This window comes from Lampetra fluviatilis, chromosome 2 (genome assembly GCF_964198595.1).
Source record: "Lampetra fluviatilis chromosome 2, kcLamFluv1.1, whole genome shotgun sequence".
Taxonomy (NCBI): domain Eukaryota; kingdom Metazoa; phylum Chordata; class Hyperoartia; order Petromyzontiformes; family Petromyzontidae; genus Lampetra; species Lampetra fluviatilis.
Genome location: NC_136276.1, coordinates 11,069,299 through 11,208,390, shown reverse-complemented (window position 1 = coordinate 11,208,390; position 139,092 = coordinate 11,069,299). Strand labels below are relative to the sequence as shown.

The 139,092-nt window shown below is 44.2% G+C and overlaps 2 protein-coding genes across 6 annotated transcripts in view; one reads left to right on the top strand and one right to left on the bottom strand.

Annotated features, from left to right (window-relative positions):
- Window positions 1-2,711, bottom strand: part of NR4A2 (nuclear receptor subfamily 4 group A member 2) — a 28,301-nt gene extending 25,590 nt beyond the window's left edge. The window contains exon 1 of the mRNA XM_078869230.1: window positions 2,470-2,711. The gene's annotated coding sequence lies outside the window, so the exon portion shown is untranslated. The remainder of the gene's footprint in view (window positions 1-2,469) is intronic.
- An 18,991-nt stretch (window positions 2,712-21,702) lies between these two features.
- GPD2 (glycerol-3-phosphate dehydrogenase 2) lies at window positions 21,703-98,263 on the top strand. 5 transcript variants are annotated; one of them, XM_078869203.1, is made up of 18 exons: window positions 21,703-21,791; window positions 42,993-43,077; window positions 58,207-58,313; window positions 60,855-61,029; window positions 62,298-62,422; window positions 64,446-64,543; window positions 69,161-69,324; window positions 78,709-78,873; window positions 82,289-82,433; window positions 83,219-83,412; window positions 84,211-84,345; window positions 86,459-86,637; window positions 91,654-91,785; window positions 93,494-93,652; window positions 94,324-94,436; window positions 94,589-94,667; window positions 95,863-95,961; window positions 96,785-98,263. In XM_078869203.1, exons 3-18 carry the CDS (start codon window positions 58,212-58,214, stop codon window positions 96,929-96,931), a joined length of 2,211 nt encoding a protein of 736 aa, XP_078725329.1. In that variant the 5' UTR covers window positions 21,703-21,791; window positions 42,993-43,077; window positions 58,207-58,211; the 3' UTR covers window positions 96,932-98,263. The 5 variants fall into 5 exon arrangements, 4 of the variants coding, with proteins under 4 accessions (XP_078725329.1, XP_078725316.1, XP_078725322.1 ...); XM_078869190.1 differs by lacking the exon at window positions 42,993-43,077; XM_078869196.1 differs by lacking the exon at window positions 42,993-43,077 and having other exon boundaries at window positions 58,204-58,313.
- The last annotated feature ends 40,829 nt before the right edge of the window (window positions 98,264-139,092 follow it).

Here is a 139,092-nt window from a genome sequence, read left to right as displayed (position 1 = left end):
GGAAATCCCAATTCATCTCCCCGTATGCCTGAGCGCTTCCTCATTAATAAATCAGCTGATTTGTCGGTGACTCTAAAGACAAAGATCCCTCATATAGCTTAAACAGACTGTTTGGCCAGGTGTAGTTAGCGAGCACCTATGAAGGCCGGCCCGACACACGAGGGTGTTGGTGGCGCATGACTGGATCAGAAAATCGTCACCGTTGTTGGCTGTGAACTCGAGTTCGTAGCGCTTCGCGATGACCGCGACACTACCGCTCCCCCCCCCCCATACACACACGCACACCTGTGTGACTCTACACACATGCACACCTGTGTGACTCCACACACACGCACACCTGTGTGACTTCACACACACATGTGTAACTCCATACACACTTTTATAACCACACACGCATCTGTGTAACTCCGTCCACACGCAGCTGTGTAACTCCGAACACACCTAACTCCACACACACACCTGTGTAACTCCACACACACACCTGTCTAACTCCACACACACACACACCTGTCTAACTTCGCACACACACACACACCTGTGTAACTCCACACACACACCTGTCTAACTCCACACACACACACCTGTCTAACTCCGCACACACACACACCTGTGTAACTCCACACACACACATACCTGTGTAACTCTACACATACACACCTACACGTGTAACTCCACACACACACACCTGTGTAACTCCACACACACACACCTGTCTAACTCCGCACACACACACACACCTGTCTAACTCTACACACACACACCTGTGTAACTCCACACACACACACCTACACGTATAACTCCACACACACACACCTGTAACTCCACACACACACCTGTGTAATTTCGCACACACACATACACCTGTGTAACTCCACACACACACACCTGTGTAACTCCGCACACACAGACACGCACGTCTAAGCTATCACCCGCGTGTTTTAACGGGCACGACCAACGGTCGTGCTAGTGCAAGAAACCCAGTCACATTGTTTGTACACTTTTTATTTTATTTAGCAACGTGTTCCGTCCGAGGGTGCAAGCGTGTCGGTCTCCCTTACCGTTTTAAAAATCGAGGACGTAACAGAAGATGTAAATGCAACTTTTATCACACTTCTCAAGTAGCGGTAACTCATGCTCCACTGCATGTGCTGCTTGCTGCTGCTGCTGTGGGGCACCGCGATAGAGCAGCAGCAGCAGAGCGATTTGTTGGCATCGTGCTTTGTAGCACGGCTTAATTACAGCCCCGCGTTGCCCACTCTTTCGTACGATCGATTAATTTAACCCCAATTTGTGTAAGGGCTACCCCCCCCCCCCCCATAGCACCACCGTGGGCCAGATAGAGCGGTCTGCGCATCTTGATCTCTTTGCCAAAGACTCGGTCGTAACGCGTTTCATCTAAAGCATACGACACGGAGAGCGTGGGGGAGCGTCTGATCCAGCAGTGGATTGACACTACAAGTGAAGTATCGGGGGGGGGAGTAGTTAATCTACATGTCTTGAGCACGAGGCATCGAGACAATGCCAAGTTTACAATGCACTCTGCTTCAGTGTATGTTCTTCTGCTGTTTGCATAAACAATTCCATTTCCCTACGCCGCGTGTAGCCGGCAGGCAGGTGGCTGGATTCGTGTCGGTGTGCCGGTGAGGTGCCGTGTGCGGTTGAGAGAGAGAGAGAGAGGAAGAGAGAGATGAAGCGAAGCTCGTGCGGGAAAACAATTAGACGAGAGTGAGAAATCAGCCGAGCAAGCGTTGAACGCACCCTTCGCCATACGATGTTAAGCGCGGACCCAGCGGCGACGCGCTTTAACCAGAACATTGCTAAACTCCGCAGCGGACTACGACACTTTATTTAAAAGTACTGCCTACACGCACGCTTGTGCGATCTGCACGCTTGTGCGATCTGCACGCTTGCCTCCGCGCGCGAGCGTCACACGCGTGGTCATCAATATACGTGCTCATTTTGAATGACAAAAAAAACAAACTCACGTTGTATTTTACCCCGTGAACATCATCGTCGTGCCCATTGAGAGCGAGAATCGCTCGAGTGATGCGCTCGCACACCACCACGGGGAGGTGTCTTCTTCCGGGCAGTGCGGCACCGTTACTTTTACTTCGCACGCAATCGGGGCGTCAAATTAAGGTGCAGGAGACGACACGCGCGTCTCCGACTCGCCGTGTCCGTAAGAGACTCGCCGAGGATGATGTGTTGCACTTGTGAAATGAATTGCGACGATGTGCAACTGCAATAAACAAAAAAAGTCTTGCACTTAAGACAACGCGAGTTTACATGATTTGTTAAAGAAAGGCGGCACCCGTTATCTTCTGTGACAGCAGCGGCAGTAGCAGCATCAGCAGACCAAGTCAGCTGTTGGCCGGCAGGTGTTGGGGCTTCTACTGCACCGCGAGCAGTACAGCCGGCAAAACGCTTTAAAGGGCGAACAACACGTGCGGGACGCGTAACACCACTTACTTGTGATAGTAGTCGGTTCCGTGTTGAATGAACATAAAGTGTAGGTGGATGGATAAATCCGTGAAGTGATGTCCGGTCTTTGCAACGCTGCCGGGGCTCACCGCGGCTTCGCTTGGGGCTCGTGCGGTGCGGAGCAGAACCTGAGCTCTCTGCCCGCGGTCTCACCGAGTCTCCAAACTCCGTGTCTCTCTCTCTCTCGCTGCGGCAGCGGCGTGCCTTTGTATGTGGCCGAAGCGCCGAGCCGGAGCACCCCAAACCCTCCCCACTCCTCCTCCTCCATCATCCAACACCACCCACCCCCACTCCTCTCCACAACCCCCACCCTGGCCGCGGCATCGTCACCCCCCCATCCCTCCCCCCTCCCTCCCTACCCCCCTCCCTCCCCCACCTCCCTCTCTCTTCTTCCACCACGCGCTCCTCTCGCGCTCTCCAAAGCGCGCGCGTCACTCCCTGCCCGGACCAATGGAGCTGCACGGGGAAGCCGGCGACTGCGGTGTGGGTGTGCGCCCGGGTTCGGTGATGGGGGGGGGGTGCGGGGGGGGTACAGAGGGTGGGTGGGGGGGTTAGGGGGGGGGTGAAAGGGGCGGGGCTTGCTATCGACTCCCATAGTGGTGGTGGTGGGGGGGGGGTGCTGGGGAGATAGGGAGGGGGGGGTGTGTGCCCGGTTGTGTGACGCACGCCGTGACGCTCGGTGTGACGCACGCGCGCGCGACCCAAAATAGCGGAGGCGGCACGCGAGCGCGAGCACGCGCGTGGCCCCCTCCCCACCCGACCCCTCAACTCCTCCCACCCCCGGCGCGCGCGTGGCCCCCCACCCCACCCCTTCCGTGATCTCCATCCTCCTTCCCCTAACCCCCCACCACCCCCCCCCCTGCACGCTCCCTCTTGCATAATCGAGACCGCGCGCGCATTGATCCTGCTCCGAGTGGGACACGTGCGCGCGCGTGTGTGCGCGCGAGAGGGCTATTTATGAGTACGGGGGACGCACGCTCCGTTACTAAATACAACATGATCTACATATATATATCCCACAGGCGGACAAATATAGTTGGTGGCGAGGGTATTTTTAGGGGTTCTTTTAACCCCGTACCACCTGCCCTGCCCGGCGTCGGCGGCGTGTGATTTCTGCACGATCCCCTCCCCTCGTGATGTCTCGCGTGAGCTACGCGCTCACTCGACGACGATGACGATGATGATGATGCTAACGCCCGTGATACCGAGCTTTTTTTGTGCTGTTGTACCCGATCGGGTCACACACACCCCCCCCTCCTCTCTCTCCCACCCCAAGGGTCTTTGTAGCACCCCTAGAAGGGGGATGGGGGGGAGGGGTGGAGCGAGGCAAAGGAAGGGATTCCCCAAATGCCAGCGCGGGTGTAGTAGGGCACGCACGGAAGCCGGTGGGTTTTAGTAGGTGGAGGTCAAGGGCGCGTTGGAGTGTGAGGAGTGAGTGAGCGAGTGAGCGTTGTGTGCGCGTGTGGTCATTTGCCTGCTTCCTCCGACTCTTTACTTCTCTGATAAAGCCTCGCGCTGACTGCAGCTCTTTGTGAATGGGATTACCAGAGGTGGGACAAAGTCATTGTTATGCAAGTCCAAGTCGAGTCGCAAGTCATCAAATTCATGACTCGAGTCTGACTCGAGTCCAAGTCACATGACTCGAGTCCACATCTCATAGGTGGGACAAAGTCATTGTTATGCAAGTCCAAGTCGAGTCGCAAGTCATCAAATTCATGACTCGAGTCTGACTCGAGTCCAAGTCACATGACTCGAGTCCACACCTCTGGGGATTACCATGAACATTAACGTGTTTCAGGTATTTCTTTATTTTGTGTACCCATTCACAAAACGTCGCAAACGCACGTGTATATATTTGGTAAAGTAAATATAAAACTGCACTATTGTTCTGGTTTTAAGTCGTTTTTTCTCTCTGTAAAATCTCTTTTCACACACATCTTAAACGCGATTATACAGGACTTATTCGTGTGTTCGTATGCTGAACTTCTTTCGCACCGTATGTAGCCCACCGCGCTCATCGGAGGTGCGCTAATCAAGGAGGAGTTGCAATACCTAAAACATTTTGACTTGCCGACAAACATTTAGAATGTACAAGGTCCACCTCCCCCTGATGCTAACGAGTTGAGAAGACGAGAGTGTATGTCTCTACTCTATGCTGCGCACTCATGAATACGTTATTTTGCGTACAAAGGTGTTATTTGATGTATTTTAACCTCTTCTTGGTTCTTTCGGTAAAGTCACGTAGAATGGAAATAATAAAATAATAAAATAAAACATAATCAGATAATTCTCACGACGTTGCTTGCGTTGTGGCCGAAACGTGGTGAGAATTATTTTATTATGTTTTATTTTATTATTTTATTATGTCCATTCTACGTGACTTTAGCGAAAGAACCAAGAAGATGAATCCCTGCAGTCACGAAAGCTTTAAATCGGTATTTGAACCTATATGTAAGGGTCATCTATACATCCACTGCTGGATGAAGGCCTCCCCACGCCGTATCGGCAATGGGGGTTGTTTGACCATACTTCACCGCGCTGGTCCGTGCGGGTTTGTGAAGTGGTAGACCAACCACCGGTTCAGACATCACTCTCCACTGGGGATAGCAGTGACCGGGAATTGGACTCGGGTCGCCAGATTCATAGCGCGGTGCGCTAACCATTGTGTCACCATTGTGTCTATATAACGAGTCTTCTTGTATCGTATACAATTTCAATGGAATTACAACGTGATTATGTACGCTAAAATCATTCAAACTATCCAGGACTAAAAGTGTGGCAGCTAAGAAATGGAACGGGTCCAAGAGGATATCTCCCGGGGAGATGGAGCGATGAAGTCAGCTGGTCCGCAGGTGCTGAGACGGATTTTTATATCGCAAGGATCGTGAGAAATACTGAGCGCTTGGGGGAATCTTTCATCCAGCAGTAGATCGATCATAGCTAATGATCATTACGAGGAATGCACGCGCGTGTCAGTGCATTCAATTGGAACGCTGCAGGTTATGCGTCGCACCGAGATGGAGAGGGCTTCGTAGTGCTGCGCCAACGTGAATGCATGCACGGGTTTGATCCGCTCTGCACGACTTTTTGCATAAACATCGCTTTGCTTGAATCGTGTTGTTGTTGTGAACTGCAGTCCTCTTTACGGTGTGCATGTTAATGTTGTCATTGCGCTTCGCTTAATATTCACGAGTTTAAGCGGCGCAATTAATTATAAGCGTGCTCGCAACACTAATTACCAATGGAATAAGCGCGTGTATGCAATGTATTGTGCAGCTAATGAGTGCTAATTGATATGTAGATGTGGTGCGGAACAGGCACGTGCGTGTGTGTCATGTAAAAAGGAGGCGCATATTGCATTTGTTTTGCGACCATGATTAAAGGCGTTTTGAGTGGGAATTCAGTGACTAAGAAAGTGTATTTAGGGCTATCCGTAATATGTTAAAAACTATTTTGGATCAAGATTCCAATCGATCCAATTGATGTAGCGCACATCATTGCAAAGAACACTGTTCTTGTATGAATACTCCGTATTTTATTGGGCTCTGTGTCCACGTGTCTGGGTTTAAAATCATATTTATGTTTTACATAGATCAGTACTTTTATAAGCTACATTGTTTTGCACGTGTAGCGCAACCTACATGCATTTATTTTCACATTAAAGATCCGAACGTGATGAATTATGTTATAGCGTTACCACTAGGGGCGCTGTTTAAGAGACATGAACCCCCAACACCAGCACAGAGACTCGTTATCAGTGCCTATCTTGTTACATACCAATTTAGACCTTATTGGTCACCCCGTGCTCTTATAAATCTCAACGTTCATCCTACAAAGTCCCATCACAAGGGAGAAATATAAACAAATAGACAAAAATGGCCGTGGTGAAACGGCTGTATGCCGTATGGACATTAAAACTATATTTCCCTCTACAAGAATACAGGTAAACCGTATGGGTTGACAGGTATGTCACTACACCAGCCAGCAACATCGTCTTCTGACAAACCGATATACAATACAATACAATGAGGCTGACAATTCGGAAGACCCGTCTCTGAATAACTTTCCTTTTAAACGTGTAGTTGTGGATCAGTGCCAATGGTTCATCAAATTTCGTGACAGTTTTGCGTGGCTTATTTACTAACTTCGTCTGCATTTTCGTTAACGTTGCAAATTATAATCAGTGCAATACGTAGCAGTGGTAGTATTATTAATTAGAGGTCTCTACAACTAGTCAAGAGTCCATTGAGATAAAATAGCTTTTTTTAAGGGGGGGCCAGGGAGTAGGACTTTTAATTGTGTTCACGAGTTATGCAATTCCAATATGTTATTCCGTTTGTCAATATGTTCAGAAGCTAATTGCCAATATCAAGTTCTGCTGGTCACGGGATGGCTTCAGGAGAGAGTTCGCGTTGTTTGGCTATTCGCCGACTTCAGTTGTTTAGTTTAACACGTATACTTTCGCGACCAATATTATTCATAATAAAGGTTTTTGGGTTAGATTGCGTCAGTTTAAATGTGCCGTAACCCTCCACCACCCGACACAGCCAGGTTACTGATAGACAGCCAGTTTTTTGTTTTACCAGGTTTAGTTTTTCTTTTTTCACACTTTTGTTATGTAGGCTAGGCGTAGTCACAAACCGCACCTCTCCATAACAAAGGCTCAGTTTTTTGTTATGCAGTCTATTCTTAGTCTTAAGCCTCACCTTACCATATTAATAAAAAGTGTGCCGTTCCTGGCCCTTCCCCCCTCAACCATTATATATACGGAGTGGTATCTCTTGTAATCTCTCATTTACTTGATACAGCTGTCGTGGCTGTGACGGTTCCACCTGAAGACGGAAGCTTGTGTTGCCTCCGAAACGTCGTGATTTTTTATTTTTATTTTATTTTACTTTTATTAATTTTAATTTTAATTTTTTACCTACGTGACTTTATCGAAAAAACCTAAGAATATGAATCATTGCAGTCACGAAAGCTTCAAATCTAGAATTAAGAGCCAGTAAGGTTTGTCACGTAAACAACGCGCCAATTGGTCAGCGTTCTTCTGCATCTGGGAGAGATTGTTGGATGGTGACAGAAGGGGGATCGGGACTTGAGCAGGCAGTGAGGAATATTGTTGAGGCCTGCGTTGATTGGTAGGTGGTTGTCGTTCGCAAACTTATGTGCAGTTTGCAAGTCTCTGCGGATATGTGCTGGCAGAATGTTCACCAGATCTGGGAGCCAAGGGATTGGTGTCGGTAGCTTTCTCGTGCCCCCCACTTGTTACGTGTCACCTTAACACAACTAATACCGTCACCTGGGAGAATTGGACGTTGTTAATGATTTTAATCCAGTTATGCAGCTAAACACGCACTGTGTCATCAGCAGCAGCAGCTTTAATCAATCCACTGCGAGATGGAGGCCTCCCGAAGCCGTTACCATGTATTGTGAAGTTGCGATGTAACAATCCACCTATCAACTGTACGTATACGAGATTATTGCATCGCTCCGTCTCCTCGGGATGAGTACTCTCTCTCTGACGCGTTCCATTCCTTAGCTAACACTTCGTCATTATTCCTTACCATTTGGACATATCAATCAATTCCTTCGAGTAACCCGTCCTGCCCAAGGCCACTGTCATTAGCACGCACTTTGTTTCGCCTTCGGCATTCAAACCCTAACTGTGATGATGGGGGACCGTCCATCAGCCTCTTACTCGGGTCGAGATACACCTCCTCGTGAATTTAAACAAAAACAACCCACAATGCAAATGACGATACGATGGCAGAGGTTTGCCATAGCCGCAAAGAAAGAAAAAACTCGCAAAATGCACCATTAACAGCAAAAACCGTACAATATCATTTGGAATTGTAGAGCGTCCAAGTGCATGTAGAGACGTTGTCTTATAGCGAGTAGACTTCACAGTACATGTAGCGGTACACGGAATTGGGCAGAACACATCGCGAGACGGGAATGGAGGCTCCATGAGAGATCGGCGCTGTCGGAGGGGCAGAGGACTTCACCCAGCGGCGGAATGACAAAGGGCACGAGGCGACTCCGTCACTCTCATCTTACATGCGTTTTTAACTTTATCACAGTTAGTTATAACGGGAAAACCAAAACAAATGTACGCATGTATGTACAACGGACTGGCGTTTCAATCAGTGTGTTTTTTTCCGAGAGCAATGGAAGAAGGGTTAATGCCTGAAACGTCAGCCTATTCTGTGTGTTTAGTACAATGCAGTATTCATGACGAATGTTGGTGGTGGTGGCGATGGTGTAGCGGGTAGCGCTACGAACCCAGCGACCCGAGTTCGAATCCCGCTCACGGACAACGCCAGTGACGATTCTCTGCACCGGTCGACTCAGCCTCAAACATCGCATATGGGGAGACAAAGGCGGTCGGGCGTGGTGCTGGCCAACGCACCCCCTCGTGTATCGTGCCGACCTTCGTAGGTGCTATTCGCTAACAGCAATTGGCCCAAAAGTCTGCTAAGGCTACACGGGGGAACTTTGTCTTTGTGTGTGTGGTGGTTGACGGTTGTTTTTTTTTAAATGAAATAGTTGCATGTTCAGTATTCGTGAAGAAAACAGGGACGGAGGTTCGTGGTGTCCGTTCTTCTGCCGCGCTCCTTACAATGTGCAAAGCAGAAACCGGCTCCGGGTTCCTTGGGAGGACGGGTGCAAGAGTTACGCATTCCTCCTCGCGCACTGGACAATCTCTGGGAAAGTCCGCCTGTGCGTGTCCAACAGTGTCAGCGATCGAAACGATGACGCGGCGCGCTGGCCACGTTCCCGGACTCGTCAAGGCCCCCCGAGGTGTCCATGCCCGAGAGGCTGCACCGTTCGCGAAGTCTTGTTTTTGTTACTCCTAGGCTTTTTCGGTAAAGTCACGTAGGTGGAAATGAATAAATAATAAATAAGAAAAAATTCATGATGATAATAAAATAATAAATCACGACGTTTCGGAGGCAACACAAGTCTCCGTCCGATCAGGTGGGACCGTCACAGCCAGATTTACTGTATCACTTGATATCACTTGAGACAGAAAATCTAGCTGTGACGGTCCCACCTGATGACGGAGACTTGTGTTGCCTCCGAAACGTCGTGATTATTTATTTCAATTTTACTTATTTATTGAGGCGTATTATTTATTTATTTTTACCTACGTGACTTGCAGTCACGAAAGCTTCAAATCTTATTATTGTTGTTGTGCCATCGCAAGGGCCGTGCGTCCAGACGGAGGCGGCGTGGGGGAGGTCTTCATCCGGCAGAGACGGCGGCTGTTGGTGGCGAGAAGTGACTGCTCGTGTGAAAAATTAAATGCATCCGTGAACGACACTCACCTGCTCGTTAGAAAATTTTGTGAACCGCCTCCGTCTCACCCCCCTCCCCTGCCCCCCCGTCGAGCTTGAGTGCCCCACCAACATAATGAATGAACAAAAACTTCCAACACATTAGTTTTCTTTAATTTGCACGTGTGCATCACTGCCAACGCAGTATCATCCAATATCGATCGCTCACGTAAGGTCTTATGTTGATAGAAAGTGTAATAAAATATTTTTTTTGTACGTGGAGGGACAGGTATGCATTGGACTTATATTCTGAAAAAACATTCTCCACAACTACGTGAACGATTATTCCGTGCAATATATTTCTCGACCGGTGGCCATTGGCGACGATCATAATGGCCGCGATCATAAATTAGATAGAGAAAATCTGAAAATTGATAAAGGAGAGGTTTTCATTTTAATATATTAAGAGTTCGACGTGGCCAAAGCCTCTCCGGAATCGCGTTGAGGAGGGAGGGAGCGCCGTGCAGATACAATGTTGGCGATGCCACCACGTACACGCAACTCCAACAAATATCTCACATCGGAGTGGACGCGCCTGACCACTGCGGGAGCTTGTAAGCCCTACGAACGGCGAATGTACGTGGCGAGTGATATCTGGATCGGTCCCCCCACGCACCATCAGCCCCCGCTCAAGCCATTCCAGAACCTCGCGCCTACGGACGCGGGGAAGTATGGTCAAAGCCAACACGGCCGAAGCGTGCTAGGTGGATTATCATGTCGTTAGCACAGTGGGAGATCATTTTCGAGTTCATTGATTAGGTATAGCCCTGTGAGCCATTCGGCTCTTGAATCGGGTGCAACCGCAACAAACAAAAAACAAAAACATGAACAAGAAAACATCTTAAAGTGACTATGTGCAAACAGAAAATCCAAGAAAAGACAGCAACATATTGCAGAAATATTGCAGAAAAGAGATGGTGATAGCTTTTAAAGGGGGGCTTTATCTCGGAGTGGATCGATCGTGGCTGATGACGACGATTCGAGTTTATTGTCCGTGCGTTTCCCAGTCTCGTATTTCGGGATAGGGGGAGGATCAGGTGTGGAAGCCGTTGTGTTGGGATTTATGAATGAATGTTGAACTTCTTTCGCACCGTACGTGGCGAACCGTGCGGAAACGAAGTTTGTTTAGCGATGGGGGATGAGCGAACGTAAGGGTCACCAGGGGGGTGCAGCAGGTGTCTATGGGAGTGTGTCGATGTGGGGACCGTCAACCGCGAGAGGTCGTGGATGGTTTTTAGTCGTACTATACAGCGTGAGTACATATGCTAGACAAGCTGGTAGAATATTTTTGGGAGTCTGTTGTAAGGCACTTAACATAGTACAATCAGAAGCAGCCGTGTGGTCAATGAAGGCCTGCTTCCCAAGCCACCGTCAATTCCCGTGATGCAACAATACATCCGGAACCTGCACACGAGCTGATTCCATCGCTCCATCTCCGTGGTGGAGACGTCCTCTTTACGCGTTCCATTTCTTGGTTGCCACTCCGTCATTAGCGTCTTGCACTAGGCCACTTAACTTTCTTGACAGGTTTGAATTGTGTTTAACCTTCGCATGTTCTCGACTCAGTCGCAGCATATATTATACACTCACACACATGTCATCGAATATACTATTCGGCAGCATGATCTGTTTCTTGATATAATTCGCTCATAGCGGATGACGCGCTCACTTAGAAAATTAAAATCTGGTTATACCCAGAACTGGGCTTGGATTTAACCCAGCCTGGCTGCATGATCTGTAAAGGTCTCGTTACGCCACGGCTCGCCTCTACACAGTGTATGCTTTTACTGTGCACTCTGTAATCATCCCTAAACCACCGTGCTTGCAGATCATGTTACCAGTCTCATTGCACATCAGCACGCTCCCGACAATATATTATTTATATTATATTCACACACTTTGTAAATTGTTCCAGCTGTTGATGATGAGCTGTGATTCATGCAAAGTATACACTGTTGTAGATATGTTCACTTACTTAAATGAGTACATAATCATGGGATAATATGCAGCTTACTACATTAAATATGTCTGTTTCAATTTAGTAAGAAGGGTGCATTGGAGAACTGTGATGGAAAGTTGATTTGTGGTTAATTCTAATGGCGATGGCCAAAACACAAAGCGTCGAAGATCACATTCAGAATTGATTGATAGCCTTCATAACCAGGGAAGAAGAGCCCATTGAGGTGAGAACTCTCCTTCTAAAAAGGAGACCTCGGTAGAAATAACATTGCATCGAACATAGGGGACAAACCAACTCCAGTGTGGAACAAAATACAACATAGACAAAACATTCCCATCATTAATAGTAAATATAGAAAAAAAAACGTGGTTGAATATGTTAGCAAAAGCAGTATAAAGTAAGTGTAACGTATCGAAGAGTACATTTCTCGAGGAGATGGAGCAATGAAATCATCTCACGTGAAGGCACTGGGTGTATTGATTGTTCCCATCGCAAACACCGCGATAGCATGGGCAGGCCATCATCCACCAGTGCATTGGACACGGCCGATAATAACCTTTCTCAGCTGCAGGTTGACACCTACGAGTCGTATGGCAGGACTAATATTATATATCACGCGGGCATCGGCCATGTTCGTATTCTGGACCTCAGTGTAAACATTGTACTTGTTGTCTAAGATGCATGCCCCTTTCGCTTACGATAAAAAAAGAAACATCATTCACGTAAGTTGACGCAAAGATACGTTGCGATGAAGAAGCGCCGTTGTCGCAAAATAAGCGCCCGTACAAATGACCGAAGCAGGGTTAGAGACGGATCGGGATTATCCCACGAGAATGAGGTTTGCATTCAATCACCCGCAGTGACACGGGCTATTTCGACGTACGCGCGGCACGTGAAAAGCCCTGCGTAAATCTTGCCTCTAAAATGTTTTTTTTTTGTTTAAGCCGACGGTCCGGTGTTGACTCAGAAACTGTCGGGTGACGAAAGTTGATCGTGAACGCACATCACCGTCCATCGCAATGATGACGCCGGCCATGCGTGATGTCACACGTGCGTTGATGGGGAAGCAGTAGGCTTGCCGGTTAAGGTGAGCACCTCAATAACAATGCTAACTGGAGCATGACAGAGGTTCAATATTTGAAGCACATGAAATGCACCGTGATACACTAAGCAATCACTGGGGATTATCTTTCTACGTACAAACTAGGTCATGACTGCGCTTGCAGTACAATACATATTCAACAAATACTGTCCATGTTAAGTGAGTTGGCAGCAGGGAAATTTTGACTTCAAACTTTCGTGACTGCAGGAATTAATATGCTATGGTTCTCTCCGTAAAGTCACGTAGATAGAAAACAAATAAAATAAAAATAAAGTGATTAAAAACATCACGACGTTTCGATCGCAGCACAAGCGGTGGTGTTATTGATATTTTGAATCACTTTATTTGTATTTTTATTTTTATTCTTTCTAGCTACGTGACTTTACCGAAATAACCTTATAATTTGGCAACGGGGAGTCGGGGATGAAGGCCTCCCCACATCGTGCCGGGCCATGGGGGTACTCTCACGACGGTGGTCAGTGTGGATTGATGAAGCAGTGGTTCTTCGACGACTTATTTCGGAAACTGAGGAGCAGTGACGTTAACTGTGAAAAATGAGAATGCATGTATGTATTTTGAACGTCTTTCGCACCGTACGTAGCCAACTGCGCTCATCGAAAAAACTCGGGTTGCCGGGTCCTGATTTCAGTGCACGAACTAACCACCGCTCCCCCCACCACCACATACCAGTGTTTTATATCCGATGCCATCAAACGTTATTGGTCCGCAGGTCATGGATAGAATAACACACATTGTTATCATAACATAAGTGCCGTCTCCAATCGTAACAGGACCCTGCGGGGTGGGCTGGTAGGAATAATACTTAGTACCGGTACAGGGATATCGACCGGGTATAGAGGAGTTAAAGCAAAAATTACTGTATTCTAGTGTAACGTTAATTAAAAGTGTTTGTTTTCACAAGAAACGCTGTGAGATTTAAAGACTCGTAGTCTTTCATTTCCAAACGATCACATCTGAGATTAATTGACCTTAGATGGGGAAACTCGAATGCATTTACTAGTGAAGTATTGGAAAATGACGGCAGGAAACTCCTTGACGGGAACACACTTCTTTTATTAAATCTTGACTTGTAACAATACAACGCGTGGCCTCTCTTCTTCACAATGCGCTTCTCTTGACTCTGGATTCTGTGCTGCCAGCTCTCTGTGCCTCGTGTAGACTCCGCGCCTCGGCTACACTCCTCTCTCGCCTCGTGTAGACTCTGCGCCTCTGCTACACTCTCCACTCGCCTCGTGTAGACTTTGCATCTCTCTCTGGCTACACCGTATGCATACTCGGCTCGTGTAGACCTTTCTCTCTCGCTGGCTACACCGTATGCATACTCGGCTCGTGTAGACCTTTCTCTCTCGCTGGCTACACACTATACATTACTCAGCTCGTGTAGACCTTTCTCTCTCGCTGGCTACACACTATACATTACTCAGCTCGTGTAGACCTTTCTCTCTCGCTGGCTACACACTATACATTACTCAGCCCGTGTAGACCGTTCTCTCTCGCTGGCTACACACTATACCTTACTCAGCTCGTGTAGACCTTTCTCTCTCTCGCTGGCTACACACTTATACCTTACTCTCCTCTACTCTCCATTACTCTCCTCTCCGGGCTCTATCTCTGCACCTTCGTCTTCATTCTTAGATGGTTCCACTTCTGCCCCCTGCTCCTCTGTGCATCACCTTATATACCCCTTCTTCCCGGGAGACGGAGCGGATGCGGACCTCAACGTCGGCACCGCTCCTCAGTTACCCAATCCCCACGCGCTATCCCTACGATCCGGTTCCGCTCAGCGCGTGTTTCCACTCCCCGACCAATCACACCGCGCTGCTACCCGATCACTCCCTCTGGGCGCGTCACCGGCACACAGCCAATCAGCAGCACTACCCCCACCCGCGCACTGACGCCTGCTCCTCCCCGTCAGCGCGCGTCACCACACACACACCCGTACATACGCGCTGGCACACGACATATACACCCAGCGCGTATCACCACTACACTAGTATAAAGGTGAAATAAAATAGAGGGAATAAACGGCACCTTGGTGCATTTTATGTCGTCTACATAGAGTTGAATAAACGGGCGTTTGGCATATTCATATAACAGTACTACATTGAGCAGTGTTTGTTTGGCACTTAGAGTTTTTATTCGCGCGCACGACATGGATACCGAAAACAACCACGACTTTGAAGACCCCAATGGTTGTCCGGACGCCCACGTTGAAAAGATGCTTGCTGAAACAGAGACCGCATTTGCTGCTGGAACCCTTTACAAACTCGCAGTGAAAGCGTCGTTTCCATGGACCCAGAACCAACCGCAGTTGGTGCTGCTATAACGGTAGCATCGCCACCAAACATGCAGCCAGCAGCTAAATAATCAAAGATTGCAGCACAAGTAGAAATAATTGCGTGTGAATACGATGTAGTGAACATGACAGAGATGTGGTGAACACGGCAGAGATGTGGTGAACACGGCAGAGATGTGGTGAACACGGCAGAGATGTAGTGAACACGACAGAGATGTAGAGATGATAGTGAACACGACAGAGATATAGTGTACACGACAGAGATGTAGAGATGATAGTGAACACGGCAGAGATGTAGTGAACACAGCAGATGTAGTGAACACGGCAGAGATGTAGTGAACACGGCAGAGATGTGGTGAACACGACAGAGATGTAGTGAATACGACAGAGATGTAGAGATGATAGTGAACACGACAGAGATATAGTGAACACGACAGAGATGTAGAGATGATAGTGAACACGACAGAGATGTAGTGAACACGACAGAGATGTGGAGATGATAGTGAACACGACAGAGATGTAGAGATGATAGTGAACACGGCAGAGATGTAGTGAACACAGCAGATGTAGTGAACACGACAGAGATGTAGTGAACACGGTAGAACTATAAGCGAGTGAATAGCAGCAGCGACGAGGCCTCTCGCTGCCTCTGCTCTGCCGCTGCCGGGCTGCAGATTCAGCCGAGTCAGGCACCACTGCCAATATGCACAACAACAACAATAAACGTGCTGCGTTTCATCTCTGTGTTAATAAGCCTCCCGCACTAGGCCTCGCGAAGCCTGCCGCACAAGGCCTCGCGCCGTGCTTTTCGTGCACAAATAAGGCGATTAAATGTATCTCGTCTCTGTGTTAATACATGTTTCTTGTCTCTGTGTTAAAAAAACGTGCTGCGTTTCAGTAAAGTAATTTTTTTTAAAATAAACGTGCTGCGTTTCATCTCTGTGTTAATAAGCCTGCCGCACTAGGCCTCGCAAAGCCTGCCGCACTAGGCCTCGCGCCGTGCTTTTCGTGCACAAATAAGGCGATTAAATGTATCTCGTCTCTGTGTTAATAAGTGTTTCTTGTCTCTGTGTTAAAAAAACGTGCTGCGTTTCAGTAAAGTAATTTTTTAAATAAACGTGCTGCGTTTCAGTAAAGTAATTTTGAAGCGAAGTTTAAAGTTTTGCCGTGATGCGCCGGAAGCGACGGCCATCTTGTTTAATTCACAGATCGCAGGGGGAGCGGGCGGCCATCTTGTCGGACAGGGTCATGCCAAGTGTTTGCAGTAGGGGGCGATGTTGATACACGGACGGACGGACGGACAAACGCGGACGGACGGACGGACAAACGCGGATGGACGGACGGACGGACAAACGCGGACGGACGGACGGACACATTAATCTATTGGTGGTCTGGTCCACTTCGTTCCTACCAGTATTATCCACTCTATATCTCGAGCCTCTCTATTTATGAGCTATGAAGAAGGGCCATTTCCCAAAACGTCACCTTTAATATCTGTTTCTTTTAAGGTGGTGTTATTGATGAATGCCCTGAGTTTTATGTAATGCTACCATGTTACCGTACAGTTTAACACGTAGGCTTTCGCGACCAATATTATTAATAATCAACGTTTTTGGGTTTAGATCGCGTTATTTATAAATGTGTCGTAACCCTCCACCACCCGACACGGCCAATCAGTAAAAAAGTGTCACGTTGACAAAAGACAAATAGTTCACTGCTTTAGCCCACCGGTGTGTTGAAGCGTGAAACCACACCCAAAAACGTTGATTATGAATGTTACCGTACCTTACATATTTTGAGTACATGCAATCCTTTGCAAAATAAAATTGACATTTAACACTCTCTATGTGTGCTGTGCTCAAAGTTATTATTGCTGTAACAATGGCAAAGGCTTTGTCACCTATTCCAATTCTTGTTCTAGGGATAGTTAAAAGGCAATCAGATGGACATCTTAGGTTTCTCAAGTTTGACGATGTAGTGAATTAATCAGCTAGGTATGTACATTGCAGATTAGCCAATGAGGATTTGATGAATGAACGGGGTCCAATGTAGGTTTCTTCTTGCATCACGTGATGTGAGATTGTATTTTAAGTAGAGGTCACAGAGGCAGGTCCTGTATAGTACATCTAGTGCAACTCGAAGAGCAGAATGATGAAGCGGATTTAGTCTGTTTAGTGTTTCATTCGTAACTGATCTGCAAGCAGCGTCAGTGGTACAATAATAGCTTCAACAATTTGCAGGCACAACCGAATGCGAAAACAATGTTTCTTTCTGTATAAAACCCCCTATTTTCATTTGATATTCTTTCAGATGTGATGAATATGGGATTGAAATGAAAATGTTTAAACAATCAGTAAACCGAAGTATTTAAAGCACTCAGTTTATTCAATGATATTGCTTCTGATATCCGTAAAAGGTGAAGGGAATGAAACTGTTCTTTTTTTAAAGAAAAGAGCATGATCTTCGCTTTTGGGGGAGTTAGGAGCAATTGTATTGATGACAATGGACGTTGAATTAAGTCGAAATTATGTTGCAGATTCTGTTTGACTTCGTTTGGATATATGCCAGATACTAGCACAACAGTATCATCAGCAAAGAGATTTAATTCTGAGTGATTTAAGTTTAGTCCATTCCCACCCCAAAATGTCCTGTAACTGCCACCACTGCAGAAGGTCTTCATCTGGTCGTCCGTGTAAAATAACTGCTTAACTCAATGCTATTGGGCCTTACCAGCTGAAATAAAGTCTCAACCATATGTACACATTCAAAAGCAACCTGCAGAAACATCATAATCTCAAAACGTCCTGAAAGAAGAGACATTTTATCTCACAGTGCTCTCACTTTGGTTAAAGGCATCAGTGAGGCATATAGTTGGGTTACATATTAAGAAAACCTGTGCAGGACATGTCACTTACAGACATATTGTGTTGCTAGAATGTCTATCTCTTAGGAGTGTTTTTGCAAACATTATGCTTTGAACTTGACTCCCTTGTAGAATCACCCAGAGCGCTATTAATAACGCAATGGGTTTATATTTACGCTTACTTGTGTGGCAGTACAGTGGGTACAGATTATTCCTGACTGCACAAGTTGTTGAGCATGCCACGTGCCTCTGCTGGCCATGCTGAGCCAGGGTTAGCAGCGTCTGGTGACGGCTATTTTTGTGCTCTGATCACAGTCCTTGTCTCCTGCTCCCACGTTGCACGTGCATAGTCACGCACGTTACGTGATCTCACTGAGGCTTTTATATTTCGCACCCCCACTACCACCCCCCCCATCCTCATTGTGACAAAAAAAAACACCCTCGTCAGTTCACCTCCCAACGCCCTCCCTCCCTTCCCTCTCCAAATTTCCAAAGCATCCCGTGCAACATCAGATGACATTGGGGAATGATAGGACAGCGGGAGGAGTGCGGGAGAGAGCGAGGTTAGGGGACGAAGTGCTTGTTCTGGGTGCTCACGGATCCACGTCCAGTCAATGGACACCCGGCACTGTCGATGGACACCCGGCACCAACAATGAACAACACCTGGCACCATCAGCTTCCAAAGCAGGCTCAAGCACATCAGCACCGCCAATGCCCACGACCATGGATACACTCTAGGCGTTGAGATATATTGTAAACACACTGCTGGGCAAGGACATTTCCACACTTGTACGGATCATGGGGATTATTTGCAGATACTCTACGCCTGTCAGTGTGGATTCATGAAAGTTGGGATCTTTGATGTAGGAGCATAAGAGTATTACCCACAACGTAGCACCACAACCTCATGAAAACCTGTTTTGTGTGGTGGTATCTTGACGGGACTAATCTTTAAAGAGGACAGACGCATTTTGGGTGAATTTGTTATTTAGTCATCGATACAGAATATCAACACCGAGCACCACCCAGCCTCAACCTACACCCAGCACCACCCAGCCCCAACCTTCACCCAGCACCACCCAGCCCCAATCTACACCCAGCACCACCCAGCCCCAATCTACACCCAGCACCACCCAGCCGCAATCTACACCCAGCACCACTCAGCCCCAACCTACACCCAGCACCACCCAGCCCCAACCTACACCCAGCACCACCCAGCCCCAACCTACACCCAGCACCACTCAGCCCCAACCTACACCCAGCACCACCCAGCCCCAACCTACACCCAGCACCACTCAGCCCCAACCCACTCCCAGCACCACTCAGCCCCAACCTACACCCAGAACCACCCAGCCCCAACCTACACCCAGCACCACCCAGCCCCAACCTACACCCAGCACCACTCAGCCCCAACCTACACCCAGCACCACCCAGCCCCAACCTACACCCAGCACCACTCAGCCCCAACCCACTCCCAGCACCACTCAGCCCCAACCTACACCCAGAACCACCCAGCCCCAACCTACACCCAGCACCACTCAGCCCCAACCTACACCCAGCACCACTCAGCCCCAACCTACACCCAGCACCACCCAGCCCCAACTACACCCAGCACCACCCAGCCCCAATCTACACCTAGCACCACCCAGCCCCAATCTACACCCAGCACCACCCAGCCCCAACCTACACCCAGCACCACCCAGCCCCAACCAACACCCAGCACCACCCAGCCCCAACCTACACCCAGCACCACCCAGCCCCAACCTACAACCAGCACCACCCAGCCCCAACCTACACCCCGCACCACCCAGCCCCACCCAGCCTCAATCTACACCCAGCACCACCCAGCCCCAATCTACACCCAGCACCACCCAGCCCCAATCTACACCCAGCACCACCCAGCCTCAACCTACACCCAGCACCCCCCAGCCCGAACCTACACCCAGCACTACCCAGCCCCAACCTACACCACCCAGCACCACCCAGCCCCAACCTACACCCAGCACCCCCCAGCCCCAACCTACACCCAGCACCACCCAGCCCAACCTACACCCAACTCCACCCAGCCTCAATCTACACCCAGCACCACCCAGCCCAACCTACACCCAGCACCACCCAGCCCCAACCTACACCCAGCACCACCCAGCCCAACCTACACACAGCACCACCCAGCCCCAACCTACACCACCCAGCACCACCCAGCCCCAACCTACACCACCCAGCACCACCCAGCCCCAACCTACACCCAGCACCACCCAGCCCAACCTACACCCAGCACCACCCAGCCCCAACCTACACCCAGCACCCCCCAGCCCCAATCTACACCCAGCACCACCCAGCCCCAATCTACACCCAGCACCACCCAGCCCCAATCTACACCCAGCACCACCCAGCCCCAACCTACACCCAGCACCACTCAGCCTCAATCTACACCCAGCACCACCCAGCCCCAATCTACACCCAGCACCACCCAGCCCCAACCTACACCCAGCACCCCCCAGCCCCAACCTACACCCAGCACCACTCAGCCTCAATCTACACCCAGCACCACCCAGCCCCAACCTACACCCAGCACCACCCAGCCCCAACCTACACCCAGCACCACGCAGCCCCAACCTACACCCAGCCCCACCCAGCCTCAATCTACACCCAGCACCACCCTGCCCCAATCTACATCCAGCACCACCCAGCCCCAACCTACACCCAGCACCACCCAGCCCCAACCTACACCCAGCACCACCCAGCCTCAATCTACACCCAGCACCACCCAGCCCCAACCTACACCCAGCACCACGCAGCCCCAACCTACACCCAGCCCCACCCAGCCTCAATCTACACCCAGCACCACCCTGCCCCAATCTACACCCAGCACCCCCCAGCCCAACCTACACCCAGCACCACCCAGCCTCAATCTACACCCAACACCCCCCAGCCCCAACCTACACCCAGCACCACCCAGCCCCAACCTACACCCAGCACCACCCAGCCCCAACCTACACCCAGCACCACCCAGCCCCAACCTACACCACCCAGCACCACCCAGCCCCAACCTACACCCAGCACCACTCAGCCCCAACCTACACTCAGCCCCACCCAGCCTCAATCTACACCCAGCCCCACCCAGCCTCAATCTACACCCAGCACCACCCAGCCTCAATCTACACCCAGCCCCACCCAGCCTCAATCTACACCCAGCACCACCCAGCCCCAACCTACACCCAGCCCCACCCAGCCTCAATCTACACCCAGCACCACCCAGCCCCAACCTACACCCAGCCCCACCCAGCCTCAATCTACACCCAGTGCCCCCCCCCACCCCCCAGTGCCCCCCCCACCCCCCAGTGCCCCCCCACCCCCCAGTGCCCCGTCCCCACCCCCCAGTGCCCCCACCGTCCCCCAGTGCCCCCCCCACCCCCCAGTGCCCTCACCCCTACGTGCCCCCACCCCCCGTGCCCCCACCCCCCCCAGTGCCCCCACCCCCGTGCCCCCACCCCCCCCAGTGCCCCCACCCCCCCCCAGGTCGTCCTGGATTCGCGCGCGTGCGCCGTGACTCGCCAGGGGGAGGGGGAGAGACAGGGGAGAGAGGCGGCGGTTGAGGCAGAGTGGAGGGAGGGAGAGTGTAGAGAGAGAGAGAGGGAGAGTGAAGGGAGAGGGAGAGAGTGGAGGGAGAGTGAAGGGAGAGTAGAGAGAGAGAGTGGGAGGGAGACGAAGGAGCGCACGCGCCTCGAGGTGAGTGCCTCGCCTCTCTCCCACCCCCCGTGCGCGTGGCTCACCCTGGCACACGCGTGGTACCCATGTTACACGCGTGGTACACATGTACACGTGCAGTACACGCGTGTTCATCGTGCGCACAGCACATGTCAACCACCGCGTGGACATTCTTGTAGCGTACACACAGCACGCGTACACACGCTACAGTACATTACACACATCACACGTACACTACACTGCGCATAGAGTACACAGCTACACATCGCTGCATACGCCGTACTAATAATGGCAAGACCTGTACGTGCTGTTCATGCACTACTACATACACTGCACTCCCCAATGCTGATGTAACACTTGAGGCCGAGTCGACCTAGGGGGGAAGGCCCAGAACCGGTTCATAAATCTGTCGCTGGCGGGAATCGAACTCGGCTCGCCGGGAAAGCAGCGCGGTGCGCTAACCGTTCCGCCACCGCTCCCCCTCCACACAGACGCAGCGATTTGGGTGCCGCGCATGAAGTAAATCGGCCTGGCCTGTGTTGTTGTTGTGTGGCGTGTGTTGTTGTTGTTGTGTGGCGTGTGTTGTTGTTGTGTGGCGTGTGTTGTTATGTGGCCCACGTTACAGAGCCAGACCCCCAACACGACTACGACTACTACTACCACGGTGTTGCCAACGTGCCCTGCGCCCGTGTTTAAATCCTACAGGCCGCGTTCGCGTCGTGAAGCGTGCACACACCGCAACTGTGCGTGCTGTTGATACACACACAGACACGCACACACAGACACATACACTCACACAGACAGACACACACACACACAGATACACACACAGACACGCACACACAGACACATACACTCACACAGACAGACAGACACACACACAGATACACACACAGACACACACACATACACTCACACAGACACTCACACAGACACTCACACAGACACACAGATACACACACTCAAATACTCACACAGACAGACACACACTCACACACACTCACACAGATACACAGATACACACACAGACACACGCACACAGACACACACACAGATACACACACAGACACACGCACACAGACACGTACACAGACACGCACACACAGACACGCACACACAGACACAGATACACACACACACACAGATACACACAGACAGACACACGCTTGCACGCTTGCCTACAGTTATGCAAGCGGATATACACAGCACACACTGCGTACAGTGCAGGCGCTTGTGCCTGCGTTATATGTAGTACACGTGCGCGCCGTGCAGACAAGACACACGTGGTGTGTACTGTATTGTGTGTGTGTATGTTGTGTGTCACGGGCACAGCGCCCATGCGTGTACACACAACAACACACACACACAACTCTACACGTGATCGATAAACACGCAAGCCACAACGCGGAAGGCAGCCCCGAGGCTGCCTTCCGCGTGGGGGTGGTGGGTCTTTGCTGCATCATACAGGGAAGTCTGCGTTGTATACTTACAAGGTGTGTGTGTGTACATGGGGGTCTAAACAGGTCGGTACTCCTCTGCACAGGAAGATGAAGTTGTGTACGTACAGGACCGGAACCCCCCCTTGTGTACAGGACAGAGCCCTGTGAATATCAAAGCAGAATAAGGAACCCTCAGGCCCCCATGTGCTATATAAACCCAGGGGAGTGTAGCCGGATATAGAGTCGCACTTGGGTCTGTCGTGTAAGGTGTCCCGGCCCCTGTGCGCGCATGGTTATGCTTTCTACACACTGGGATCTGACTCTGTTGGATTCAAGACAAGATCAAGGGCGAGAGGGAGAGCCTTGTAGGTCGAGGCCAGTGTCAATGCCAGTCAAGGCCGCATTGCCCAGACGGGTTAAGTCAAGTTCAATCAGTGTGGTCCCCCTTATTGTTATCTCAGCTTTAGTACGTTGCATGAGACAACTTAAGGGAACTCCTTGAGTGAACATTCATGAAATTCTGCTTGAGTGGTCCCACTTAAATATTTGTAATGTAAGGGTTTTTTGCCAAAGTGGAACGGGCATTGCACAAGTAAGACTTGAGTTGAAGGTTAAATCGGGTAGCTCAAGTGAGATACAATAAATAACACGTGTTTACATCTGTGATTTATGCTATTTAACAATACAACTTTTTTTTTAAATTACAAAGATGAAGGAGCCACGTTTCAAAAAAGGTGTTTATCGACCGGGAAAATCCTTTCGAAATCATGGACGATGTTCAACGGATAAAAAACGATCATTTTGACAGATATTGTCTTTGAAACGTGTGCAATGCTGGAGGAAGATTTACTTCTTCATACAAAGAAGGAACACCTTTGGCACTTTGTTTTCCAACTGGCAGGTTCCGTGCAAAAAAGTTGAAGATACATTTTCATATCCACATATTCACCATGAGCCGAATTGTACACAAAGTTTGCGAATGCGCTATTTTCAAAGCCAAGGAGATTTTATAATATTTCCAAATAAAAAAGGCAGAGAGTGGATACTGTTGATTTGTTTACAAATTTGCTGGAGTTCTTAAGGATTTGCGGGCTTTAAAGACTGCAAAGAAACCTGTGTAAATAGTAATAACGATGTACAGTATAAATATATATAGTGCATGATTACAAATATTGTTGCTTCTTGGCCTGGGTGTACCCCATGGTTTGTGGCTTTTAAAGGAAAGTAAGAATGGCAGAGATTTTGTGGCAGAAATCTACAACGGGCTGCTGCTAGATGACATTGCCATCTTGAGCTTAACCCTTTAAGTCAGTCGGGAAGGTAAATTAGAAGTAATTTCTTTAAATAGCGTGATTAATTAAAATATAAAACTACAGTACATACATTGACGCATATACACTTTCTGTATGTTGCATGATAACGTCAAATCTCATTTAATAATACGGGTCGTCATTAAACAGGATTCTTGTCAGCTTAAGGGACATTTTTCATTACTTTCATATGGAACTTGGTATAAATCCTGAACAAGCCAACAAAATAATAACTGCGTATGCGGCGTTGTTCAACATTAAATGGAGCGTGGCCTCCACATTGAGGAAAAAATGAGGAATATGCACAGGGATTGAAGAGGAGCAAGACATTTGTACTCCGATATGGCCTTTTTTACGTGGCACTTTTGGAAAGAAATGTGCAGTCACTTAAGATCATTGCATAAAACACCTTAAGCATTCCCTGTAGGGAAATACAAAGTTACCCGTAAGTGGACACTAAAACACTTGAAAGTGTTTGATAAAACCAGGCACAGATCCTTTAGTCTGATGCCGGTATGAAGGTAGAATGCCTCTAAGAAAATCCCCCAACCGATGGCACACCCCTGAGGACAAGGTCAGTGACAAGAACTTATAAGATGTCCTCGAGTCGGCCACGTGGCCAGCGACTGATCTCGAGGACGTGTCTGTCCTGCATCTTGGAAGTGTCTACTGCACAGTTTCTTGTGTATCTAACAAGTATACTGACCTGCGCTGTGCCCCTGGGTTTGTCCTAAACTTAAAGATATCTCAGTTTCCTTCTACCTATCTGGCCCTATGTTTCCTGTACCCATGGGTATATGCATCTTGTATTTTGGGGGAATGTGTGATACCCTCTTCAGTGTCTCAGATCTTATGGACTGTTCTCTCCTGTATCCTTGACCTCTGCCGTGTTACTTAACCTTGGGAGCCTTTCTTGCTCTATCTTGAGCATTGCCTTGCCCTCTATTCTGGGCAGGAAAATACTGTCCTTCCCTGTACTGCATGGCACTGCCATAACTTGTGACCTTCATTTCGTAGGCAACACAGTACAATTCTGTGTTGGCTCTCAGGCCTATATTTGTCAGGCAGCTGAACCCATTGACCTGGGCAAATACATCATCCTTAACGTGGCTCTATCCCAAACTGAAAATACACCCTTTGCATTCTCCTCCATTATAATTGTGCAGAGTGTTTGATTAATCATTGTATTATGATTTGCTAACCGTTGTGTTACAGTCCTGATTTATTTATTTGGCACTTTCATTTTCCCACGACCCTCATTTGCAGTCCACCAGTTTAGCTGAGAAGCAATTTCAGCTGTCCAAAGAGCAGTGTTAATGTCTACGATTCTAATGACACCAAATGTATATGCATTTATTTTTGCCAGTCTATTATTAACTTTAAAAAGATATTGACCTCAGTAACTTTTACCTGGCTGGAATGTTAGCACGAAGGTTAATGCGCCGAGCTATGAACCCAGTAACCTAACCCGGGTTTGATTCCTGGCCATGGCTTTTATCTACGGGAGTAGGGAGTAGAGACTGGGATAGTCTGGTGATACCACAAGAGCAGTGTTTCTCAAAATGTGTTGGCCCACGAACCACTCGGCCGATGCAAACAATTCCGCGGACCACACAGCCCCCCACCCCTGTGACAAAATTCATTCACTTATCTCTAAATACCAGTAATACAATATTATTCATAAAAAAACATTTTTTTACGCAGCTATACGTGTTTTTTTGTGTAGGGGGGGGGGAATTTAGATCTTAGGCTTAAGATAGTTCAATCAGGGTAGTCTATCTAACTTTATTCCAAAATTAAATATAACTAGATGTGAATTAATGTCCGAAACAAAAGATAGAGGCTTTGTCATTATTTCTGGATCAACTGCATTTGCATCACAGCCCCCGGACCACCTGGAGGCCTGTCGAGGACCACTTGTCGGCTGGGGACGACGCTTTGAGAAACACTGCTCTAGAGGTTTTGTTTTCCTCTTCTTCAGTTTCTGCAACCACAGCGTCATTTCTGCTCAATATTATTGCTACACCAGCAAGCAGTGTGTAAGTACTGCAAAGTGGATGGTTAAGACTTGGTGATGATATTTGCACGCCGAGGCCACGAAGTAATAGCAGGCCATCTCATCGAGGGGTCGTTAACACAAGGCGATGTCAGAATCAGAATCTGTATTTATCCTGGAGATATCCGATGAGCTTTGAATTTTCGATTTAAAGCTTTCGTGACTGCAGGGATTCATCTTCTTGGTTCTTTCGGTAAAGTCACGTAGAAGGGAAGTAATAAAATAATAAAAATAAAACATAATAAAATAATTCTCACGACTTTTCGGCCACAACGCAAGCAGCCGTCCTCAGGTGAAACCAGGTCTGTCGAGGCGACAGCGTCTGAATGAAACAGCACACGTGCTTGGAGCATATATATACGCTGGGTTGGAAGGGGGGGGGGACGCCTTGACAATTATTTCCCTTCTACGTGACTTTACCGAAAGAACCAAGAAGATGAGCTTTGAATTTCTTTTTCACAGATGTCAGTCGGGGCAGGTCATAAAGTTGCAGCAAGAGCAATGTGATCTTGCTACTGATTGCCTCATGTTAGGTAAGCCTCCATGAATGTGTAAACGTCACAGATATATGGGTTAAACAAGAGACTTTGGGAGGAAATTGTTGTATGCACTTTGTGCCAGTAAAACATAGGTACGTGGCCGTGTATCCTTATTTGAAATCGACTAAAAGCTATGGCAAAATTACAAGTGTAATCTCTCGAGATTGGTCAAGTCCAAACCCACATTCTCCAAATAGCATCATTGAGTAATGGGCTCATTGTTATTGCGGTATTCATGTCTTTTATTTCGTACGTAATTTTGTTAAACTTTTCATGCTTTGAATCTAATGGTTATGTTTATTTATGGTGGTCATCCTCTCCATCGTGTTCTCTTTAATTGGCTGCCACTGTCTCCATTCTCATCCATCGGGCCATCATCCCTTCTTACAATGGGTCCTGCCCAAGTACTTTTCTCAAGAGTCAATGTGAATGTCTCTAATTTGCATTTGTTACGTGATCCATGTGTTATTCTTTCTGCCTCTCAATGTAATTCCCAGCATGCATATTTCCATACTTTGTGTACTTTAATGTTTTTGTTATAGTGTCCTTATCAGCGTCAATGTTTCTCATGTATAGTATAGGTTAAATCAGGCAATACACACTGATTGAAAACTTTGCTCCGATGGCACACTGTATCACCAAAGTTCATCAGATCAATTTAAAATGTTTAATCTCAGCTTGTTCAACAAAACATAGGCGTGTTTTGGCATCGTCTCAGAACATACTTTGGCAATGACAGTTATCCAAATATTTGAAGTGCATGTGGAGACCGGTTTTGCAAGAAATTCGTGGAGATAAGCCAAATGTTTTGAATACGTTTGTAACACTCCCATGAATTATATTCTCGCAAAAGTGTCAGGATTCCAGTTTTTGTTTATGTATGAACAGTATCCTCCAAGTGTATCATTCTGGGTGAAGATATTTAATTATTTAAAATACATTGCATGGATTATTTTTTTAATTACATTAGGGGTGCAGAAAGAGGAATATATGGATTAGAGAATGTACGCAGATTAAAGACAAACTTCTAATCGTTTAGAAAAAGTTAGTGGGTTTGGGAAGGACACGTGGCAAGAATAGTGATAAAGTCAAAATCAGATTCTGAATTTGTATTTATACTGGAGGAATCCTATGAGCTATAAAGCTCTTCTTCACAGATGTCTAGTAGAGGCGGGTAAGAACGTTGCTGCATCAAAAGTACAAAAACATCATTCTAGTGCAAAGTACAAGAAGGGTAAATAAATCACCCAAACACCTACAAATACAACTAACGCATGCCTATCCAACCAGATGCCGCCAATGAATGGATCGTGTTCGAGAGGACATTCACTAAGGATATAGAGTGATGAAATGGGCTGATGTGCAGGTGCAAGGTAGATCATTAAATCATAGAACCGTGAGAGATGGCGATGACTTGGGGAGGCTTTTATCCAGTCGTAGATTGATCATGAATGATGATGCTGAAGAATAAAATCGCCGTACAAGTTACGATACTTAACTCCGGGAATTGTGTGCCAAGTCTTGAGTAAGGTCCCTTGCAGAATGACATTGGTCATCGTTATCGAAGAATATTTACACGATGTATTATTTAATCATGTTGACTGGGACTGCTGCCATAAGGGTAATGTTAATATTCGACTTAATTGGCACAAATTGAATTTTGCTAATGTTGAGCACCTTCATATAGTCCTTTGCTCGAACGTTTGTTTATTGCTCTATTGGCATTACCACGAATGTTTTGTTTGCGAGTGGGTGTGCTTCTAGAAAGTTGATGTTTCCTAGCTCATTGCCATATTATCAAGATTCTAAGACTGCGCTTTTTTCCTCCTGTATTTTAAAGCAAAAGTCAGGGTGTGTCTTATAATCCAGATTTGTACAACACCGGGCACAAGTGTGGGATGCATCTTACTTTCCGGAGTGTATTATAATCTGGAGAATGCGGTAATTGTTTTGTGGACTCATAGCTATTCAAAGTCCAAGTTCACATCCTGTGTTGTGCAATGATGCAATGCAATCCAGAACAGTAAAACAGCATATATATACAGTAGATGCTGTTTGGAACCTATAGAGCAGGCAATTATATTGAATTGGGAATGTTATGTAAAAACAATCTTTTATGACAAATTAACTACATAACTGTGAAAAATTAGAACATTTTTGGAAAAAGTATAAGCATAAGATGTTTTCGCTCATTTTATAATATCAAGATGTTATGTCCATAAATGTTGATGCCACCATACCTCGTCAACACTTTCTATCAACTGTCAAATCCCACAGCTGCTGCACAGTCGACATGTGGCCTCCCAAGATCGGCCCATACAGCATCATTTCCCCCATCTAGCCTGAGGTCTTCCCCTTGGTGGCCAAACCTCTAGTGTCTGTCTCGGCATTGTTATACCTTTCTCACCCGCCCCTACTGGACATCTGTGAAAAAGAGCTTCATAGCTCATCGGATTTCTCCAGTCGAAATCAAGATTCTGATCCTGAATCGGCTCTCCCAGAGCCTGATCATATTAATAACGCTTAACCGTCGTCGCCTCTTCTGGACTTCTGCATTGCTTATCCTATCTTGCCACAACATTCCTAGCATCCATCTCATACACCTGTGCTCAAATGGCAGCAAAAATTTTTGAGCTACTTATTTAGGGTCCGGCTCTCTGATTCATACAGATTCCCGGCAAACACTCTTGCCTCAAATACACTTTCCTTTTCACTTGGACTCATTTCTATTGTCTTGCAAAGTCGTTTCTACTGGCCACCAAAAACCTATGCTGCCTATTGTCCTCCTCACAGGCCCTTGCATTATGGACATTACTGCCTAAGGACTCAAAGTCGGTTGCTACCTCAACCGTCTCTCCTCCGACCAGAACTTGTGATCCTGCTACAGAAGTCCAGTTTCTAGGAACTGTGATGAATTTTGCTTAAGACCCCATTAGCCTGCCTTGGTGCCTAAGGCTTCCAACAACTGTACATGCTCCAGCCAAGTCCTATTCCACAGACCTGCACAACATGAAACAATGTAGGAGACAGAATGCAACATTGACAAATACCTGTCCAACATCAAATCATGCCTACGTCTCATCTTATTCATGCAGACGCCATCAAAAAGGTGTGAAGCAGACACATTATCTTACTTAACCGTCTAGCAGTTCCCGCAGAGCCTCTCACCAGACAGGATCATAGGCATGCTTATAATCTACAAAGGAAATCTTCCCCATACTCTTTCAACTCTTCTCTGTCGGCTGTATTACTGTAAATGTCTGATAAATACAGACTCCGTAATCTAAATTCCACACTAATTTGCCCATGTTTTTCTATGTTTATTTTTTCTATTCAGTAAGATTCTGATAAATACATAACCTGAAATGCTCATCAGATTTACCCCCGTAGAGTTGTCACACTCCTTTCGGTCCCTCTTTTATGTAGGTGAATGATTATTTTTTTCAGTCCTGTGGCAGTCAAGCTGTTCCCTGTTTCAGGCAGCTTTGATTACCTTGAGCATCACCTCTAACGTTCTGTGACCCCTTTCAACATTTCGGCAGTAATACCGCATTTCTGCTGCCTGACCCGATTTTGTCTGCTTCACTCCTGTTTTGGGGTAACCTCTTTCTACAATTGTTCAATCATCTCTTGATTTTGTGGTTTGATTTTACAATACACGTACTGTACTTACGAATATAAACTTTAACGTCATAATTTTCATTCCATTGTCAATCTACGTATACATCTACTTGTAGACATTTACTTCAACGTGATGATAATAATGATACTAATTTAAAGCCCTTTGTCAAACCACTTGTGAATGAAGGCCTCTTCCACACTCCCTGCCGGCTGTTGGAGTTGATTGATAATGCCTATCGATGGTGTTCAGTGGGGATTGATGATGGTGCGAGGGCGTGGGGTGCTCAGCACCAGTTCAGATATCACTCTGAGCTTAAATAAAACATGAAATTCTAGAAATAAGGCACAGACATTGTTGAAGCTGGCACTGAAACATCAATACAATATTAACAAATAATGTCATGTTAGTTTCAAACAAAAGTTGAAATATCAGCACCATTAATAATAAATTAACTGACATCAATGGGTGGGTTTATTTCTAAATGTGAGACCTGTGGGTTTTTGTCATTCGTTACAGAGCTCCATAACTTGCAGTCGCAGCAGTGTCTTGTTTATACAATTGGTATATTCCAGTGTTGTCATCTTCGTGAAACTATACATGGCAGATGGGAATCAAATCTTAATTAGAATTTGATGAATGAATCTAGCTTGACAGTGGTCAACCTCACATTGATATTTTTCAATCCGCTGCTGGATGAAGACCTGCCCATGCCGTTTTGGTCATGGGGTTGATTGACCATACTTAATTATGCCGTTCAGGTCAGGTTGGATATCTTCTTTGTTATGTTTGATTGGGCTTTACAACCCAAGTAATCGTGGTCCATTCTTGAGACGCGTTTTAAGACAATGTTGACCAGTCACATGCACATCATGCCTTTGTGCTATAAATAAGATGAAGGATATCCAACACCACTGCAGGAAAAGTGCCAATGTTGCTCTTGTGGACAATTTTAGATTTCCCCGTGGCCATAGGTGCTGTCCTGTTTTTGTGCATAGTACAATAGTGTAACATTGAAAACATGAAAATGGATTTTCACATTCATTGTTGCATCGTAACTTGCTACGTTACATACTGTAGATTACAGAAAGGGTTTGGACACTGACATAATTAACGAAATTCCAGCTTTCCTCTAAGAACGAGTTTGATATGAAAACTTACGTAGCTACACATGAAAAAAGAATATAGGTTAATTCCCATGGTATTTTATTCCAAAGACAAGATGTAAATAACCATGTTATTGTATTGAAAGTCCTGTTAACCTTGGGCATATTATTATTATAGCTTTATCCTTGCATGAAAAATTGTCTTTAGGCGTTTTGGAAACGTGAGCACATTGTGCCAGACTCTTCATCTTCCCTCCTTTTTTATTATTATCGAGTCGGAATTTCTCCACCCCGTGTATAGAACTAAACTGTCAGCATTTTCCACGATGCAAAGTAAAAAAATAATATTTTAAGGAAGTGTCATCAAAAGATTGTTGGGTACATTTTTTTTGTATTATGTTTTATTATTCTAATCTAATTGTATTATCAGTGTCATGTCATGATTACATTTTCACGGAGAACTTAGTGGTGTACCTACCACACATTGTGTCAAAGAATATTTAGTGACAGAGCTGCTTCCTTAATTATTTGAATAGGTCTCTGTCCACACTAGGGGCAGACCTGCAAGGAATGTTTGTCGCATGTCAATACAACTAAACATGGTTAAGTGTTCGAGCTGGAAGAAGCCAAACTAATAAAAAAAACTGTATTTGTGCGTGCAGTCAGTGGTGTGACCAATCCGTGTTGAGAGCCTTGTTTGATGACATGAGACTGCCTTGGAATCGAATTCATGTTCTCAGCCATAGTTCTGCTCCGGTGCGAAAGATGTTCAACATAAATGCATACATAGCAGCTCAGTACTCTGACCCCCCGAAGCCCCCCCCCCCGGCCACTTCTCTTGAAAGTAAAGTAACATCAAACAAGGAGCATAAACCATGACAAGAAAAAACTCCGGTCATCCTAGCAGCGGCTTTTGGCTAGCCATCGGACAAAGACAGTCACTGTATCATGTGCTTTCAAATGTGCTTTTGCAGCCGTCTGGAACGCTCTTTGGATATTAGGAAGCCACCAGATTGACAACTCATGTCTTTAGTTTGTTGTCCTTCCCCCGCACCTCCGATTAGGACGGTTGGCTACAAACGGTGCTAAAGAAGTTAAAAATAAATACATGTACATTCACATACAAAGAATGGTGTCTTAAAATAAGCAAAATATCAAGTAATTGTAATTTCATGGTATGTAATTTTAAAAGCTATACGATCATTGTAGTATACACGTCAAGGAATTTGATTTAGATTTTGTTCTACCCAAACTATTTGATATAGCATGTTATACATTGTGAGGGTTAATAACGCGTGACACGTCTCTTTTTTACTTTAATATTAGTCACGGTCAAATAACCACCCAGTCATGAACTGCAATACAATTTAAAACATTGAACAGTATTACAGTATTTGGAAAATTGTAGTAAAACAAGGTGTTTCCTTCCTTTTCCTGCTGATGGTGTGTTGATTGGTTTATTTTGTAGTGGAGGGAATGCTTGCTGCGTTTACCATTACAAAATGTGATGAAAAAGTCCACAGTCCTATGTGGTGTGGAACAACCTAGTAATCTATTTAGAGAGAAGTTAGCATCTAAATGCACCAACTCGAGCCGTATCAGGAAAGGTCTCAATTGTGACAAAATATTCAACTAGTGTGCAGTTTACTTGTACGTAAAAAGTACGTTTGCATATAAAGTAAATGCTTGCTAAGACACCAACCAGACTCTGCACCTAGTTTCTTGCGTCCGGGTGTCGTAAATGATGAAGAAGCCCATTGCCACATGTGTTACAAATTATCCGTAATTCGTTAACTGAGCAATTTACAAAGTTGGCGAAAATTGTGGAAAGCAATTAATTTGCGAACACATTCCTATTATTTCACTGAAGACAGAAATAACATTTATTTGAACATTCAGAATATCCTGTTGTTTTCAAAGGGCGGTAAAATATCTTGTTCAGTGAATGGAGCCTGTTTAAAATCCATTTCATCTTACACAAGGTTAGGGTGCTCCTTAAAAGTGGCCAAAGCTGCATAGCTACTCAAAGCCAAGTGTCACTTTCAATAAAGTTACCAGATAACGCTTGTTTTTCACAGTCATGTTAGAGAATGAACATTGTGGATCCATTATCTGTGGTGCTATCTGCAATTTAGCTGAACTTATCTGTGAATAAGAGGATTAATTTGCCCATGTACTCTTATCCATTAAAACAGATCATTAGTGGCAAAACGAGATGAGAGAAAAAACCTGCGGATAATCGCAGATAATAGGAATAATGGGACCATGGATAATAGATTTAGTGGACTCTTTAGGCTCCATCGATTACAGAGAGCGTGGGTAATAGCCACAGATAAGAGGAGTTGTGCAGTTTTTAAAATGCTGCAGATGTCTCAAAATCAGACTGTCTAAAGATTGAGTTCAATGATCATGGTTGGCCATGAGTATTTGTAAAGATATTATTGCACCAGCACTGCTTTGTGATTGCAGGAATGTGATGGTGTTTCAGTGGATACTGTTAAGATACTCAAGTATGAACGCAGCATTTACGTTGATGATCCAACAATGCCAGCAATGCCACCTTAAATATTCAGCATATAACCGAATATGCTGCAGTAATTGATGCATTGTTTAAAATATTTTAAATAATGCATCATGTAAATTGGATGTAAATAGTGTGGTGTGAATTTAAAGTTGCTGTTATCGTGTTCAGTGATTAATTGCAGTTCATTTTTTGTCAGGTTTATCAAATACTGTTTTTACTTAAGTTCTGTGTCGATTCACTGTAATATGAAATATTTAAGAGCAGATTTATGGTGTTATGGGTGTGTTGAAAGCATGGTGTGTATTAGTGACGCAGTGAGTTACATTTATTATTAAAGTACACCACTATTGAACACGTAGGCTTACGCGACCATTATCATCCATAATAGAGGTTTTGTTGGGTTAGATAGCGTAAATATATATAAATGTGTCGTTAAACCCGCCACCATCTGACAGCCAAGTAGTAAGGGTTGTCACGTAAACAGAACGTACCAATTCGTCACTAGTACAGCACACCGGTTCGTGATGCTGCTCCCGACACTTTTTTTTGTTATCTGGCGGGCAGCGAAGACCATATCTGCAGTGCCCTGGGATAGTCAGAATCCGTACTGTGTCTCCGGCAGGACCTCCTCAGCAACAGGACTGGATTGAGCAGGATAGGGGCCATAATCTTTCCTGCTATGGACAAGGGGAAGATCTCCCTGTAGTTTCCACAGCAAGACTTGTCCCCCTTCTTGAAGATTGTTACTATGGTCGCATTCCTGAGGTTGCCGGGAAGGTCTTTTTCGTCCCAGATTCGGAGGATCAACTTGTGGAGCCTTGAAGTGAGCAGGTGGCTGCCAACTTGGAATACATCAGCTGGGATGCCATCAGGCTCTTTTGGACTTCATCTTCTTGATGGCACGCCACAGCTCACTGGTGGTTCATGGCTCACCAAGGTGGTGCTCGATGGGGTTTTGCGGTATAGCTTGCAGGGTCTCATCCGTCACGGTGGATTGCCTGTTCAGGAGCTATTAGAAATGCACTTTTCAGCATTGCCGGACGGCGGTGAAATTGTTTAAAGATAGGCAGCCTACCACTTAAATCTGGACAGTTTGCAACTCTGCATATGCATCATGATCATCAAAATTGATTGTGATCGATGAAGTGATGCACCGTTGTATGCCTACTAAAGAGCATGTGCAGTGATGAATAATGTAAATATGGGGTATATAAATGTATACAATTGTGAAGAAGGGCCAATGCCCAAAACGCATATTTTAAATACATTTTTTCCTCTTGGGGCATTGTTAATCATAAATCTGTTGAGTGTTTATAATTTAAATAATCAGCATTGGCAATTAAGGAACATTTGTAAAAAAATCTGAATTCATGTTCATTTCAGACAAACATTTATTTCAGTCGAATACATTTTGAAAAAAAAATACGGTAAAATGTAATTGGCGAATAAGTTGATGACTTATTTACTATACAGTACTCAATCACTATTCTGTATGGATGGAATGATAAATTAGTTCATCGATTAATAGGAAGTCTTAATTATTGAATCGTGTATAAGAATGTATGTTTTAAATGTGTATACATTGTATGTATTGGCTTCACAGTAACCCTTCAGCCACTAGTGGCATTAATTTTACACAGTAATAAAAAAAAACATTGTTGAATTGAATTACATTTCCTAATTGCGCCAATGAACCAAACCACTCGGGGCTGAATTGTTCCACCTCTACCATGAACCATGTCATATTTTGCGCATACATTATTACTTTTAGTTTTTATAATTAACACTGCAAGATTTAAAAACGTGAGAAAGGTGTTATTTTTTTTCGCTGTTCCGAAGGTGGGTGAAAGTAAGACACAACCATAATTTTCATTTCTCTGACACTTTTTGGACTAACAGCTTCAAGCAGCTGTTAGCCTAGATGAGCATGGGACCTGAAGGTTGATGGTTGTTAACCAAAGGTCAACATGTTTCGTCTGGGCTCCCAGTGGGGGCTATTTGATCAGCCACTGAATACTCAGAGCTTTGCCTAGATGCTTTGCCCAAGTCCCCTGTTCCTTATGGTGGAGCTCCCAACTATCTTGAGATTCATGTTTCAGCATTTTCTTATTATCATCACTGGTTTAAAGTTGATATGCATATAATTATAGTAATACTTTATAATTTACTGCCCTTTGTCAGTCCACTACTGGATTAAGGTTTCCACATGCTATGTCGAACTAGGGGAAGGGCGGGGGGAGTTTAATTACACTTCACTTGTCAGTGTCAGTTACCTAAGGGGAGACCCATGACCGGTTAACATATCATTCAAAACTGATGTTAGCTGTGCCTGAGAAGCAGACTCGGGTCGCAGGGTTCTTAGCACAATGTGCTAACGGCTGCACCATCGCTCCCCTCACCTACATTTAAGCTACTGTTTATACACGTAACTTTTGCTCGATTTGTCACTAAATACATGCTTACGCCAATTTTCATGTAATGACGAACAATATTTTGTTAATCTTAAGTGTGCTGCGCTCGATGTATATGTGCTCAGATTCTGGATCGCTCTTCGTACATCCTCAAAAGATGGCACATCAGCCAGCCACTTACTGGGGGTGGCTACTTCCTCCAATATTTAATGCACTGCAGCCCCAGCTAGCAGGGTCATCCCCCCCTTGCCCCATGGGGTTTCCCCTCCCCCAAGACCTCACATCAATGCTCAGCACACCTTCAGACATGTTCTTGGGAGGTTTTGAAATAGGATCACTGTTCTTTCCCTTAAGGATGGTAATAGTTGTGGTCCCGCAAGTTACTTTTTTGATAGACTTAAAAAGTGATTTGCGATCGCAACCTACTGAGGCAGCACAGTGCTGCATCTTTGCAGCACTGTGCGGTTCTTCAAACCACTGAGCGAAGGTTACTGTGAGCAGCCTCTTCGATGTGGGATGTGTAGACAATTAGAATATCAGAATAAGAATATGTATTTATACTGGAGGAATCCGATGATCTCTAAATATTTTTTTCACAGATGTCTAGTAGTTTCACAGATGTCCAGTAGACGGTGGGAGTGGGCTTGTCACTTTCGGCTAGATGTGACATCACTTCTTATCAGCTAGGGCTTCTGTTGAGGTCTGGACTACATACCCAATGCAGCCAAAGCAGCTGCATGAGCCACAGTCCTGAACCTAACCCATTTTCCATCAGTATCGGGAGGAGGGAGGGGGGGACGATGCCAACCCCAGCTGCAAGCGATGATGACATTTTCGCTTGCAATTTTCATCAGCTAACCAAGACCAGCTGTTTTTGGGTAATAATGGGGTCCTAGGTGGACACCCACCACAGTCGAAGAATGGCAGTCGAAAAATGGCAGGCACATACAGTTGATAAGCCGATGGTCAGTGGGCAGATCAACTCCACTGTTGGTCCTGGTGTTAAGGATATGGGCCCGCATCTGCTGTTCCATCCCTATATAATCCAGCAGATGTTTTTGCTTGGACCCATTAAAGTTACCCAAAAGGATGACTATTCCGAGGGGCCACTTTAACCAGTACCTGGGAAAGGAGACCATAGGAGGCATTTGACTCTTCAGCTTTGCCTGTATCTCTCCACAGATGTTCATCATCAGTGGGGGTGTAAGCTACCACCACCACTATTGCTTGCCTCCCATTAATGGAGAAGCAAGCCCGCAGAAGCCTGAGACTCGCAGTTTCCCACACCTCACCCCATGCCACCACGCCCCTTTCATTATTTTGTTCAATAGAAGAGGCAGTCCCTGTTGTTTGGTCATTTCCTGCCCTGAGTGGGGAACTGCCCATCCCTTGTAGTAACTGGAGCCAGAAGCAGCCCACCAGACTTCTTGTAGTCCACAGAGGTTCAGGTTGTGTTGGTCGAGCTACGGACAGAGGAGTTGCAGCCTTTCATCCGCAGTGTGTTTGAACTTCCACGTGGCGACTCGTAGTGGTTTTCTGCTTTTTATGGAAAAATCTCGTGGGGGGCGGGGGGGGGTTTAGTCGGTAAATATCTCAGATGCCTGACCGTCCAGAACAAGATTATGGTATTTTGTCCATGGTAATTTGGTCATTTAATGCAAGGTGGAGATGTTACCAGCCCCTTGCACCAATACAGTCCCTGTTGGCCACTGTGGTGGCTGCAAGCACACCATGAGGGTAACAGCAGATTACTATTAGCCTTTCCCTCAATGGCATTTCTCACAGCACACCACAGTGTAACCGACTGGCAACCACTGAGGATGTAAGAGTTGTTTTACCAGACTAGGAAATTAGGTATGGCTTGTAGAGCCCTGATGCGGCTTCAGAACTGCTCCATCATTCACATATGCCATATTCTCTGTCTGTCTGCTACAGCAGATGTGTAGGGAATTTCAAAAAGACCTACATCTCTGCTTTATTTACCTGGTCAAGGCCTCTGATACCATCAATAGGCTAGGGCTCTGGGTTATTCTCATTGCTTTCGGGATACATGAACCACTGCTCACAATAATTAACGACCTTCATGATGTTGAGCAGGTTTGGGTAAGGCTGCGTGGCTGGGAGTCGGAACCATTCCCTGTTCACCTTAAGGTGAGACAGGGATGTCCTCCGACTCCTACATTATTAACAACTTTTCTTGACCACATAGTTTGAGAAGCTTCCATGGCTGTACCAGAGGAATTTCTATCTGTTACAGATACAGTGGAAAACTGATCAATGCCCGGGTGAGGTCAAGGGATGGCTTCCTATAAGTCAATCATGTTATGTATGTTAATGATCTAGTATTTGCTGCTCGCTCTGAGGAGTTGGATACTCTTCTGCTGAGCCTCATTGGTTCTAACTGATGGGGCAATTGTGGAGAGAGTGGAGGAGTTCCCATACCTAGTCAGAGTGATTATGCCCATGCAGCTTCTGTTTGGCCAGACAGAGAGGAGGGAGGGGCTCTATGGGTGTGGCATGGACTAGAGAAGAGATGGGTTGATGTGGTACAGCAGGATGTAGAGCTGCGTGGCCCTGCTAATACTGCTACCAGAAGTGTCAAGATCCGTCTCTGTGGAGGAGGCACTTGAAGGATGCTACTGGGCAGTTTGAGGCAGTCATCCTCCAGCAACAGCGGAGAGCAGAGAAGTGACGCTCGCAACAACGACCAGAGCGCCGGGCAGCTAACACGCATCAAGATGGCACAGTATGGAGCACAGGCGGTGCATCTGCCAGTCATCGCAGGCAGTCAACCCATAATGCCTGGGTCTGTCCCGTGACCTCTTGTCAGCAAGCCTTTTACACTTGACGCAGCCTCAGAGTGCACCTAGCCTGGCACAAGCGCTGTGGTGACGTCACCACCATTTAGTGGTGAATGGCGGCTGTTGCTATGATTCAAAGGCGTTCGCTGTGATATTGACCTTGACAGCCATGGAAATAAAAATACACAACAAAGACATAGCGCAGACTTCAAAGGACGGAGCATTCATTTTAGTGCACTCACTTTACCATCAGAAGAGTGCTTACAATTTTATACATGTACACACTTTCAAAAAAATCCTCATCAGCAACAGACATCGTTAGGTATTAAATGAGGAGCAAGACTTTAGGGGTGTAACGATAAATCCATTTCTCTCGATTAATATTCGCAAGCTCACAGTGCTGTATATGCATGCGAACACTTGTTTAAGGGCCAAGTTGCATTTGATTCTGGAAATATTATATGGACATATGCGAATGTTACGTAATAAAGGCTAATGGAACAAGCTAAACTAGAAATGAGTCAAAGAGAAGACAATAATTGCTTTCTTTTTTTTGATCAAATCGTGCCCTTGACTTGCTACAATTTGTCGGGGGGCAGCACGTGGGAAGGGGGGGGGGTCAATCATTATGCAGTGTCTAATTACAGCGTGTTAACCACCAAATGGGAGGTGTTGTACCCTCGGAGACTTGCCTATGTCCCTCGCCTCTAACAATTCACGTGTATTAATGCAGTAATTGATTTCTTTGTTTACCATACATGCCTGGAATTGAGCATCGGAGAATCGATTTTTTTCACGTTGTATGCAAATGATCGAATTACATCCAAATCTTATCTTTCAGGATATCCACGTTGAGTATAGTCATATTTTCATTGTCATTTGCATTTTGTAGAATTGTGCGCAACTGCCATTCCAGTAACTTGAACGTGGAAAGAAAAGCATAATGTTAACTATAAAGGCCAAAGTAAATGTTTCACACAGTTTATAGCAACATTTGTGTTTAAGTGTTTTATTCTTTCAACAGTTTCGACAATGTTTTTTCTCAATGTTTTCCCCACTGTACAATTCATGGCATAGTTTTTTTGTTTGACAGCAGTAAGAACACTTGGCATGTTCTACACGAAACCTAAGAAGTCTTAAAATACGATGGGGGTGAATACCTGGTGCAGCTGGATGTCACGTCAACAGGAACATGGCACTGAGACCATGAGTGAGTGTGGTTAGGATGGGGATTCGTTTTCTTTGTGACACCCCGCCTCCCCTAAATCATTGTTCGCTAACATATTTAATCTTGACTTAAAGCTTTCGTGACTGCAGGAATTCATATTCTTTGGGTCTTTCGGTAAAGTCACGTAGATAGGTTCAAACAAAATGACAAAAATAACAACAAAAACTACGACGTTTCGATCACAACACAAGCAATCGTCATCAGGAGAAACAAAAATAGCGGGAAAGCTGGTGAGGCAGGATGTTTTAAAATTTAAAGGTTTGAAATGGGTGTGTTTTAAATAAACCTTTAATTTTTAGTTTCATATAATTAAAGGGGGGTCACAAGGGGCACCTGGACCACCTTGTTCAGGACAGCAAAGCCTCTCACTCGACCAGATTCATGGGGGGGGGGGGGCTTGGTCCAGCTTCGCTGTGAAGTCCAGATAGCTGCAAAACCAATTAAAATCAATGTAAAACTACAAAATAGCATCCCTATGTTACTATATATACCTAGCGTAGCAGTTAGCACACTGCACTACGAACCCGGCGAGTCGAGTTTAATTCCCCCCTAAGCCTCCCCCTAGGTCAGGGGTCGGCAACCAAAATAACAAGAAGAGCCATTTCTTTCCAATTCGGTACAAAATTCAGTATTTCAAGAGCCGCAATGCATCTGAGTACCTACTGTACATACGTACATATCGTCAAGAAGCAGCCCGTAAAGAGCCGCATGCGGCTCCGGAGCTGTAGGTTGCCGACCCCTGCCCTAGGTCGACTCGGCCTCAAATAAGTACCTGGTATGATGTGTAAACATCGTAACTGGGGAGACAAAGGCGGCCGGGCGTGGTGTTGGCCACCCACCACCCTCATGCACCATGCTGGCCTTCATAGGTGCTCGCTAACAGCATTTCCCCCAACAGTTTGGGGGGTCTTTGTCTTTGTACGACTGTCAATGAACTATTGTGTGTTATTGTACAGACGTATTGACCCAAGTACATTTATTATACTTTTAACTACATTTTTTTAATATCCACCACACATAACGCAATGCGTTCTCGTGGATTTTATCCGTACGTTATATACCACGTAACATTGTAAGGTATATAGTATGTACTTTATTCTATTATCTTAACTTTTTGGGGATTTAATTTGTGTATATTTTTAATGCCAAAATCTGGCTAGTTGGGGTCTGGCTAACCGTACGCATCTTTCACATTTTGCTGTACAGTACTTTACATCCTACAAGGAGCTGTCTTATATGCAAGGTTTATTTTCATTTTTGGCAGACACGTATTCATATGTGAATGATTAAACAATATATATTTTTAAATTTACACTCCTGTCAACCCACTGCTGGATGAAGGCCATTTCACTCCATATGTCGGTAACGGGGGGGTTGTTTTGACCATACTTCACCACACTGGTCAGTGTGGATTTGTTAAGGGTGGGGGGGCACCAAGAACCGCTTCAGATACCACTCGACACTGATGTTAGCTGCGGCCTGGACTGATACCCTCCCCCCCACCCACCCAAATATAATCCTGTAAAGTATTGTTTTCTGAAGGCATTAATTGTTACACTCGTAGCGGTGCACATGCGTGTGAAACCACATTCAATTTGTTACAGATTTCCAGGTGTAAATCGGGCTAATGAAATGCACACGCAACCAAAAGCACAAGTGGCTTGAATTGCCTTAATTGCCCTTGAGCGTGAATTCTGCTCCAAGTGTCTAATTATCAGAGCGTAATGCTATTAATAAGCTGTCTGGCCATAGCTTAGTTATTGCTTTTCGTTTTAACAATAGATGAAGCCTGATTAATAAAACATCTACGATATCTACACGTTTTATAAATTGAGGTGGAGCAGACAAACATGTATACTTTTTATTGTTTAAACAACGAATACGGTAATGTAATTTAGAACTGTTGATGCAGTACACAGTATTGTGGAATTATACAATTATGTTGTGTTTGTGTTGAGCGCATAATACACAGGGACTGTGCTGCATTGGCCCAATGCTCCTAACTTTAAATAGCCGTGATCTTGAACTTGAATGGGTGAACGTGGATTAACTGCTCAGGGTTATAGCTGTGACACTTTTGCGCATTGGGCGAACGCTATAAAACAGCCGGTGCTTGGTCAGGGACTTGGTCTTTCCCATTGTGATGTCGCTTATCTCGTTTCATTCTGCGCTTCCCATATACATCCAAGGTATCTGCTGCAACAGCATACACAGTAACGTGTGCGTTGCATTGGCGAGACACAATACAACTGGGACAATACACGGGACTCCACGGTAAGGCGAGCTTTTTGTGCGTTCACTTTTTATATATTTACGTGTACGTTACATGGTGTACATTACGTATTGTACAACACTATTGCTGTATATATTTTTAAAATGTTTTTAATTGTTATAGTTGTTTTCTTCCATTGCGAGCCTTATTGTAATTATTAATTGTCGGAAAATGTAGAACCACGTCTTGGTTTGTCTCTCCGCATTCAATGACATATTTTGTTTTATTCTGTTACCCTATTTTGCTTTTAAGAACAATGTGTTCCAGAATGTATTTTTTTAAACTGCGCATCCTGGACCAGTTTCAAGCTTTTTGGGTCTCATCGGCAGTCAAGCTTGTCACAAATGTACAGCTGGGTTGCGCAGCAATACATGAGTGTTTATTTTATACTGAACTAGTTTTACTACCCGGCTTCGCCCGGTACTTGGATTCACCACGCCCGGCCGCCTTTATCTCCCCAGTGGCGATGTTCACACACCACACCACTTACTCGTTTGAGGCTGAGTCGACCTAGGGGAGGCCCAGGACCGGTTAAAATAATCGTCACCGGTGGTGGCCGTGAGCGGGAATCGAACTCGGGTCGCCGGGTTCGTAGCGCGGCGCGCTAACCACTACACTACAATGCGTTACGCTTCACGTGCGCGGGTCACGTGACAGATGTGACGTCACAGCTCACTTGCCGTGCAAAAAATATATGCATTATTCAGATCCCCCCCCCCCAAAAAAAAGTCTATTTTTATAATTTTTGCATGGTGTACAGTCTGGAAAGTACCCACATGGCAAATTTCCAGTTTATTGCATGTCCGGAAGTACACTAAACATTTTGAACAGACACACATTCACGACTTTGCCTTTTATATATATGGAGATAATCATGAAGATTTGTTTTTTTCTTGTCGCTGTGTTTCCCCCGGGTCTCCCTTGCAAGAAAGACCACGCAAATTCGTGAAGCGTTCCATATTTTTGTGAGAATTATTTAATTATGTTTTCTTTTTTTCTTTTATTATTTCCATTCTACGTGACTTTACCGAAATAACCAAGAAGAAGAAAGACCTTTGTTTAAATGAGGGTTACACCATGTAGCACTTTTCATGCACAGTGCATTAATTGGTTACAAGTCACAATGTCTCCCTAATGAAATGAAGATCAAGGCGTTGCTCGCCACTCGGTGGCTCTGGTTAAGTGGTGGAAATTCCACATTCTTCTTGAGAGGGGCAGACTATTATATTGTTGCCGAAAACAGTACTCGTAGGGTGCGTGATCCACATACCGTCACCATGCCTCACGGTCCCGCAATGCAACAATCCATGTGTCTCGAGCGTAAGAGCTGAATTCACCACTCCCATCTCGGCAGTGGCTTTACTCTTGGGCATAGTCCTCCCTTTTTTAACTGCCACTCCTCCGTTAGTCTCGACCACCACCTGCCCAGCATAAGCTCACTTACATTTTGTTAGCGGTCAATGTTTGTGTCTATACAATGGGTATGTTCTCTCCTCTTATTTGTTTCACAGTGTAACTACAGGCATGCACCTCTCCACGCTTCTTGTTCACTTTTCAGCCTTCGTACCGTATTTCTAGTCAGTGTCCATTGCGTGTTTCTGATTTAAAAAAAAGTGATTCTTTTGGCATTTTTTTTTATAATTCCTTTCATTTTGGAGTTCAGTTTTAAAATAAAAATGACTCCACGCTGCTCTTGTATGCCATTTAATTGTAACTTTTAACTGCGGTCTACCTTCCAATAGGTGCCCCAAGTATAGATACGTGCACTCCAGGGACGTACGGTTAGGGGAGGCAGGGGAGGCAGAGCCTCACCTGTCATCTCCAATGAAAATAGCTGTGACGAAAAGTAAAAAAAAAGAATCAAATAAAGTAAATATTCAGATTTTCCACTGATTTGTGTTATAAATGCCATTTCTGTATGATTCCAATAATTTTTCTAGTCAAAATCGCCAAATTTGCGGAGCTCCGCTGCAAATAAAGGAAGAGACGAGAGGTGAGGCAGCGACGAGCTCAGCCTCCCCTCTGATTGCACAACACCTCAGTAACTGGATGGAGCGCGGGCAATAAGCGCGTGCCTGTTACTATCTCAGTATGTCACTAATGTAATGTTTGTAGACCCCTTCATTTCATGTCCTCACCTTCCATACTCCAGGTAACTTATTTCACGTATGTGTATAAAGATATTTAGGCTCGCTGGTCTCGTCATGAAACTGCAATGAAAAAGCACCAGGGGAGGCAGCTATCACATCTGCCTCACTCAGTGAGGCCACGCCCCCTCCGCGAGGCCACGCCCCTCAGCGAGGCCACGTCCCTCCGCGTTGCCACGCCCCTCAGCGAGGCCACGCCCCTCCGTGAGGCCACGCTCCCCTCAGTGTGTGAATCTGGCTCTGACACGAGCCATTGCCTCCCCAGCCATTGACCTCACCGCACGTCATTGGTGCACTCTGATGTGTTTTCCAGTTGTGCTCCACCTACACATATCCACAGTTGTTCAGCGGACAACAATGATTTTCACAAAAAAATGGTCATGTCCTACAGAATGACAGAAGGACTTAATTAAAAAGGCTGCAGCGTGGGGCTCATGCTAAAGATGAACAAAGTAAAAGGCACGTTCCACAAGTACGCCACTATAGTGTGATGGTGCACAATTTGAACTTTGCACAAGTTTTAACGCCCTTCGAGTGCGTTCCCCTGCATGTGTCATCAGGCTGTGGGTTTCACCGTGTGCGTTTTATGGGCTGCGTGGATGAGGCATGTCTCTATGGGTGCCAAAAGAGGCACCGCACCCTCAGTGTCTCGCAGCCGCATCAACTGCGACGCTGGTGCCTGCCGGAACATGTTTTTGAAAGTTTTTTTTTTAAATGAATCAATCCATTCATATATTTTGTTACATTACATTGTGTTTGTCAAGTTCTGTCAAAATGCCTTCTCGAGCTATCATCCTTATCATTTACTACTTGATGTTGTGCCTCACACTGGTATACAAGCCCTCAAGTGCCAATGAATTTAAAGAGAGCAACTAAACAAAGCACTGCACACAGGCAGAAGCACGCATGGACTTAGAATGATGAACATTTAAACAAAGACAACTGGTAACGTATTACCCTGGAGTGAATTCGTAAACGAACGCACAACAAATTGAGAATATTGACATTGTGTGCTTAAAATGTACCAAGTGTTGTACAGGGTTTTCAGTTTTGAACCTCTTGTCAAATTGTTGTACACGTAGACGAAATTATACAATCTCTGAGCAGATTCCGTTGCGAAAGGTGTTGGTTGCAGAGAATGCTGTGGTCGTGATTCTCAAACGGGAGTGAATGCAAATGAGTAGGCATGCCATGCTTCACCGCCATGTTGCTCCTGCCAGAACGTTGATTAATCGTCACTGTTCAGAATCACTTATCGAAGCAAGAAGTTTTTCTTTTTTGTCTTGTTTTTCCAAAAAATATGGTGCACTTCTGCGGCCGTCTGGAACGCTCTTCCTTCCGATGTTTGGAAGCCACTGGAGCTGTGCACTCTTAAATTAATAGAAACATTTTTTTTTTAGAAATGCTTTTTGTGTTTAGTGTGTTGTCCTTCCCTTGCACCTTCAATTATCAATGTTGGAAACATATTGTGCGAAATAAGTTCAACATAGATTGTTTCTCTTTTTCCCCCTTTTGCTATCGCTCACTGCATTCTGAACCTAGGAAACTGAATTTGATTCCTGGCCATTGCTACCCTTATCGGCGAGTGATATTGGAAGCATTCCTGGGTTCCCCTGCCCCTTCACCAATTATACACTAAACAGTGTGGTGAAGTACAGTCAAACAGCCCCCCATAACAGTACGGTGTGGAGAGGCATTCATACAGCCATAGATTGATACATTTCTGTATATTCTTTTGGTCTTTTGGTAAAGTCATGTAGATAGGTTCAAAGAAAATAAAAATAAAATAACAAAAAATAACAAAACACTCAAATTTGTTTTTATTTTCTTTGAACCTATCTATGTGACTTTACAGAAAAACCCAAAGAATATGATTTCCTGCAGTGACAAAAGCTTTCAGTCTACATTTCTGTGTAGTTAATACATTTCAAGCATGTTTTATAACATTCCATCGAACCAGTGGAATGAGATGTAACTGGTGACTTCTGGATTGCAAGTCTGGTGCGTTAACCATTACACCACAGCAGCATCCCCCCTAATGATTTGAATAAATAGGATGGTAACAATGTATATCCAGCCGGGTGGTCTAGTGGCTGGAGTGCACAACCTCTAAGCAGGTGGCGAGTTTCTTATCGCCATCGGAGGGAGAGCAACAGGTCGCTGGCTGCTCAAGAAACTGAGCTAACGTAACATGAGTACCTATGTGTGGGAAGTCAAGAGGGGTCTCATGGAATTACTTTGTCCTGTCATAGGAATGTAGAATGTTAGCCATCAGCTCAGATCCATGGACAGGAGAGCAGTCCCTTTTTCCCATCCTTGTTTGATCAGGAAACCCACTTGTGGTTTTTGAAATGTTATCGTAAGAAGTGGCATAGTATCATGAGCCGCATCGTCATCGTCATTGGCCATTGTCTATGTACTGTTGGGTGAATGTCTCCCCACGCTGTTGTTGTCCATCATGGCCCAGGGCTCCTCCCATCCATCTCACACTTGCACATAGAGCGATCGTTTTGCTCCATCTCCGTCAAGTGCGATTCCTCCAGGGTGAATACGATGAGTACCAGTTTTATAGAAAGTCAACAGCATTTGTATTTTTGGCATCACATGGCTCCGTCACTTGGGTCTACAATATCTGACCCGCAGTCGAGAATTCGGGAGATCCCTGTGTCAGCCAGGTCCACCGCAAGCCTGGAACAAGCACCCACTGCACTGTTCATGCCTGGAACAGCCAACGGGGCAAGGCTTGATCTACCTGGCACCCTGGCATCTTGTGGTCGGGGTGCAGCCGCACCCTTCACCACAGGTGTCCGCGGTCTTCAGAGGCCCCTTGTACACAATTCAGGCTCGCTTTGAGCCTTCTCCCATCAGTTGAAATGTTGGCTGGAAATGTGGCCACAGCCATGTGGGACGAATAGAAACCTGGCCCAATGCTATACAAATTGTCGACAAAAAAAATTAACCAATGAGAAAGAAATACCGAAAAGCATTTCCGGATATAAATAAATAAACAGCAACAAACACAATCTCCTCATGTATTATCAAATTATTTTCTTCACTATGGTGACCTAGGGTCGATTCCCAGCCACATCTAATGTCAATTGGGTGAGTTAACACTGGCGCTAGATATACAGGCAAAACTGAGGTCACGTGGGTCGGGTCATGTGATTGAGGGGCGTCCTGCATGAGAATCTTCACGTGTTTTTTTAGGGTGGTGATCCCCAACCTGTGGTCTTCTCAAGGCTGTGGGTAGGTCTACAAAACTGTTGCAGATTTAATTTTTTTCGCAAAAAAACACGTGTTTCTTACTGCATGGTAGTCTGTGAAAAAATGTCGAGGATGGACAGCGATCTGTGGGTCCATACAGCATGGGAAGAAGCGGCACTGTTTTAGGGGATGAAGCTGAGTTGGGGATGGATCTCTTGTCTCTCACTCCCCACCTATCCACCCATCCCTCTGATGTTTCAAAATTTGAGTTTAAATGTACAAAACATGATCTTTGAATTAGCACACGGTGTCTGTGTCATCTTGTGAATGGGGGGGGGGGGGGTTATAAGCATTGCATGGGTGGCACTTGTCTGGGGGTGTCGTGTAACATTGACCATAAAACGTTTGCAACATAATTTATAAGCGTAGATACATTGCAGCAAGATGTTATGGTTAGTCTGTCTAATGTGGCAAAGTTTAACATGATCATAATGACTCTGCACCTCCGATTGACACGGTTGGCTACATAGGGTGCTAAAGAAGTTCAACATAGATTCAACTTGCAAATCATAGGGACCTAACTGTGGTCTTGATTATGCAGCATTGAAATTTGTATGAACTCTGTTTGTCTCGACTTCATATGGTGTATGAATTCCAAGTATTTCCTGTAATGTCCTATTGTACATTCGCGGTTAACATGTAGCCTTTCATCCTACTCTTTTATCAATCATTCCATGCTTTTACAAGTGTTGGGGTGGAGTTTTCGAGCATTTTATCAGTGGTTAGCGCCCTGCGCTCAACCTGCGATCGATTCCCGGCCACTCCGAGCATCGTTGGCAAGTAATATCTGAACTGGTTCTGGTTCCCTCTTCCCTCGCCCATGCTGTTCGGTGTGGTTAAGTCTAGTCATAACCCCTTCATGACCAATGGTGGTGGGAAGGCCTTCATCGTTCGGTAAATTAACAAAGTTGTGCATATTATTTATTTAGTTTTCACTATGAAACGAGTACCATGTTGATAGGTCGGAACTGAAGGAGCCACATTCGACTCTTTGTACTGTTGCTGTGCCAAGTATCCAAACACATCAACAGCGTCAATGCAGTCCGCAAACTTAAGCGTTGCATTGTGCTGTGTTATAATACAATGCTTTATGCGCAAGTGATGCTACTGGGACCTCCGGTTGTCAAATGTATTCGGTAATTTCAATTCGACAAAGTGGCTGTTTATTCTGTATTTATCATTCCTTGCACGTAATTCAGATGAATACTGGTATTTACCTCTGCCAAGCCCCAAATACTTGTAGAGAGATGTACAATCGTTTCTGTGTCATAGCAAAATTAAATATCACCCCAGTTCTTTACTTTAAACAAGCTATACGGAGTGTGGTCCTGGAACATTGGAACATTAGTGCCACTGTTGTGTCTTTGCTTGTATGAGGGACTTGTTGATGCATTTTTTGTGTTGATGCTTGGCAGTGGATGCTAGTTCATGACTCCCATCAATTCTCTTTTATGAAATCAACTGCCTACGCTTTTTGAACTAAGGGCTCTTCATTCACAATTTTTTTTGCATGAGTCAAAAGCAAACTTGTGTTCGGAAGAGAGAGATTAGCTTCTGACGGAAATGTAGACGACAGTTTGGAATACAATTCGCTTATTTTTCCATGGTGGCAAAATGCAAAAGTATCACTGGACACTTAAAGACCAACTCCAACAAATGTTGCATTCTCTGCGGTCCCGAGTTGTACAGTTGCATGACCTTAGGAGGCCCTTGGGAAGTGTGGAATCAAACTTAAGTGGTTTTACGAATTCTGTAGATTTTGTTTATACTTTTAGTGGGTTTTATATTTACAGTTGCTTGACAATCCAAATGCTGAAAGCAAGCACTATCATGAAGTAAGAGAATAATACAATTAGAGGTGCAATTGGACAGCAGCTTCTTCTGAGCCAAAAGTCATATTATTGCATGAGGTCGGCTCATCATTTGACTGGCCTGTCCTTTCAGCCCCGTTGGGGTCCACTAGTACTGTCCTCAAGTCTCTTCTCCTTCGGTAGTTTTGGTGGGCTGATCAACAACATTTACATGCTCAGGTCAAGGTTCGTGAGCCATTTGGATGGCTTCAGTAGTAGCCTGACGAATATCTGAAATGCGTCCGGTGAATGATTTAAGCGGGCAGTGGTGTATTGTGTGGCCCATCGTCTGAGATTTGGCAACTACAATCTGCCATTGGGTCCCCCCCCCCCATCCCGCCATGCTTTGTGCCAGCCGGGCTCACCTGACGCAGGCAATTGGATGGCCTTGGTTAGGTCAGAGGTTTGGAAACGAATGTCCGTGAGTTGCACGTATTTGAACCCTGCGTCGCGGGAATTGGTATCGGGGGAGATGCTTTATGTTGCGCATCCTCTGCGAAAGGTGCTATCCTTCCAGAGCTCTTGCGCAATTGCACATTTGCAACAAAAAAAAGATCACATCCTTCCACCGCTTACAGTGCCAGAGCGACGCGTGGATGTGTGTGCGTGCAAGTATGCACTTGCTTCCTGTGCGCGCTCGACGCACTGCCGAGCCGTGAGAGATAATCGTGTGCGTGTTACTCTGGTGTCCGTGTGTGTCGTCGTCGTCGTCCGTGCATTTCCTTTTTGGAGGAATGACGAGGTACGCTGTAGGAACAAAACAAAAACCCCATCACGGGTAAAAAAATAAATTCTATGTATAGCACACCGCATAGTGGAATAGTAAAAGTGCAAAATGAGGTCATGTTTACCACGAAGCATTTTTTTTAAACGGAAAACTGGGAACATAATTTTGTTACACGACTAATCTACAGTATGACTGAAATATCTATTGCTCTATGAGACCTCCTTTACCAGTAGCAAAATATAGTAATAGGTTTTTACCCTTTTATCTGGAACAAAAACTGACACTAATGATATCATTATCAGAGTTGTTTCTTTTTGTTTGCATTTTGACTGCTTGTGTTGTGGTTATTGCAAACATGATCCTTTGTATATAGGTGTCAGTTTTTGTACCAGATAAAAGGGTAAAAACCTATTACTATATCTATTGCTATTTATACCTTTACGTTTTTCCTTGTGTCTGCTCGACACAATTTCCCGATTTTCGCTGGCTACGTTTTTTCTTTCTTTCTGAGAACCATTCGCCCGTCTTCTCAAACTGCTCCGAACTTCGGGTGCTGCGCAGGCTGCTGCACGGCTGTCCGTGCTTCGTTTGTAGCAGATGCTTGCGTAATTGTGTTTGGTGGCTCTATCTTCTCCATGGAAACAAGCTCACAGTGCTGGGGTTCACACTGTCATCTCCCTGAGGTTCCCCCCCACACCACACCACCACCACCTCCTAACCCTTCTCTCATTCTCCCACCCCTCAAACTCCATATTGTGAGCGTGGCCAAATCAGTGCGTCGTGCTTGGCTTCAATGAACGGAAGGGTCCTTTTGCTCACACCAAGTCGTGCCGAGCGCAGTGGCTGTGCTCGGCCCTGGATCGCTCGGACTCCTTGTTTCTCACTTCCCCTGCGTGCTTCCTCGAAACCTCCCCCGTTGTTCCCCGTCCCCCGCCTTGCGCGGTCTGTGCGTTTGCAGGCAGGGGTTGAGAAGGGTTAGTTCCAGCTTATGAATGACTTCATCCGCTAACGGGCGTCATGGAAAAATCGGCGCGCATCCCCGCACGGGGCTGGTTTCAGGGGGGTGCCTTGGCCACGCGGTCGGGGACGCAATGGAAAGGCGGTGGATGTGCACGCGTGCGCGCACACACAGAGAGAGAGACGCACGCAAGCGGCGGGGCTTGCGGCTCCGTGCGTCCGTGAATCATTGCATAAATGAATGAATAATAAATAGGAATGCAAAATGTTGTTTTCTTTGTGTGTCCATCATCATGTGACCTGCGGCGGAAGTCTCATCCTTGTATGGACCGCCACGTTATTAACGTGTTTAGTGAAATGCGTGTCTTTTATAGCATTTCAATACAACATATTCGTGTTTAATCTCTTTCATCTTTTCAGGGGACGTATTGGCTTTAGTGTAGTTTATTTGAAGGGTAGTTAATCATGGCAGTTGTTAAATAATATCAATCAATACATTAATAGTCATTATTTATTTCATTATAGCTTTATTTTTTTAACTTATATCCGAGTTAAATATATCAAATAAAACAAACTTAAATTAAAGTTTGAAATTTGGTTCGTTTAGTGGTAAAATAACAGAAAATGGACATTGTCAGCTTTTTTTTTGCACATTTGTAAGCACTAGTCCCATGGACTTCACATGCGTCAATTATTCTTGCATTAGATGGTTGCACATAAAGCATGCAATGGTCGAAACAAAAATGCTTAGTGAATTAATTGTATGATGCTGCTCATTTTTGATTGAAGCGATTAGGTTGGTCGGTAGACGAAAGCTTGCGAGGCTTGCACATAGCACCTTTCTTAAATCTGAGGTGGTTGGCACGGGCAGTGGGTCGCTAAGAAACGCTCTTAGCAACTAAACGCCTCTCGGATGAAATTACGCTTGGATATTTAGCGCCGAAATAGAATTGAGGTTGTCAAGCCCCATTGTGGAAGAGTTGTGACACCAATACTTGTTGGCTCTAAGAACCACAGTTCCTGAAATATGATCAAAGTACGGTGTTTATTTTCCACGGCTGATGTTCAAAGCGCAAAATGTTAATGCTTTTTTTATTCCGTCAAAAAGCAATTGCGTGTAAAATAACAAAAACCCAACAACAACAACATTTTAACCATTGGAAAATGCAAATGTATTGCCCTCAATGGGTGCAGTTGAGTTGTAAATGAGTGTTTTTTGTTTACATTTGTGTTACGTAAATGCCGGTGTAATTCACAGAGTGCACAGTTTGTGTTCTTTATTATACAGTCGCTGTATTAGTTAATACCTCAATGGGGGTATTTCAAGAGTGTCTTATATATCTGTTATGGGTGTTATATTGGGTAGAATAATTTGCTTATTCCACATACATTAATCTTCCATTTACAAAAGTCAGGAATATGCTGAGGGCTCAAAAATATCAGTTTTACCTCTTAAACAACGCTGTGTGGCGGTCGCACTCAAACGGGACACACACGGCGTGCACGAACTTTATGACCAGGTGAGAGCCGATGAACAGGAACGCGTCTTTTTTTTCAAGGGAGACCTGGGGCTCTAAAACAGAACATCATTAACACCGAACAAAGTGTGCCAACAAAGTAAGGTACAAGATATCTCAATTAAAAAAATTTACAGAAGTAGAAAATTTAACGTAAATCAGTATAATTTGCCACATAATTCATGTGCATTATTAGTATTAAAAAAAACCTCGGCTACACGATAAATAACACCAGCTGCGTGCGCTGACAAGTCATTTGTGTTAACTGGCAACGTTTACAGGCTACGTTTAAGGCTCCGGGGCCCTGCAAGCAATTTCAATTCATTGGGGCATTTTTGTTAAAATCAGTAAATCTCACATTCGGATTATTACGAGAAGTGGATTTAGGCGCAGCACGTCGTGAGAAGGGATGGCAGCCGATAATCATGAATAAAATGGCCAAGTGGCATCCAAGGAATGGAACCGTGTCCAAGGGGTTTGGCAACCGAGGAGATGGAGCGATGAAGTCAGCTCTTGCGCTGGTTCTCGGTCGATTCATTATTACATCGCGAGATCGTGAGAGGTGGCGGCAGTTTTGGAAGGCCTATATCCAGCAGTGGATTCATTGGCTGAAGATGCTGATATCTTGAGGACAGCACAGTCAGTCAAATTCTCAGCATTGCCTGGACTGCACCTGCATCCATCTCTCGCCCCAGCGATTCTTGAAACAAACCTGGAGCTGGTTGGTCACTTGGCACATAGTGATGCATCATCCATTCATCACTTAAAACTGGTTTGTACACTCAAAATTAACACCAAAAAAGATTTGATTATTTCGATTTTTGAAAATTCATGTTTATAATTCACATAGCTAATGTTACATTTAGGCATATGGAGAGAACAAAAGTACAAACGAGACATAATACATTTCTTATACATAAGAGATATTTGGCGAGACTTTTTAAAAAGTTTAATTGTGAACCTTAATCATGACTTCATTTATTCACAGCTGGGGAGCAGGGGTGGTAGGGGAATAGTGGGCAATTGAAGACACTCATTGACACGTGGGTTTATTCTGCCAGTTGATGATGCTTCTAAGTTTATGCTCTTTCTTTATGCTTGGAGTGGATTTGCTGATTTCTAAAATGGACAGGTTGTACTCAGAGACAAAATGAGCTAATATTCCCCGTAGTTACCTTGCATATTGATTATATCCGGTACTGCAGTGTGAATGTTTATATAAAAAATGTGCTGTAAGCAATACCCACCAACCTGGCTGATTTTTGTTGTATGCTGGCGATAGTTAAATCCGTAAAAAAAAACAATGTTTAGGTTTTTAAAACAAAAACAGCATTTAGTTTAAACTTTTTGAAATTCGGTATAGAAGAAAAATTTGTTTAAAAACCATCAAGAGCCTGCTGCTTAAATTGGCGATTCATGTCATGTGAAAAAGGACCACAGCCTGAAGCATCATCGATTATATATAATTTATCTGTCTTTCTTTTAAGGCAGCGTTATTGTAAAATGCATTGAGGTTTTTGTTGTTAGGTCTTTAGGGTTGGCAAGTTTGTGATAGATATCATGTGGGGAGTGGTTCTGTAGTGGTTAGCGCAATGCGCTATGAACTCGGCGACCCAAGTTCGATTTCTGCTCACGGCCAACACCAGTGACGATTATTTGAACCGGTCCTGGGCCTCTATGAGTACCTGGCGACCCAAGTTCGATTTCTGCTCACGGCCAACACCAGTGACGATTATTTGAACCGGTCCTGGGACTCTATGAGTACCTGGTATAGTGTGTTAACATTGCCACTGGCGAGACAAAGGCGGCCCTGGCTTGGTGTTGGCCATCCACCCCCTCGTGTGCCATGCCGGCCTTCACTTGCCCTAACAATCTGTTAAAGATATATGGGAAATCTTTGTCTATGTTGTAGGTATCGTGGGCTCTAAGCGAGTCTTTTTTGGTAGGGGAGTGGGAAATGTAGATTTCTTTTCAGCAGCCTTGCACACTCCGTTGTGAATCCACAACTTGTAAAACACGGTGCACGTTGTTCTCCATCCATCCCCGCACAATACAACTGCTGTAATAAACAATCAAGTACTGTTAAAAACAGTGGTTGCAATGTCTTCGCCCCTGAACATACGCCAGGCGGATATTTCAACTTAATAAGGGAACATTTGGTGCGTGTTCAACATGTGTACAGTGTGCAACATGGAAGTAAAAATGGGGAAAGGCCTTGCTTCTCCATACACGAGGTGATTTATCATAGTCGGTTTACATGGTGTGTTTAAACATTGTCCGAAATCTGAGTGACACGAGGTGCCCCTTGAGCCTGTATAAGTCATGGTCACCAAATAAATACGATATTTTTATGCACATCTCCGTCCATCTGTCTGAAGAGTGGGTGGTGGTGGTGGTGGTGTGGAGAGGGGAGGCACAATAACTCTCGTAAGGATGATTACAATTTGAACCAAACTGTAGTACTGTATCAAGTATTCTTGCTATTATGGACTTAATAGAAAAACCGGCCACATTGATCAAAGGGTTTCCAAACACTAGGAGACAAAATCCAGCGGTAAAAGGAAGCATCTCCTCCTGCCCTCCTGATGGTATAATTTCTTGCTCGACGCCACCCGTCATTACGCTGTGGTGACGTTATCTTCTGTGGTTGGAAATGTAAACTATTATTACCAGTTAAATACCTCTGAGGACAAACGTGAGTTGGAACGAGTTCTGGAATCCATGCATGCGCGATCTTGCACAGTCTGTTTTATCTTAACTAATTTCAATTACAGCATCTAAACACTCCTTCTTGGGTCTTCCCGGGACTTCAACTCAGGAGTCTCTGGCCAATCAACCAATAAATGCTTTGTCATCATCACTAAGCCACTCTTGACAAAGGAATTCTGTGAAATACGGATATCCTTTGTATATTTACATGGGGGTGGTTCACCTTTATTGACCTTTTGTCTGCGAGACGTTGATCACAATTACCCTTTAGCAGCAAAATGCTTAGTTTCATATCTACATAATATTTGACCATTCGTTTTTCTTCAATGATAATGTAAATACTGTTCAAACGAATTAATATAGAATCTGTAACTTGTTAAAAAATTATAATCAAAAGTCTACCGCCTTTTCACCAGTATTCGGTTTTAACAACGCTTAATGAGAATGTATGATCGCAGTGATAATTGTTCTTCAAATGTTTGATTGATTAAGCAGAAGTGTCTTATTTCAGCTTGTCAATTAATGGCCTTGCAGTATCGTTTTTAAACGCATACTTTTTCAATGTATTGATATGTTTGATATTAGAATTGCATGTTCGTGTATTAAAAGGAATTCCATGTTGTGTTTTTTGCAAGTATAACATTTTGTAACGTGGTCAAATAGCATGTCAAATAAAGATGTAATATAAAATGTTTTCAAAATTTTAAAAAAGCCATCTTCTTTTCAGATCTGTACGTTTTGTATTTCTCTGGCTCAAATGACACAAACTGCGAGCAATACATACAAATGAAGCGTCTGATTTTATGAAACAGTCGCATCTCTTACACCCGTAGGACTGACACAGTGTGTGTACATAATTGTTTATGTGTGTTAAGTATGCATGTTAAAATGGCTAATGTGGGCCTGGCAGTCAATTGAAACCTCAGCAGCGGGTGAGAGTTTACCATGGTTAATGCTGCTTTTGTCGCGTTATATAACCAGACAATGATTTCTGATGACTGATGTGGTGTGTGCCGAATATTCCCGCTATTCATTTACCGCTCCTGGGGAAACAGATACAACCAGCTGACCTGGACATCGGAATGATGGAGTACTTTTACATGCTTTTTAAAAAGTGTTATTATTCCACCATTGGAACCTCATTTGCCAGTGTTATTATTTATCGTTGTGTGCTCGTTAAAGTTTAGCACGGTCGGCTCTGCCTTGGCCGCGTATAAGAGTAGTTAAATATACTACCACATGGTTATCACTACTGCACGTTCTCATTTTTCATTTGGTTGATGTTGATGTCGAGCAACAACTATAAAATATTACATTGGTATGGTTGAACCAGACAATTGTGTCAGGGGTAGCGGAGGCTATCGTTGTGATGCCTCCTTTGTATTTGCGAATCGGGCATTGAGTTGTTAAATGTCTCACGGTCTGTTCTGGGTCACCACAGTCACACACCGGAGATTTTAAAATCTTTGTTTTCTACGTGATTGGATTGAATTCATTTCCAATGGGTGACTGCTATGAACTAAAATCATACACCTTGGTATACAAAGAGTCAACTACCGGAGCTCTGTGAAAGAGAGCTTGATAGCTCATCGGATTTTTCCAGGATAAATCAAGATTCCGTTTCCGGTGCTTATTTTGGTAGCGCAGAAATATTCTGCTCGTCTATAATATAAATATCACAATTTCCTTGTTGAAAGATTGCGATTTCCAAGAATAGGATACTAAAGGTATACACAAGGTCACATTTATTACCTAATCCTCAATATTGTATCCCATAATCAATTATTTAGACAGAGATGGAGGATTCAAATTATGCCTTGCGTGTTCATATCTCATTCTAAACTCTTTGACCAGGCTCTCATATGCGCGACGTTGACCTCAGCTTATTTTTTTGTTTCACGCGTGTGTGTGTGTGCATGCACACGTGTGCGTGTCTGCGTGTGTCTGCAAAAAAAAGTAGCAATCATGGCGTTCCGCAAAGTGGTGACAGGAAGCCTGCTTACAGCCGGAGGGGCGCTCGTCACTGTGTATGGACTCTCGGAGCTCATGGAATATAAGAAGCACAAGGTGGGTGTACCCGAGGAGAGATTTCTTACAACGTCACAGGGAAACCCGCGCGTGGGTCAGAGGATGCTATGAGACAAGGCAGCGTCTGTCCAGCAGCTGCCGCCCTCTGCAGAGCCGGGAAAAAGTCACCACGGCCCCTTCGTGCTTTCGACCACAAAGGCACTCGCTGTGATCTCTCGCAGTTCGTTTAACGTGCGGCACAAGCGAAGGGAAGTGGAACATGGTCTGTTTGACGTCTGATATTAGCGACATGCTGCGGTCATTAATTTAAAACGTATGTGAAAGTTTGAACATTTTATATTTGGTATTTCCAGAACCGTGGACTTCGCATGTTTTTGGTATTTATAAATTCCAGAACATCCTATGCGTAATGGGGAGGTAAACAAGAGCAGACGCGCAGGGTCTGCCGAAAGTTTGAAGCAAGTCCAAACGTTGGAATGGATGGAAAATAACTCCCCCATGTAAAACTTTTCTGATAAGTCGTAGCGCCGCACATCTGTTGAACGTGGTTTGTTAACTTCACATTTACTCTTACATAACCATAATTAACATTACTTTATTAGCCATAAGTTATTTTATGAATGTAAAGAAGACAATTTTTTTTTCATTTGTAGATAAAATGATGTGATTCATTACACAAGTCAATTTGCATTGTCTAATCAAATTTTTTAAGCTTATTCTTTACAAAAAAAATCGTTTTTAGGTTGTTCAATTTTCATTTATATGAATGCTACTTTTTCTCTTTAATTTACTGATATTTGATTTTTAAAAATGCTAATATACGGTATTGTGAAGAATTGTAGCAGGGCCTACTTTTGTACTTTTGTTCTTCGAACATATGGTAATCACTTACTTACACAGTTATTTTTAATTAAACTTCTGTAGCATTAATGTGAAGATTAGCTTAAATTCTTGTAAAGATTAGGCATATGAGGACTCTCATACATTTTTTAAATGTAGGTCATAATTATTCCCACTGCACTAATTTAATTTGTATTGTTGTACAATTAAACCCTATTATAACATGTAATTTTTGTTCCATTTCTGGGATTAGCAAAGACAATTAAAATAATCTTGATTGTTTAGCTTGTAATTTATTTTTCTGGCTTTGAAATACCATCCAGAACAGGATATTTACTGCATTTGTTCACATAATGCACTTAGTTAAATAGTTAATATTGTAAGTAAATGCTATATATGGTTGGCCTGGTACGATTAGGCAGTGTAGATGAACAAAAAGCAAGCGACTTGTGTTTTCAAAGGTGTTTTAAACTATACAACTATTTAATAAACTATTTAAATTTTACCAGGTAAGGCCTACTGAGCTTTATAGCTCTTTTTGCAGAAGCGACCTGGCCACAAATCATAGCTCAGCGAAGTGGCTTGTCATCACGTGGGATGTTATAGCAGCCAAATAATCTAAAAGCATGTTGATTCTAAATGTGGAGGGAAAAACTGGAGGGCCTGGAGAAAATCCACGTGACCGAAAGGGAGAACATGCAAACTCCAAATAGACAGTAGTCAGGTGAGGTAGTTAACATCTTGCCACTGCGAGATGTTTTAAATGTGCACAGCTAGTAAGACGAGTCAGCATTAACGTCCGTTAGTTTTGTGAATAAGAAAAAAAGTATTATTGTAGATTGACTCCCACATTTGGCCAGGAGTTGCAATGGGCAATTCCTCTGCACAATATCTGTTAAACAGCCGGTTGACTGCGTTGTCAGCAGCAGGCCATTGTGTACTGCGTCCCAGTTGAAATCACAACATTCTAAATTGCCCATGACACGATTCCAAAACTAAGCGAGGTTATTTAAAACCTACACACAAATAAGAAAATTCATTGTGCACAGCCATCGTATATGGCTAGGGGCACACCAGTGGCTCGGTGCCTAGCAGATTGCAGTGTGAACCCGACAACCTGAATTTCAGTCCCCAGCCATGGGTTACTTCAGTGGAGATTGATCTTTGGAGCAGTTCTGCCTCCCTCCCCAAACCCCATTCCCACTTTAGTAACCTGCACTTACCAACGTGATGAAGTATGGTCAAACAGTCCCCATGGCTGACAGTGTGGAGAGCCCCTCATCCAGCTGTGAAATGACCAGAGGCTGTAATAACAGCTGTTAATATTAAAATCAAAGAAAAGAAAAATTACGGCCCTTTGTCAGTCCACCGCTGGATGAAGTCTTCTCCACGCTGTGTTGTCCTTGGAGATTGTATTGAACATACTTCACCTCCACCACCACCACCACCACGTGAGTTGGTGGAGGTTGGTTAAACGGGAGTCCGGGACTCTTTCAGAGATACCATTCACCGCCAAAATGATCCACGACTTAGCAATCGGATTTACTTACGTGGCTGGGTTCATAGCGCAGTAGCACCAACGACTCCACCGCTCCACCTTCACAAAAAGACTGAATCTCATTTAACGGACATCGCGCGTGACAATGATTTAATATATGCGTCAAAGGCGCGACGCGCTTGCATCGCCTTCGTCCGGGCTGGGCTCTCCGCTGCGGCTGAGCGTTGTTCGTTCTCGTGCAGGCACAACTCAGGAGTGTGGCGGCTGCCGAGCGCTTGACCCACGAGCTGCCCCCTTCAGGGATGCCATCGCGCGACGCCCAGCTCATCAGCCTGCACACCACCAAGCAGTTTGACGTCCTCGTCATTGGCGGGGGCGCCACAGGCTGCGGCTGCGCGCTTGACTCCGTCACGCGAGGCAAGCGAGCGGGCGGCTCCAGGGAGAGAGACGCCGGCCGCACTGGAAGCCGTGCGACATGCGTGAACGCCTCTTAAAAAGCCGTGCGGCAAAGGCGAAGAACGCTTCTTGAGAAGCTTTGTTGTTTCCGCAGGATAGATTTGTATTATTTCGAAGAGTTAATTCTGTGTTGGCTTTTATCAATTTTTTAATGCAGGAGTGCAAATTATGGATTTTAATTTTTTTATTGGCCAAACACCTTAACCAACTGGTATTATTTTGAAGCTTTCTTTCTATTGTTAAATTTAGGTAACGATGAACATCATTGCCTTTATTGTTTGCGGTACGTGTTCGTCACGTTGATGTTTTTATCCGTGTCTGAAGTCAATTTCCTGTTGCTAACGGCTTTTTGACTCATTGACTCCTCTGCTAGCACGGGTTTATAAAACTGACTTAAAACATGTTCAAACTGCCATCACACCGCGCTAAAAATAACCACCAACCTCGAAGCCGGATGGCAGTGAGGGCTGAGCAGATGATAGTTGAAACTTATCCAAGTCTAATAATGGTAACATCTGGGTTTTGCCGAGCGCCACTCTGTTTGCTGTAGGCAAGGCGTGCACTCTCACAGGCCTCGGTTTTTTTTCTTTTTCTGCTAAACGATTCCAGTCCGGAGCCCAGGGTGGGATGCCAGCACTATTGTTATAATGATGAAGCATTTCAAAAGGAACAGACAATTATTTATTAATTTCCCACCAACAAGCATATCAATTCATGAACTAAAAAAAACCACATTGAATGCCATGGATGTCTTTCAGTTGCTTATTACTTGTCTTTTTGATATCGATTTGATGTATTTTATATCAACATAGATATCATCTGTGTCACCATGACTGTTCAATGCATTTGTTGACATATCGTAGACGTAAACTCATATACATTTAAGTAGTAACTGATTTCAGTTAATTTAACTTTAATTTATATTCAATATTATTAATCTTTCATTGGTGTGGGGTGGTCGTCTCAACGAGAGCCGTTGCCCAGTACTGCTGATCTAATCTCACCGACTTGAATAAAACTGCATAATTACCGCTCGGCATCGTGGGACAATCAAGAGATAACGACAGCAGCTTGGGAAGGCCTTAATCCAGCAGTGGATTAATCATGGCTGCTGATGATGATAAAATGTCACCTAAACGATCCTTGTATAATGTTGGTGAGATGTGCCCCCCGAATCGCTTGGGTGGTGATGATCTCTGCCTGTGGCCGTCTGCTCCTCCCGCTGTCAGGTTTGAAGACGGCGTTGGTTGAGAAAAATGACTTCTCCTCTGGGACAAGCAGCCGCAGCACAAAGCTCATTCATGGGGGTGTCCGGTATCTCCAGAAAGCCATCATGAGGCTGGACACTGAGCAGGTACGCGTCTATTCGTGCATTGGATTTGTAACATTCACAGGCTTGTATTGCAAAGCTGCTGTAAGTGTATTTACAATTGTATCCCTTCGCGAGACAAAGGCAGGGTCTCGAATAAGCAGAAGTCATAATAGTAATTAATGCATTTCTTTTTGGCGACTCCATCCCACCGCACACATAAACGCCGCGACCCACCTGGCGCGGATCATTCTGTTGTCATGTCGTCCAAGCGCAGCAGCAAGGACGAATGCGCAGAAGAGCTGAACAAGCGAATACACTCCATGCTTGGGTATGGGCAGGATCATATTAAGTCTTATCCAAAGCTGCTCAAACTGCCTACACGACTTAAGTCCTTTATTTGTCATCACGGGATGCATAATACAGTGAAATTGCTCTCTTATCTTCATTATTATTCGTAACCTACCAATGTCTGCAGCAGGATCAGTCGATGACAATCCTGTTACCTGCAGATATTTAACAGATGAAATGCGTTGCACCGTTAATTCTTCCTGTTTGATAATACCTCTCTTGTCCTTATGCATCTATGGAGATAGGTTTTTTTCGCGGTTAAGCCATAGTCCCCACATACCTCTCATATCAATGCGGATAAGAGGAGCTGCGACCCACTACTCTGTAGAGTAAGATTGGTATAAAAGCTTGTTACAATATGAACAGCGCATTGAAAACGCGTACTATTTTATGTACTGTTTACAAAGTGTGTTCACAAATCCACACTGAGAAACACCATGATTGACAGAGGGGTGTACATTTTTTTTTCGATAGTGTATTTAAATAGAGGTACTGCAGGTAAGTAGTTTTCAGTTTTAAAGGCATCATTTAACAAGACAACACTTGCCACCATCCTTCAAACCCATTGGTGAAAAAGAGTAAAGTATTTGTTTACATTATAATATGTTTATGCGAGAGCCGGGGGCTTATGGGACCCCGGGGACCCGCCATAAGGTTCAAATGTAAACCACGTACGTGACAGCAGATTGCCACGCGAAGTAGATGTCATGTATCTTTTCACAATTGTAAGCTTTAAATCATGGAAATTAAAAAAAGTATCCAAAATTATAATTGCAATAAAATACAATAAAGAAAAACTGTTTATGATATAAGCACATTCTTTGGGCAGTGTGCAAGAAGCTGGGATATAATTGTCTGAACAATATTTCCTGAATGTAATGCAGATTTAAAACCATTATACTCATTATCTGGATTGATGAAGTCCTAATGGCAACTTGTATTTTTCCCATTGTTTATCCATTCTCCCACCCCCACACTCATTGAGAGCTCACGGTGCACGTGCTGGACACATTGTGTACATTCACATTGTTGTGCTAGAACTGCTTGCCTGGCTGGCTGAGTTGAAAATGCTGTGGCGGTAGAGATTGAAGTTCTGTGTGACTCCCGTGTGTGCATGTGTGGGGAACGGTCTAGCGGTTAGCGCGCTGCGCAATGAACCCGGCCACCAGAGTTTGATTCCCGCTCACGTCCAACACCAGTGACCATTATCTGAATCGGTCCTGGGCCTACCCTAGATCGATGCAGCCTCAAATGAGTAGCTGGTGCAGTTTGTAAACATCACCACTCGGAAGAAAATGTTGGCCGATCGAGTTGCTGTGGACCCACTTCCTCGTTTACCGTTCTGGCCTTCGTAGGTGCTTGCTAACAGCACTTGCCCCAACAGTCTGGAAGGCTTAACCCTGGATCTTTATCATTTGGAAGTGGAAGTATAGTGATTAGTGCTCTGCACTACAAACCTGGTGACCCGAGATCAGTCCTGCTCACTGCCAGAAACTGGTGAATATTTGAACTGGTCCTGGGGCCTCCCATTAGTTGACTGAGCCTTTAATGAGTAACTTGTGCATTGTGTAAACATAAGCACTATAGAGACAAAGGCGGCCGGGTGTGGTGTTGGCCACCTCCTTGTGTGCTATGCCGGCCTTCATAGATGTTACTCACTAAGAATACTGTTAAAGTTATATTGAGGATCGTTGTGTTTGTGTTCCATGTGAGTCAGTATCGCATGGTGAAGGAGGCTCTTCACGAACGAGCCAACTTGCTGGAGATTGCACCTCATCTTTCCACCCCACTGCCGATTATGCTGCCTGTCTACAAGTGAGGTTAACCCCCGTGATAATCAAGTCAATTTTATTTTTGCTGAAACACGTGGCACCTTTCTGGCAAAAAATCTTCCACTTAAAAGTGCCATCACATTAATTACTGTACTCGTACACGTAAACAATTATATTCAAAATATACTATCTGTACTCGTTGGTTCTTTCGGTAAAGTCACGTGGGTAGAAAAATGAAATAAAACAAAAAATTATATATTACGGCGTTTCGATCGCAACACAAGCGGTCGTCCTCAGGCAGAAAAAATAATCCAGCAGTGGAACTGCTGAACCAGCGAGAAAGCTGTTACAACAAGAGGTTATAAATGTGGCGATGGGCAAGCAAGCGGGGTCTGAGCTACCCACGTGACTTTACCGAAAGAATCAAAGAGTATGGATTCCTGCAGTCATGAAAGCTTCAAATCAATACTATCTATAGTTGTTTAAAAAAAAAACATCAAGTTGTGGCCATCAGCTGTCGTATGCAAGTGCAAAGAGATGCGTTGTTGGGTTGTGACTGTGAATGTGGCGATGGAGTCGACTGTGCAAATGGATTCGGGAAGGTTGTTCCAGAGGTGTGGTGCTGAGAGAGATCTGTCCCTGTGGTTTTTGATTGGTTTTGTCTGTTTGGAGAAGCGTTTGGGTTACGGAGCGAAGTGATCCGTTGTTTTTGCTTGATCTGTATGACGTTTCTGATGTAAGGTGGAGCTTGGTTGTGTGTTGCTTTGTATGTTAATATGATGATTTTGAAGTGTATTCTGTATTTTATTGGTAACCAGTGTACGTTTTTTAGAGTCTGTGTGATGTGGGATAATGTGTGGAGGTTGATATGTGCCCAAACACATCATAGCTTTAGGGTTAAATCATTCACTCTTCAACTTATACAGGGCGCTCCTCAAATTAGCCTTAATACTTGTTCATATTTTCCTGAATGTATTACTTGTGTTAATGTTATTGTAATTATTACTGAGAAGTCAAAATATATCAATTTTCAAACGAACATTTGGACTATGCTCATCTCCGTGACCATCCTGTGCCGATGGTGTGAATTCCACATTGCCATGGTGAGAGATCCTTCTATATCCATAGGACAACTGTGCTTTTAACTAGCTTGTTGCATTGGTGACTTGGCCAAATGTTTCATGTTCTTAAACACTTCTCAAAGTGTTTAAGCGGAATGTTGTACGTAGAGCACAAATGGAAATTCAATAGATGTGCCTAACACGAACACATTTTAATTAACAGTGTACCTGGCCTTTGTAGACTATTAAAAATAATCATTTGACTCGGTAGAAATTACCCAGTCATCCCTGCTGTCACAAACTGCCTAAATTATAAAGATTTAGAGATCATGAAAACCATCAAAATTAAACATCCACATTAAGGGGACATGAATATACCAAAACAACTCGTCAGACAAGGTGCCATTATTTCCCAAAGTTATTCACAGTGGCACCGAAGATGTTCTCTAAATATTGTATTAGAGCATACATATTCTTGTAAAAAACATTAAATATTCCAAATTTGACGATGACCTGGTTAATTATAACGACCATTGAGATGGACTCCAGCAATGTCCACCGTGGAGATGGAGTGATGAAATCCAGCTTCTTTGCAGGAGCTAATAGATGTGTTTTTGCTTTGCAAGACCTTGAAACATTTGATGATGACTTGGGAAGACCTTTATCCAGTAGTGGATAGATCATGATGAATGCTGAGCCACACTAATCACCTATCAAGGGCAGTGTCCTAGGCGCATGCATGGATGCCTAACTCTTTCAATAGAAACCTCGTGCATGAGAGGATAATCATTTTTGTTGTATAGAATGTGCAGCTGAGATCGACCCCATTCTTTGACACCACAGCTGGTGAGAGCTTTACTTCAGGTGCACTTTCTATGCAGGGAGGGAACTTCATGCTGTGTTAGCCAGCATAATGAATATAATGATGGTGGGTTTTTTAGTGTGTTCATTTTACCATGTGCATTATATTTTGTTTCATTTTACAATTGTTTTACATGAGGGGTAATCACTAAAATTGTTTCGTAATACAAATACGAAATGCAAATGATCGTTTTTGGTTTGTGAAGTTAAGGTATACTGTATACGATAAGATGAGAAGAAATATTTTAGAGTTGATTACAATATGACCTAATATTATTAAGTACCTCACTGAGTGAGTAAATGGAGACTATTGAAAATCAAATACCATTAAGCATCATCTTTGTTGACTATGAAAAGGCATTTGATGTCGTGGAAATAGATGCAACCATCCAAAGTGTTACAAAAGCATAAATAAATAACAAGTTTGAGGTAATAAAAACCAGTTATGAAAATTGGTAGAGCTCCAGTGAGATTGCGAGAAAAAAAAATTTCAGAAGGGGAGTCGGACAAGGAGACACACTTTTCCAAAAGCAATTCGGTTTTGTAAATATAAAGTAATACAGATGGGAGATTGAATTTGTTGCTTTGCAGAAGATTTTCAAAGATTTGCACCTACACGTGAAAGAATTACCATTATGATGCAGGGTTGTCTATTTATAGATACCCGACCAAAACAACAGGGAGGAATTGTAGGGAAAAATACACTTTATATCAAAGCCTCTACGTGTTTCTCACTAATGTCAATACACTGAAAATATATTTTAACACTCTCATTTGTAAAATACGATAGAGTCATCGCTTCACAATATTCAATCAGCTGCCGAGGAGAAATGGATTACCCTATATTTTACAAAGGGAAAAAAATGCGAATTGAGTAACAAAATGGTCCTTTTTGCGATTCAATAAATTGCCACAATTGGATTCAGCACCAATTCTCTCTTTTAGCATTCTGGTGAATATAGCAGCCTTTAGTGGCTGGAGAGAGGGGTAATAAAACCAATTACATACAACATTGAAGAATCAAAATACGTAGGTGTGTATGCACACACTTCAATGCATGTGTGGTGAGAATAAGAATAGATATGAATCAATGAATTGATGTGACACCTCTATCATAAGGGAACTTTTCTAGTCCAACACCCTGCTGCCCTCTATATGCGGCTCTTTCAAATTGCCAGTTTATTAATAAACCGCCTTTTGCTGCAAATCCACAGCATTAAATGGAACACATGATTGTAATGTGTCAATATATCATTTGCCAATCCCCCTCCCCCCAACGCCCCTCTATATTTCAACATTGTCTAGTTTCTTCGTTAAATTAAATTATTTAACAGCTGTAGAGAGAGAAAAAAATCTTGCAAATGCCATAAAGACCTAAGATGTGTCATGTTTTTTTCCATCACAAGTCACGTCCAGTTTTCTGTGGGTTAAACACTATGTATGGAGCACGGTCAACTTAAATTGCCGTGGAGATTACTTGGGCTCCGTTGCTCCGAATGCAATGTGCGTGTAACAATATGGCAGTAGAGGCTGGTGCCTAATTTCTCACTGCCATCGTGTAATTAGAATGGTAAAACTATTTTCATGGCATCCACTCACTGTTGAGCGCAATGTTGAGTTTCATGGTAAATCAGTTTAGTTGAGTGTGTGCCGCCAATGTAGGTGTGATTGCTCTAATGAGGCTTCAGTTTGTGCCGTCTAGCTTGTATGCTAATACGCTACTGGCCAGAAATGCCCAGTGATGTGTAATGCACTGCGTTGTGATAATAATTCACAATTTTAAACCACCTGTCACCCGGAGGTCTCGGAGTGTGAGTTGAGTTTTGTCCCCTTTATTTCAAACGATCTAGCTTGCACAATGCTGTAAAGAGGATCCAGAAACAGAGTTCAGCTGGGCTGGTGGAGTTTTTTCATAGATGCACGGGGCTGCAACATGTCATAAAAAGTCTCATCTTTGCATTTTGCCAACCCTGTCGGTGCTAGGTAAAACCTTGGGTAGGACTGCCCAGTGGGGCGGAGCTATCGGGCAGTGGGGCGGAGCTATCGGGCAGTGGGGCGGAGCTTACGGGCAGTGGGGCGGAGTTTACGGGCAGTGGGCGGAGCTAAATACAACCAATGCAAAGTGATCCAGCGATGAATGCTAACTCTGGCGCGACAGTTTTGGTGACAATTGATCTGGCTAATCCTTTTATTCTTTGGCACATTGTCTGACGTTTTGCTCCGTGTGTTGGGAGCTTATTGAGGAAGTGAATCGACATTCATTCACCTCCTGAAGAAGCTTCCAGCATGCGGAGTGAAACATTGGGCGTAATTCCAAACATCACGCGGTACAACCCAAAGACACATCATGGTGCTATACAGTGCAACCTTGAAATCCTGCGTAGTAAATGTGTATAATTTTTTCAAAGAAGCTGTTTCCAATTTCTCTAAATGCATTGAGTTGTGCATTGCCTTGTGTTCATTATATCAGCCACTGAATCCAGTTTACATGGGGTCTACGGTTCAGTTGTTAATGCCACCCACAAATGTTGCAGGACAATACCTTATTGTGCTTTCTTTGCTGTATACGACAAAGTGTTTGTGCTTTCGCATTGGGTGGCTAAAGTTTATTTCTTCATATTCTTTCATATCGCTCGGTGGAGTAGCAACATCTGATAAGTCTACGTCAATCATACCGTGCCACTCGCCCGCTCACATGGCTGTTTGCCTTCGTCTGCTTGCCTCTTTTTTTCTGGCAGATGGTGGCAGCTGCCCTATTACTGGTTTGGGATTAAGATGTACGACCTGGTTGCTGGCAGCCAGTGCCTTCGGAGCAGCTACCTGATCAGCAAGAGCCGGGCTCTGGAGTTCTTCCCCATGCTGAAGCGGGACAAGCTTGTTGGTGCTATCGTCTACTACGACGGTAAGCGCCAGCGTCTGGGAGGAGAGTGCTGGGGGTGGGGGTGACGGCCTCCGAATGATGAGGGTGTGTGTTACCCAGTGTGTAGCAGGAGGTAGGGTACATAGGTGGACGAGCTTTAGGAATTACTAAACAATTATCATTAATAAGTCTTACCCGAGCGTCTGTTGGAAAGTGCTCTTTTTGAAATGGGATAATGGTGCCAGTAGTCTGGTGCTATACTTCCAGTGAATTAAATTAGGTCGTAGTAGGAATGACATTATTTACATGATATGTTACTTCTGTGTACGCAATGCGTAGATGTGGTCAGCAAAAGAGTTCAATTGTGCCTGTATTTTAAAGTGTCTGAACAAGTGTAAGCGCCTGGCTAGTTGTGGTCTCTAAATGGTATAGAAGCACTTCAAACAAGGCCCTTGTCCTCTGATGTTATTGTTTATGAAAACATGGATTTTTAGTAGAAGAAGAATAATAATAAACTCAGTATTAATGTACGTTCACACATAAGCAGGTATTCTGGATGAGACTTGGTAATGCTAGTGGTTGGAATTGCAGGACACCCTGCTTTGTTTCTCCCCATTCCGTTGCATCTCGTGTGAGGAACTATCACATTTGATGTTGTTCAAAGCATCCAGTTTGTTTGCCAGTGACTGTTGTTGTCTCCCAAGCGTTGTGTCGGCAATTCATGACCTGGAAAATTCCATAGGGTGCAACCCTTGGAAATGACCCTGGGGCCCCTCGTTATGACTCATTAGTTCAGCACGGCCACCCAGGCAAGTTGCCAGAGACACATTCTCAAGAAGAGGAAAAAAAGATTTGAAACAAAATGCTGTTCTCTTTCAATTTGGCAGGCACGAGGAAGGAAACCTAATAAAATGATGGCACTGCCACATATTGACCCGTTACTGATTGTTTAGTTATCTTTGATCGCATTTTGAACAAGTGCGGCACTGGCAGCCTCGTTTAATGACAAACGCTTTGTGATGTGTATACCGAGAAGGCCGCTCTCCATATCACACCCTGTCTGTTGGCATACATGAAAATATAAGTAAGGTGTTAATAACGGAAAAGGGTATATGTTATAAAGTTTGATGATGCTGCCGTGGTATGTAATGATGTGCACACTGGACTTGTAACGCTGAGGTCGCTGGTCCGATCTCCTGGTTCAAGTTTCTTATATTCCCCCACCTCTTGTCTGCACCCAGCAATATAAATGACAGTTGATTGGTATGCCGCATGTGTTTTTTTAAACATCTAGACGGCCTTTAAAGGGTAAGCTAGCAATACATATGCTCATGAGATGCGTATATACGTCTCCTGCGTGGGTGAAATCCGCACCTCCGATTAGCATGGTTGGCTGCGTATGGTGCGAAAGAAGTTCAACATACAAATTTAAGCAGAAAACAATGGAGGTTTTGAAGTCCACCTCCCCAGCAACTTCGAGGCTCAGGAGAACATTCGAGGCCCTTGAGGTGGAGTCAATGTGGAAGGTCAGAAAAGTGCAGAGGGAGGAGTGAGTTTCTCCAGGAGTGCAGGACCAAGCCGTCTCCTCTGCTCCCCACGCTTCGTGGCACTTGACACAAAATTCGTTGTATGGGATTGGTGAGAGTGGCAGTGACACATGCGAGAATGAAATGTTACAAAACGTAAGTGCTCTAAAAACTAATTATTCTACCATTGACCACATATGAGCAATCCGGTGGTTGAAAATACAAGCATATCAAATGGCACTGTCTGGATTTTTTTTGTCTCTAAAAAGGCATTTGATTCAGTGGAAGCTGCTGGAGTTATCCCAGCTTTCACAAACCGAGACCTTAATAAAAGCAAATCTATAGATCTAATCAAAACTATTTATAAAGATAGAACAGCTACACAGAGATTGCATTAAGTATTAAAATACAATTCACAAGAGTCAAGAAAAGAGATGCACTCACACCAAAGGTATTCACAGTGACACTGAAGACACATTTCTGAACATTGAATCGGAGAAATATGATTCCAGATGAATGCAAATTAAAGGAAGGGCACGAGCATTGCATTTGGTTCTGCTCTGTGATTTGCATGTGAACACACGTTTTTGTCGAGAAAAGTTGCATCAAGACTGTCGATGGTAATCATTACGGATGCCACCTCTCTCCATCGCCAGGCACCCCAACCTGACTGCGCATTCCCTACCACTGGCCCCGCACAACGTAACCAAACGACCACCGCCAATCCATTCTGTTATTCTTTCCACACTGGGCAGCCTGCCAAGCCCACCCCACTTAACAGAAGCCGCTGGGCTAGGGACAGATTTCTTGCGACAGTGGTCGGCTGCGTTTCTCCCCAGTGGCTGGCGAAAGGCAGGGCAGCGAGAGTGGAGGGATGTGCCCATAGAGCGATCATTCCCCAGTGGTCCCTGTGTTTCTGTTGTGTGGTATTTTTTTTCCCCCTTTTTCTCTTCCCCCGCTCTTTTGTCGAGGGAAGTTTTTTATGTTGCTAGTTTTCTTGTTAATGAATGTTAATTGGAGGCCTGAGAAAAGGTTAAGGTCGAGGCTTATGAAGCTTTTTTTTACTGTGGCTAAAAAGTGCATATTTTATTGTTCATAATATATCAATATTTAAAAAGACAAAGATGGTATACATATGAAGTTAATTTGCAGTTGGTTCTTGAAATTAAGTCATTGCCACATTCACATGATATTTTTCCACAATCTGTTATCAACTGGAATATGCAAACAAGTGATTGCAATGATCATGTGCATGATATTAAAACTATGTTGACAATTGGTCAACAGTGTTTATATATATATTTTTAAAGTGGTCTTACCATGTGTCAATGCATGGCCATACGTTCACCTGCTGAGTAAATGCATGTTGATAAGGATTGCACTTCGAGGTCTGCGTTGGCAGGGGAAGACAATTTACGGCACATTTATAAATAACGCGATCTAACCCAAAAACGTTTATTATGAATTTACAAGAATGAAACAGTTTATGATCACGTTTAAAAACGATCCAGCTCAATTTCATGCAAATTCTGGTCTTCTGAAGGTAGCAAGCGTACCTTTTGCCTACCTATAAAAGATTTATCAGCGTTGCCTCTAAAAATAACAAAAAATGTCAATACGAGAGTAAGAGCCAATTATCCAAACTGAGTCGGAGGGTCCTATATCCCCGGAGCGTGGTTTTCAAGTTTGGGAGCAAGGGCGCACAGTTTGTGTCGGTAAAATTGATTGGGGTTGACGCGTGAGGGACGCGCCTAATGAGGGAACTGACACCAGTGGTTAGCTCGCTGGCACGTCCCCATTACTGCGCTCCCCGTGGAGGCTTGCTGGTGCGGCCGGCCCCTTCGCACGAGGGGACCGCCGTTCCTCCTCGCTTCCACTGAGACAGCCACCCTACGTACATTCACATCGTCTTGGCCTCAAACGTGTACATAGGGACACGTATTGCAGCGTATGTATCTCAGAGCTGGGTGATTCCATCCAGAATCGTATCCGAATCCTGTGATACAAATGTGAAGTGGATGAATATACACGAATCTTGTTCGATACTTTGTGATTCCACCATTCAGGGATTCTGTGATGGAAGCGTTGAAAAGTAGAATAGGATTATTTTTTGATTTTGTTGCGAATCTGGCTTAGCTAAGCTTCGGCCATGCTTAGCATAGCTAAGGACAAAGTCGTATATTCCAGTGGCGATTCTGGCGGCGGTACTGGCCGGCTGGAATCGACCGTCATATTAGCTGGCCAGTATAGACCATAGTCGCCATAGAACAAACTGCATAGGCAACAACCTTTTTATGTTTCAATGGCAATTCCATGAGGCCTGGCAAGGCCGCCACAGGCTCTTCAATCTTACCTGAACACCACATTGGGCTCCACGTCTTGGCTCCTCCTCGATTCTATGATTCCGGTGATCCCATGATACCGTTGGGGAATTGATCCCATGATACCGTTAGGGAATTGTATTTGATTCGATGAATGCAATCGTAAACACATTCTAGGAATAATGAGGCTCGTGCCATCTCCAATATGTACATACTATACGGGGTTTTCTTTCTTTCCCTTCCTGTATGGTTCTTCTCCCCCCACATCATTGTTGGCATTTCTCCCCCTGCCCTTCCACTGCCAATGGCTGTCCTACAGGCTCCGTGCTGTGATTTAGCAGGATGCCCACTGAGCGAGAGCGCTTCCGAGCACACTGGCGAGTCATTGACCAAATGTGGTGCCGTTGGTGTCTGCACGTGCGCCGCTGCCATTGCTTGGTTTCTGTCATAATTCCCCCTTCACTTACTCCCCCCCCCCCCCTATTTGCCATTATCCGGTTGACTATTCTTTTGATTTATTGCAATCCCTTTCTGTTTTCCCGTCACACTGATTATATATTTTATAATCGGATTTTGTATAAATGTATATTCATGTGATGTTCATAATCGGCGTAAATTTCACTCTGATTACTTTGGAGATCAGAATTACATCTTATTGCAAGGTTTTTTAGTTTTTGTTTTATGATGGAAAGTGATTTAATATAGTTTATAATAAAATGTTCTAAATATATTTGAAATAATTAACACGGACAGACAATGACTACTCACTCATTGCAGGGGTTACACACACCAATCAGAATAACATGCCGAATTGAAATAGCGAATAACGACCCTGAATCGTGATAATGAATAGAATCACCAGGGCGGCAACACTTTATATACCTCTAATATATTGCATATACACCAAAACCTCACCCATCATGGGTTTTCCCATCGCGGATTTGACCAATTGTGCCAAATCTATTGCAGTACAATTTACCGATCTTGCCCAAGTGGTTCGACAAGTCGCGGTTGAGCGCGAGATTCTTGTATAGTACGCATCATAAATAAGTACCGTACAGGTACTCTAACTGCACATTGCTCGCGATGATGCTGCTGTTGAAGAATCCACACGCCCAGGTCGTCACGTGTTGTTCCCAGTGTCCAGTGAGGAGGCAGTGAGGTTTAGCCGCCCGCAATATTTCTTTCTACATAATATTTTTCCCACTATACATTTATTGTATATAAGTTATATTTAACACTTTAGAACAAATTCCTCATTTTACATGAACGATACTTCCAGTTTCTACTTTTGGTTAATGTAGGGCAATACAAAAGGTGGGGGTTGTCGTATTACGAACCATGAACCAAACCCTAGTTTCCCGTTCGCCTTTCAGTTTGCGTTTCACGGATTTTCTGATTACGGCTACTTTCAAGAACGTAACCCTCGCAATAGGCAAGGGTTTGGTGTTTTTTTGTTTTAGCATTTACAGGCATTAAAATCTATTTAAAAACTTGCATAAATGCTCTGAAAATGTATTGAGAAAGTTTTGTATAGTTTTGCATGCGTTTTGTGTGTAAGGCTAGATCCGCATTTGCATTAATTCTAGATTTGAAGCTTTCGTGACTGCAAGGATTCATACTCTTTGTTTTTTTCGGTAAAGTCACGTAGGTTAAAAAAGAAAACAAATAAATTCAATCACGACGTTTCGGAGGCAACACAAGCTTCCGTCTTCAGGTAAAACCGTCACAGCAATTTTGCTGTGACGGCATTTGCATTGTTGGTGTAGACTGTAGAGGATTAGAGAGTAGGTGCCCCACAATTAGAATGAATCTCAACAAATTCCATTTTGAGGGAATTATGGTGTTAGTCCAGCTCCGAACGAGTTAAGTTAATATTTTCCATTGGCAAGGAGTTTGCAAGTTTGTCGAAGGTTTATTCTGGCAGCGGGTGGAGCATTCGCCGAGTGAAGAGCACGCTGTGCCGTGAATCCGGTGACTTGAGTTTGATTCCCGGCCATGGCTAAAATTAGTGTCCAATTATGTCTAGAAACGGTGCTAGTTTCCTTTCACCACCCTGATGAAGTCTGGACAAACACTTGCCACGACCAAACACATCCTGGAGAAGACCTTCATGCAGCAGTGGATTGATAAAGAGCTGTGAACCAAATCATCATTGTATTATGCTAGACTATGGACTATCCCATAAGTCTAAATAAGAGTGGACTGTACACAACATTTGTTTACATATTACTTTTAAATAGCAGAACATCTTTTTATTTTCATACATTCTTGGAGATAACTTGAGTACAATGAGCACCCAAATATCTGTATATATTTTTTGTTAAACAACAAGCTCTCTCAGTGGCTGTCTGTGAAACACACAATCGTGCATTTGCAGATTCCATTTCAAAGTTTGTTTTAAATTGCCATGGTGCCGCAAGACCGCTGCCAAACCCTTCCAATTTGTTGTTGGGCACGTTTGTCCCTTTGTGCGTGTGTGTGTGCCTGCAACTTGTCCGCAATTAATCTATTACTGCAGGTCTGCGCCTTCGCCATGGGTTTGCCTTGATTCTTGCTTGGAATGTAGCACAGATCAAGCTGCATTTGTTCATGTATGTATGTGTGCTTGAAATCAGTGGTAATGAATCGGGTGTATCTTTAAACTGTTGTGCGAATATTCTGGCACAATGCTCACCATCATCATCAGCTTCAGCCATTAGTAATCCACTGCTGGATGAATGCATCCCTCAGCCATCACCATCTCTTATGGTCCTGCAGTTATTAGTGATCCACCTAGCAGCTGCAAACGAGCTGATTTTATCACTCCCCATCTTTGCGGTGGATGTACTGTCAGGTGTGTTCCGTCCTCTGACTGCCACTCTATCGTTAATGTTGCCCATCGGCCATCAACCCTTCGAGAGACGTGTCCTACCCAAGCCCACTTACTTGTGCGATGTGTATGCATCTCTCCATGCTTCTTTGGACGCTTGAGCTCTTGCTTCAATTTCCTTGTCAATGTTCATGTTTCTGATTCATATCTTAGAGCAGGTGATATTAACTGATTAAAAGTCCTTCCTTAGCCACATCGGTATGCTGCTTTTCATTAAAATACATGAAAATGTAATGATTTAGAGCCATTTGTCAATCCACTGCTGGTTGAAGGTCTCCCCACACCCATACGGATTGTGTAAACATACCTCACAACGCTGTTGAGTGCGGATTGGTGTGATCGTGGTGCCCAGGACTGGTGCAGATGTATCAACAATTGTGTTAACAGTGGCCAAGAACCTATCTCAGGTTATCCGGGTCTTGGCACAGTGCGACAACCGCTGTGCCACCCCACGGCCACTTGCACAGATTCGGAAATAGAAATGCTCTCTTACACTGAGTTACTTCGGTCGTACGGCGGTTGTGCAGCAATGTAAGTTACGTGATAACGCTTTTGTGGCGGCCTCCTGAGAGTCAGGTCTACATCCCTGCAGCGAAATTTCAGGCTCTCGATTGCACATGAGACGATGCCTCCAGGCAGTGGGAGGGCGAGGTCTGGGTGACCCTCAGTTCGGTCGTGCTGTCGGTGTGATGTGGAGCCGGCTACGGGGAGGTGAGGGTGACCAGGGGCCAGTGGTTGCATGGGAATGCATCCAGCGCAGTGAGCCGTAGCCGAGCCTTGAGCCATCCATCCAGCCATCCATCCAGCCATCCAGGCATCCAGCCGGCCGGCCAGCCAGCCAGTAAACCGCACCCCCCCCCAACCCGTGCTTGTGCCAGCACATCACTTCTGATTACTGTAACCCCGGGCGACTCTTCCGCCGGTCCCCTGCTGTCTTTGGGGGATTTGTTAGATGAGAGGGCAGTGGCCAATGCACACATACTAATAGGCAGTAGAATGGGTGGTAAAAGATACACGGAAGAGTTTATTGTTTAAAAAAAAAACTAGCAAAAATCACGACAATGCAGCTTGTCTGTCTGATGTTTCCAAGGAGGGTTACTCTTTAATGTATTGAAATGACGTGCTTTTTTTTTGCTTATAGCTAGAGCTAGCGTAAGCCTTCAAAGGTGTTTTCATGCATCTCACTATATTCACTCCATTTCTACAAAACATTCACCGATAAGTGTGCCTGTAAGAGCCACGGAGGGGTTTTCTCTATAGAACGAGTGTGGGCATTTGAGGGGGAATGGGAGCCGACAGGCAGTGGCTCTCCCCCCCCACTTGGATCTTGCTGTTCTGTGTCCCCCTGCTACTGATGACTCGTGACAGGTGCACATGCTGCGAGTTCTATCTGATGATAACCCTACCTTCACTAAGCCCGTCCCATGTCCTGACATTCCACTCTCCTTGCCCTACTACTAATTTTTATTTTTGACAATCTTTTTTCTTGTTAAATTTGTGTCAATGTTTTTTGTTATTAAATGATTGCTGTCGCTTCACATTGCGTCATTTTCCCATGGATTATTTTGTATATTTCAATTATTTCCGTGTTTGTTTTATACTATTGAAATGAATGTGTTTCCTTCGACATGTTCCATATTTTATATCACTACGCACCAAGTGATAAATACCAGTTTAATATTTTAGTTTGTTCAAAAGGCAGAGAAAATATGTTGCGCCTTATATGTGTGTTGGCTGAAATAGTTTTCAACACCATTTGGAGTGAAATCGCCCAATGACTCTGGTTTTAGCCAAAATGGCTTTTTTTCTTAGAAAAATTCTGGCAGAAAATAAATAACGCTGTCATATTTCACCAGATCAGACAGAATCATTCACTTTTGAAAGAAAAAAACCCAACTAATTAGCCTCAAAATTTGTAAGTTCAACTTCTCCACGCAATTTTATTTAGAATTCAATGTGGGCAATCACTGCTTGTGGCTACATGGCATCTGTGCTTCTGTTACATTTCTTACTCTGCAATACCGGGTTTCACAGTGGGGTGATCGGCAAGTGCGGCGAGCAGAAACCACTATGCTCCCGCATGGGAGGGGGGTGCTGATCCTCCACCCGTCAAGGCGACTCTGCCCAAATTGCCATGGCACTAGTACTCCCTGCTGGCCAGTCTCAACGAGCATCTTGTCCTGGCACATTACGGGCACCTTGAGGGGCTGTTGGCAGCCCAGGTACACTCGCTGCTCTTCATCACCAGCTGTGTCCAATCGTTAATTTCTCATCCTCTTGTTTTTGCTACTGCTGCCATTTTTTTACCGTACTTGGCTTTGAAAGTATGCTGCCAAAAAAAAGAAAAAGACGCAATGTGATGACACAATTATGGTCATTGATTGCTTTACGATAATCAGTCATCAGTGCAGCTAACTAGGATATTTGATTGAAATGACATCTCTATAAATGCATATAATTAATTCTGCTACCATCACATACAAGTCCAATCTTAAAGGGAAACTTTCCATCTATTTCAATTGTATACTATTACCGTGTATTTTTTATGCTACTTATGATTCCAAAAATATATCTGTGCTATCAAGTAAAGCAGGAAGTTAATGTTTTTCCAGTATTATTGGAACATGGTTCTAACCCCACAAAATGCAAGGTCAAACATCCACCTGGTATCTTTTTGCGCTGTCCGTTTCCTTTCCTGTGTCTGTAGGGCAGCACAACGACGCGCGGATGAACATCGCCATCGCTCTGACGGCCGCACGGTATGGGGCGGCCGTGGCCAATCACACGGAGGTGATGCAACTGCTCAAAATTGCAGACCCAGAGACGGGCAAGGAGAAAATCTGTGGCGCAAGATGCCGCGACAACTTGACTGGTATGGCTCCCCTTGCGAGAATTTCGCCTACGGGCGTACGAGTGGGGAAGGGGTGCTGTTGTGAATCTGCGTCACGAGTGTTACGAACCCAATGACATGACTTTGAATTCAGGACATGGCTAAAATCAGTGCAGAGTATGAAATTCGAACCTGTCCTGGGCCTCCCTTAGGTCGTCTCAATCTTACACAAGTGCCTGGTGCAATGTTCAAACATCAGCACTGTGTGGAAACAAAGGCGTGGTGCTGGCCAGACCTACTCCTTGTGCGACGTGTCGGCCTTGATGGATCACGAAAAGCCACTTTCCCCGTTCGTCTTTAATGCTATATGGGGGTTAGTTGTCTTTTTTTGTGCACGAGCACACAATGTGTGAAATTTCACCCCAATTAACATGAAAATAACATTAGACCATCGCGTTTTCAAATAATGATATGCTAAATGTCCTGTGGTACAGGACAGATTTGCAGTAAATTATGGAAATCCAACATATTTAACGCTTTCATATTTGCCAATTACTTGCGTGAATGCTCTCGCATATTTCTTCTATAAAGACCTTTATTTACACTTTCGACTCCCATTATTTATTCTCATTTGTCACTGCTCATGGCCTTTTTCGGTGACCATTGTCTGTCGGCCGGACGTATATTTGTGCCAACGTGAAGCAAAGCCGTACATCGTGCGGCCGTGTCTAGGTCTAGCACGTGTGTCGTGACCTGGCGTGTTCCAAATGGAATTGGAAGATGTTGGCTTGTGTCCTTTAATGATTTATTTGCTCTATTTGTGGTCGTGTTGTGCGGACATGCTCGGAGGGCTGTGGGTCATGTGTTGGCATCGGAGTTTGCACGCCGATGGGATTGTCTAATTTCATCTTCCTCATTAGCAGCCTCCGTTGTGACTGCTTCTTCCCTTTCCAGTTCAGGTTCAGGTTTAGGTTCAGGTTTAGGTTCTGGTTCTCCACATTCTATTCCTGAAGTATTCTGCTGGGGACTCCTTGACGATGTGGCCAGCGTTGTTGAACCGTCTGCTCAGCAGTCATTGTTGTCGACCCAAGCAGAGTTGCGATGCCAGTGGAAGAGAACAGCAAAGGGTGTTGTTTGATAACCAGCAGAGAAAGTGCATTGAGACAAGTCTTCATTAGCAAGGGCGATCTGGCATGAACCCGAAGAGAATTAAATAATCTCTTGGGGAGATACGTTGTGTACATAGGGTCCTGGAAGTAGAATGCCAGGGGGACGTTTCAGGGGAAAATGCATTACACAATGGTAAACGTCGACACAACTGGGAGTCTATTGCTGCAAATCGTTGGGATTTTAAATCAAGGTAAATGTAATGCATGCGAGTGGAGACTTGCATTTACAGTGGTGAGTGGCGTACCTTAACCCCATATTTTGTACTCATTTAGGTTACAATATAAAATTAATGTTTTAGTCAAAATGGCTATTGGAATTTGAATTCGATACATTTCACTTTCCCTGCTTATATTCAGTATTCATAATGTTGATCATGTTCGGTATGCTGTTATTCGTACTGGATATTCTTTCCAAAACTCGGCAACTGAAGCGCATGTGAGAATGTGTTCAAATGTAATTCTGTCATCCCAAAAAAAAGGAGAGCTGGACAATATTGTAGTCATCACATTCTTTCATTAACAAAACACACACTAAACACTGTAAAAGTAGCGTGATATAGGCGTGCAGTGTTTTCTATGACGGGCTCAATAAATAATAACTGAACACGGCCTGGCAGGTATAATTTGCATGGAGGTATATTAAGAAATTGAAGACCGTCAGGTCTCAGGAGCTCACATCTCTCTCCGACCATGAGTGTATGCCACACTACTCATTACTTAGGCATTGCATTAACGTGCACTGTTATCGACGGTAACCAATCTGCTAGGGCCGCGGGGAAGCCTTTATCTGGGTAGAGGCACGTAGGTGTTGCGTTACAGGCCTGTGACGTATGGTCTGGGTTGTTATTGAGGTGCATCGTGCAATTTTATCCCATACCCTCAATTACTCTAAGTATTTATAAGAAGGGCCCTGCATTGTTTCTCTGCCCACACATTAGATGGCACGATAGCATGGTGTTGGTTATACAGGTGGCTTTGCGTTTGATATTTTTTTGTAAAATGTATGAGAAAGCAAGTGTAAATGTTTGTGTTGCCCATCTCGTGGATGACATCAATTCTTGCCCTCGTCATTGGCATTCAAATATATAAAAGATACTGCTTGGTAATCCGATAATACTCATTGCATGTACGTGACGCGGTGGATTTTTTGGCTGCTTCGTGTGTGGCTCATTTTTCTTCTCACCACTTGTGCTGATGATTTGCTTGCTGTTAATGCCAGGAAACGTAAAAGATGCAGAAAGATACACCCACAGAAGCAAGCCACATTAGCACTCGACTGATATTGAGCATTGAGTGCCGTGCTGGCTTCCCTGTCTCAGTCCAGTAACACTCGTGTTCTGCTCACATGGACGAACGGGAGAAATACCCATGTTTGCAATTAGCATTAGTGGAAGCCCAAAACCCCCCTAAATTGTGGACACGAGGAGTTGTGGTTAGTGGGAATGCTCACTTGGGCATGCAAGGAAAAGTTTTGGCAGGAATTTGCCAAAGTCACCATCCAAGGGCAGGCCAGGCAGGTTGGAAAGGCAGAGCCCTATGATGGGTTCAGGTAGGGTCATTCCTGTAGAGGGGGCATATCATAACCCACTACCCGCAGAAGACACATGGTTCATTTCTGTAAGATTCATGCCACTTAACAGATATAAATGTGTATGCTTCCATTTGTATTCGGCATGTTAATTTATTAAATCACCTACCCAGTGATTGATTAAATCGCCACTATTCTCTTTTTACTCTCATTTGTATTGTTTATGATTTTTGTTTCTATTTATTATGTAGTATTATGCATCCCATTATGTTAAATGTAACATATAATTTGCATATCATGGGCTGAAGTCGTAAATCAAATCTCATGCATAAAATTAGATGCATGTATTGTAAGAGTAGGAATTGACTTTAATTGATGAATCAAGCATCATTAATATGCCTAGTTGTGGTCCACGCTGCTTGCCTTGACTTTGTGAATATCAGACCAAACGCTCAATGTTATTCAAGAGGTTCATGGTGATCAGCAATCGCAGGAGGAACTATAGTGTCAGAAATTGGAGTCATTCCCTGTGCACCACGGGCTGTGGCAAGACTGCTCATTGAATTCCAAATTCGTTTAGTGTATAATTTTAACGAGTATTAAGTGGGGTGTGGAAAATACAGTGTCATAATTTTGAACGAGTGATTACTTTTTGCAGTGTTATAATACAAATAAAAATTTGCGTGGTATAATATTTTAATTATCAGTAGTCGCGTTATAATTTTTGTAAATGTTCTTGTACGTTTTTTTGTTGTTGCAGGAAAGGAATTTGATGTTCGCGCCAAGTGCGTTATCAATGCAACGGGTCCTTTCACAGACATACTGCGCCAGATGGACAACAAAGATACCCCGAAAATTTGTCAGCCAAGTGCTGGTGTCCATATAATAATGCCCGGCTATTACAGGTAAAGGAAAACAAAAATAACCCGAAAATAGTGCGATTTTAAAATAGGGCCAGACCTGTCCTTCTTTTGTCCCTCGATTCAGTTACGTCTGCAGCACTCTTAGCGGACTTGTGAAGGTCGCTGGTTTCCAACAGAGTGCTCGGGCTAACGTTACAGCCTGAAATTCCATCTCAGGGGGACCCGTGTTTGCACAATGTGGCTGCATGCCCATACAGTGCTGCCGAAGTGGAGGCACTTCTATTGTGCATTGGGTGTTCACGGTTATGCTTTTACTTGCCGAATTATTACATCCGGAATATCAATGCATGGCTGCATGCAAATCAAATGTTTATGCGTATGATTAGTGCAATGTTCAATTGGAGCATCGTGCATCCGCTTGATTTGCTAAATATGAGCAGGATTCTAGAAAATAATGCAATTCAAAGGTGATTAATATTGCTTTCATAAATTTGTTATAACATGCACACACATTGTGCTTCTGTTAAGTTTGAATTCTTAAGGACGGAACTCAAATAATTTCACTGCCCAGCCATTAACAATTTTTTTTTCTCAGTGGTAAAGTGTAGCTCTGACGTCTGTCCGCGTTGCATCGCGTGTTTTGTTCGGCACGATGTCCGACGTTTCCCTCTACATGCTGGAAGCTTCTTCTGGAACTGAATGGAGCAGCGCACGTAATAGTACAGCGCCACTACGAAAATCAACATCGTAGGTGAAACGACGTGAAAACGTTTCCTGGTTACGTCCGTCCGGTGACGAGTGCACCCTTCTCCACGTTTTCCCTGTAGCCCAGATAAGATGGGTCTGCTGGACCCTGCCACCAGCGATGGCCGGGTCATCTTCTTCCTGCCGTGGGAGAGGACGACGGTGGCGGGAACCACCGACACGCCCACTGAAATCACGGACACGCCCTCCCCACGCGAGGAGGACATCCAGTTCATCCTCAACGAAGTCCGGAACTACCTCAGCCCCGACGTGGAAGGTGTGGGGATGGGGGGCAAAGGGACGCCGTTTGTCCTGTGTGATAAGCGAGATGCGTTGAACCGGTGTGCTTTACGTTGAAGATGCTGCCGTGGTGTGTAATGAGTCTGCGCACTGGACTTGCGATCCAGAGGTCGCCGATACGATTCGATCTCCTGGCGTAGATCTGCCAGTACGGCAGTTGATAACAATGGGCAAGTTTCCCCCGACTCTGTCCATCCAACGTAACACCACAATGAGCCGAATGGTAGGTCATGTGTATTGCTGGAAATATTGGGTCATGCTTCTTATTCCAAAATGTATGACCAACGTGGAAGAGTAGGCCAATATTACCCTTGAGAGTGGATTGCTAGCAGTGCTCTACCTTAACCATTGGGAACCCATTGACGTTTCTTATATTTTGCAATGGAGGACTGGAAATTATGGATTAAAAGAATACACTTTTTTTTATCGGGTTTGATTTTAAGACATGGGTTTTTGATTATGACATTGGCGCACAGTGGTTTACATTTGTGAACGGTGGGTTGCGTTTTTGCGATGTAGTTTTCGCAGTGCGACAGGAGCTGTGTGCTTTGGTAACGTCTGCATGCAGTTATTACAGGATTCGATTCATTGGCTCCTCTATGCTTGAATGGCATCAGCGGTGAGCGTGCTGACCATCAGTCTGTTCTTCTGACCGAAATTGTTGCAGCACTCATTTGTGGTGTCTGGTGTCACTGCCATTGATCTTCAGAATGGCCCCAGCCATCTCGTGAGGGCTGCTTCAGTGATTTTGCTTGTCCGGGCGCTTGTCTTGCAGTTCGTCGAGGAGACGTTTTAGCGGCCTGGAGTGGGATTCGCCCTCTAGTGACAGACCCTAACTCAAAGGACACGCAGTCCATCTCCCGCAACCACGTAGTGCACATCAGCGAGAGTGGCATGGTCACCATTGCCGGTGAGTGTCTGCAAACAAAACAGCCGTGGAATCAACACAGATGCTACAACTTTCCACGAGGGTATTTTGATAATTTTTTTAAGTGCATTATATTGACAAATATCACGGAGTAGCTTTCAGCATTTGTCTTTCAGTCATTTTGTCTTTGCTGAAAAAATATATACCCGTTGCAAATACAAACTACGAACGCTATACTGGGCTTGTTAAGTACATCAGGATTTATGTTAACAATCCGCCGTATAATCGCACCAAAGCATATGCTGCATGTTTAATTCTGTAGTGGATTCTTGTGCAGTGTGTCCTTTGGTGGTAGCGCCAAAGTTGTTGTTTACCACTGCCCCTAGCGGTAGCGGTAGCTAGGGGCAGGGAATCCAACAGGACATTGGCAGTGTTGATTGTTAGCTATTTTATTCTAAATGTTAAAAGTTAACACGGGCACCTATGATTTGGACAATGTTTCTCTGCTTCCTTAATTCTAACGCGTGAAGAGAATTAATTCAATTATCATTCTGATTATTTAATTGCGAGATGAACGTTATACATTCTGTGGTAGAGACACATTGTTATGATATTTCAATATTTGTTTGATTTAATAGCTTCGATTTTACAAATGACCGATGTCAGAATTGATGGAATAACATGCGTTCACCGCAGGAGTAGGAACTGCACTAAACGCACTCCACCTGTTGGGGCTGGCATGGTAGGCCGGCCATCCAGGTCTGTTTTCGTGCAACGCTGTTCACGAAAAAACTTCGTTTAGCGGTTTTTGGAATTTGACCCTGTTGGTTCTCGAGGAGGGTTTTCGCCCCGCTTGGATCACTTGCACCGCAGATGGGCAGTAGTTAATGCATCCGGAATGCACGCAAACTGGCTCGCGCCGCGGCCAGATGGGACGAGAGTCTGGGGGGCATAGGGAACAGATTGCCCGGATTAGGGAATAAAGCGGAGTTAATGAACCCAGCAGTGCACAGAGAGCCGGGGCCTTCCAGCGACTCACACCTCACTCACTGTTTTCCCAAACCCATCCTCAGCAAACTTTGTGCTCGCACTGATCATCACGTGGCATCATTTTGGGTGCTGAATGGCAAAAGGTGCACTAAAAACGCACAGTCATTTCACCAACACATGGCTGTCGTGCACAAATGTACGTGGCGTCTGGAAGGGAACTAAAGTTAATACTGTGCGTGCAAAATGTGAGGCCAAACATTTAACGGTCTTTTTTTTTTTGCAAACAAATGGTCTGTGCTTTGCAACTACGTTTACGTTATGCAGCAGTTGATAGTCCCTCTTTCTTCTTGACATTTTTATTTTGTCAAAGTTTGTTTGGATATGTTATTTTACATATATATAGAAGGCTGAGACCTACTTTCAATGTGGCACAGTTTAAATATTTAACTTTCATTATTTTGTTTTACTCGTGGTTCATGATAGTACCTCTCTTTGAGTATTCCTTTACATATTCTATTATTCTCATATACAGTATTTACAGTGGATCCATTTGAAGAAACAAGGAACTAACACCTGCATTGGCTTAATTGCCGTTCCCACCAATATGTATTCATAAAAAAACAGCCAATTTGGAAAAATATTTCGACTATTGGGCTTTTATTTAAAAACCATTATAAGTCAGTCGATCGGCAGGTCGCATGTGATGCAATAAAGTGTGGTTACCCACACCTTCCAAGGTGTCCGGCCAGTGTGAAAGAATCAGCCAAATACCCTTTAGAATGGCTCTCCAGAACTCCCTCTGTTGCAGGTCCTTCTCAATCTTCGACATACAGTAATACCCCGATTTACGTCGTTTTGCAGATATGTCGTCACTTTATTAACACCGCTACCTGATTTGTGTCGCCTCAACCCACACTTACGTCACCGACAGCATCATCCGTCCTTCCGTCGCCTCGGCCTTTGCCTCCACCTGCTTCCCAGTGAATCGTTTGATTTACGTCGTTTTGATATTCGCCGTTGCACCTTCCAGGAATCCATCCCCGACCGGCGTAAACAAGAGTATATTACCTATAAGGCTTGGGATGTTTACAGTCGCTGCCCTGAGGGGGGGGGGGTGACCGTCGGTAAAGATGGTATCTCACAAGCCCTGTCCACCCGGGTGAAGGTGGCAAGTGGACGACGTACCGCTCGATGGCGGAGGACACTCTGAACGCGGCGATCGCGGCGCACGGCCTGCGGGCCACGTCGCCGTGCCGCACCGTGGGGCTGCTGCTGGAGGGGGCGCACGGCTGGACCCCCACCCTCTTCATCCGCCTCGTGCAGGACTACGGGCTGGAGAGCGAGGTGGGGCACGCACCGCCACCACCTCCGCGCACAGTCTGTCACGATCGCGCACAACTTTGCTGCTCTCCCTGCTCGGTGTGAAGACATTCACTAAATATGGGGAACAGGGCTCACGCGGCTGATGAGAACGGTACATTCTAAAATGTCTTCAGGAACCAGCTTGTCCCTCGCTTACACCAAATGTTTTGAAAAGTCCCATGATTATCAAAAAGCTATTTTCGAAAAAAGGTGTTTCTGGCTGGATTCCTGGCTGGCGGTCACATGCACGTGCGCGGTGATGATGTCACCACGCACATCTGCTCGATCACATCACCCACATACCACAGCATGGAGTTGGGTTGATGTTCGCGTGGCGCTGACATCACACCTCTCCCGTCTACCGACCCTCCACCACGGCCATGTATCCCACGCATATGTGCGGGATATTAAATTGTACCATCATACTTCATACTATAATAGACAAGTTTTACTGGCTGGCTGGCCATCCATTCGACTGGACAGGAGGACACGTCCAGAGGACGTGCAGGCTGCTCACGGTTTTTAAATGGAAATGTACAATGCATCATTACCCACATTTATTTAAAGCATTTCCTGTTTGAAAGAAAATTGTCAAATTTGGGTTTATAAAAGACGTTTTGTAATTCTTGACTTAAAGCTTTCGTGACTGCAGGAATTCATATTCGCGGTCATCATCAGCCTGATGACGACCGCTTGCATTGCGATGGAAACATTGTAAATTTTTTGTTATTTTCTTTGAACCTATCTACGTGACTTTAACGAAAGACCCAAAGAATATACATTTTGTAATCATCATCAGCCATGGTCAATCCACTGATGGATGAAGGCCCTCCCCAAGCCTGCCATCATCTCTCATGGCCCTACGATGTAATAACCCGCCTAGCACCTGCACACGAGCTAATTTAAAATGTCGAGATCAGTGTTTCTAAAACTCATCATGATCTGTATTATTGTTACATGATATGGTCTAAAGTTAGCTCACTTATTCTTGACTATGTTTGGTGGTGAGATGGGCGGGCACGGGGAAGGGGGTGTGTGGCAGATGATGCGACAGGGCTCATACTGTTCCCTCCTGACAGGATATTAACAGGCTGCTTCAGCATATTCTGCAACTAATGTAAGCAATTAAAACAGCACATCACATGTGCCGTGGGGGTGTCATTCAAATGATGTTTTCATATTTGTGGGTTTACACCACCAGTTGTCAAATAATTCGATATCAATAAAAGGAACCTTTCTGAACCAGATGCTTAACACCTGTGTATATCATGAAAGAATGAGGCCTAACTGTTGAATCAAAATTAGTGGACCTTTTCATATTTTCGACAGAAAAGAAGTACCTCAATCTGGAACGATTCCTCATCATCCTATTCAAAATAGGGAGATAAAACTAATTTGCAGAATTAGCCTCTCATCACACACATATGCTATTAATGTGTGGCAGTGAGATGGATCGAGGCATCATGGAACCCTGTGGAGTGGCAAGTATAATGTTAGTCACTCGTCCAACAGTGGAGAGAACACGGCTGCTAGCACTGATGATGTTTCACTTTGACGATCCCAGGTGTGAGTTAATGCACAGGGTGCACACATGTACATTGAATTTACCCCTGCAGAAAAAAAAACTCGCATAACATGGGCATTGATATCAGATCTTATCCCTCTGGGGTTATTAAAATGAGTGCCACTTTGTGCAAAGTCAGTCTCGGTCATCCTTTTGGAACCACTTTGCCTTCCACCTCCCCTCCCCACCCCGACTATGCTAATGTACCTCCGGTATGTGAGCAGAGAGGATTTGCCATCCCATTGCTTATTTGAGCATAGAACACTTCTCTGTTTTGTGTGTAATATTGTCACCAGCAAACTAGACACATAGAGTCTCCTATAACGCGTGGTGTTGTTTGTAACGCGAATTTTGACATAACGCGATGAATATATAAGGGAACACATTTTTTCTAACGCGGACGCGAATTGGATGTTACGTTATTCAGTGAACGGAACAACGTCGTGCGAGTAGGAATAAGTGCTCGTACGACTGCCTTGGCGTAGCATCACAAGGCGGGATGCTGCTGGATGCTTCTAGATTGCTACACACGCTCCTCAAGTCTTTGTTCGGCCCGCATACACATCTCGCGTGTTATCGCGGACTTTGCTTTACCCTATATTATTTATTATAACTCGATTTTTTCATGACGCGGTATTCTTCAGGATCGCAACTTCCGTGTTTTAGGAGAACATGCTGTGCTAAGAGTGATCGGTCGAATGTCCATTGTGCGAAAGAAAATTACGCAAGCGACTACGCTTACATTTATCAGGCTTATTAAGTGAATAATTAAATTGGCATGCTTCTGTGCACACGCATCGCCTACTGCGCTGAGACAGTGAACTCGCCTCACTTGGTAACCTGGTTTAATTGAAGCCACGGTAGCTGGGCCCAACTCTCTAACACAGGCATCATCATCCCCCCTGGGCCACCCGGTCACCTCCCCTAGATGTTCGTTTTAAAAAAAGGATTTCCCCCCTCGTGGATGCACACGTGTGCCGCCCGGTTGGGTTCGGTTTGCCAGTATAATCCATCCCTTCTGGTGCTTGTCTTTCTGTTGCTGGACATCTCTTTGAGGCTCCGTTCTCTCATAACTTGATATGTCCTCAGAGGCTGTCCTTCAGCTTGAGATAAGATGAAAGTACGGAGTCATGGGACCAGACGGTGTGGAAGCTTTAAGAGGGTCGTTTACCTACTGCAGGCTGCTGCGACGGTGGCATGTGTCATATTGAACTCAAACGGCATGCAGCATAGAAATGGGAGGGGGGGCATATTTGCTCAGATGTGTGGGTCACCTCTTGCGTTCGGCACCGTAAAACTTTTCGACGTGACTCCGTATTATCAGCTGTTGACAATGAGCTTTTGCCGGCACGTGTTGTTGGCTAATTTTAACAACTTCACAATGCTTGGACGATGTCACCGAGAGCTTTGCCAGCTCTTGGCAGGGTGTTGAATGTGTTCGTTGGGGAGATATCCAGCCCGTCGTCTGCGTCAGCCCTGACGTTAGTGGTGCTCTTCAAAGGAAAGCACCTTTGTTTTATCACTGCTGAGAAATCTTGAGATGAGAAACGATTTTGAAGTTCCTGGCAGATCAACACAAGTTAGCTCCTGACACAAAAGAAGCTGTGTGGAGCTTGCGTTGACACGGACCGAGGCTTGGTTTCGGTTCAACAAGCCAAGTTTTAATGGACTTGATTGTGGTAATGACCTGGGAGGTAGGGTGATGGCTTGCTGCAAGGATTTGCTTATGTGTTACGTGGCTCAGTTTTAAGCGAGTATCACAGACGTGGCATTGATCGTATAGAATCTCTGAATGCGTTGCAGAGTTGATATTGGCATTGGAGCGTAACAACGACGATTTATTGTAATGACTGTCGCTGATATTTTTTGTTGCTTTTTTCTCTGCAAAAGTGGGACTCTTCCATATCCGCTGAGCGCATGTGCCGTCATAGTTACACACGTGAACCAAGTTGCATGGCATGTGCTGTGTCTTCACTAGTAAACATTTGCCGTTGAATGCATCAAACCGCACTCATGTTCCGCCAGAAGGTTAAATGTATAACACTTAATTTGCAGACATTTAATTAATTTTGTTTACGTTTTAACATATCGCTTCGTTTCTCTGCAGCTCTAAAACGGGCTCATATTTTACAGCACTGTTAACCAGATTTAGATTTTATAGATGACAGACGTAACAAATTTGCGCTTCTAATAATGGTTCCGCTGCTAAACACAGCATCTGTCAGTCAGACATGTTAATCACTTGCAATTTTAGCATATGTTCATGTACAGTAGAGTTGGACCTGATTTGGGCTCATTTCAAATCGTGATTTCAAGTCGCTTTTTTGCACACACGTGGTACACTGTTTTTTTTAAAGCATCTAGACCCATCCGTCTACTCGCATGTTAAAATATGTTTATGTGGAATTAAATCATTGCATGAATCATTGTCAAACAAAAAATAAAATGCAAAAGCCCCTTAAAGAATGCCATTAAGTATGGGATTATGGTTGCATCGCTGGTGCACTGTATTTATGATGCTATAATTGCATTTATTTCGTAATGGTTTTCATGGCGCACGCAATTAGTGTAGCGTTTTAATTGCACTGCCGCCAAAGGTACAGCGTACATAAAGAGAGTGATGATTGAACACACGGAGAGAACAATCTCGTGGCTTATACGCAGTGTGCGACAATACAAGTACTTTCCCTCCCCTGTTTCGTAAATGATAAAATTAGCACAGCAACCATCGATAATATGTGAATATGAAACACAGCTCCTATAAATAATGTCGCGCTCCAAAAATACCTTGTCGAGTTAGAGCATCTCCCGAGCTGCGCTCTGTCACGTGCGTATATTTATAAGCATGTGACTTGTGACTCCCTGCACGAGACCAGTCGCCACGAAGCCCCTTCTCAACTCCGCCTCTGAAGCCAGCACACAGTCGACCGCTATGGTTATCCGACCGGCGGTGCCTTAGCATCAGTTGCCAATCACGCCACCCAGGCCACGTGGTGCATACGTGTACATTCCTGGGGAAACTCGTGCGCCCGGGTGTGCTCTCCCCACACCGCTATGTTTATCGCCCATGGTTGCCCTTCTCCTCGCCTGACATTGATACGCTCGGGGTTGCCCAGCTCTGACGTACCCGGGTCTTGTGATTGCTCTCCGCCTATGTGATTTGGAAGGGAACACTCAAGAGGGGAGAGTAGTATTAATAACACTGTTCAGCCTTTGTCCGCTGAGTGCGAACGACCTCCATGCAGAGGGGAGCGTGCGCCGTGATTTTTTTCCCCGAGTCTTAATTCTTTTTTGCAAAACCCCATCAAAATTTAATTGACGAGATTGGATCTTTAACAGACATCGTCAGCTCGCCGTGCGAACAACAACACCTTTTGCACCGGGCGTTGGCCGAGACCGGACGATGACGCGTCCTGCCTCTGGCTCGTGTGCAGGTGGCAATGCACCTGGCCTCCAGCTATGGGGACAAAGCTTTTCAAATCGCCAAGATGGCAAAGGTGACCGGGAAGCGGTGGCCCATCGTCGGCAAGAGGCTCGTCTCGGAGTTCCCGTACATCGAGGCTGAGGTATTGTGTTTTGTCTCCTTTGCAAGGGAGACTTGGTCTCACAGGGCACTCACCTGTGTATGTACAAGTTGATGTGTTCATGATTGTATGTATGTGTGGGCACAAATGGCTGCTTAACATTTTAGGAAGCATTTCGTGTTTTTTTTACTCTCAAATTAATGAAATATAAACTTTGGGTTTTCAATACAAGAATGTAATGTTTCGTTTTCAGCCTGAAAAGGCTTTGAAGTGTTTTTTTTAAATGCGCGCCTGTGGCCAAATCACGCAGAACGCACCCAATCTTGAAACATCCCAAAAGCTAAGCAGGTTTGAGTTTGGATAGCGCATGGATGGGTGACCATCCTGCACAAACAGGTTATCATATAGGGGTTTTGTGGTGAGTAGTAGAGGGTATTGAAGAAAAATAAACATATTACTGTACTTCTATGCTTTCATGGCTATGTTGCCTGCCTTCACCAAACAGCCCTGACCACCATAATGAAAGCATGGCCATATAACCCTTGTGACCAGCACAGACCCGTGGATTGACAAAAGCCTGTACGTGTATTTTGCTTTATTCACATTGAATTTCAATTGCTCAAAATATTTTTTATTAAAATCCAATGGCAATGGGCCTCTGTCTCTTAATGTATCATTCCATACGATTAAGTGACATAAACACCGATATCAAAGGGTGAACTAGCTATCTTTCCAGCCATTCAATTGACTTACTATTGTTGCAAATGTAACATTAAATGTCGACTACATTTTAATTTCATTATCTGGCTATGTGACACAGTGGTAAAGTACAAGTCTTACAATTGGAAGGTTGTGAATTTTAATCGCATGTAAGAGTTGAATCAGTTGATATTTTGTCTGGGGTCATGTAATGACTGCCATTTTGGGGGAAATTAACAAGTAGTTGTCCTCTCGATCTCAGACGCTAAGCAAGTTGTCGCATGGTTACTATTTGGATGGGTGACCACTATGGTTTACCAGATGTAGGCATGGGGAGTGTGTGGTGACTCAGAGGTGGCAGTGTTGAGTGTCACCCTCTTGGGTGTTGGGGTTTTCTCCGGTTTCCTCCCCACACAAAGTCGAGCACTCATTAACAGAATTAGCCGAGCATCCCAATCCAAGACTCCCCTGAAAAGACGTCTCTCGAGATTTGGTGAGGCTTTTCTGGGTACATGAATGTATGTTTAGATTCTTTCGCACGTTAGCCAACCATGCTAATCGGAGGTGCGAATGAAATAGGATCAGACTCGTTCCCTGCCTTATCAGTGTGGCATTTCCACCACTGGCCAAGGACAAGCAACGGCAATGAGTACCGCCCCGACGCTTGTATGGGTATGTGGACGCACGTTGATAATTTTTAATTCCCGTAAAGACAAGTAAAATCTTCTAAGTGTCGTACATTGGAAGATGAGTAAATAAGAAGACGCAGACATTTCATGGCCCAGCTCGAACTCGCGAGGAAAGCCACCAGTTCCTGAACAAGCTCCCACCAGCACATGGAGCAAAACATCGACAATAATGCCGAACAACACGCGGCACAACCTGAAAACACATCGCAGAGTAAGACACAAACCAGTATAAACATATTCCTGGTGTCGTGTTAGCATGGGAGGGGGGGGGGGGGGGCGTGCGGTGCTGTTGTGCTCGTTCTGTAATGTGTGAAGTCGGAGAGGACGCTCACACGAGTTTTCCCCACGTGACGCCCGGGCAGGTGAAGTTCGCCATCCAGGAGTACGCGTGCACGGCCACGGACGTGATCGCACGCCGCACGCGCCTGGCCTTCCTCAACGTGCAGGCGGCGGACGAGGCCCTGCCGCGCGTCATCGAGATCATGGGCAAGGAGCTGAACTGGAGCGAAAAGCGCAAGCAGGTGGGAGGAGGGGATGGGAGGGAGGATGGGGTGGGGTGGCGGGAGGACCCCCCGGGGGGTTGGGAGGTCCAGTGCAGAGGGCATCTGCGCAGCCTTTTAGCCCATCCATCTATTAGCGTGCCACTGTTCTTACTTAATTACAGTAATATGTTGCATAGCTGACTCACTGGGAGGACTGAGATGTATGAAAATATGTGAAAAGATCACGTGAACACCTATCGAAAGTGGCAGTTTTACACCATTGTGTACACGTAGGTTACTGGACAAGGATAAAGCGTCGAGATTGTGGGCAAGGAGCTTGACTGTGCTTTAGAAGTGAGCGAATATGTAATGCAAGAAGAGGGACACATGACTGTGATTGGAAAGGACGGATTGGTAATAAATATCTTTAAACAATGGCAGTCACACCTTGCACAAAACCACCCTCGGTTGTGGGTGGGTAATTGATCAGGGCAGATCATTATTGATGGTCGGATATGTGATGATGTACTTGCTTACCTTTCCTATACGTTGCACTCCTATGGTTTTTTTTGTTATATTGTTGCTGTTACTCTGTTCCCTGTCTACTGAACATCTGTGAAAAAGAGCTTTATAGCTCATCGGATTTCTCGAGGATAAATCTCTGTTCAGATTTTGATGCTGCTGTTATTCTTCCTTCATTTGAATTTCAGGAGGAGCTTGAAACTGCCAAGACGTTTCTCTACACTGAGATGGGTTACAAGGCACGCTGGGAGCAACTGACAGACACCTCCGAAATTAACCTCAACCCAGCCGAAATCGACCGGTAATGCGCTTTATCGTTTTTTAATTAATTTGTACGCTTATAATTTTCCACCACTGCTATTTTTTAAATATGTTTTGTTATTCGTTTTATTTTGCTGCCATTGCTTGCGTTTACCAAATTGTATTTTCATATTTGCTTTGTGATGCGTTCAGATACAAGAAAAGATTTTTAAAGTTTGACAAAGAAAATAAGGGCTTCATCACCACCGTAGATTTGCAGGCAGTTCTGGAAGTAAGTGCACCCTGTGCTGTTGTCCCACATTGCATCTTCCTTGTCCGATTGTGGTGGCATTTGCTTCTTAACCACAGGCATGCATCAGCGTCACACGTTTATACCGGGTACACAAGAACGGTAACTTAAGCTTCACTCCTGAAAACGTTTTCTTGGCCAAAATTGTGAACATCCACATCATAGAAATGGTGTGTAAATTATTTCTCTAGTGTTGAGCTTTAATTATACGCTCTGCAAATAACCAAATTGTAGACACGGCTGAGCATTTCTGTCAAATCTCTTTGCCTTAATATCGCCAGTTCATTTGTCCCTTTTAATCTCCAAAATTCTTTTGTCCTGCATAATCAGAGGCAGATTAGAGTTTGCTTCATAGGCTTGGTTATTACATGTGTATTCTCATAATAACAACATGGCCACACAGGATACTTTAACACAATGTGTAAGATATATTACATCGAAATACATTATCTCAAGATGCTGCACAGTTATAGGAGGAAACATTACAAGCACTTTAAAAATGGAGAAGAAGCATTTACGGTGAATATAATTGCTTCCCATAATTATGTATGGGGCGTTGTTACGATCGGCACGTTTGAAGAAAGAAGTGAGTCGAGTGAGTTGTGAACCAAAGGTTGTGCGGTGTTCTAATATGCAGCAGAAGTTGTATGGTGTATTGTGTAACATGCTGAATGAAATATCTCTCTCTCCTATCACGGAGTAGTTTTCTCCCCTCTTTCACATCACACATTCACTGCATAGTGGCTCTGGGGAGCTGCTCTCGCTGTCTGGATGTGGATATTTCCGTGAATGTAACATTCTTGTTCGCGTTGAATTTCACTCCACAAACTGCATTTTTGTCTTTATCCTTTATCTGAACAATGGCTGAAGACATTTGTAACGGGAATTTTTTTAAAAATTATAATTATTTACTTCAATTATCTGTGTTGCGGATGAAATTTGATACACTTTGTAATCGACTGGCCTGTGTTTGATTACCTTTCCTTTTGTTGCGATGATAATCGCAGCAATTTAGCCAATATTTTTAGGTTAATTTTTTTTTTACACATCCAGAATCTGCATAAAACAAAAGTCTCCAATGAGTTTTGTGTTGAGATGTAGAGGTCTGCAGAAGTGCTTGTTAGAGTTGTCACTCAAGGCAGAGAGAGAGCTTAAGTGTTCTCATTGCCATCTTCAGAGTGCCGGTGACCAGATTGATGAAAACACACTGCACGATATATTGAACGAAGTGGATCTGAACAAGAATGGGCAAGTGGAGCTGAATGAGTTCCTTCAGGTGAGCGATTGCCCCTTATTAACCCACCAACGGCCAAAGGTTAAAGTAAAAAATAAATCATAGTTCCCTACCCCGTTGTATGCATCGTGCATGGAATCCAGTGCAAACCAATTTCTCTTATGCAAGGAAAACCTGGATACTATTCAGGTTCTCATATGTAAAATAAAAACAATAAAAAAATCTGTTTTTGCATTTACCAAAAATTAACACGTGTGCTTATGCATTTTATGAATGTCATTCAATAGATCGTAATATTCCCATCATCAAAAATATGAAGTCGAATGACAATGGGATGTATTTCTAAATCAAATACAAGAAATCCGCTTAACATTTTAATTATGATATTGTCATGAAATGAGCATTGCATTCACAACTCCCTAATGTGAATATTTTTTTGAATTAAATTCTACTCGTCTATGTGCAGTAATTACCTACAAATCGCACATACCGTACACGCTCAGTAATACTGATGGCCATACTCTTAGGTTTTTTCGGTAAAGTCACGTAGGTAAAAAATAAAAAATAAATTTTAAATTCATAAAAGTAAAATAAAAATCACAACGTTTCGGAGGCAAAACAAGCTTCCGTCTTCAGGTGGAACCGTCACAGCAAGCGTGCTGTGACCTCCGAAACGTCGTGATTTTTATTTTACTTTTATTAATTAAAATGTAATATTTTATTTTTTGCCTACGTGACTTTACAGATAAAACCTAAGAGTATGAATCCTTGCAGTCACGAAAGCTTCAAATCTATGCTGATGGCCATTAGTAGCCCTGTACCTCTTTAATAGCTCTCTGTGTCCCTCCCCGCCCCGACTGTACAGCTGATGAGTGCGGTCAAGATGGGCTCGGTATCGGAGAGCAGGTTGGCCACTCTGATGAAGCTGGCAGAGAATTTCTCGGGAGCAGAACAGCAGCACAAGCCGCAGAGAGAAGCCATCCCCGTGGCCCGGAGCGGAGGTGGACTCTAGTCTGTGTCATCACCACAATTTTCTTCTGAGTCTCTCAAATTGCGCACACACCGACTATAAGGCAGCTTTACTTGACGATGAAATTGGCATATGCAGTGCCTCTTTGCAGTCCCCGTTCGCTCTGGTGACCAATTTAGTAGCATTGTCGCATCTGCTGCAATGGGCCTTTCTTTAGTGCTCATTGTTTGCATGGCCAACGCCAGACGTGGTGCCAAAATTGTTCATATGTTGACAGTGCCATAAGAATATCTTCGTGTGCATGTGTGTGATGCATGTACGTTATCAGAAGATCATTGGTTACACTGCGCAGTTTTCTTTGCGGACATTGGTTCACTTTCATCTGATGGTTTCAAGCTGTGGCTATTGAGGTTTATTTGCATGAAGGTACAAAGTCTTAAACTCTTTGCTTGGAATATTTCATTTTGCTTAAAGTAGTTTATGTTATTGTTTTTATGATATTTTAGGGTTGGGTATCTATTCATCTCAATGTAATAATATATTGATATAGAGTTGCCAGATTATATGCAATTTCAATTGCTCATTCATACATTTCACGTGCCATAGCAACAAAACGCACAAGAGAATGCCTGAACAAATGAATATATTTCCATTGATTGTTTTTCATTTATGATTTTATAACTTTTCTAAGCACTGCATAACTTGATTTATGATTGATTAGGACTGAGTGCTGAATGCATGATTGTCTGCTGTAATGCTTTTGAGGCTCACTTTTGCTTCTATTACATTCACCGAGTGCATTTCTTTCATCCAAATATGTCCACGTCTCTCGTCTGTAGTGCACGACGTGAGAACAGTTGAGCATGGAAATACGATCAACCCATTTGTATTGCAGGCAAACCACTCGTAGAGAGCCGTTTTGATCTCACGTCAGTCTTCGTGTTGTGTTTGCTTTAGCCAGAGGAATCATTCTGCTTCACTTGGCTGAGAATCCGCTCTTTGTAAAATAAGTGAATGCAGTCTGGTGAGATAAGACGTGAACTGTGGTGTGGCACAACGTGCCTGACATCCAGCTTCAGCACAGGTGGGTTCCAGCTTAAGGAGCGAAGGATTTGGATGGCTTGGCAGAATCCTGCTCCTGATTGAGCGCTCAGGATGTTGCGTGAACATACAGTGACGCGCGAGTGCATGGTGTCTGCAGCACTACGCCAGCTATTGCTCAAGGAAAATACACTGGGTGAGAGGGTCTCGGCTACTGCTACATTCATCGCTGATTTTTTGCATGAAACTAATTTTGCGCTGTATTTCAGCCGAATTATCTACTGTATGCAGTTGGTTTTGTTATTGTTCTAAAATAAAACAAGCATTTCCATGCTGTGTCTTATAGCTGCACAATTTGTTGCATGTATAATTACGGATACAATTTCCTTATGACATTAACTTATTTTGGCTAAGAAATGCCTAAACTGATTTTGGAACTGAAAACAAGTGTTATTTGTTACCTATCTACGTGGCTTTACCGAAAGACCCAAAGAATATATTTAAATAAAATTATATTTCAGTGTTAGGCTAGGTAAAATAATCTGATATTTTAGTGGGCTCGTCTCCATCTGTTTCATCTATATGGAAGGGTTTCCCCCTCACATCTGGAGTTTCTGTCGGTGCACTGGTTTCTGTACACGTACACACTCGGCTGAAAACACATATCAAGGACTAAAGCTTGGTCGATTGTTGGTGCCGGTTAACCACGTTGCTGCCTTACTGCTTGTCTATGGTTTCTCACGCCTCTGAGTAATTCTTTGAGAGTGAGCCAATACTGTGCGTGTTACAAGATTCACTTATTATTATGAACTTCACACAGTGCAGGTCGGCGATATCAGATGTTATTACAACTGCCATCACACTTCTCATGGAGAGTAGATTAAAACGTCACCTGTTGCACGCGCCCAGAAATATGTACAACATGCACGGGCTTCCCTGAGACACAACAGCCCCATCACGTGACATCGGAAAAAACTACCCTCTGCAATGCTTCGATTGTTGGGCCTCTACGCCCTTCGACACCAGTCTGGATCAAAACAGGGCCAGTGTGCTCATGGGGCCATCTGTCTGATAACACCTGGATGGACTATGCCCCTGGGTGCTGTCGAAGACACTTTGGCAAGGGAAGGCATTTCGGTCACCAAAGTAGGATGACAGACTGGGCAAAGCAGTTTTAAAGGTAGGAACAACAGTTCCACACTGCCCACCAGGGATTATTTGTCTGTCGTGCATAGCCCCTCCCAAACATGTACGCTCCCGGATTGTTTGAAGTGCGTCACGTGACCGCGAACTTTGTGTCGTGCACGAATGCGCTGTCCAACCAAGTTCCTACCTGCCCACTCCGAAGGAACGTGTTTATTGTCTCGAGATGGTGGGCGAATAAAGACCTACCTGGTAGCTCATCACAAGGCCGTCTTGGTAGAGATGGTGTCTTGGGTGTGTTTGCACATGAGGGGACTAAAGTGGTGTCTGTTCGACCAGTTATCAGTCAGTAGCTCCCCACTGCTCACAGGCGAAAAGCCTCCTTCCAATTTCCTCCAATCCGATTCTGAGTCTTGTTCACCAGTGGCCTCTAAATTCTTTGATATAATCTCATGTCTTACTCTGCTTCTTTTGCTCCATCTTGATATCCGCTCCATAGCTTTGTTCATCTCTCGTTGTTCTCAAGATGTCACCTGCCTGTTTTTACTTTATTTTGCGTTAACAAGGGCATCATGACCCCTAGTTTTTTTCCTTCATTACTTTGTTAACTTATCTCTGACTTCTAAAAAGCTTATTTTTCCAAACATTTAGAAAAAATTGATACATTAGACAATGTATCAGGTGGCCATGGGAGACGGTGGTTGGTGTCGTGGATGCGTATTTCAAAAGGAAACCCTTAATCTTTTTCTGAGAATAGGTGTGGATAGAAATGGATGCAGGTCTTTTCAGTTTAGTAGGCCCATTGTGAATGGGTTGTGCTTCAAGGCCAGTGATTCCAAGCAGAGGACAGCTCATGCATCAATATGCTGGAGCACAGCTCCATCATGTTGGTTTTACAATGGTTGGCCACGCAGTGATGGTAGGAAATTATGTTTTTGTCCAGTATGTCAGTATGGCCGTAGTGGTGGTGACTGGTGGGTGGTGAGCCACGACGTTCGATTCAAGGCAAGACATATGGTATGGGTGGATAACACTGGTCAACACACTTTTTCTGGCATAAGGTAGGTATTCCAACGGTTTTAAGGTCATTTTGGGGTGCTGATTCCAAATCTGGCATCAGTTTTTGTCTATCAAATCAGGTTTTTGAGATATCAAATATTGCATTTTCAATAAAAGCTGCAGAAAAAATATTAAATAAATGTGGATATCTACATAAAATCATATTATAAACACACTATCCTAAAAATACAGCACCATATTTTAACACTAAAGCAGTCACTGACTCGCAACAACTTGCAATCATAAGTGTTAAGTGTTAATTTCGGGTAAAATCAATGAAAATGGGGTATGCCGATAGCATAAAAATGAGATGTGATAGAGCAAACCTGTGATCAAATTTGGAATCAGCACCCTGAAATTAGTCTAAAACAGCTGCAAAAGTCCAGGCCAGAAAAAAATGTTTTTTTTGTTGACCAGTGTAATTGCATGGCAGATTTGATCGACGGGAGAAGGTAAACCCAGGTGAGTGGACTTGCATCCAAAAACCTTTGCTCACATTGTTTCCAAGTTCAAATAGTCACTAATTAACTGGTTCCCATCAAAGAGACAACGTGAAAATATCTTAGTTCGTTTATTGGCTCTTCCACTTCAGGGTGTTTGTGACGAATTCCTTGATTTCCCCATGTGGTACATGTTCCTTCAAGTTTCATTGATCCCCAAGGTCCTGGAGAAACTTGACTATGGAAGGGGCACGAGCAATCCTCATCACTCTAAACTAAGGCAGGACGCCTTGAGTATCAGATCCCATGGTTCTCTTCGAGGATGAGTATTGGCCTCTTCGTCTGATATCAATGAATTCAGATTCTAAGTTTGATTGCCTAACGGCAGTTGAAAGGGCGAGTTTAGATTTCAATAATTTAGGGCCACTATGAGAGGTGCAAGGTTTGATTCTGAAGTGGTGGATATCCTCTGGTGCTTTTATAACTGTACCAGGAAGGGTTTTGTTGTATGATGTGCTGAGAGACATTTGTTTGATGTATCCTATTAAAACAATTGTGGACTGTGTTTTTAGTGGCAGAGGGACCTCTCTTTGGCCATCCTGAAAGTGAGGGCCTCAGCCATATCGGCTTTCTGCAGTTTAAAGGAATGGTGATCGGTCCTTTATGAATAATGGCAAGGTTTGCTTGGGAATTAAGCAGCAAAGGCTGTTAGAACCAGCACAGTTTTCAATACTCTGCAGGCCGTCGCATGAACTATTGGCTACTTGTTCTGAGAAGCTGCTGACCATCGAGGCAGTCGTGTGGCCATTACATCGGTGAGAAGGGTACGTGAGATTTCAGGCCTTTTGCCCGAATCCTTGCTGGTATTCGGTAGAAGCCAGCTTGCATTGCTTCAATCGAATGAGGGCACGTTCCTTTTACCTCTGGCTGACTAAGGCATGGCGCAAGTAGGATCCGATTTATATTCTGTGCTGATTGATAAAGATGGGGGATCCGGCTTCTAAGCAGCACATTGCCTGATGTGTACGAGAGTGTATCCAGGAAGCAGAGGTCATGGTCGGATTAGCAGGTGCAGCCTCTATTTCACCAGAGCCACGGCAGTGTCTTGGGCAAGCAGGTCCGGCGTATCCTTGGAGGACATCTGTCGAGTGGCAGTGTGAAGGCTTGTCGCATACATTCACAAAACATTACAAACTTGACAGTGGGTTGTCAGGGTGGCTGTGTTGGAATCGTGATTCTCTCCCACGGCGGTACCGAGATTAATCTACTTGAAGTAATCAAATAGATTAATCTCGGTTGTGTTTGGTTTTTGTCTCACAAGTGGTATATTGGCTTTGGCACTGGTCCCATTCGTCATGAGGAGCATATTGAGGAGCATCGTAAGAAAACCTGGGCTTTAGTCACTTACGTCACGCCCGACTTTTGGAGGTGACTGTTAACACGCTTCATTCCCTACCAGCTTCTTTGTAAAAACGCTTCATCTGGGTGGGTAGTGTTGGTGTAGATGAAGACATTTGTTCACGTTCTTGATGGACTTTGGCCCTGTTGATGGTTTGTGGGGCGTCATGAGGTATTATGGGGTGTTTGTTTTCAATGCGCGAGTTTCAGTGACCCAAGGTGATTGGTGGCTAGGATAGTGATTTTATGGGCTCACGTGACAGAGCTGTTGCGTATACGACGGTAATGCGATGATGCCCCGGTGAGGGTCCTTGTGTGAGCATAGATTTCTGGATGCAGACACCAGGTGGCGCACTCCTGTACTATTCATAAGGAGCGTGTCGACGGCTGCCCATGAATTCAGGTGTCCCTCGATTTACGAAAGGGATGCGTTCTTCAAAAAACACGCGTAAAACTAATTTTCGTAAATCGGAATGATTTTTCCCATTAATTTAATACAAAATTAGGGATGTGTTTCGGACAGTCATTCCAACCCTACTCCTAAGCAAACAATTTCACTAAAAAATAATAAGGAACTATTTTTGCGATTGTATACAAATGTATTAAAATAAAATGACATTCAACTTTTCAGGGAACTCACCAAAATGACTGGAAAGGCGATGTGGAGGCGTTCCTGTTGCACTGCAGGGATACTGTGGCACTCGTGGATGGATGATGCAGGCCTCCCGAATGCTTCTTGTTTCATGTGGTGCATGCCGTGTGAAATTTCGGCCGTGTGAGATTTCATCCGTGCGGAAATTCGATTTCGTTAATCGAAAAGTGTCTATAGTTTTTCAATTGTGTTTACGTGAAAATTCGTTAACTGAATGTTCGTAAATCTAGGAATACATGTATACAGGCTGAACGTAACTCAAGCCCAGTTTTATTCAGTAAAATGCTTGACCAGCGTCATCAGCAACGATTGTTACGTGGTCACCCTTTCTCTGTTTAACAATGTATGATCTCCCGATTGCTTCCAGATGATTCAATATTTGCACACATTTCATTCCTGTGTCCCTTTTATCTTAATGTTCAAGGGCTACTACTTTATGTATATTTTCATATTTTCAGTGGAATAGTTTGCTAATTCGTACCAATTCATGTGTAAATTACTGTATTTTATTTCATATGTGCAGTGGGCATTGTGCTTTGATTTTAGAATTATATGTGAAGCGCACGAATAATTTGCCGTATGTGATAGGGCAGTGCCGATCAATCCATCGCAGTACCCGAATACAATATCTGCTCCCCGCGTTCACCAACCTGCACTTACAAACGTGGTAAAGTATGGTTATTTTACATCCACGACTCATAGGATGGCAAGGCCCTCATCAAACAGTGGGGACTGACACAATTGACTATACATGCCCATTAAGGGGTTTAATTTTCCATATTTAAATGTAATCTGAAGTTGTTGCCAAATGCAGACATCTTGATTTGTTAGAGTGCACTACCCCTCTACACGTTGCCATGGTTGCGAGTTTTAATGCAATTTAGCTTTCATGTGCCCTCACTAAATGTTAATATTATGAGGCAACTTGACCAATTCTACGTAAGGCAATGATCTCATTAATATATATCTAGGATATATCCTTTTATTTTAGAACATTGTATTTTAATAAATTGTATTCACAGGTTGGTCCTAATTGTAATGACATTTTGGCAATCAGAATTGTTATGAGCTCTCATTGTAGCAGTTCTCACGAATCGCAAAAAAGCATGATGAAAACAAATACTGTGGTAGCATTGCATAAAGTCTGGTTGTTACACATTTATACGAGGTTGTACATCTGGGAAGGGAATTGGCTGAGGTTGATTTGTTGCATTTCCAGAGCTACAGCCTTGTTTGGTAAATAGAAGCATGAGTTTGTGATTATATTATGTAACATTCTATTTCAATTGTAAGAACCAAGTTTATTTTTCCACGATAAATCCCCTCTAAATAGGCAATCGGCCCAAAATTGCTAAATAAATGTAAACTGTTCCCAAGCAGTGAAATTGAGTTCTGTGGCTAACAATTACGACTCAAAGAATTTCACAGTGTAAGCGTGCAGCTCGTCGACATGTGAACAGAGAAAGAAAATAACAACTTTTGGAAGGCCAACACACACCAAACAATAGGGCAGGCTTGGGCTTGCGGATGTCTGTCGAGTGTTCTGGTTTGTCACCGTGACAACACATTTCCTCTCTGCTCTTCTCTTGGGAGACTGTCATTTTATCGCCAAAAGCAATACAGTACTGCATTTACAAATACGCTCCTTACTCTGAACACGCATTACTTAGAATATTGAACACCTTCGTCAACGACACTGCTCTAAACAGTAAAGTTATATCAAATGCGACGTTTTTGGGTAATGGCACCACGCAAGTTCGTTGCCCGTAACGTCAGCGCTTGTACGTCATTGTTTGGGCAGTGCTATTGACGAATGTCTTTGTTTTCTTGTTGCTGATTTGCGCTTGTGCACCACCAGTCAGCAAAGTATCACAACTTTTTTGTTGTTGCAATGTTGAAAATGTATCAGATATTTTAACTTTTTCGGGGGAATATTGTTGACCAGTTTAATGATGGGCCCTGTGTCTTGTTGCCCACAGCGAATCACCCAGGATATGCTCACCTCATCTCACCAGATCATGGAAGCCAAATTAAGTTGAGCCTGGATAGTTTTGGATGGGTTGACTACTCACGCACAAACAGGTTTCCATCGGAATGCATGTCTACGTGGTGAGCGCGTGCAAAGCATTGCAGCAAACCCCATTGTTGTACCATACTTCTATGCTTTCACCAACCAACTGACCACGGTCATGAATTATAAGCAAATCAACTCCAGTGACCTGCACAAGCTTGGGGAGACTCTAATCCAGCAGTGGATTGACATAAATGGCTGTACATATGCGTTGACTCCTTGATTCCAAGTTCCTGCGTGTGGATCGGAAATATAAAACACATTTTTGTCAAATTCACATTTAGTCTACATATTTTGTCCGATAAAAACGCACGCAAACTACATATTACTAAATCATTGTGTGCACCCCTCCGTAAAACAATTATACACCTTTGTCCTGAGCTCAAATATAAATATCTAGGGGAGAAGATCTTATGTCTACAATCAAACATACCCTATAATTAACATTACTGTGCCAAAAAGCCAACCCTAATCCCAAGCTAATTTCAGTCGGACTCCTAATAGCACTGTGACGCCTGCATTATTATCTGTCGTGTCAGGAAAATACAGCACGAGGAGTGGAGGCGTGCGGCAGTTAAGACAAGGGTATAATTTATTAGGACCGATGCTTAAAAAAGGTGCGTTGGATAGCATTTTGCATCCTGTTCAGCGTATTTTGCATAAAGTAAGTGGGCATTAATCAAAAGGTGCGTTCCAAGCACTTTATTGTAATTGTGGTCATATTCAGCCTTGGAGTAACAAATAGCCATTACTTGAAAGGTGCGAGATAAGCACTTTCTGGTTTTGTTTGCACACAAACTATTTATTGAAAAAATATTTTTATGTGAAAGAGCGCTATGCCTTTGGTTGTACATACAAATATTTTATCACTCCGGTATATCTTTTAAAATAAAAAAAATTGCTTTGAAGCCATACCTTTTGGAATTTCAATTTATTTTGTAACTTTATCAAATATGAAAGTTTTACGTCTGGTTTTGTATATAAAAAAAATTAGAATGCCAACATGTGAAATGTTTTTATGCCAAGCAATTTACGAGCCATTTGGCGCCTTGCTGCACGCGTTGACTTTTGAAGGTTTTTTTGTGTTTAATTACCCATCTCCACATCTACGTGACACACGGTACACATCTTGCGAACTGATAAAAAAAAAAACTGATTTAATAAGGATAAAAAAAAATACTTTATTTAACCTAGGGAGAGACAGTGTCAAACTTTTTAGCAGTAATGATGGACTGGTATTGCAAAAAAAATCCTGAAAATTTCATTTGTCACTTGGCAAATGAGAGACAATTCAGTTTGGGTTGCAGCTGTTTAAACGGTAACGGTTGGCACCTATCTGCATCTGATAGGCCACGTGTTACTAATCCGCGGTGCCGCGTTGTGACACGGCACCAAGACAAATCTCCGCCCGGGCCCGCGTTTGTCAGGCCTCGCCACGGCTCGCCGTCTTTTGATTAGTTAAATAAAGGCTCCCACGCCTCCAACCCCTCCTTTAATCAGGTCCGCGCTGTCGACAACTTCATCATTTTCCACAGCGCGATAATTACTTTATTCAATCATGCTCACCGGTTTTTCGGCACGGCGCCCGGCGTTGATTGATTAACTTCAATTACGCCGCATGCATTTGCATAGATAAAGCCCGTTTTTCAATTTCTGAGTGGCACGGCACCCGCCAGCCCCCCACGTCACCATTTGCATTTCAATCGCGGGGCTGGCGGTGACGCCTCGCTCGTCCGCGGGGGCTCACCGGCACCCAACACGCCACGCTTGGCTGGCCGAGAATTTCCATAATCCCGCGTTGTTACACTGCCATGCACACTTCTCCATCCGTCCCCACCCCACTGTAGCCGCACCTATTAAATAAAAAAAAAATCCCTTTTTTTATTTTACATAATCTGTCAGTGGCACACAAAGACCCAGGGACATAGCTGGGATGAGAGATACCGGAAAGCTGAGCAGGGGGGGGGGGAGAGAGAAAAACAAATGGTTTGGATTAAATGGCTTTGTAAGGCATTTCAAATCCATGTGGCTCAGAGGGGATAAATTGTGTTCTGAAAAATAGGATTAATCGTGTCATTTTGACTCTATTAATACATCTAAAATGAGGAAATAATGCGTACAGAATAAATGATTGTGTAATGCGTTCTGCTTACAGCCGGACCGCGTGCACTGAGATCCCTGTGTGCTGCAGCCTTGCTCTCTTTTTGAGCTTGGAATTGGTTTAAACCCATGCAGATAAATACGTGTAGCACTTAATACACTGTGACATATTAACCCCCCCCCTCCTTTATACCAGTGTGTGAATACAAAACAAAAGTCCCCAAGCAATGCGTCCATTGCCTTCAAAGAAAGCCACACGCAAGTCTATTGATTTTTCAATCAGTGCTCATAAAACTTACACAGTGCTCCATATTGCAGTTATTGACACAGAAACGCCATGTTATTCAAAAGCAAATGAGACTATCTGAAATGAGGTACGTTTAAAATATGTTTGACATTGCAATCGTGTTGACTTTTGTAATGTTTTAAAATTCGTAACGTGATGCACTGACATCTACAGCAAAAGTAAAAACAACCAGCACTGATTATCTGGGATTGTGTGTGTGTGGGGGGGGGTCTTGAAAAATAAAACAAAGAAATATTAATGCAAAACATGTAAATTAGGCTAGACAACACTTATTATTTCAATATTTTAAATGGAGGGGAAGATGTAGACTAATCGGTTTAGTTGCTGGTGTTTTCTTCACGTGCACTGGGTCACTGACCCTCGACGAGTGAAACCGGTGTGCATTGAAACATTTCAACGGATTGTTTTTACACAAGCATGGCTAATCTGAACCCCAGATAATCTTGCCATGAATAATCAAGAGTTAATCGTACTGACCTCAACACAGATGACCACTGTGGCAAAGCGTTGTACGTGTGTGCACGTGCCCACGTTTATATTGTGAGTACAGCCGGTGCAATGCAGCTTTGCTGCAACTGCGTTCATATTATTCCAGTAATTCTCGCCAGAGCATTTAGACAAATGCACTGCCATGTGTTGACATCTTCTCATCTCTGCTCGTTGTACGTACCTTGCATTAAAGCCTACGAGTTCGTAGAAAGCAGCGACACAATGACAACGGACACCTCTTTCAAAATAGATCCAAGTAACGGACGTGGAGGAGTCCATATGAAGGCATGACACGTGACGTATTTGTCTTTAGTTCATTCCACGCAGGAAGTGGTCACGGGTGGTGAAATGCAAGTTCGATCATAGACAATGAGAGTGCACGGACAATTACAGGGAAAAGTTTGATGGTTTGATGCATAAAACACGATGTAGTTCAAGGGGAATGAGAATCTAGACTGGTTCGAAGTAATATCCACATCCCTCTAGAGGCAAACTGATGAATGAGATGTCACCAAGTGCTGTAAATAGTGAGGTAAGTCGCATTATAATGGACTGCACAGGCAAAGTATAAAGGCAAACACAAAGGTTGAGAACTACTGATGTAGACAGCCACGGGAACAAGCTGGAATTCGAATTGTTTTTTTCTTTCTTAGACTAACCCCATACGATTGATCAGATTATAGATAATACAGATTAATATCAAATACCACTATGCCTGTCTTTTTCAGTTCACAAAAAGGCATGATTCAATGGAAACCCGACGCAATCATCCAATCTCTCACAAACAAAGGTCTTAAATAAATTAAAGTGTATAAAAAATTATGAAACCATTTATGAAGATGACACAGCTACGCTGAGCTTGCGTGAAGAATTTTACAAAATAAAAATCAGAAGTGGAGTCACGCAAGTAGATACGATCTCACCAAGGTAATTGACAGTGACAGAAGATATTTTCTGATTATTGTACTGCAGAATTAAAGGCTTCGGCATAAATGTAGAAAAGATTATACATCTCAGGCTTGTTGACAAGGGTCATTATACGTATGCTAAAGATAAATATGACCTGAACAAAAGTCATGAAAGAAAATGTTAGAGGGACATTACTGGAAAGCACAAGAGAAGAAAAGTAAATTTAGGAAACAAATTTATGAAATGGAGAAAAGTGCGAAGGAAGGTTTGCATCACTTTTTGGAAGATTGAACATGATGATGTTAATCAGAAGCAACGTAACAATATTTCCAAAGAAGAAAGTTGACAAAAATGACAAATATATAAGAAACATGGACAACGAAAAGGGAAATGGAACAAAAGCAGAAACAGTCGGAAGCATGGTAGAGATGCACGCTGGGAATTAAATTAAGAAGCAGGAAGAGGAACACATGGACCAGACAGGGAATGTGAACTAGAGGCATCATATTAGCAATGAAGAAAAGTAAATCGGCTTGTGATTGGGAACGGAGTAGCAGCCAGGGGAGGGATTGCACCCAAGAGGATGACTACCGTGGAACTGGAGCCATGAGCTTAGCCCGTGTGCAGGAGTGAGATGTTTCTGGCATCGAGGGACTCTGGGGAGTTGCGACTATAGGAGAGGTCTTCATCCAGGATCAGACAGAGCATTGCTGCTGCCGCTGCTGATATTAACGATGCCGATGATTATATTTTTACTTGTATGCGTATGTATATTTATGGTTTAATAATGTTAATATTAAAACGATGTCTAAAAATTTGGTAACATTCTTTTGAGCTCAAAGGGCATGTTGAGGTAGTGGATTGCAAAGTGAAAAGCTGTGATGGAAAAAGCCCGGCCATATGAAGGCACGCCGCATCAGCCAAGAGAATGTAATATTGGCTGCGGATCGTGCAAAACCTTTACCATCGCGATCTGCACCCAGCAACACCTGTCAATGACCCGGAATAATTGAAAACTCAGAAATGCCGTCACTGCCCATGGCACGCACACCACGTGCGTCCTGCGCGAAGTGAAGGCAGCCACTTTGAGCTCATTTTTGTGCCGTCACGCACCCTGGCCACTCTCAACTAATACTCCTGGCAGCTCACCTACGGTGACACTGGGGCACGGGAGGAGGTGAGAGGGCTGACCGCTCGGCCGATGACAATACCACTGCTCGCCAAGCCGAGCAGCGTGCGATTTCAGACGCTACTTTTGAAACGTAGCAAGTTAACAGCAAGAAGGTGGACGGTAATGCGGTAATGTAATGCAATGCCAAAATTGTAATTTTCAGAATAACAATATCCATTGGAATGACAAGGTTGTAAATGATAAATATTGTATACATATCAACAGAAAATTTATTCAGTTTTTTTTCCACTAATGCATACCTTTTAAAAATATATTATAAAAACATTTATAATGCTAAAATTATTCCATTTATCCTACTCTTCTTTCCAAATGACCAATATCCTATAAAAAGGCACCGTCCAGCTATGCATTTTAATTATTTTTCCTGTCTTCAAACCAGCTTTTGACAAATGTGACGTCGTATACTTTCTAGGACGGAGGTGTAACAAGGACTTAAAGCGAGGTAAATTAGATGCATCTTCTTTTAATATATATAATTCATTTAATCCATTAAAAGTCCACGTGGACCAGTTTATTTCAGTAGAAACCCTTCAGAAAAAACACCGCCCGATGTGATACGTCAGGATGACTGCGTTTTAAGAGAACTGTATTATGATGCGTGAAACACTTGCAAGAACGTAGCGGAAACACAAAAATACATTTATTCTGCTTGAATAATGCTCGAATAAATGGACAGCAAATTTAAGATGTGAGTTTCTACTGTAATTGGAAATACCCTTATATGCAGAGATATTTTGTTGTGGTGTGATGTTGTGCATATCAGCAGTCACTGCACATTACTTTTCCACCGTTTGTTTTTCTAGATGTAAATTATGAACATGTCAGTCACCGGGGTTGTTTTTACCAAATTTTACCACGCTGGTCAGTGCGAGTTTTTTTTTATTCGTGAGAGTTTCATAACCCGCTCAGAAACACAACACGTGAAATCAATATCGCTTGGATATAACAGATAGTACGGGCATACATAATTTGAATACATTTGATGCATTGAAATTTCCTCTCCGATAATTTTTTTTGAACTTGGGACATCAGAAAGTAGCATTTGTAAAAAGTGCAGTAATTGCCTAAATTCACCAGACCTGCCATTGTGATGGCACCTGGCGGATGCATATACAAAGGCGGCACCCGTTATTGCCGATTTAGAGAAGAGGCAATTAAAACACATGCAAGTCATATTCCCATCTTCTCACTCATAGATCCTGGGGGGAGGACGGATGGGGGCTATAGTAAAAAAAAGACAATCCATTTTTCTCCTTGAATGCGTTCATTTGTATTTAAAAGTTGTGGAATTTCTCATCTGCGTATAACAGAGCCCTGGCGCAAAGGATGACTTACAGATAATTACAGTGCACCGTCGTGCCACGGTTCCTTTTTCCGAGATGACGGATGGTGGCGGTGAGCGGCGATCGGCGCCTCAAAATGTTGCAATTACGCAAGCGTGAATGGCAGTGGTTTTATTTTCCCCTCCTTCCTAACCGAGAGGCCACTTCCTTGGCCAAAGGCTCAATCAGACACAACAATATGTGGCCACTGGGCTATGAAATGCATCCCCCCCCCCCCAAAAAAAAAGGAGCTCGCCGTTCTTCATCCAAAAATTAATCGTAAGACGCTGACAGGTATGAAACATGAGCCTTCTTGGTGCTAAGGCCGTTTTTTTATTTATCACCCCTTTTCTTTTCTGTTGCACCCCCACCATCACCCCCTTGAGTCTGCATGAATCAGCCCCCTCCTACCTACGTGACTGGTTGCACACTTTTTGCCGTTGTCTGTTACTGCAGAGTTGACACTTGCATTTTTGGAGACAATTAATATCCCGTGACACGGTCAGGGCCTATGCGTGTTTAAATGTGCATCTCATTCTTGAGGATGAAGGCACTGCTGCCGTTGTATCTAATTCAGTGTTGCATGATTTATTGCCGCGGTTTTTTAAGTTTGCACCTGTTATCACAGTGCGTCAAGAATTACGTTTGTAACAGGATTGTTTGTTTGGAAATATCAATATTAATCAGATATTTCCTAAGCTGGAAAGCAACTATTTTACAAATTATGACGCTAAGCTACATTTGCGGGTAGCAGAGGGCAATTCAGCAACATCCATGGTCGGACTGTGCTTCTATGCACCCATCAGTGTGGTGAATTATGGTCATATCGCTCCCATGCTTCATATGGTGTGAGGTGGCTCTCATCGAGCAGTGGATTCAAAAGGGGCTCTACGTGTTATTCGATGCTCGTGATGTAGTTTACATGTTTAATTTACTTTCGAAAATTACGTGCTATTGCCAAACATTAATGGTCTTCAATAAAAGACCCAGCTCATCATTTAGATTACACAATTTTTAAACAAAAAAAAAGCCAACAACAGAAATTAATGAATATGAAATCTCCACAATTTCTGCTGGATTAGAGGGTCCGAAATTTTATATGTGGTGTCACATCACAAACCGTGCAAAATGCAAAGACTCAACTGAATATTAGTTTTAACAAATCCGGCGTTTCCTGTCCGATCCAATGAAAGCCCAAAATGATTAAAGTCAAACAAAAGGATATTAAGAGTAAGGGAGGGGCGCACACAATGCATCTATGTTTGCTCCGCCAATTGTAAAACACGCCACTTTACATGTAATGAATAATCCGATGGCTTGGGCTAAAATCCAATTATTTAAAGAAGCCCTATCGAATAAGCAGGCCAGATTGTTTTTTTTATCCCCTTTTACATCTTCCAGAACATAAGGCATTTACATGCTTTTTTCGCCGTGTGTAAACAGGTGGGTTTAGTAGCATTGCCTCCATCATCATAATCAGCAGTGGCGGCGGTCACTACTTATCCACTGCTGGATGAAGGCCTCCCCATGCCATCACTGACCCTCACAACCCAGTGCTGCTTCCATCCGTCTCACTCCTACGCAAGAACTGATCTCATCTCTCGTCCTCCTGGGCGCGTTCTCTGGCGTGGACATCATTCCATCACCAATCTCGTCCATCGGCCGTCATCCCGACGCGCCAATGTGTCCTGCCCAAGCCCATTCACTGCCCAAGCCTATTCTTGAATGTCAATACGACGTCTGATTTGTGTTTGTTCTCTGATTTAGGTGTTTCTATTGTGTCTCTCTGAGTATCATTTCAAGCATGTTCACTTTTGTTCTATTTTCTTTACCAGTTACAGGTGGCTGTATGCGCTTTTTGAAAACGATATTTTTCTGAAAGATTGTTCTGCTCATTTTCATGATCGTTTTCGATGCTCCAAAGTCACTCCACCCTGCTCTTGTTCTCTTTATTTTGTAGCTTTTATCCGGATCGGTCTTCATTGAAAAAAAGTGCAATCGATTGTGTTTCAACAGCTGATTCCGCTATGTTTATTGTGTCCACAGTTATTCCACCTGGTCCAGGAGCTCATAATAAAGGTTTTTGGTTAGATCGCCTAAGTATAAATGTGTTGCAACCCTCCACCACCCGACACGGCCAATCAGTAAGGAATGTGTCACGTTAAGAAAACGCCAATAAGTTACTTCTTCAGCCCATCGGTGTGTTTAAAGAGTGAATCCACCCAAACACCTTTATCATGAGTAATACTGGTCGCGAAAGCCTACGTGTTAAACTGGTCCAGGAGCTATTTATCTGATCCTTATTTACTGAAGACAGAGACATGCCTGACATTTTGGGATTTATCAATTCCGGTTTAAATTTCTCCATTTAGGCTCCTACTCCTACATGTCTACATTGTAGACTCATTTTTTGAAAAATGTATTCATTTTATTCATGTGTATGCTAGATGTCCATTCTGAGTACCTTGATTCAATGAAAAAGCTACCAAGCGTTCTTTCACAATGGTTATTTCTGACAAAGGAGAGCGCTGGTGCATTACATTATGAACCTGGTGACCCAAGTTCAATTCCTGACCACAGCTGACATGAGTGACAATATATCTGAACTGGTCACGACCACCCCCCTCCCCGTTTACTGATTCACACTGACCATTATGGTCAAGTATGGTCGAACGATCCTGATGACCGTTCTGCTGTGGACAGGTCTTTATCCAATAGGGGATTCATAATTATTTTCAGAGAACTAAATTCGCATGAAGTATTTGAATAATTTTAATAAAAAATATAAAACCATTAAATTATCCAGATTTCTTATATAGGCGTGCCGTAGTTTATGGTTGTCTTTGCCTTATTCATGAATAGTTTTTTTGTTAGAAAGACTGAGAATTTAACTGTAACGGTTGCATCCGTGATATTTTACCAAAAGAGAATTAATCTTAACACATTTTATTAAAATGTGAGGATTGAATAGAATTCTAAATTAAATTAAAATATTTATGATTGTATTTTTTTTTATTTGTCAGAGTTCAGGGTTTCAATCTGAATGGAACATGTGCATGCATGTGCCGTGAAAAATGAGAACATTCCTAATCGACTAGGAGACAGTTTACTCAAACGATCAGTGCGTGTGGAGGACCTAAAATAGAACGTTAGAACTTTTACCTGAAACCCTCATTGTGGGTAAAATGGATTACATCCTCACACAGGATTTTTTTTATCCAGTTGCTCTCAGAGAGCTCATGCACACACACTGGACTGCATACTATCATCGATGCGGGGCATTGTAGCCCGGTTTCCATTCATTTGCCTGTCCTTGCGCTGTGCCACCTACTCAAAGAAGCCGTTAATTTTTTGGGGGGGGGGAGGTGCTCACCAGCAGACGGTCTATTTGCATACCACTGGGCCATCAGAAGCACCGCTTTGTCTTAATTAGTGGAGGCCAGGTACCGTGGGAGGGTAAGGGTGAGGGGAATCATTAGGGCTCTGAAAATGATGTACGTGTAATTCGGCGTGAGGCTCATGTTTTACCTGGGGGAAACAGCGCCGACAAAATGCCTCCTGTTAATTTAATCAATCAAAGTGTGAACTACCGTGGGTAACTCACACAGGAAATGTAGAGATTTTTTCGGAGAAAAAAAAAATGTAAACGTTATTTTTACACCGAAAACTTTCCCATCCTCCAGTCGTTATTTTTGCCGTGAAATTAATTAGACTGGCGGGGGGGGAGGGGTGGGGTAAAACACCCCCCCCCCCCCAAAAAAAAGTTACATTCATATTCTCTCTCTAAACTCGGCACGTGCGCCGCAGGAGCCAGACCCACAGCGGGGAGAGCCGATGCATCGTCTTGAATGAGCGAGGACTCGCAACGTACGGGGGGGGTGGTGGGGGGCAGGCACGGGCGCGGAGTGGCGGCTTTGTGTGCCCCCACGTTGACAAGCGCGGGCGATCTTGGCCGCGTTGATGTGGCTGCACCGGTCTCTCTGCCGCGCCGCGTCTCGCCATTAACACGTGCCGGGAAAAGGGGAAGGGAGACAAAGGCGTACGCAATGCTCCAAAAATACCAATGCACAAAGCAACCCATCCTTAAACTTGCATCCCTTCATACCTGATGCATCACTCACAGAAGTGTGCGGCTCTTAATATTCAGATGAAGGCTTTGGATAAAGGGAAATTTTGGTGCCTGCCATCCATCATTCTATCACCTGCTCTAACCTCTGTCATAAGGCGCCCCAGTAACACCGCTTAGAGGCAAGGCAGGGTTGGGGGAGGTGAGCATGCTGTGGAGTAAAAAGGGAGATAGACTGATGGCGTGCATGGTAATGTAAAGTTTGTAATCACGCTGAAATAAGCTGCTGAGCAAGCCCTCGGGAAATAAATGAAAATAAACCCAAAGTGTGCCGCTGGCATTACATCCGTTCGCTTATGTAAACTGGGGGGGGGGGAGGGGGAGGGATGCACGGTCATCGAATGCACATTCTGTATTTTATAGGTGTATTCAAAAACGTTTTGTTATTTAAGCCTGTGCTAAAAAAATGCCCCTTTCAAAGAGAGCACTTCACTGCTCGTTACCAAACGCATTGAGCAACAAAGCCACGTTCGCTGCCGGGAATAGAACAGCTGACAGGAAAAGGACGGACAACTGGTACATCTAGGTCAGAGAATAGTGAGTGCTGCTCAGTGTTATGAAATCTCTGTCTGTGTAGTTTTAATTAAGCTAGTAGCAGGACTCCCGATCTTTACACCACGTTGTGTTTGTACCCACCAGGAGGATGAGGAGACTTGGTGGTAATGCGTGGTCTCCAATATCGTGACATTTTGGGGGACCATGAGGCTTACTTCACTTCTCCAATATCGTCTTGTGTTGGCGCGTGCAACTTGAGCATTTCTTGCGTATGATTTATCGGTGTGAGTTGTTACACGACATTGCCAGATTACACTTGCACATTGCTGCATGTATACAATGGGGGGGGGGGGATAACAATAAGCCCCACTGAGTTTTCATGACTATTTTGCATCGGGATGTTTGGGTAATGCCATAAATGCGTGTTTGATATCATGCGGGAGCAAACCTGGATATTACTAAGGGATGACATTCAACGCCGAATTATCCTGGCAACCTTGCAGTTCCCCTTCTCACAACACTTGGCAAGCCCTGGTGGTCATTCATCCAAGTGCTCACCAGACTTGATCCTCCCAAGTCTCCGAGATTCAACGGGATTGGCTGCATCAACGGTGATTTTGATGTAGGCAAAATGTGAAAACTTTCGTCACAATAAATCCAGATTCCTGCACACTTTACCACAACGTATTTGTTTACCCAGCGACGTCTCGCTGAGTCTCTTTGAGGGGGACTGGCTTTGGGATGTTTTGGCCAGTTCTGTTTTGATTACTTTACTTTGCGAACAAAATTGGAGTGCCTGAAGAAAACCCGCAAATATGAGAAAATATCACTGAAACTTGTCACGGACAGGCCAGTAACCCTATTAGCTGTATTGCTGCCTCCTTAAAAACTTTGAGAATCACAGGAGAAACATTGCAAGCCTCTCTACGGGGCTGCCATGTTTTTTTCTTATAACTTGCAGATGCATCTGTTGAATCATGTAATTAAATTAGTATTACTGTATTTGTGATACTGTGATGTTTAAACGTGTTTTTTTTTATCAATAGTTTCATGGAGTGGCTGTTTTTTCCCCCCACGAAGTTAAATTTGTTAAATATGCAGTTGAATTAATTACTGAAATGGAAAAGTTAACTTGAGGAGTTAAAATTGCAATCTATAGACACAACATGGATGTATAGCATGGGTTGCTTCACACTCAGACAGGGCTCAACTTATGGTGGTTGCCATAACAAGAAAGAGGCAGTGCATAACCCCACCCCACCCCCAAATTTCAGATTTGAATGGAGAGACAACACCGGTATTTGTAGAGCCTGTGAAGCCTGTGAGCAGTTGGGGTGCTGTCTGTCACGGCCGCTATTTAAAGAGAGAGGGCAGGGTTAGAGGTATAGACACCAAGGGGTTACATACTTGTTGCGTTTTCAGGAAGATAAATTAGCTGTGATTATAAATCATTACCTTTTTAACCATTGGAGAAGAGGAAAAGGGGGAATTCAACTGGGGAACTAAATTGTCAGCGTACACATGCGTTCCACCGCAATTGTCCCTGCAAGGTCATGTAAAAAACCACACCGTGCTGATCCAGTAAATTGTAAAGACGTGGGTTGAGGTTCAATTCAAAAGTAAATTATTTTTATATCTCGCTTCTGTTGCCATCTTATTTTATTTTTTCCTTCTGTGGATTAGTCTCGTCTGTAAAGTATTGTCCACTCTGTTAGCATTTTTAGGACAGCATTTAATTTGTGTCACATTAAAATTGGTTCTCTGGCAGGATTCGATGCATGCGTAGTGTTAATGATTCAGAGACAGAGTTTCGAGGAGGCACTTTCTTTATGAACAACTTTCACGGTCTCGTCCACACACTCTCCACAGTAGCTCAACCTAGCCTGTACATTACACTCGCCGTCTAACACTGACGGCGCTGACTGAGATAGCCAACTACTATCTTGTAGCGCAATATCTAGCGGAGACGTTTAGCGACGACGGCGACGAGACAACAGCAACGATGAGTCCACTTCAGAAACCGCAGGCCTCGAGCCCCCGCTCTCAGCTCCTTTTATGCTCGCAGCGCGGCCTGGCCCCGCCCTGACCGCGCCTCCCTTCTCGAACCCGCTAGCAGGTTCCAGGGGTCTCCAGACGGGGTCCTCCGTGACCCTTGTCCCAGTTCCTCCTCTCTGCCCACACACCGTGCACACCCTCACCGGCGTGTGTGCTGTCTGTCCACCACAGTTGCCGCTGCGGTCCACCAGCCGGCGCTATTACACTACACATGTATCATACGCTTAAGATGGGTCAGTGCATTGTTCAATGCGTAATATATTTCACGTGAGATTTTTTTAAAAAGACAATCGGTATATTTACTTTTGTTTCGTAACCTTCTGTGTGGCTTCTAAATGACCAATGTTCTGCGTTGCAAGTATGCACACTGTCATGGAAGTGCATTGCAGAATTTGCAAAGTATAGGGACACAGCATACAACGATGCATGATTCATTGATTAAAATCCATTCTGATGCTCACGAAATATTGCGTAAAATGGTGTTTATAAGAAGAAATTGTTAATTATAAATACTAATTGTATGCAAATTACATGTTAATGTAACAATCATGACTACTCCGTTCGCAAAACCGTTCAAATGAAACGGAAAATAGAAAAACAATACAAATGAGATGGCAAAAGCGGGAGGAAAGTGAAAACAGTCCCAAATCCAATTGTGACCCCCTAATCGTGACAATTGGTAGAATCGCAGGGTGGATGAATCTGTATAGGGTGATTTGTGGGGACAGCACGAGAGGAGGAACGGGTGCAGGCTGCCACTTCACAGGTACTGGCCCGGTACAGAGTTGCAGAGTAAGTGGTTGAGCAAATATCTTGGTCCATGTGGTCAATTGTAAACGATGTGAGTGGAATTGGCAGCACGTGGATAGAGAGCGAATGTGTGTTTGTGCGTGTGGCGAGGATGAGTGCCTCGTGAGGATGTAAACACAGCCGAGGTCTTCTTAAACTTTGAACAATTTTTACTGCAAAAATTCTGCCGAAGTTGGACTCCAGTCGTCATATCTGTGGCGGAGCAACTCCTGCCTTCGTCGCTGTACCCTGACCGAGCGTAATGCAGTAATGTTGATTGATCCAGCACTCGCTGATTCACTCAACAGTTGTTCGCTCACCGTTGATCAATTGTATCTTTATCAACTCTTCTATTGCTACCACCATGGTTACTGTTTCTGTGTACTTAACTCATTGACTCCTCAACCCATGTTGAGGACTCTCTGTCTTCCAGACTTTTTATTTCGCACTTACGATTAGCACGGTGGGCTATGTGCGGTGCGAAAGAAGTTCAACAATCACACATTGTTTGATCTCATGCACACTGTGTTCACCCAGCACACTGCCGGTCAATACAATTTTCTCTGCATCTTACCTTGCACAACTCGATTTCGAAATTCCCTCCTGTCATCTCTTTTCTCAAGCTCTTAAAGTAACCATGCTCAATTCAATAAATGTATTAAACGCTTTCCTATTACACCTTCAATGGCGCTGCGTGTGGCGAGTCACTTGGTGTTTAGGATCTTTGGGCCTGCTGTGCTCGTGATATATTATAAACGGTGCATTCACATAAAATTAGACAGTTAGACTATTTATCAGCAACGCATATTCTGTTTCAGTGTCTAGTACACAATCATCATCCTGTACAGCAAGCATACATCCACACACACACACCACACACAAAGGAGCACACGGCAGTGATGTAATGCACGAAGCTTTTGCATTGGGCTCTCAGCTCGACTCCATGAAGCCACTGGGCAATGATTACTTTACATCTGCCTTGTTTCAAACAGGTTTTTTCTTTCAGAAATGTTCCTTGCTGCACCGTACACGAAGCGACTGAATATCAACTGCGCCTCTCTGCTCGGCACCCTGCAATGAAGAGTGAAGGCAAATCCCTTGTCGGGTATGGGTTGCTCTGGCTGCCTCGGTAAGTGATTTATCACGTCAGGCATCAGGGCTTGTAACCTGTGTTCGTGGCCGGGCCTGTGAGCTTGGCAGCACAGAAGAGGGATTTACGTGTAGTCAACGTCTTGTCTCGACCAGTGTTCGCCCGATGAAAATAGAATAATCGGACGAAAATTGACCAACCACATAATAACACGTGCGCAGCCAACGCCCACTTAAATTCGACTGCAACGGAGTCAACATTTACGCGATATATACTTCGTTCCACGGCCAGGCCTTTTTAAAAGGCTATTAATTAGTGCTTCAAAAGTGTCTCGGTGTGGGGAAAACTCAGCGATGCCTCATCAACTTAACGACGCTTGCAGAAGGCGTTCAGAAAGCGTGGGCAAAAAATTCAGAAGTGTGCCTGGAAATGGCCCTGTATTTTCGGTGCCTCCTCGGCGAAGTAGATTGAACGTCCCCAAGGCAATGATAATAGTTAAGCGTGGGAGGGGGACTCTGCGCGGTTGATGTGGGGTTAAACAGCAGCATGAGTCCCTGCACGGCCGCGGAGGGAAGGAGGAGAGGGGGGTGCAGAGGGTGGCGCAAGCGAGGGGAGGCGTGCGGCCAGCCACCTTCATTATTGCCCTGTCCGTCAGCATGAGGCTCACTGTCAGGCCGTGTCCCCGGGGGTCCCGGCTGTCTGTCCCACGTCATGAGTGGGAGAGACAGCCGCCGTCAGGAAGATCTATGACGGTGTCACGGCTTGGGGCAGCAGTGCCGTCCGCTTCAGGGGGTGGGGAGCGTCGAGGGTCATTGTGGGTGGTGGTGGGGCGGGGGGGGTGATCGGGGGGGACCCAGGGAAAAGGAGACAGGGAGGAGGGTTGGCTCCTGGTGCTACACAGAGAGGGAGGAAGGGAGAGGCAGCGAGAGAGAGAGAGAGGGGGGAGGTAAGCGGACAATGGGATCCAGGTGAGAGCAGAAATTTTGGGAGGCAAACAACAATGACTGAAGGAGGGGATCTGACGGACAAAAGGGAAGGGCTGCTGGGAATTCGATTCGATCAGCTGTGCTGGCAAGGACCGTGGCAGTGGTGGACTTGCAAATGAGAAGGTTACAAGTTCACATCCAGATCGTGGGGTCGATTCGGCACCATTATTCTCAATGGTCAATGAAATATGTACCTTTGTGAGATGTCAACAATTGTCATGTGGAGAGGACTGAATCTTGTCTTGGGAAATTGGACTTTCCACCATTGGTTGAAGGATGTCTGGAGAGATGAGCACTGCCCATAGCTCATTATAAGGCAGGGATGCACTTTATAATATTCAGTCCCATTACCCAGGAAAGCCTCACCAAGTCTTCATACATATATTTTTTGCAGGAGGGTCTTGCAATGGATATTTGGGCACTCCTTTAATTATTGAATGCTTAGTATGGGAAAGAAAAGTGTGGTATCTTGTGTAAACTCACACATATAAGGGGCGGGGGTTTCACTCAAAGCTTTACATTGTATAGATTAAATAATCCATTGCTGTTCTGCTTCTGTCTTCTGGCTACCTCAATGAATGTGGTTTGATAAATGTGAATACGCTTTTTGACGAGACAAAAAAAACCTTTCCCGGAACGGGGAAATGTGGCTGTAATGGAAGCACATTATGTTGAGGAAATGTGAATTTGCGAATTAACTAAAAACTCTCGTTACTTATCCCACTCGGCTCATCTTCACGGAACCTCCACTGCAGTGACCAAGGCTCGCTCCGTGTGAGGTCGCTCATTTTCCTCTGCTGCTCTAGAGGTCTGAAAATTCCTTCTCCAAGCCGTCCACGCTCTCGACTCCCTGGCCCTGAACATCATGATCTTCAACTTTTTTGCCTTAACTGAGTCTTTGCATAAAAAAAAATCAGCCTCCTTTTAACCATGATGTCCAGCATCTTGAGATGTATTTATTTTGTAATAGTGATCTTTGGAATTGGTTAAATATACATTCTAAAATGTGTTTTATTCCTCAAAATGTTAGGGTAATATTATGCATATGATACACAATAAATCAAAAATGATTCCTTCGTCATGACTTGGCAAGGGAAGGAGGCGATGGTACATAGAAGTGGGATTAAACATCGGGATGCAGTCGTGCCAGTGCTTACTCACGCTGCTGCTGGCAGTAGGGCTTCTACTAGAGAGAGTTCTAGCGCACCTCTTCACCACTGGCCATATGGAAGTACCCACACTTTACCCCACCAAGTGCAGCCTGCCATTCAGCCGTGGTGTACACAGTTATGCTGCTGGGTGGACAGAGCTTTTGATCTTTAACAAAAACTTGTCCCATTAAACTCAACCAAACAATTGTTTTTATTGTACCAGGTAAGGCCCACTCAGCCATATAACTCTTTTTTCAGCAGCAGCCTGGCCACAGATGATAGCTCAACGTGGACATATCTCGCAGTCAAATACTCAAAATGCATGTTTATAAATGTTGAGGGGAAAAAAACGAAGACCAGGAAAAAAAATCCACGCGACTACGGGGAGAACATGCAAACTCCAAATATGCAGGTGTCAGGATCGAGATTGAACCCATAACCTCCTGTATACCTGGCGAGGTATTTAACATCTCAACACCGTGGCAAAATGTTAACTACCTGTTTAAACTGCCAGATCGGAAGATAAAACCCAGTGTGTTAGCCATTACGCCATGGCCGCATATCTATCCTATCTACACAAACATGCACAATAAATCCGGACTAAAATCATTCTACACCAATTGTCAAAATTGGAACGCGGGCGTTAATTCCACAGACGTGAGTGCCGTGCATAGGTGCGTGAAAGTGAAGAAGAAAAAAACCCACAAGAACCTGACGCAAGTTAGCGAAATAGGTTTATATTCCTGACATGTGCGTAAATAAGCTGTGAGGCTGCACCCCCCCCCAGCCCGCCCGCGTCTGGCCGGGCGCGCGAGCGCACGCGCCTCTTCTCACACTTGCCGCTGCAGAATATCGCAGGGTTCGTACTGTGGCAGCTGTTTCTGCAGCGATTCTCCCCCCCCCCCGCCTGTTATGCCGGGGGGTTAATTGCGGTGCTAACGCTTTTACTCAAATCAGCCCACCGGGGATTCCGTTCATTGCCAGCGCGGATGATTAAATACATAATTTGTCAAAATAAATAAGCGGCGTTACAGGGGCTGATGCTTGCTCCACATGGTGATGCCGGTTAGAAGGCTCTGTTGGCCCTATCTGCGCAATGAGAAATCCTCTTAGGCAACGGATACTATTTTATTTAACACAGCAAGCCTTATCATGTCGGTTGATGGGTTCTTTGCCGGAGTTGTGCCAATTGTGGCATGAATTGACAATATGGCAATCTTTGTTTTCATTCGAAAAGTACACATTGCAATATTGTAACGGCAGTTAAAAATTGTAATTAAGTAAAGAATATGAGGAGGATGTTATTTTCAGGCATCAGTGTTCATAAACTGTTTTGACTTCTCTGTGTTGCCAACAGCAGATGTTTACACAGCAGCAGCAGCGGCTATTGAACATGCGGTAAAAATGTCCAAATTTACTCAATTGGGCAAGGAATAAGAAATGATTGTCCAACGCAAAGCGAACTATCGATGCCCAAATGTGATGCCCTCCGATTACTTTCGCAGCTCATTGTCGGAATCGTGCGACGAAAGGGGCCCTGGAAGGGGCCTGCCGTGATTGTGACGAAGCCCCTTGCATCTCGCCGGGCGGTGCCCGAACTGTGGGATCAATTGAATGCAAGTCGAACTTCTTTCGCGCCGTACGTAGGCAACCACGCTCAGCATGATTGCACACAACCGGGCCTCGTTAATTGGCATCTCTTTTTATGATTTATTTACACGCTTTTTATGAACTCACTCTGTCTGTTGTATCCTCAAATCTTGTAACTCAAATTTTTACCCACTTCCCAATGTGGTATCGATTGCAAACTTGGTATACTTATGTCATACTGATGATAATACTATATTATATAATAAAAAAAAAAATCTATATTTTTAAACATTATTTTAAACATGTTATGTTTCGGCTTGGGTCTAATTGTCCACGCTCAACTGACGTTGGCTGTAAATCACCACGGCCACTTACGTTATGGCAAGCGTCTGGGCCACTTCCTGGAGTCGTGGAGTTATTCCATTACTAGTACGGTACATTTCATTAAAGCGTGTTTTTTTTAAAGTTTGTTTTTAATATAATTTTTTGTGTTTAGTCAACATCGGCGACTTTCGGCAGTGAAATGCACGGAATATAAGTTGCATTGTTTAAACTTTCGGCATATTAAGTTACAGTTGTCCTTGCGCATGTTACATTTTAATGTATACATTTTATATGTATTGTGATCTATTGTAGTTTCATCATTATCATGAGCTGTGGGCTTGCCATTGCATCAGATGTCCTTGTAAAAGTCTGTATCATTACAACTTTCCGCCCTGGGGCAGGTTGCTACTCACATTCGCCATTAGCTTTAGCCACAGATTACACCGCGTGTCATACAACTCCATTCCACGGAGTGCTCGCTCTCACGCAGTGCCGACTAGAAGACCCATGTCGTAGTGTGCGAGCATGATGCCAGACACAACACCCGACACTCGACGCGATATTATGTTCCCGGGCCAATTGGCAAGTGGAGTCCTCTGTACCCGAGTACAGCTGCGCTACAGCAAACGGCGATGACAATTGGAGCAATGGCTGGTGGGTGATTTTAAGGCGGAAATTAAGCTGCGTGTCTGGTAACGCACCGTTCAAGTGGTGGTGCCATCCCAGAGTCACGGCTTCAGTGCCCTGTAGCATATTTCCTGGCTAAATCTTGCAGTGTTATTTTCCCCTTTGCCAATGTCACAATTTTCCTTTAAACCCTTGACAGGGAGAAAAGGCAACCTTTGCTGAAACGTGGCTGTGAATGATATTAAAGGGATGCTCATAAATGTGTTTATTTCGTGAAATAAAACAGGCAATAAGAACATTGGTCGATAAGTGGAGAGTAGAGTGTTAAGATTGTACAGAATAAACAAGAAACATTCCTTTGCAGTCTTGAAGCGGGTTATTTATTTTATCCAACTGAAAGTACAGTATGTCAAGGGTTAATCTTTTCTTCAAGACGCATCTCTGCATCGCAAAGTGGGTGACCGCTGAGTTTACCTGTTATCTGGAAATCGACACAATATTGTTTCTGATGGAATTACATTTCCACGTATATTTATACTGTATAGACATCTTTTAGTAGACTCTTCCACTTTACTAAACGCCACACAAACGCCGACAGGATTGAGTGTCTCCATTTACGCACACAACGCTCTATAATTATCACAATTAGATGCATGAAGAGAATACCTTTGACAACCGAGGGATGTATTGTCATTAAAACATAGTATCACGCACACGATGGTTTCAATTGGAGTTCTGTATAATATTCAATGACCGTATTTGTAACGATCAGACGGGACTTTATCATGCAAGTTAACTTGACAGAAACACTGAGGAACATTTGATAACCACACGTTGTACATACTGACAGACAAAATTTTCGTGCGCAATAATGGGCATATTTTTTTTATAAATGTATAATACTTACATCATCAGTCAGCCATGATCAATCCACTGTTGGATGAAGCGGACTCACCACCGCCACCTCTCATGATCCAATTCACGTTGCACGTGGATTGTTACGTAACAATCCACGTTGCACACGAGCTGATTTAATAGATCCAACTCATCGATGAGCGTGCTGCCACTCTCCCATTCCCCTTGACCATCGGTCATTATCTCTGCCAGTGACTGGTGATGCCCAAACCCACTTACTTTCCCTAAGCGTTGGTGTTGTGCATTTAACTTGCGTATGTCCTCTAACCCAGCGGTCCCAAACCTTTTTGGCACCAGGGACCGGTTTCGTGGAAGACAATTTTTTCACGGACTGGGGGGAGGGGGGGGCTTCATCATTGGCTCTTTCCCCATTTTCAAAGAAGCTCTCCAGCGACGTTTGTTTTTTACTCATTGTGGCTACTAGGGGTTAGCAGCTTGTGGGCTTACCAACACTGTGACAAGTGCGCAGTGCGGGAAAGAGGCGCGGACGGAAGTGGTCAATAATAAAACGATGGGGGCGGGTTCCACGCGCGGACTTACCGCTCTCACCTCCTGCTGCTGTGCGGACCGGTTCCTAACAGGCCGCGGTCACCAGTACCGGTCCGCGGCCCGGGGGTTGGGGTCCCCTGCTCTAATCCACACGCTACTCTTTCTGGCACGAGTAATTCCAAGCCTGCATTCCTTTACGCTTCATTGCACTTGTTTTTATGTTAGTTCTTAATTGCCTCATTCATGTCCATGTTTATGATTCATATACATCATAGCAGGTAGTACATTTCGATTTAAAGCTTTCGTGACTGCAGGGATTCATGTTCTTGGTTCTTTCGGTAAAGTCACGTAGAAGGGAAGTAATAAAATAATAAAAATATTATGTTTTATTTTTATTATTTTATTACTTCCCTTCTACGTGACTTTACCGAAAGAACCAAGAAGACAGGTAGTACATGTTGATTATTCGCTTTATTCTCTAGGCAGATTGGTGTGTTGCTTTTCATCATCAAGCTCAGCTTTCCCAAAGCACTCCAATCTGCTCTCGTCCACGTCTCTCTTTCAGTCTTGATTCAAGTCCGCATTTAATTGCTGTCCCAGGTACTGTACACATACTCTGCTCTGTTTTCCAGTTGTTTAGCGAACTTTTTATGCACCACCTTTGGCTCGCTCGTATTTATCCTGGGCCCAACTTTATAACCCTCTTTGTTATCAATTATACTGGTAGGAACCTCCTGGTTACACCAGCCCACAGGGGATTATTGTGTTCGTCCGTCGTGCATCCAAAAATGGGAGGGGTGGGGCTGGGTGGAGAGGGGAGGGTGGGGAGGGGCTGGGTGGGGAGGGTGGGGAGGGGCTTGGTGGGGACGATGGGGAGGGGCTGGGTGGGGAGTGTGGGACTGGGTGGGGGGTGGGAGGGATGAGGCTGGGTGGGGAGGGGCTGGTCACCCCGTGGTACCCTTATAAAACTCAACGTTTAACCTACTCACGCCGGCTTGTGCCCGCCCTCACAGTCGGGCATATTTGCGGAATAGACCACGCCGCCGTTGACCCTGGCCATTGACCGAGCAACCCAACGTTCCTACCAGCTCCCTCCGCAGGAATGTGTTTATCAATTAACCATTTCAGATTTTCTGATGACAAAGTCATTATCATGTCCAATGAGAATGAATTTCAGGAAATGCCGGCTTAAGGACATGTCGAGGAACGTAACGCACCATTAACGCTGATGATGTCCCCACCGTCACCGTCTCCGTCACATGTTCGTAACGTTGGTCTGTGCTTCTTTTGTCACGGCTCACACCGGGCTATAATATTTCAGCAATGTGTGCACAGTGACTTGCACAATGCCCCTATTGTATTGGCCTCTCTGTCAAATTTGTTGAAACTGTTTCCACTCACAGTGAGAACCTTTACCTTGCCTTTGATGTCGATTGGACGACACGATCTTGCGCGACTTTGACACGTGATCCTTGAAAGCAAGTTAAGGAGAAGTTACTTTTGATATTCCTTTGTACCATAGGATCGTGAGACTCGCTATACACAGACCACACGAGCAGAGAAAATGGTGCCCAACAGAGCTGCACTCACGAGGAGGAAAAGCAGCGGCACAGTTGCCCCACCACGGAAGTGTTTAAAGGGCCTTTGTTCGTCAAAGACATGTTCAACGAATGTAAAATTATGAGACCTCCTTTACCAGTGGCAAAATATTGTAATAGGTTTTTACCCTTTCAACTGGTACAAAACTGACACCTTTATACAAGGCATCATGTTTGCAATAACCACAACACAAGCAGTCAAAATGCAAACAAAAAGAAACAACTCTGATGATGATAATGATATGCACTGTCCTTGAAGTTGATTGGTCCACACCCGAGCAAGCTTTTCTTAGAGCCTAGTCTCCATTGGTTATTGCAAACATGATGCCTTGTATAAAGGTGTCAGTTTTGTACCAGTTGAAAGGGTAAAAACCTATTACTATGAATGTAAAATTGTGAATACATATCGTTTATCATTCTTGATATTTAGTCCATTTGAGATACATTTATTTGGTACATCATGAAAACATATTTTATATGAAATAAATTTGCTTCCCAAATTGAGTGACTTTGTACAACATTGGAGAAACAATTGTAACCCCCCCCCCCTAAGGGTTGTAGTCGGGTGAGCCGCTCGTGCCCAATCTTCTAGGCTTACAGTAAATACCATAGAATCTTCCACAAATACCAGTGACCAAATGGGATGTCCATAAGACGGCAGGAAGGCCAGCTGATTGCATGCTATTCCTGCAGCGTATTATCAAGAAGGCTAAGGTGAAGACTCAAACTGGGTCACAGACCAGCAAACATAGCACTTGGAAGATCTCCAGAAACCTTTGGTCCACCCAGACACCATTTACCTGCCCTGCAGAAGGTGCACCTAAGCTGTAAAACCTATTTAGCTGCGTCTCCGATGTCTCTTTTGTTCCTTCAGAGTGCGGCTGAATGAAATGCAAATATCAACGCTATGTATTTTTTCTCTCTCTACAGTCATCATCGCTTTAGCGCGCTGAGAACCCCTCTGACCCTGGGGGCAGCTGTGCCAATTTATGCTCGTCCCAGCCCGGAGCCCGGGGAGCTCATCGGTGCCGACGGAGTTCCGTGACACGGGAGTTAGCCCCCTTCTGAGCCACATGGCCATTGTCTGTAAATCTCTCGCTGTGCCTACTCTGTGGGTTTCAAACGCACGGGAGCTGACGCCGTTTGGCGCTGCCGCTGCTGCTGCTGCCGCTGCTGCCGCCGCCGCTGCCGCCGCCGCTGCTGCTGCTGCATTGTTGTTTCTGGAGTTCGCCGGTGGCAACGCGAACCCCTGCGAGCGCGTGGCGGCTGGCGCGACGGATGGTGCAGAACACAACGCCCGTGCTCGCAGCCAGCTACTGCACGATTTGATCGCCTAATGTGCCGGTCCCAAAATGTCAGCCATTCCTCAACTGCCCTAGACTTAATAATGAAAAATAAATATGCGAAAACACACACCGTTTTATAAAAGGCCGTCAGAAAGGTTAAGGCACTGCCAACGGTTCATCTGCAAAATTGTGAACATGATTGTGCCTCCCATATTCTTCTCCCCCCTCCTCACCCCGCCCCCCCCCCCCCTCTTCAGTACATCGTTTATAAAATCCTCGTTATTATTCTAAACTTATCTATGGCTGCTAAGTGGTGTGCACAATCAGAGTTCAGCATTTATTACGCCGCGCTCATAAGTTGTCATCAACTGCTGTTTTTCCTATGCGTCCACCGCGGGCGGTAAAAACAAAGATATGCGGCTCTTAGTCAACTTTAAAATCATCACCTGCTACGAGAGGATGTGTAATTACGTTCCATATGTCCCTGAGCCAGATGTGCCTAATGAATATAAGAATAACTGCTGCAAGGTAAGAATGCACGGCATGTGCCTATTGTGCACAACCTCAACACGTTCCAAACGGAGCGACAATCAACTCCTGTAATAGGAGGGAGGTTTAATTACGGTTGCATTTAATCAAATCACATAATTTTTCTTTTACGAGTGGCGATGTTAAGTGCTCGCGATTATTATTTTGCACAGAAATGGCCTCCCTGCTATGAAAAGAACCGCAGTCACCTGCAGAAAATATTAAAAGAATGCATTTCTTTTTGCATTTATGATGCGGCAGTTACTCATGCTGGATTGCGGTGCACTCTTAAATGCCGCAAACGTAAAGAGAGCACCGCCCTTATACACATGATGCAGCACGCGGCAGATTCATCGCCCACGGCCGGCAGAACGCGCAGTAGATTCCACCGGGCACCAGCGGCTGACAAAGAAGCATGCGGTCGGGTAATAAATTAGCGATTCTAGCCCGTTCCCTGGAGCCCCCATTTAGGAGCCTACTGCAGGCAGGCGTTTAATGAAATGCCCCCATAAAGTGCGAGAGTTGGAATTAATTAGGTCCTTTTCATAAGGAGCGGCGATAGATTACCGCCATATTTAACTTGCTAATCCGGACGGCACTACATCACCGGGCCATGGAGAGGACCTGAGGGGGAGAGGAGGGTTTTCTCACTCACACCTGTGTGTGTGTGTGCGTGCTCTCGCAGGCTGAAGCGAATGATAAAATGTGAATTTACGGGCTAAGTCTGTGCTGCCCAAAGTGAGAGCGAAGTTTGGTGCTCCGACTTCTCATCCGTCACGCAGCGAGTGTTGAATTAATTGATGGAAAACAAAATGAAGGTCATTGACAAATAATATTATTATCATATAAGGCCAATGTTTCGTTCATGCTGTGCACTTGAAAATGTTCCACTATTTTTTTTTATCCCAATTTTTTTGAAAACTGGGTCAATGGATGATGTAAGAAAATACATTAAAATATGAGATATAAGTAATGACTTACGTGTAGGATCTGATACAAAGTTAAAATAATTATAACTTGTCTATCTATTGCTGAAGGCGTCCACATGCTTAGTCAACATACTTCACCATGCTGGTCAGTGCACGTTGGTGAACGAGGCAGCGCATGGCACGTTTAGACGCCACATGCTGCTGATGCCATCTGGGATTGAGAAGCGAACTCACGTCACCTAGTTTATAGTCCAGTGAGGTAACCACTCTGCCACCACTCCCAAGTAAAATATAGATATTAAAAAGAATACATTTTTATTAAAGTTCTAATGTAAAGTTATTACAGAGTAAAGCAACACCATCAAACCATGCGTAATTAAATCAGAATTTAAAACGAACAATTAGGTAAAAATAGAATGACACCATCACAACTCTACATTTCAGTAAGTCAGGGAAATGCTAACCTCCTAAAATATCGTGGGAAAAATGGATAATGTCCAATTACGTATTGATTTTAAGCCCACAGAATGCGATTACAACAACATGTGCTTTACGTCAAGTTTCAAATGTAATTTTAGCAAATATAATGGATTATTTGCAAGGGTACATTTTTAATACTCATAAGCGTTGGTGCCTAAAATAAAATGTAAAAAAATATTATAAAAAGGTTCGCAATGGTTTAAAGTAAAATTCATACACCACACGGGTAATTCTGTGCTTGGCTTGTGCCATGCAATTAATTCCATCCAATGGTGAGCAGCCCTCCCTGTGGAGATAACTAGATCGTACGGTGTCTCTTTAACGCAAAGCTCCTCGCTTAGAGCCAAGGCAAACAGGGTGACTAATGTTATCCAGCACAGATCAGCTTAAAGCTTAGTAGGAGTCATTCAAGCCTCAACCATTAATGTACACTGTCATAACATCACACGTATTCACAGCGTAAACATGGTATTTATGAGAGTAAATTTTCAGGCCATAAAGCCCTTGCGATTTCTTTCATTTTACAAAGTACAGACGCAGATTCAGCCTGAAACATTGTGGAAATTTGACGCGATAAAAATTTACCAATGTTTATGGATGCTGTAAAAATGTGCTCATGTGCAGGGGTCATTTTAGGAATATGCGCGCTATTGAGAGATTGATACATACTGTTGCGGTTTTAGTCGACAAAATCCATCTTGTACGAACTTGAACTCTACTTTACTACATGTACTTTAACGGCATCGCGAAGTGTGCGACCGCGTGTGATGTAATCGCATCGTTGGTTTTCACCGACTTGCGTCAGTGTGGGCAGCGAGAATTTCTGCACACTGACGGGGGCAAAGAGGGATAGCATTGGACAATCATAAAAAAAAGTCAGAGGCTGTCCATCGGCGGGCCGAAGCAGGGACAAAATTGCACACATATGGGGGCCTTGCTCACGGCGTGTAATACGCGTCTGCTAAACATACGCTTTGGGCAAGGAGAGAGGCGCCAGATGGCACCGCGCGGCGCTCGCAAACCAACATCGTTTAATTTCAGGCAGCGCTGGATAAACAGTGGAAAAGGTCTATTCCCAGTGCGCTCCTGGGACCCCAAACAGAAGAATATTGCTGTGGTTATTACTCAAATCTGGGCTGACATTTCATTACATCGCCCCATAATCCTGGATGCTACGTGCCACGTGATCTTGAAAGTGACCCGATCACATGATTGAGGCATGTGATGAGGCTCTTGTCATGTGTACATGCGGATGCGATGAGCAACCCCCAACCCACATGACCAAGTGTGTCCTGATAATTTGTGAAAGTTGGAACAAAAATGTGTTGGGAAAAGTAATGTGGCTCTATTTACAGCTTGCAATATACTCACATCGGCTGTAAAATTATGCGTTTTATTAAAAATGTTTCTAAAACTTCCCTCAATAAATATACCATTTAGTAATAATGTCTGAGGGTCTTATTAGATGCTCCGACTTGTGGACCCAACACATGCCAGAAATTATCCATGTAAAAAATAAGCAATCATTTTAAAATGAGTTCTGGCTTAAGTTACTTGCGATGATATGTGAACAAGCACTTTACAGGTGTTCAAGCTGTACAATGCACGAGTTAATCACTTGATTGGTGTTGAAAAAAGAAGGGGAATCTGCAATGCATGCAGGTAGCATCGTCCTTTTTGAGAGAGAAACATGGGAGTATGCATTGTGGGAATATAAAAATAACAAGTCTGTTTTAAGTACACACCGTAAACGATACCCAATCAGGGGCAGCAGAAGTTTAGAGATACAGAAAATGAGGAACCTTAAACGCAATACAGTGCCAATAAAAATAAACACAAATGCAGGATTTCCCACATGAGGCTGAAAAATAATAACATCTTAGATTACCATGATCTTAAAGAACATCATCTACTCACAGCATGATTTACGATTGTCAATATAATATTCAAGTACACACGCACGCGCTCTGGCAAATGGCCACAGATGAAATGTGTTTTGTATTTTTTTGCTCAGGTTTTCTGTTTGGTTATTTAATTACTTTCCACTGATAATTTTCATGCCCTGTTGATTCTTGAGGGGTCCCAACCCTGCAAATTAATGGGAGCGCTCCACATATAGATGTGTAATTGTGCCATTGATTTTATTGACTTAATCTATAGCGGCCTGAAATGGATGGTAATGAAACATATAATTGTAAACCTAATTCATCCTGTTGTTAACCAACACTGACACATTACTCAGGCAACTGTTAATCCGATGATTAAAAAGTCGTGTGTCAAGCTATAAGAGGCAAAATAAAATAGATTTGATGATTGAATAACTTTAGACCGGCGTCGATCCCAAGGGGAATAATGCACCACTTTACAATATATACATTGAGAAATGTTCAGCAAATTGTAACACGTACACATAAATATTATTCACCACAGACCGGCCTACATATTTTAAAATGGCTTGCTCTGTAAACAGCTTAGGATGGGACTTTTATTAAGTGGCTGTAAAATATGCTCACTTCATTGTGTGCCGTTCACTCGAAGCATACACACACTTGGGGTTGTGCTGGCTCTTCAATCTGTGTTTTGTTATTGTTAAGCAGTTCCAATAAAAAATGAAGTGGTGCATGTGCTACTGAGCTGCAGCAAGAGCAAACATATATTCATTCCAAAGACCACAGTCGCATAGGTAGAATTTGCATTGATTAAGAGTCTCAAAGCAACTGCATCTTAAGACGCTGCGCAAATTAGCAATTCAACTCAGTATTTATTTGTTCAACGGAAACTCCCGCTTAGCCAGTTAACCAGGTAGTTTGCCAGGGAGACCCATTGCGGATGGGCACAGAGCAACTGCAACAACACTCTCCTGGACATCTGTGAAAAAGAGCTTCATAGTTCATCGGATTCCTCCAGTCGAAATAAATATTCTGATTCTGAAAGTGATCTGTGCAGAGGGACAGGCAACATCAACACATTAAGCGTGGGAGATACAGGCAAAAATCACGGCAGAGAACAAACAAGAATAATATTTACTCTTTGCTTCTTTCGGAATAATGTTAGCAATATACCGTGAACAAGCATATTGCACCAACAAGAAGGGCAAGGTATTAACGCTTTGACGGGATATGACAGTGAGGCGAAACAAACCGATCAAGCAAATGAAACAACAACCATCACGGCAATGCGACAAGTAACTGCAAACGAGCAGGTGCAGGTGCAGCCGAACTGTGCATTCTGATCTGGGAAGTGGAAGGAGGGAGGGGAGGGAGCCAAGACGAAGCTGAGATTCTAGATTTGAAGCTTTCGTGACTGCAAGGATTCATATTTTTAGGTTTTTTCGGTAAAGTCACGTAGGTAAAAATGTTTTAAATTAATAAAAGTGAAATAAAACAAAATAAAAAATCACGACGTTTCTTTTATTAATTTTACTTTTATTAATTTTTTTTTACCTACGTGACTTTACCGAAAAAACCTAAGAATACGAAGCTGAGAGGCGAAGGCATTCCAGTAATGGGGGGCAGCAACGCGGAAGGACATGAAGCCAAAGCGAGTTTTAACAGCGGGTATTTTTAGTCGGAATAGGGAGGAGGCACTCCCTGAGGTTGCGGCCGGGAATTAGCAGAATTTATAAGGTCCTTTAGATATTTGGCGAGTTTGTTTTAAAGAACTTTCATGATGTTCAGGGAGGACGAATCGGAGATGACGTCGACGTTGCAATGATGCGTTTTGAAGGGGGGCGGCCAGAGCAAAGCGGGGGCCGAGCGAGAAAATGTAACAAGTCGTTGTCGGCGTCGATGATGTCGAAATCGTCAAAGATTTGGAGGATGGCGGCTTTTACTATATCGAGTTGGAGGCGAGGTGGGATGCTGTGCTTATTACTACGTCTATAGCTTGCTCTATCCACTGCTGGCCTAGGCTCCATCTCTATATCTTTTGCTCTATCATGGCCTAGACTCCATCTCTATAGGATGCTCTATCCACTGCTGGCCTAGACTACTGGCTATAGCTTGCTCTATCAACTGCAGGCCTAGGCTCCATCTCTATATCTTTTGCTCTATCATGGCCTAGACTCCATCTCTATAGGATGCTCTATTTACTGCTGACCTAGACTCTTGTGCCCCGCCCACTCCGTTCTGACACTTGGGCTACGCCCACTTGTAAACCTTTGTAAACAGTTGCATTTAGAGGCTTACCCCGCTTTTAACTCCGCCTGATGACGACCACTTGTGTTGCGATCGAAACGTCGTAGTTTTTTGTTTATTTTACTTTTATTAATTCGACCTTATCTACGTGATTTTACCGAAAGACCCAAAGAACAAAGAATATAATCCAATTGTTTTTTATATATATTATCTTATTGGCCATATAATCGATGTGGGACTTGAAGGATAGTTTTGAGTCCATGATGACACATAGATACTTCGAGTTATCGACCTGTTCAATGGGGTGTGAGACCAGAGACACAAAGCACAGGAAGCCCAAGCTAGGTGTGGAGTAGCCAGAGAACAGTATGACTTTGATCTTTACAGCACTGAGGACTATCTTTAAGGAATTAAGATGGGGTTGTAAATTATCAAAGGTCTGCTGTAGCTGTAAATTATCCATGAACTTCCCCGAGACCATCAAGCCGGTATAATTGGCAAATGGATTAATGGCAGCGTGTAAGTTTGAGATACCAAGATTGTTGATGAACACGGAGAGCAGGAGAGGACCAAGCACGGCACCCCTTTAACAACGGGGGTCTTTTCAGAATTCATATTCATATTGGAACTGGTCAGACAAGTAGCTGAGGATCCAGTTGATTGCACACTTTGAAAAATGTAAGCATTTAACATTTGTAATAGTATATCATGAGCTACAGTATCAAATGCTGTGGACAGGTCGAGGAACAGAATTGTATATTGGCTACGAGATTCAAGACTGGTGAAGATTAGTTAAAGTGTTTAGAGTACTGTAGATATTGTGCCGTGTTTTTTTCTCGTAAGCCAGATTGCTTGGGAATGAATAGGTCATTGTTCAAAATGCAGTTGGTGATTTAGCAATTTAAAACATCTTTTCAAATATTTTCAGGAGAGGAGAGAGGATTGAGATGGGGGCGGTAGTTATTTGGGTCATACGTAGCACCACCTCTGTGCAGCAGGCGTACCAAGGCTGTTTGCCATTCAAGAGGAATGGATGCCTCAAGAATGGAAGGTTAAATATATGGGCTAGAGGTTTCTGCCATGAGGTTCTGTCGCATGATAGAGGGCAAAGAGAGGCAGGCTATTGGCACCATCATCAGGAGACGTTTTAATGAGAAGAGCATCGTGAAGACTTCAAGGGCTGAGATTGGTAGGAATTTAAATATCAATTTACTTGGGGGGGGGGGTGTTTGGAAGGTCAAAAGGGGTACATTGATCTGGAATATGGGCTGCAGATGCAAAGCGTGAGTTAAACACTTCCGATTAGCACGGTTGGGTATGTACGGTGCATAAAAAGTTCAACATACATACATAAATAAACCCATTCGTAATTGTAACTTCATCAGTAAGGCAGAGCCTCGATGGTACTCCATAGTCAGAAATTTTATCCTTTAACGGTCTTTGTGGCTTTACAGAAACGTTTGGGATCATGATGAGCAAAACTATTTCAAGGAACATTTTAAGAAAATTTTATGTGGAAGTTCAGGTACTTTGAGTGTCCGGTACCACATACAATTGAACGGTCATGAAGGTAGTTTCCCAGTACACCACTGTCACAAACTTTTCAGAAGCATTTGATAAAATAATAACATTGAGAATTGAATATTGATCTGTATTTTTCAAGTTGGGCTGCATCAGCGAGCAGATGAGTTGGGAGATGTTGAATGTAATAATAACTTCATTTTATATCGCGTCATTCGTGCCATTCCTGCACATCAATTAGCCAGTCCCTTACACAGATGATACAAAATAATACTCCACTACTTAGCCAATCTGAATACATAAATTACGAGAAAAAATGCACGTAACAAGAAAATTATCATCACAGAGAAAATGTATTAAAATAAATAAATAATTTCGGTCTCCATACCCCACACCACAATCCCAACATTTCGCCAGAATTAGGGGAACTTTCACAGGAGGGGTGGTGGAGTGGCCAAAAAGTTACGAGCCAGTTGGACTATAATATAAATGCCTATTATCCAGCGTATGCCTGGACAAAAATACGCCTTTAGTTCGGATTTGAATAAGTTAATTGCTTTGATGTGTCGAATTTGTCAGTGAGCGCTTCGGCTTCAGCTGGAGGATTGTCCCAGAGCCATTTTAAGTCGCCAGTGATAATCGGCTCCCTATCAGGTAGGGCTGAGATGGAGCACCGACAGGAGTTGGCGGTGACTCAGAGCTACGGCTTTTCGCCGGTCAATAACAACAGCACATGAGGATGATTTTGTTGGTTGCCAGGGAGGTTGATTCTCGGTGAGAGGGCTTCGAGATGGTTTTGGGAATGAAAAACTCTGGACATCATGAGGATGCCACTGCCTTTCTTGGGGAGTCTGTCAAGTTGGAAGGAATTTAAGTTATTTATACCAAGTGATTTTATTATGTTTTATTTTTATTATTTTATTATTTCCAATCTACGTGACTTTACCGAAAGAACCAAGAAGATGAATCGCTGCAGTCACGAAAGCTTTAAATCGAAATTTATACCAAGTGAGTTCATGTTTTGTGTGTGTGTGTGTGCGAGAGCCAGGCTTCAGTAACATGGACAATATCCGGGTGGGGGTTGTAAATATTAATTTTGAGATTGTTTTGCTATTTTTGAGAGACTATGGATGTGCAGATGAAGAATATCCAGACTAGAATAGATAGTAAATTCAGAAGTATCAAATGATAAAGAGGAAGGAAGAAGCGGTATAGGCCCCGGGTTACCTTCTATTTCACCTAGAAGGAGTAGAAGCAAGACAAGTAGCCTGCTGAAAGGTCGCTGGGTAGAGAGACCTGTAGGCCTGTATCGCGAAGGTTTATTTGCAGAATAGGGAGGGAAGCAGAGAAGAGAGAACGAGTTGGGGAGGAAACATGAGGAGTAGTGGGAGAGGGAGCGATAAGTATGGGAAAGAGAGAAGAGGAATTGTGTCGAGTAAGGAGGGGGATGAAGTGATCCTTCTGGTGGTACCCCGGGGTACCAAATCATACAAAATGGCCGAGGCAATTAAATATTTTATTTCTGGGACACTAATTTTTCCAGGGGTGTACTTAATTCCCTCGACTGGGGTAACAATCAATCCGAAATCAGTGCTACTCCGCGATGTCGAAACTTCAAACATTAGCATTAAAAAATCTGTTATCGAAATTTTCAACTTTGAATAGTTCATCGTGTACATCTCGTCGAGATGAGTCGATTGCCGCATCGCCGACCATCAACAGACTAAAAACAAGTAAACCCGTAAAAACAAAGTTTTTCACTATAAATCCTTTATATGCGTGGCAGCGAACTTAATATAAAGGATTTAAAAATATATTCGCCTGTGGAGGACGCGGGGATCGTTCTCGCGACCTTTGGCATGGGAAGCAAAGGCGCTACCAACTGCGCTACTCCGCCACGGCCTGTGGAGGGGTTACGCTCTGGGCTCTTATACTGTGACGTTCAGCCAAAGCGATGAATGAGTTATATTTGAATATATGTAAAATATTTTTTTTTTGCCTAAAAAGTGTAAAATTTTGGGAATTTATTTTCACGAACATGAATTGTCTGTCACAACGAGTCTGTGTGGAAAATGTCATCTCGATTGGATCACGGGAAGTGGGTTAAAAAACGAGCGAAAGATTCTTACGGTCCTAAGCAAGCAAGCAAGCACGCAAGCAAGAAAGCACGCAAGCAAGCAAGCACGCAAGCAAGCAAGCACGCAAGCAAGCAAGCACGCAAGCAAGCAAGCACGCAAGCAAGCAAGCACGCAAGCAAGCAAGCAAGCGAACTTAATATAAAGGATTTAATGACTGCATCACGGACATTATGCGAGAGGTTCAAGTGTGGAAGGGGGGGGCAGGGAGAGAGGAAGGAGAGATCATGGGAGGGAGGGTGAAAGAAAGAAACGAAGGCAAGGCATGATGGGGTAATAGTGCTGAGTGGGGAAGGAAGAGGCAGGTGGAAGGAATGAAGAAAAGGGGAGGGTGGAAGGAAGGAAAAGTATTAGAGAAAGAGAAGGAAAGAAAGAGAGAAAAAAAGAAACTGAGACAGCGAGGATGAAGCGGAGACACGGGTTGAAGAGGTGGCGAAGGAGAGGCAGCGTCCCAACTTGCGCGTGGACAGCGGAGGCCCGCACAGTGAGGCCCCCACACATCGTCCACTCTCACTGCAGTGAGAGCGGCCGTGATGGCTGGGGCAGCAGCGGCCACGTCCGTCAGGTGGACGCTAATAGCACCCATGATGAGCTGCCAGATGAAGGTGGGCAGGGCCAGCGAGTGGCAACTCAAGCAAATAATTATAGATTTGAAGCTTTCGTGACTGCAAGGATTCATATGCTTAGGTTTTTTCGGTAAAGTCACGTAGGTAAAAAATGTAAATTAATAAAAGTAAAATAAAATAAAAATCACGACGTTTCGGAGGCAACACCGTCACGGCGTGCTGTGACGGTTCCACCTGAAGACGGGAGCTTGTGTTGCCTCCGAA

Bases quoted from the DNA above. Each gene is read 5' to 3' on its own strand.
- GPD2 (XM_078869190.1), top strand. From the start codon at position 58,212: ATGGCGTTCCGCAAAGTGGTGACAGGAAGCCTGCTTACAGCCGGAGGG. The intron at 62,423-64,445 runs GTACGCGTCTAT...CATGTGAGTCAG, and splicing joins TGAGGCTGGACACTGAGCAG to TATCGCATGGTGAAGGAGGC. The intron at 82,434-83,218 runs GTAAAGGAAAAC...TTTTCCCTGTAG, and splicing joins ATAATGCCCGGCTATTACAG to CCCAGATAAGATGGGTCTGC.